At 43.1% G+C, this 144,179-nt stretch overlaps 1 protein-coding gene and 1 long non-coding RNA gene across 3 annotated transcripts; one reads left to right on the top strand and one right to left on the bottom strand.

Annotated features, from left to right (window-relative positions):
- Nucleotides 1–93,524: 93,524 nt before the first annotated feature.
- On the bottom strand, nucleotides 93,525–100,097 carry LOC124720107. Its single transcript, XR_007006068.1, has 3 exons — nucleotides 99,810–100,097; nucleotides 96,966–97,058; nucleotides 93,525–94,454 (listed from the first exon to the last, which is right to left on the bottom strand). It is a non-coding gene; the product is annotated as an uncharacterized LOC124720107 (long non-coding RNA).
- A 401-nt stretch (nucleotides 100,098–100,498) lies between these two features.
- LOC124720469 (zinc finger protein 665-like) lies at nucleotides 100,499–143,528 on the top strand. 2 transcript variants are annotated; one of them, XM_047245828.1, is made up of 5 exons: nucleotides 100,499–100,881; nucleotides 102,885–102,968; nucleotides 119,812–119,904; nucleotides 129,580–129,617; nucleotides 141,708–143,528. In XM_047245828.1, exons 2-5 carry the CDS (start codon nucleotides 102,906–102,908, stop codon nucleotides 143,245–143,247), a joined length of 1,734 nt encoding a protein of 577 aa, XP_047101784.1. In that variant the 5' UTR covers nucleotides 100,499–100,881; nucleotides 102,885–102,905; the 3' UTR covers nucleotides 143,248–143,528. The 2 variants fall into 2 exon arrangements, with proteins under 2 accessions (XP_047101784.1, XP_047101785.1); XM_047245829.1 differs by lacking the exon at nucleotides 129,580–129,617.
- The last annotated feature ends 651 nt before the right edge of the window (nucleotides 143,529–144,179 follow it).

Below are 144,179 nucleotides of genomic sequence, written 5' to 3'. Positions count from 1 at the left end.
TGCCTTTCCTTAATCTTTCTTCTAAGATAAGTCGTAGGGTCAGTATTGCCTCACGTGTTCCAACATTTCTGCGGAATCCAAACTGATTTTCCCTAGGTCGGCTTCTATCAGTTTTTCCATTTGTCTGTAAAGAATTCGCGTTAGTATTTTGGAGCTGTGACTTATTAAACTGATAGTTCAGTAATTTTCACATCTGTTAAAGGGTACAGAATGCAATCACACACTTTTTTTAGCAGATTGCATCATCATCATCATGATATCATCATCATTTAAGACTGATTATGCCTTTCAGCGTTCAGTCTGGAGCATAGCCCCCCCTTATACAGTTCCTCCATGTTCCCCTATTCAGTGCTAACATTGGTGCCTCTTCTGATGTTAAACCTATTACTTCAAAATCATTCTTAACCGAATCCAGGTACCTTCTCATCGGTCTGCCCTGACTCCTCCTACCCTCTACTGCTGAATCCATGAGTCTCTTGGATAACCTTGCTTCTCCCATGCATGTAACATGACCCCACTGCTACATCTATAGAGTTCATTCCCAGTTTTTCTTTGATTTCCTCATTGTGGACACCCTCCTGCCATTGTTCCCATCTACTAGTACCTGCAATCATCCTAGCTACTTTCATATCCGTAACCTCAACCTTGTTGATAAGGTAACCTGAATCCACCCAGCTTTCACTCCCATACAACAAAGTTGGTCGAAAGATTGAACGATGCACAGATAACTTAGTCTTGGTACTGACTTCCTTCTTGCAGAAGAGAGTAGATCGTAGCTGAGCGCTCACTGCATTAGCTTTGCTCCACCTCGCTTCCAGTTCTTTCACTATGTTGCCATCCTGTGAGAATATGCATCCTAAGTACTTGAAACCGTCCACCTGTTCTAACTTTGTTCCTCCTATTTGGCACTCAATCCGTTTATATTTCTTTCCCACTGACATTACTTTCGTTTTGGAGATGCTAATCTTCATACCATAGTCCTTACATTTCTGATCTAGCTCTGAAATATTACTCCGCAAACTTTCAATCGAATCTGCCATCACAACTAAGTCATCCGTATATTCAAGACTGCTTATTTTGTGTCCACATATCTTAATCTCACTCAGCCAGTCTATTGTTTTCAACATATGATCCATAAATAATATGAACAATAGTGGAGACAGGTTGCAGCCTTGTCTTACCCCTGAAACTACTCTGAACTGTGAACTCAATTTACCGTCAACTCTAACTGCTGCCTGACTATCCATGTAAAGACCTTTAATTGCTTGGAAAAGTTTGCCTCCTATTCCATAATCTCATACAACAGACAATAACTTCCTCCTAGGAACCCGGTCATATGCCTTTTCTAGATCTATAAAGCATAGATACAATTCCCTGTTCCACTCATAACACTTCTCCATTATTTGCCGTAAGCTAAAGATCTGGTCCTGACAACCTCTAAGAGGCCTAAACCCACACTGATTTTCATCCAATTGGACCTCAACTAATACTCGCACTTTCCTTTCAACAATACCTGAGAAGATTTTACCCACAATGCTGATTAAAGAGATACCTCTGTAGTTGTTACAATCTTTTCTGTTTCCATGTTTAAAGATTGGTGTGATTACTGCTTTTGTCCAGTCTGATGGAACCTGTCCCGACTCCTAGGCCATTTCAATTATCCTGTGTAGCCATTTAAGACCTGACATTCCACTGTATTTGATGAGTTCCGACTTAATTTCATCCACCCCAGCCGCTTTATTGCACTGCAATCTATTGACCATTTTTTCCACTTCCTCAAATGTGATCCTATTTCCATCATCATTCCTATCCCATTCTACCTTGAAATCTGATACATTACTGATCGCATTTTCACCTACATTGAGCAACTCTTCAAAATATTCCCTCCATCTGCCCAAGGCATCCACAGGATTCACCAGCGGTTTTCCTGACCTGTCCAAAATACTTGTCATTTCCTTCTTACCTCCCTTTCGAAGACTGCTAATTACACTCCAGAATGGTTTTCCAGCAGCTTGACCCATAGTCTCCAACGTGTTTCCAAAGTCTTCCCACGATTTCTTCTTGGATGCTGCAATTATGTTTGGCTTTGTTTCTTTCTTCAACATAACTTTCTCTGTCTACCTGGGTTCTGGTATGTAGCCATTTTTGAAATGCCTTCTTTTTCCTTTTACAGGCTGCCTTGACTGTATCATTCCACCAAGCTGTTTGCTTCATCCTACTTTTACATACTACTGTTCCAAGACATTCTTTAGCCACTTCTAGTACTGTGTCCCTGCACCTTGTCCATTCCTTTTCCAATGACTGTAATTGACTACATTCAACTAACTGGTACCTTTCTGAGATCGCTGTTATGTACTTGTGCCTGATTTCCTTATCCTGAAGTTTCTCCACTCTTATCCTCCTACATATGGACCTGACCTCCTGCACTTTCGGCCTCACAATCCCAATTTCACTGCAGATTAAATAATGATCAGTGTCATCAAAGAATCCCCTGAATACACGTGTGTCCCTCACAGCCTTCCTGAAATACCTGATCTGTTATTATATAGTCAATGACAGATCTGGTTCCCCTGCTTTCCCACGTATACCAGTGAATGTTCTTATGTTTAAAAAAGGAGTTTGTGATTACTAAGCCCATACTGGCACAGAAATCCAAGAGTTGTTTCCCGTTCCTGTTGGCCTCCATATCCTCTCCAAATTTACCCATAACCTTTTCATACCCTTCTGTTCGATTTCCAATCCTGGCGTTAAAATCACCCATGAGCAGAACACTGTCCTTGTCCTTTACTCTAACAACTACATCACTGAGTGCCTCATAAAAACTATCCATCTTATCTTGATCTGTCCCTTCACAATGCGAATATACTGACACAATCCTAATTTTCTTGCTAGACACTGTCAAATCTATCCACATCAGTCGTTCGTTTACATACCTTATTGCAACTACGCTGGGTTCCATTTCTTTCCTGATGTAAAGCCCTACTTCCCATTGTGCTATTCTTGCTTTGACTCCTGACAGGAAGACCTTGTATTCTCCCACTTCCTCTTCTTTCTCACCCCTTACTCGAATGTCACTAACAGCTAAAACGTCCAGCCCCATCTTACTTGCAGCCTCTGCCAGCTCTACCTTCTTCCCAGAGTACCTCCCATTGATATTAATAGCTCCCCATCCCATTACCATTTGTTTGCCAAGTTGTATCTTAGGAGTCCCTGGTTTGTCAGTTAGAGGTGGGACTCCGTCACCTCCAAAGGTCCGAGGCATTTTGCTCTGATTGTTGCTAGCATCATATTTAAAGTACCAGGGAAGCAGATTGCTAGCCTTACTTGCCCCGAGTCCCATTGGGTTTTAACCCTAACGGCTGAGGGACTAACCGGTGGATTTGGTAGTCTTTGCCGTATGAGCACAAAGGTGACCACGACTCAGAATATGTCCGAGATGCCCAGGTTGCATGATATGCCATATATATCTAAGCTATCAGATGATTTCAGTTGTTTTATAACCCCTTGTACAAATCTCGGCGATACTTCGGAGTAGGTTAGTGTGCTTGTATTTAGTGACTGTCCACCCCAATTTTGGGAGAGTAACTCTGATGGACTAATGTCTGGTTTGATAATTGTGTCTCCTATTTATTTCACTGAATTAATGAAAAACTCATTGAGTGTTTGAGGTGGGATATTAATTTTGTCTTTTTTAGTATCTGTGGCAGCACTGTTAATTACTTTCCAAGTGGTTTTGCATTTATTGGTGGAATTATGTACGCTGTTGGCATTGTAGGTTTTTTTGGCTTGCAGGATGGCTTTTTTGTATTCATTCCTACATTCCACATAGGCTGATTTGGCATAGCCAGACTTCATACTATTGTATATGTTGCACAGTAACAAAACTTGTTTCTTTAGATCTGTCAGCTGTTTAGTGTACCACATATATTTTGTCTGTTTTGAGATCTGGATTTGTGGCTGCTGTCCATTATTTTGATTTTCTTTATGGGAATACTATGGTTAAATAGGGTCAAGAATGCATTAAAAAATCTATCAAATATTATTTTGGCTGGCAGGTCATTACTTGGTGTGTAATGTCCATCGACACTACAATGGCCAAACCAGTCTCTGTCAGCAAGGGAATTACGAAATGTGTTAATTTAATCCTCAGTTATGGGTCTGGTAATCACAGCTGTTGGGACAGGTCTGTTTGCATTGCTCCTATTGAGGGGAATTTTACTTGCATAATTTAGAGATACGGAGTCATGGTCAGAGAATAGGAACACTACAACTTCGCATGTGTTTTCAGTGATCTTGAAGTTTACAAAGGTGTTTAAACATGCTTTGTTTCTTGTGGGCCTGTTACTGATGTGATGTAAATTGAATTGTCTTCATAAGTTTTCCAGATCTGCAACACTGCCCTTACATTTAGTAACATCAAAATCAGCATTCAAATCGCCTCCTGTTGCAATATCATAGTGTAGCCATTTAATATTACTTAATTCACTCAGTAGCATGTCCATTTTTTCTAAAAAATATGTTAATGCTTCCCTTTGGTGATCTGTGCATGGATACTATTATTAGCTTATGACTATTAATGATTATACCCGTAACTTCAAAGTGCTGTTCATCACACAAGGAATTTAGGTCTGGTTCGGTTACTGTACAATTGAGTGACTGGTTGGAATAAATTGCCACACCACCTCTAATGTGCTCTATCCTACAGTAGCTATTTACTATACTAAAATTGTCAAATTTGGTAACTGCAAGTTCATTCTCATTAGTCCAGTGTTCACTCAGACAAAAAATATCAAACTGGTTATCAAAACCAAACCCATTTATGATGAGTTCTTTATCCTTGAATGTTAAGGTAACCTATTTTAAGATCCACACTCCTATTGTTTACACACTGAACACTATGGCGATTGGTTTTCAAACCTTTTACAAGGCTTATCTTTTGGATTTCTGCCTCTTGTTGCCTTTTACTAAAAAAATTTGTTCACTTGGAGTGGTAGCACATCTACTGTTGTATGCCTACCTCTTTCCTCCTTGTGGTGATATTGTAGATGAGGCTGCTACTATAGGAATGGATGGAACTGCTGTTATGGTGTGTGGAGGAACTGTTGTGGAATCTGGTGACTGAGGAGATAAGGTTGTTGCTTCTTCTTCTGCTGCTGCTGTTGTTGAATCTTGCAGATGAAGTGTAGTAGGTACTGCTTGATTGATTGATTTTTATTGTTGTAGAGACCTCAGAGATCAACTGAGGCATTGCAAAATCAATATTACACAGTCTAAATGTTACACAAATAATTACAAAAACAAGAAAAATATTACACAATATAAATATTACACAAATAATTTTGGTACCTTCACACAAATACAAAACAGAGAAACTTCTGGAACAAATCGATATTGCATAATAAATTTAGCCAATTACAGACTTACTCATATATAGAAGCATATAAAAACTGATCACAAAGTGTAGTCATGCCATATTCTTTGCCTCCCTTAAATATTCATCAGTTTCATAAATGCTGAGCTCAAGAAGAAATTCTTTTACTTTTTTTTTGAATTGTTGAATTGGAAGATCCCTGATATGTTGGGGTATGGCATTAAAAAATTTTATGGACTTTTATAAGAAGCACTTTTGTGTTTTTTTTATAGTTACATCAGTAAGAAACTAGGTCCTGCTTGTTTCTTGTGTTATAATTGTGTCTCATGTCATACTGTTGATAACTCGGATAGTTTTCCTTAATATGCATTACACACTGTAGTACAAATATTGACGGCAGGGTCATAATCAGTAATTTTTTAAAGCTTGGCCTACAGTGAACTCTGGGTGCCAAGCTACATATCAGTCTTATTGCCTTCTTTTGTAGTTTGAAGACATTAGCTGCCATGCATTGATGTCCCCACAGTATTGTACCATAGGAAATGTGACTGTGTATTAAAGCAAAATAAACCACTTTAAGTACTGGCACGTTTAGACAAAGATGCAGCTTTCTTAGAGCAAATATTCCTTTGCAAATGCTGCTTCCCACATTTTCTATATGGCTACCCCAGGATAATTTTGATTCAATAGAGATTCCAAAGAAATTAACAGCATTTGAGCTCTGCTCAAGTTCAGTGTTATTATTCCACGATACATACAGGTATTGTATTTTTTTTTTTTTTTTTTTTTTCGGTTGACACAAAGGGGATTAGCTTTACACCAATTTTCAACTTTGACAGTGCACTGGTCTGCTTCATATTTCACCTTCTGGGCTGTTTCTGCAGTTACCTGCTGCAGCGTTTGTTATGTGTGTAGGCACAATTGCTGCTTCCGCCTCTACTGCTGCTATAGAAGTAACCATTTCTTCAGGCTCTGCTTGCGTCAAGCAAGGAACTGGAAGAGCAGCAATTACTTCTTGGTTGCAAAAATGCAAGCCTTTGAGCATTGCCTGTTTGCTTTTATGATTTCCACGTTCACACAGGACCATTCCGAAAGGTCATGCCTATGTGGAATTCCGACTACAAAAACTGATTTCTCTTCTGTTGAATTTAGTATTGTCTTAAGGTTTCGTGTTGCACTGTGGAGATCGTTTTTAAATACATTATTGGCTCCAGCTATGACGACAATATGACGATCATTTTCAGTTTCTATTGAGTTCTTGGGCGGGTGCACCTGGTTTGACGTGACTAGTTGCTTTTATACAATGACTGTAACGTATTTTTGCAATTTCAGGTCCATAGCTATCAGAGAATATTTTCACTTTGAGTTTGTCTTCACGTTTATTGCGGAAGTTTCTGCTCAGGTGCTTGTCACTATATAGATTCGGCGAGTTGTTGTCGTCGTCGCCACAGTTTTCGGTGGCCTAATTTTATGTTAATTACGAAAAGAGGTGTTGAAACTCGATACCACAACAAGAACTGCGAACTCTGTTTTCGATATTAATAAAGGAGCAGGGGGAAAACTGTTTCATGCTCGCCACAACAAACATTTATCGACTCATTTACCTTGAATTTGTCGCTAAATATCATAACTATGTCTGTCTGATCGGCACCTTTCTCTCCCGCCGTCCTTCCTATGTCACCATCCATAACACCGATTCCTACACCTTTTTCCCCTCCGCCGGTGAGCCCCAAGGCTCCGTCCTCTCCCCCCTCCTGTATCTTTTGTACACGGCGGACATGCCGCCGCCGTCACCCCCCCGTCCACCTTCTCCAGTTTGCCGATGACACCGCCTTCCTTGCCCTCGCCCCCACCCTGCAACGCTCCCAACGCCTTCTCCAATCCCATCTTGACCGATTCACCGCTTGGTGTAACCAGTGGTTGCTCATGGTCAATCCTTCCAAAACCCAGGCGATCATTGTAGGCAAAACCACCCCTTCCTTCCGCCTCCTTGATTTCTATCTCACCGTCTATGGCCGTCCCATCGCCCTCACTCCCACCCTTAAGTACCTTGGCGTCACCCTCGACCGTCGCCTCTCCTGGACTCCCCATCTCCGTACAATCCAAGCCAAGGCACGTTCCCGACTCCGTCTCCTCAAGCTCCTTTCCGGCCGTACGTGGGGTCTGGACCCTACCACAATCCTCCACACCTATAAATCCCTCATCCGCCCTATCCTTTGTTATGCCCACCCAGCCTGGATCTCCGCCCCCCCTACCTTTTATAAATCCCTCCAAATCCTTGAACGCCATGCTCTCCGCCTCACCTATCGCATCCGTCTCCCCTCCCCCACGCGGATCCTGTACGATCTCATCCCCTTCCCCCACCTCCTCCTTTTCCTTGAAAGGATACGGATCCTGTACACCTCCCGTAAACTTGATCCTCCTCACCCACTCGTCTCCCCGATCCTCTCCCACCCCCGCCCGCTGCCGCGCCTGTATTCCCACGTCCCACCCGGTCTCCATCTGTCCACCCTCCTTACCCTCTCCCAAGGTGGCTTCCGCCAGCTCCCTCTCCCTGATGATGTCCTCGTCCCCTCCATCTAGCCCTCCTATCAACTTTGACCCTGCCCCGCCCCCACTTCCCGTGTCCTTTCCTTTCGGCACCCTCCCTCCCTTCTCTTCTCTTCCCTTCTTTTTCCATCTCCCTGTCCCCTCCCTTCCCCCTCTTCCCCCGGGCTTCCTCTCCCCCTTCCTCCCTCCCCCCTATCTCCCCTGCCCGTGGCATCTCTGCTCTCCCCTCTCGCTCTCCCACTCCCCTTCCTCCTCCTCCTCTCTTGGCAGGTCCCCGGACTCGCACACGCATAGTGAACATTTGCGCGCCGGAGATCGTCGCCTTCTGTGTCTCGTGTGTGTGACGTCGTATAGTGTTTTTGGTGTCCGCCGTCCCACTCCTACGTTCACTTGTGCCGTCGGACTCATCAGTGTATTGTGCGCCGTGCCAACGTGTTTTCAGTGTTGTTATCGTCACATGTGAACAACTCCGTGTTTTTTATGTCTCTGTGACCTCTCTCTTTTGCCCGTCACTTTGTTCATGTCATTCACCATGTTTTATACTCTTGTAAAACACTATGGCTGAAGAGCGGCGTAGTGTGCCGCTGCCAGCCTACCTGAGTTGTACAGGTTTTAGAATAACAATAAAGTAAAAATAAATAAATAAATAAATAAATATCTGACATGGCATCATTTGAAGCTACTAACCAGTTTTAGCAGTACATTAGACGGCTGAGTACACTTGTTTAATATACACGGCTAAATGTGCTGCAGAAGGCACTGTATCACCAGGGCCATTCTTCCACTATACAAAGCCTTATGCTTTGCAGCGCTCGCCATGCCATCTGTCGGCGGCAGTCCGTACTATGTGAGGCCGGCTACTCTGACACGCAGGCTGGTGCATCGGTGCAACACTGTTAGCATTCAACTGCGATTCTTATACATATGTTTTAACAACGCGTTTCAAGAGACAATGCTCTCATCATCAGGTTGTAAAATCTATGTCATGAAATTTAACGGACTAAAAAGACAAAATACCATCACAAATAGTTGGCAAGTCCATAGAGTAAAACAGAATTAAAAGTATATTGGGCTGTGGGTCCTCGTCTTTCATTTAAGTTGTTGACACAAGTCAATTGCCGTCCCATAGCGACCAGATATGCTGTCGCACTGCGCCGGCTCGGGAGCTGTTGTGGGCAGACGTGTCGCTCCCTCTCCCTCTCTCTCTCTCTCTCTCTCTCTCTCTCTCTCTCTCTCTCTCTCTCTCTACAATACGAGCAGGTGGAGGAGTTAGAATCGCCTCCATTACACCACCTGCCGTCTTCTGCTAGCCTGGATTTCCAAAACTGAGAGCAATGGACAGGCTGACGCCGTACACAAAGAAAAAAATTGTCATAGCGCTACTGGGAGTGAGGGAAGACTAATCCCGAACCAGTTGGTACGAAAGCATATATTCGTGTCATTTAACTAGCACTTTTCGTCATAATTCACGAGATCCACTGGGTGAGACGAAACGCGGAAAGTATTTTGACATGAAGCACCCTGCTTTGGATGGCAGCATTGTGCTACTTACACTTGATCCACATAAAGCTGCAATCTAAAACAAAGATTGAAGGATGCTTGTAACTCGATACAAAAAGCTAAACTAACATGCAAAGAGCAAGTGGATTAAGTTGCAAGTTGGACAGAGAAGAAAAATAAACAGGAAAGTAAAAGTAACCTGGGTTGCACTACAGTAAACTCGATACAAGCTTTCCAAAATTGTTTGTGACTTGTTCGAAAGGCAAAGACTAGAAATACAGCCAGATTTGACTTTAAGCAACGACATATGCCGATGATCTTAAAAATGCAATTATGCTGTACCGTCAAAGCGTCTCTTTGTAACCAGTTTTCAGGCACGGACCATTTAATCCGTAGCCTCCAAAAATTGAAGGTAACAATTTCATTTCATATGATCTCTATTACAGTTTTTACTTTACTTTATTGTTATTTTAAAACCTGTACAACTCAGGTAGGCTGGCAGCGGCACACTACGCCGCTCTTCAGCCATAGCGTTTTACAAGAGTATAAAACATGGTGAATGACAAAGAACAAAGTGACGGGCAAAAGAGAGAGGTCACAGAGACATAAAAAACACGGAGTCGTTCACATGTGACGATAACAACACGGAAAACACGTCGGCACGGCGCACAAAACACTGATGAGTCCGACGGCACAAGTGAACGTAGGAGTGGGACGGCGGACACCAAAAACACTATACGACGTCACACACACGAGACACAAAAGGCGACGATCTCCGGCGCGCGAATGTTCACTATACGTGTGCGAGTCCGGGGACCTGCCAAGAGAGGAGGAGGAGGAAGGGGAGTGGGAGAGCGAGAGGGGAGAGCAGAGATGCCACGGGCAGGGGAGATAGGGGGGAGGGAGGAAGGGGGAGAGGAAGCCCGGGGGAAGAGGGGGAAGGGAGGGGATGGGGAGACGGAAAAAGAAGGGAAGAGAAGAGAAGGGAGGGAGGGAGGGTGCCGAAAGGAAAGGACACGGGAAGTGGGGGGCGGGGCAGGGTCAAAGTTGATAGGAGGGGTAGATGGAGGGGACGAGGACATCATCAGGGAGAGGGAGCTGGCGGAAGCCACCTTGGGAGAGGGTATGGAGGGTGGAGAGATGGAGACCGGGTGGGACGTGAGAATACAGGCGCGGCAGCGGGCGGGGGTGGGAGAGGATCGGAGAAATGAGCGGGTGAGGAGGATCAAGTTTACGTGAGGTGTACAGGATACGTATCCTTTCAAGGAAAAGGAGGAGGTGGGGGAAGGGGATGAGATCATACAGGATCCGCGTGGGGGAGGGGAGACGGATGCGATAGGCAAGGCGGAGAGCATGGCGTTCAAGGATTTGGAGGGATTTATAGAAGGTAGGGGGGGCGGAGAGCCAGGCTGGATGGGCGTAACAAAGGATAGGGCGGATGAGGGATTTATAGGTGTGGAGGATTGTGGAGGGGTCCAGACCCCACGTGCGGCCGGAAAGGAGCTTGAGGAGACGGAGTCGGGAACGTGCCTTGGCTTGGATTGTCTGGAGATGGGGAGTCCAGGAGAGGCGACGGTCGAGGGTGACGCCAAGGTACTTAAGGGTGGGAGTGAGGGCGATAGGACGGCCATAGACGGTGAGATAGAAATCAAGGAGGCGGAAGGAAGGGGTGGTTTTGCCTACAATGATCGCCTGGGTTTTGGAGGGATTGACCTTGAGCAACCACTGGTTGCACCAAGCGGTGAACCGGTCAAGATGGGATTGGAGAAGGCGTTGGGAGCGTTGCAGGGTGGGGGCAAGGGCGAGGAAGGCGGTGTCATCGGCAAACTGGAGGAGGTGGACGGGGGGCGACGGCGGCGGCATGTCCGCCGTGTACAAAAGGTACAGAAGGGGGGAGAGGACGGAGCCTTGGGGCACACCGGCAGAGGGGAAAAAGGTGTAGGAATCGGTGTTATGGATGGTGACATAGGAAGGACGGCGGGAGAGAAAGGAACCGATCAGACGGACGTAGTTAATGGGAAGGGCAAAGGTTTGGAGCTTGAAGAGGAGACCGGAATGCCAGACCCGGTCATAAGCGCGTTCGAGGTCAAGTGAGAGGAAGATGGCAGAGCGACGGGAATTAAGCTGTTCGGAAAGGAGATGAGTGAGGTGAAGGAGAAGATCGTCGGAAGAGAAGGATGGCCGAAAGCCACACTGGGTGACGGGAAGGAGGCGGTGCTGGCGGAGATGCTGGTGGATGCGGCGGGTGAGGATAGATTCTAGGACCTTGCTGAAGACCGAGGTAAGGCTGATGGGACGGTAGGAGGAGACGGCGGACGGCGGTTTGCCAGGTTTAAGGAACATGAGGATACGGGAGGTTTTCCACAGGTCGGGGTAGTAACCGGTGGACAGGACTACATTGTAGAGCCTGGCCAGGGTGGAGAGGAAAGAGACAGGAGCTTCACGAAGGTCACGGTAGGTGGCACGATCGTGTCCAGGAGCGGTGTTGCGTTTTGTGCGGAGGGTAGCAATGAGATCCTGTGTGGCGATAGGGGCATTGAGTTCTGTGTGTGTAATGTTGTCTAAGTACCGGAAGCCAGGAGCGAGGGGAGGGGAAGAGGTGTCAGTTCGATCGCGGATATCCGGGAAGAGGGAGTAATCGAACTGGGGATCATCGGGGACGGAAAATACATCGGAGAGGTAGGAGGCAAAGTGATTGGCCTTACTAAGGGAGTCTGGGAAAGGGTGATCATCATGGAGAAGAGGATAATAGGGGGAGGGTTTAGTTCCGGTAAGGCGACAGAAGGCCGACCAGAACTTGGACGAGTTGATTGGTAGGGTTGCATTTAAACGGGTGCATGTCTGTCGCCAGTCCCGGCGTTTCTTAGCCGCGAGCAAATTACGAACGTGTCGCTGGAGTTGCCGGTGGCGTCGTAGTGTGTCCGGGTCACGCGTGCGGAGGAAGGCACGGTAGAGACGACGGGATTCATGGAGGAGGAGAACGGCCTGTGGGGGTAAGGTAGGACGGTGGGGGTGGATGGCGACAGTAGGAACGTGGGCCTCCACGGCCTCAGACAAGGTCCGCTGGAGAAACGAGGCGGCATGGGTGACATCGTCAGGGTGGTGGTAGGTGAGAGGGTGGCTATCGACCTGGGTGGAAAGGGTATCCCGGTAGGCATTCCAGTCGGCTCGGGAATAGTCGTGGACATACTTAGGGGGAGGGTCAGTACGAGGGTCGGGGCGAGGGTGACGACCGTCTGAAACGGTGAGGAGGACAGGGAGATGGTCGCTACCAATAGGCTCCAGGACATCCACCGTTCTGCGGCCAAGGAGGTTGGGGGAGGAGAGGATACCATCAGGAGTGGAGTTGGATTCAGGACGGGTATGCCGGGGGATGGGGACGAGGTCACCTTGAAGGGTGGAGAGGAACCGATGCCATCGCCGTAACTGGGCAGCGGAACGACTATGGATGTTGAGGTCGGCGGCGATCACGTAGGAGGAAAAGGTACGATCGACGTGGGAGAGGAAGTCGAAGGGAATAGGAGCGTTGGGGCGGACATAGATGGTGGCGCAGGTAACGGTAAGGCCGGGGAAGAAGAGACTAAGGATCAGGTGTTCGGTGGGGTCGGGAAGGAGAGGTTGGAGCCGAACGGGGATCTGGCGGTGGTGACCAATGGCAACTCCGCCACGCGCAATCGGGAGGGGATTATCGAAGCGGTGAAGGAGGTAGGGCGAAGTGTGGACTGTGTGGTGGGGTTGCAGGAAGGTTTCATTGAGGAGGAAGGCATCCACGCGGTGGGTGGCAAGGGTGTGCAGGAACAGGTTTTTGTTGGCGGGAAGGGAGCGGATGTTGTTGAAAAGGATACGTTGCTGTCGCGCCATGACTGGGATTTAAACGAGGGTGTCAAGACGGGAGAAGGTGAAATGGGCCTGGTTGTTGGAGTAGGTGGCGTACATCTTGAGTTGGAAGATGGAACGGGCAGCAAGGGAGATCTGCTGGAGGGTGTGAGGGCGCTGAAAGGGATGAACATTCTGGAGGACGATGGTGAGGAACCTGATGATGTCCTCAGCGGTGGGTGGGGGACGAAGGGAATTGCCAGGAGGGGTGGGGGCGTCCAGAGGACGGACAGGTACGGTGAGTTCAGGAGTGGTTTGAGGGGGTCGGGCTTTACACTTTTAAGAGTAGGTGGGATGAGGGAGATTGCAGGTATTACAAGAGGGAGGGGATTGGAGGTTAGCGCACTGCCGGAGGAAGTGCGCCTGCCGACAATGCGGGCAGGTGGGGGCCTCGCGGCACTCAGCTGTGGGGTGCGCATTATAGCGCAGACACCTCTGGCAGCGCAGGGATTGAGGAGGGGAACGGGAAGGGTCGACCTTGTACCGCTGGTGGAAGAGGAGGGCACCCTCCTTCAGGAGACGGTCAATGGAGGGGGCGTCCTCAGAGAAAACCCGCATAAGGCGGGTGGGGCCGGCCGAGTTGAAAATGCGGCGGACCGCCCGCACCTCCAGCGTGGGATGGGCCTGGAGCTCCACCAACACCTCCTCCTCCGTGATCGACGGACTGAGCCGCGTGATCACGGCGGTGAGGGTCGGCGGGCGACGCGGGGGTTGGGGTTGGCGGGTAGGAGATGGAGAAGGAGCAGGGTTAAGGGAGGCGTTGGGACCAAAACGGGTGATGGGGAGACGGGAGAGGATGTCAGTATGGAGGGTTGGGCTGGGGGAGGAGATGAGAACAGAATCTCGGCGAGGAGTGAGGAGGGAGATGGGGGCACCAGGACAATGCTGGCGAAGGAAGAGGGCGAGGTTCCGGGCTTCATGGAGAGAGGGATCAGGACGGGAGAGGAGGTAGCGGTAGGAGGAAGGGGGAGAGGAGGAGGATGAGGGGGCAGGGACAGGCGGGGAGACTTCCATGGCATCATGGGTGGGGGAAGGAGGACGAGGCGCAGCCTTTTTGGAAGCAGAGGAAGCAGGGGTGCCACCGGGGCGCTTGACGGCGGTGGATGAGGTGTGGGGGATGGGAACAACGGGAATGTGGCGGGGAGGGGCAGGTCCCGGGGCCGGAGTCGGCGCCGGAGATGGTGACGGTGACGGTGAAGGCGACGGCGACGATGACGATGACGGTGGCAGTGGCGGCGGTGATGGCGAAGGTGACGGGGAGAGCTGGGCGTGGGCAGTGGCCCGACGGGCCATCACCCGAGCTGGAGCTGCAGTGACAGGCTGGGGGAGTGGGGGGAAGGGATCAGAACGAGAGGAGCGGGAGGAAGAAGCGGGAGAGGGGGCGACAAAGATAGAGGGTGAAGGGAGAGTGAGGAGAGGTGGAATGGAAGGAGGGGGGTGGGACTGGGCACACCAAGTTATAGTGGTGGAGGCGGCGGAAGGGGAGGTATAGACAATGGCGGTGGTGGTAGTAGTGACAGTGGTGGTGGGGGTGGACATGACGGGAGAGAGAAACAAGAACGAACAGAACGAAGAGGAGAGGACAGAAACTGGGGACAGACAAAGACGAAGACGGATGAAGACGAAGACGGCCGTAGACCAGGGTCAGGACGGCGGCACCGGCGGCGGCGGCGGCGGCGGCGGCGAGCCCCGGCAGGCGGCGGCGGCGGCGGCGGCGGCGAGCACCGGCAGGCGGCGACCAGGCGGGGGCGGCGAGCCCCGGCAGGTGGCGACGGCTGCGGCGGCTGCAAGGACCGGAAGGCGGCGACCAAGCGGCGGCGGCGGTGACGGCAAGCAGACAACACGGCAGGGATCTTCCACGTCGAAGGCGCACCCTGAGAGTAGCCCAGGCAGTGGAACTCTTCGATGAAGAAGAGAGGGAATCCAACCCTCGAATCTCTATTACAGTTTTTTTTTTTTTTTTTTTTTACTTTATTGTTATTTTAAAACCTGTACAACTCAGGTAGGCTGGCAGCGGCACATTACGCCGCTCTTCAGCCATAGCGTTCTACAAGAGTATAAAACATGGTGAATGACAAAGAACAAAGTGACGGGCAAAAGAGAGAGGTCACAGAGACATAAAAAACACGGAGTCGTTCACATGTGACGATAACAACACGGAAAACACGTCGGCACGGCGCACAAAACACTAATGAGTCCGACGGCACAAGTGAACGTAGGAGTGGGACGGCGGACACCAAAAACACTATACGACGTCACACACACGAGACACAAAAGGCGACGATCTCCGGCGCGCGAATGTTCACTATACGTGTGCGAGTCCGGGGACCTGCCAAGAGAGGAGGAGGAGGAAGGGGAGTGGGAGAGCGAGAGGGGAGAGCAGAGATGCCACGGGCAGGGGAGATAGGGGGGAGGGAGGAAGGGGGAGAGGAAGCCCGGGGGAAGAGGGGGAAGGGAGGGGACAGGGAGACGGAAAAAGAAGGGAAGAGAAGAGAAGGGAGGGAGGGTGCCGAAAGGAAAGGACACGGGAAGTGGGGGGGCGGGGCAGGGTCAAAGTTGATAGGAGGGGTAGATGGAGGGGACGAGGACATCATCAGGGAGAGGGAGCTGGCGGAAGCCACCTTGGGAGAGGGTATGGAGGGTGGAGAGATGGAGACCGGGTGGGACGTGAGAATACAGGCGCGGCAGTGGGCGGGGGTGGAAGAGGATCGGGGAAATGAGCGGGTGAGGAGGATCAAGTTTACGTGAGGTGTACAGGATACGTATCCTTTCAAGGAAAAGGAGGAGGTGGGGGAAGGGGATGAGATCATACAGGATCCGCGTGGGGGAGGGGAGACGGATGCGATAGGCAAGGCGGAGAGCATGGCGTTCAAGGATTTGGAGGGATTTATAGAAGGTAGGGGGGGCGGAGAGCCAGGCTGGATGGGCGTAACAAAGGATAGGGCGGATGAGGGATTTATAGGTGTGGAGGATTGTGGAGGGGTCCAGACCCCACGTGCGGCCGGAAAGGAGCTTGAGGAGACGGAGTCGGGAACGTGCCTTGGCTTGGATTGTCTGGAGATGGGGAGTCCAGGAGAGGCGACGGTCGAGGGTGACGCCAAGGTACTTAAGGGTGGGAGTGAGGGCGATAGGACGGCCATAGACGGTGAGATAGAAATCAAGGAGGCGGAAGGAAGGGGTGGTTTTGCCTACAATGATCGCCTGGGTTTTGGAGGGATTGACCTTGAGCAACCACTGGTTGCACCAAGCGGTGAACCGGTCAAGATGGGATTGGAGAAGGCGTTGGGAGCGTTGCAGGGTGGGGGCAAGGGCGAGGAAGGCGGTGTCATCGGCAAACTGGAGGAGGTGGACGGGGGGCGACGGCGGCGGCATGTCCGCCGTGTACAAAAGGTACAGAAGGGGGGAGAGGACGGAGCCTTGGGGCACACCGGCAGAGGGGAAAAAGGTGTAGGAATCGGTGTTATGGATGGTGACATAGGAAGGACGGCGAGAGAGAAAGGAACCGATCAGACGGACGTAGTTAATGGGAAGGGCAAAGGTTTGGAGCTTGAAGAGGAGACCGGAATGCCAGACGCGGTCATAAGCGCGTTCGAGGTCAAGTGAGAGGAAGATGGCGGAGCGACGGGAATTAAGCTGTTCGGAAAGGAGATGAGTGAGGTGAAGGAGAAGATCGTCGGAAGAGAAGGATGGCCGAAAGCCACACTGGGTGACGGGAAGGAGGCGGTGCTGGCGGAGATGCTGGTGGATGCGGCGGGTGAGGATAGATTCTAGGACCTTGCTGAAGACCGAGGTAAGGCTGATGGGACGGTAGGAGGAGACGGCGGACGGCGGTTTGCCAGGTTTAAGGAACATGAGGATACGGGAGGTTTTCCACAGGTCGGGGTAGTAACCGGTGGACAGGACTACATTGTAGAGCCTGGCCAGGGTGGAGAGGAAAGAGACAGGAGCTTCACGAAGGTGACGGTAGGTGGCACGATCGTGACCAGGAGCGGTGTTGCGTTTTGTGCGGAGGGTAGCAATGAGATCCTGTGTAGTGATAGGGGCATTGAGTTCCGTGTGTGTAATGTTGTCCAAGTACTGGAAGCCAGGAGCGAGGGGAGGGGAAGAGGTGTCAGTTCGATTGCGGATATCCGGGAAGAGGGAGTAATCGAACTGGGGAACATCGGGGACGGAAAATACATCGGAGAGGTAGGAGGCAAAGTGATTGGCCTTACTAAGGGAGTCAGGGAAAGGGTGATCATCATGGAGAAGAGGATAATAGGGGGAGGGTTTAGTTCCGGTAAGGCGACGGAAGGCCGACCAGAACTTGGACAAGTTGATTAGTAGGGTTGCATTTAAACGGGTGCATGTCTGCCGCCAGTCCCGGCGTTTCTTAGCCGCGAGCAAATTACGAACGTGTCGCTGGAGTTGCCGGTGGCGTCGTAGTGTGTCCGGGTCACGCGTGCGGAGGAAGGCACGGTAGAGACGACGGGATTCACGGAGGAGGAGAACGGCCTGTGGGGGTAAGGTAGGACGGTGGGGGTGGATGGCGACAGTAGGAACGTGGGCCTCCACGGCCTCAGACAAGGTCCGCTGGAGAAAGGAGGCGGCATGGGTGACATCGTCAGGGTGGTGGTAGGTGAGAGGGTGGCTATCGACCTGGGTGGAAAGGGTATCCCGGTAGGCATTCCAGTCGGCTCGGGAATAGTCGTGGACATACTTAGGGGGAGGGTCAGTACGAGGGTCGGGGCGAGGGCGACGACCGTCTGAAACGGTGAGGAGGACAGGGAGATGGTCGCTACCAATAGGCTCCAGGACATCCACCGTTATGCGGCCAAGGAGGTTGGGGGAGGAGAGGATAACATCAGGAGTGGAGTTGGATTCAGGACGGGTATGCCGGGGGATGGGGACGAGGTCACCTTGAAGGGTGGAGAGGAACCGATGCCATCGCCGTAACTGGGCAGTGGAACGACTATGGATGTTGAGGTCAGCGGCGATCACGTAGGAGGAAAAGGTACGATCGACGTGGGAGAGGAAGTCGAAGGGAATAGGAGCGTTGGGGCGGACATAGATGGTGGCGCAGGTAACGGTAAGGCCGGGGAAGAAGAGACTAAGGATCAGGTGTTCGGTGGGGTCAGGAAGGAGAGGTTGGAGCCGAACGGGGATCTGGCGGTGGTGACCAATGGCAACTCCGCCACGCGCAATCGGGAGGGGATTATCGGAGCGGTGGAGGAGGTAGGGCGAAGTGTGGACTGTGTGGTGGGGTTGCAGGAAGGTTTCATTGAGGAGGAAGGCATCCACGCGGTGGGTGGCAAGGGTGTGCAGGAAGAGGTTCTTGTTGGTGGGAAGGGAGCGGATGTTGTTGAAAAGGATACGTTGCTGTCGCGCCATGACTGGGATTTAAACGAGGGTGTCAATACGGGAGAAGGTGAAATGGGCCTGGTTGTTGGAGTAGGTGGCGTACATCTTGAGTTGGAAGATGGAACGGGCAGCAAGGGAGATCTGCTGGAGGGTGTGAGGGCGCTGAAAGGGATGAACATTCTGGAGGACGATGGTGAGGAACCTGATGATGTCCTCAGCGGTGGGTGGGGGACGAAGGGAATTGCCAGGAGGGGTGGGGGCGTCCAGAGGACGGACAGGTACGGTGAGTTCAGGAGTGGTTGGAGGGGGTCGGGCTTTACACTTTTGGGAGTAGGTGGGATGAGGGAGATTGCAGGTATTACAGGAGGGAGGGGATTGGAGGTTAGCGCACTGCCGGAGGAAGTGCGCCTGCCGACAATGCGGGTAGGTGGGGGCCTCGCGGCACTCAGCTGTGGGGTGCGCATTATAGCGCAGACACCTCTGGCAGCGCAGGGATTGAGGAGGGGAACGGGAAGGGTCGACCTTGTACCGCTGGTGGAAGAGGAGGGCACCCTCCTTCAGGAGACGGTCAATGGAGGGGGCGTCCTCAGAGAAAACCCGCATAAGGCGGGTGGGGCCGGCCGAGTTGAAAATGCGGCGGACCGCCCGCACCTCCAGCGTGGGATGGGCCTGGAGCTCCGCCAACACCTCCTCCTCCGTGATCGACGGACTGAGCCGCGTGATCACGGCGGTGAGGGTCGGCGGGCGACGCGGGGGTTGGGGTTGGCGGGTAGGAGATGGAGAAGGAGCAGGGGTAAGGGAGGCGTTGGGACCAAAACGGGTGATGGGGAGACGGGAGAGGATGTCAGTATGGAGGGTTGGGCTGGGGGAGGAGATGAGAACAGAATCTCGGCGAGGAGTGAGGAGGGAGATGGGGGCACCAGGACAATGCTGGCGAAGGAAGAGGGTGAGGTTCCGGGCTTCAAGGAGAGAGGGATCAGGACGGGAGAGGAGGTAGCGGTAGGAGGAAGGGGGAGAGGAGGAGGATGAGGGGGCAGGGACAGGCGGGGAGACTTCCATGGCATCATGGGTGGGGGAAGGAGGACGAGGCGCAGCCTTTTTGGAGGCAGAGGAAGCAGGGGTGCCACCGGGGCGCTTGACGGCGGTGGAGGAGGTGTGGGGGATGGGAACAACGGGAATGTGGCGGGGAGGGGCAGGTCCCGGGGCCGGAGTCGGCGCCGGAGATGGTGACGGTGACGGTGAAGGCGACGATGACGATGACGGTGGCAGTGGCGGCGGTGATGGCGAAGGTGACGGGGAGAGCTGGGCGTGGGCAGTGGCCCGACGGGCCACCACCCGAGCTGGAGCTGCAGTGATAGGCTGGGGAAGTGGGGGGAAGGGATCAGAACGAGAGGAGCGGGAGGTAGAAGCGGGAGAGGGGGCGACAAAGATAGAGGGTGAAGGGAGAGTGAGGAGAGGTGGAATGGAAGGAGGGAGGTGGGACTGGGCACACCAAGTTATAGTGGTGGAGGCGGCGGAAGGGGAGGTATAGACAATGGCGGTGGTGGTAGTAGTGACAGTGGTGGTGGGGGCGGACATGACGGGAGAGAGAAACGAGAACGAACAGAACGAAGAGGAGAGGACAGAAACCGGGGACAGACAAAGACGAAGACGGATGAAGACGAAGACGGCCGTAGACCAGGGTCAGGACGGCGGCGATGGTGGCGACCAGGCGGCACCGGCGGTGGCGGCGGCGGCGAGCACCGGCAGGCGGCGGCGGCGGCGGCGGCGGTAGGCGGCTGCGGCGAGCACCGGCAGGCGGCGACCAGGCGGGGGCGGCGAGCCCCGGCAGGCGGCGACCAGGCGGGGGCGGGCGGCGAGCCCCGGCAGGCGGCGACGGCGGCGGCGGCTGCAAGGACCGGAAGGCGGCGACCAAGCGGCGGCGGCGGCGGCAAACAGACGACACGGCAGGGATCTTCCACGTCGAAGGCGCACCCTGAGAGTAGCCCAGGCAGTGAAACTCTTCGATGAAGAAGAGAGGGAATCCAACCCTCGAATCTCTATAACAGTTTTTTTTTTTTTTTTCTTTATTGTAATTTGGACACCCCATACAAGGTGGGCTGGCAGCGGAACAGTGTACTCCGCTCTTCAGCCATAAGCAGTACAAGAAAAAAGAAAGGGAGACAGACAAGTAACAGAATGGCGGTTTAAAAAACAGGAGATACAATAGTTAAAAAACATGAAGCCGTTCACACTTGACGAAACAAACAAGAAAAACCGTCGGCACTGGGCACAAACACTGACGAGGTAGATGACACACGTGAACGAAGGAGCGTGGACGGCGAAAAACACTGAGGCACAGACACGACGGCACAGACACGAAACCGAGGACGATGATCTCCGGCGCGCGAAAGTTCACGATGCGTGTGCGAGTCCGGGGACCTGCCAAGAGAGGAGGAGGAGGAGGAGGAGGAGGAGGAGGAGGAGGAGGAGAGGGAAAGCGAGAGGGGAGAGCAGGGACGCCACGGGCAGGGGAGAGAGGGGGGAGAGAGGAAGGGGGAGGGGAAGCCCGGAAGAAGAGGGGTGGAGGGAGGGGATGGGGGAAAAGGAGAGAGAAGGGAAGGGAAGAGAAAGGGGGGAGGGTGCCGCAGGGAAAGGACACCAGGAGGGAGGGGGGGCAGGGTCAAAGTTGATAGGAGGGGTAGATGGAGGGGACGAGGACATCATCAGGGAGAGGGAGCTGGCGGAAACCACCTTGGGAGAGGGTAAGGAGGGTGGAGAGATGGAGACCGGGTGGGACATGGGAGTACAGGCGCGGCAGCGGGCGGGGGTGGGAGAGGATCGGGGAGACGAGCGGGTGAGGAGGATCGAGTTTACGGGAGGTGTATAGGATTCGTATCCTTTCGAGGAAGAGGAGGAGGTGGGGGAAGGGGATAAGGTCATACAGGATCCGCGTGGGGGAAGGGAGACGGATGCGATAGACAAGGCGGAGAGCATGGCGTTCAAGGATGTGGAGGGATTTATAAAAGGAAGGGGGGGCGGAGACCCAGGCTGGATGGGCGTAACAGAGGATAGGGCGGATGAGGGACTTATAGGTGTGGAGGATGGTGGAGGGGTCCAAACCCCACGTTCGGCCGGAAAGGAGCTTGAGGAGACGGAGTCGGGAACGTGCCTTGGCTTGGATTGTCTGGAGATGGGGAGTCCAGGAGAGGCGACGGTCGAGGGTGACGCCAAGGTACTTAAGGGTGGGGGGTGAGAGCGATGGGACGGCCATAAACGGTGAGATAGAAATCAAGGAGGCGGAAGGAGGGAGTGGTCTTGCCTACAATGATCGCCTGGGTTTTGGAAGGATTGACCTTGAGCAACCACTGGTTGCACCAAGCGGTGAACCGGTCAAGATGGGATTGGAGAAGGTGTTGGGAGCGTCGCAGGGTGGGGGCAAGGGCAAGGAAGGCGGTGTCATCGGTAAACTGGAGAAGGTGGACGGGGGGGTGACGGCGGAGGCATGTCCGCTGTGTACAACAAGTACAGAAGGGGGGAGAGGACGGAGCCTTGGGGCACACCGGCGGAGGGGAAAAAGGTGTACGAATCGGTGTTATGGATGGTGACATGGGAAGGACGGCGGGAGAGAAAGGAACCGATCAGACGAACGTAGTTAACGGGAAGGGCGAAGGTTTGGAGCTTGAAGAGGAGACCGGAATGCCAGACGCGGTCATAAGCGCGTTCGAGGTCAAGTGAGAGGAAGATGGCGGAGCGACGGGAATTAAGCTGTTCGGAAAGGAGATGAGTGAGGTGAAGGAGAAGATCGTCGGAAGAGAAGGATGGCCGAAAGCCACACTGGGTGACGGGAAGGAGGCGGTGCTGGCGGAGATGCTGGTGGATGCGGCGGGTGAGGATAGATTCTAGGACCTTGCTGAAGACCGAGGTAAGGCTGATGGGACGGTAGGAGGAGACGGCGGACGGCGGTTTGCCAGGTTTGAGGAACATGAGGATACGGGAGGTTTTCCACAGGTCGGGGTAGTAACCGGTGGACAGGACTACATTGTAGAGCCTGGCCAGGGTGGAGAGAAAAGAGACAGGAGCTTCACGAAGGTGACGGTAGGTGACACGATCGTGACCAGGAGCGGTGTTGCGTTTGGTGCGGAGTGTAGTGATGAGATCCTGTGTGGTGATGGGGGCATTAAGGTCCGTGTGTGGAATGTTGTCCAAGTACTGGAAACCAGGAGCGAGGGGAGGGACAGAGGTGTCAGTTCGATCGCGGATATCTGGGAAGAGGGAGTAATCGAACTGGGGATCATCAGGGATGGAAAACACATCGGACAGGTAGGAGGCAAAGTGATTGGCCTTACTAAGGGCGTCAGGGAAGGGGTGATCATCGTGGAGAAGAGGATAGTAGGGGGAGGGTTTAGTTCCGGTAAGGCGACGGAAGGCGGTCCAGAACTTGGACGAGTTTATAGGGAGGGTAGCATTTAAACGGGTGCATGTCTGTCGCCAGTCCCGGCGTTTCTTAGCCGCGAGCAAATTTCGAATGTGTCGCTGGAGTTTCCGGTGGCGTCGTAGGGTGTCCGGGTCACGCGTGCGGAGGAAGGCACGGTAGAGACGACGGGATTCACGGAGGAGGAGGACGGCCTGTGGTGGTAGGGTAGGACGGTGGGGGTGGATGGCAACAGTAGGGACGTGGGCCTCCACGGCCTCAGACAAGGTCTGCTGGAGAAAGGAGGCGGCATGGGTGACATCATCGGGACGGCGGTAGGCGAGAGGGTGGCTATCGACCTGAGTGGAGAGGGTATCCCGGTAGGCATTCCAGTTGGCACGGAAATAGTCATGGATGTACTTAGGGGGAGGGTCATGACGAGGGTCGGGGCGGGGGCGACGGCCGTCTGAAACGGTGAGGAGGACAGGGAGATGGTCGCTACCAATAGGCTCCAGGACATCCACCGTAATGCGACCAAGGAGGTTGGGGGAGGAGAGAATAACATCGGGAGTGGAGTTGGATTCGGGACGGGTGTGCTGGGGGATGGGGATGAGGTCGCCTTGAAGGGAGGAGAGGAACCGATGCCACCGCCGTAACTGGGCAGCGGAGCGACTATGGATGTTGAGGTCGGCGGCGATCACATAGGAGGAGAAGGTACGGTCGATGTGGGAGAGGAAGTCGAAAGGAAGAGGGGCGTTGGGGCGGACATAGATGGTGGCACAGGTAATGGTAAGGCCGGGGAAGAAGAGACTAAGGATCAGGTGTTCGGTGGGGTCGGGAAGGAGAGGTTGGAGCCGAACGGGGATCTGGCGGTGGTGGCCAATGTCAACTCCGCCACGCGCAACTGGGAGGGGATTATCGGAGCGGTGGAGGAGATAGGGGGAGGTGTGGATGGAGTGGTGGGGTTGGAGGAAGGTTTCATTGAGGAGGAAGGCATCCACACGGTGGGTAACAAGGGTGTGCAGGAAGAGGTTCTTGTTGGCGGGAAGGGAGCGGATATTGTTGAAAAGGATACGATGCTGTCGCGCCATGATAAGGACTTATACGAGGGTGTCAAGGAGGGAGAAGGTGAAATGGGCCTGGTTATTGGAAAAGGTGGCGTACATTTTAAGGTGAAATATGGAACGGGCGGCGAGGGAGATCTGTTGTAAGGTGTGGGGGCGCTGAAAGGGATGGACGTTTTGGAGGACAATGGTGAGGAACCTGATGATGTCCTCAGCAGTGGGGGGGGGACGAAGGGAATTGCCAGGAGGGGTGGGGGCGTCCAGGGGACGGACAGGGACGGTGAGTTCAGGAGTGGTGGGAGGGGGTCGGGCTTTACACTTTTGGGAGTAGGTGGGGTGGGGGAGGCTGCAGGTATTACAGGAGGGAGGGGATTGGAGGTTGGGGCACTGCCGGAGGAAGTGCGCTTGCCGACAATGCGGGCAGGTGGGGGCCTCGCGGCACTCTGCTGTTGGATGTGCATTGTAGCGCAGACATCTCTGGCAGCGCAGGGATTGAGGGGGGGAACGGGAGGGGTCGACCTTGTACCGTTGATTGAAGAGGAGGGCACCCTCCTTCAGGAGACGGTCAATGGAGGGGGCGTCCTCAGAGAAAACCCGCATAAGGCGGGTGGGGCCGGTCGCGTTGAAAATGCGGCGGACCGCCCGCACCTCCAGGGTGGGATGTGCCTTCAGCTCCGCCAGCACCTCCTCCTCCGTGATCGACGGGCTAAGCCGAGTGATCACGGCGGTGAGGGTCGGCGGGCGACGCGGGGGTTGGGGTTGGCGGGTAGGAGATGGGGAGGGAGCAGGGGTGAGGGAGGCGTGAGGACCAAAACGGGTGATGGGGAGGCGGGAGAGGATGTCAGTATGGAGGGTTGGGCTGGGGGAGGAGATAAGAACAGAATCCCGTCTGGGAGTAAGGAGAGAGATGGGGGCGCCAGGGAAATGTTGGCGGAGGAGGAGGGAAAGATTCCGGGCCTCGAGGAAGGAAGGATCGGGACGGGACAGGAGATATTTGTAGTGACCGGGTGGGGAGGAGGAGGAGGAGGGAGCGGGGCCTGGTGGGGAGACGTCCATGGCATTTTGGGGTGGGGATGGGGGGCGGGGTGAAGCCTTTTTAGGAGCAGAGGAAGTGGAGGCGCCACTAGGGCGTTTGACAGCGGCAGATGGGCGGGTGGTGACATGAGGGACGGGAACGATGGGGAGGTGGCGGGAAGGGACAGGTCCCGGCACGGACGCAGCAGTCGGCGCCGGAGAGAGTGACTGTGACGGTGCAGGCGAATGTGGCAGTGATGGTGATGGTGACGATGATGACGGTGGTGGCGGGGGCGGTGGCGGCGGTGATGGCGATGGCGATAGCTGGGCGTGGGCAGTGGCCCGACGGGCCACCACCCTAGCCGGAGCTGCAGTGACAGGCTGGGGGAGTGGGGGGAAAGGATCAGAACGAGAGGAAGAGGCGGGAGAGGGGGCGACAAAGAGTGAGGGCGAAGGGATAGAGAGGAGGGGAGGGATGGAAGGAGGGGGGTGGGACTGGGCACACCAAGTGATAGTGGTGGAGGCGGCGGAAGGGGACGTATACACGATGGCGGTGGTGGTAGTAGTGACGGTAGTGGTGGGGGCGGACATGACGACAAGAAGAAGAAAGAAAAACACAGCACTAAAAGGACAGGACACACACTGGGAGACGACGGACGGCGACGGCGACGGCGAGAGGCAGGGACGCTGCTGCCGCGGACGGGGCCGGGGCGGCGGCGGCAGCGGCTGCTGCTGCTGCTGCTGGCTGGACTGCTGCTGCCACCGGAGAGCTGGCAGGCAGGCTGGCTGGCTGGCTGGCTGGCTGGCTGCGGGACCACCAGGCCGGGACCGGGAACTGCCGCTACTACTGCTGCTGGCTGGCTGGCTGGCTGGCTGGCTGGCACCTGTAACCCCTAACACTTCGATTAGCGCGAAAATGGCACTATCGAAGTGCGGTAACCTTGCGGTGTACCGCCGGAGTCTATTACAGTTTTTTTTTTTTTTTTTTTTTTTTTTTTTCTTTATTGTATTTCAATTCCCCATCGGTGCGGGCTGGCAGCAGCATATGCGCTGCTCTTCAGCCGAAAGACATAGAACAAAACAATAGAAGACATTTAAAAACAGCAAAGGAGAGAAGAAGGCGAACATAGATATACAAAAGGGAGAACATCATGGAAGGCAATATACAAAAAAACGGGGTGACTGTAAAATGGAGATAAAAAAAAAACTGTTTAAAAGTAGCACACACAAAAAGCCACACTCTGCGACGATTAAAAGAACACAAGGCACAGTATGACTGGAGCATGAAGGTGTTGACGGATGGCATAGCACACTGACGGCGAACCTCAAGGCAGTACACAATTAAAATCACACCTCTGGACGCACACGAGAAATAGCACGAAACACAACACTGATGTGGCACACTGATGATGATCAATACAGAGGATCTGCCAGGTTCAAGGAGATGAGGGAGACCTGAAGAAGGGAGGGAGGGGAAGAGATGGGGGAGGGGAATGGGGGTCGCTCGGAAGAGGGCCAGGTAGGGAGGGATGTGGGAAGGAGAGAGGCAAGTATGGGGTGCAGGGTCTCAGGGGAGGGGGGGATGGAGGAGAATCCACTCTGGGAGAAGGAGGAAAGAGGAGGAGGAGAAGGGGGCCCTGGGGAGGGGGGGGGGGGGAACAAGGCCGGGTTATAGTTGGAAGGAAGGGTATATGTCACGGCGAAGTTCGTCATCCGGGAGGGGGAGGCGTTGGAAATTGCCCTGATGAAGGAGATGGAGGGTGTGGAGGTGGAGAGAGGGAGGGATACAGCGATAGAGGCGCGGCAACGGGCGAGGGGTGGAGAGGAAGGAGGAAACCAGAGGGTGGGGGGGATCAACCCTGCGAACAATGTAAAGGATGCGGAGATGTTGGAGGAACAAGAGGAGGTGGGGGAAGGGGATCAGTTCATACAGGAGCCGTGTGGGGGAAGGAAGGCGGATACGGAAGGCAAGGCGGAGCGCATGGCGTTCAAGGATTTGGAGAGCCTTGTAAAAGCGGGTGGGGGCGGAGATCCAGGCGACGCTGGCATAACAGAGGATAGGACGGATGAGGGATTTGTAGGTGTGGAGGATGGTAGAAGGATGCAATCCCCATGTCCGGCCGGACAGGAGTTTCAGCAGGCGGAGGCGGGAATGGGCTTTCTGCTGGATGGTCAGGAGATGAGGGGTCCAGGTGAGGTGTCGGTCAAGGGTGAGGCCAAGGTATTTCAGGGTGGGGGTGAGTTGGATAGGACGACCATAAAGGGTGAGGTAGAAATCTTGGAGGCGAAAGGAGCGAGTGGTACGGCCTATGATGATTGCCTGGGTTTTGGAGGGGTTCAGACGGAGGAGCCACTGGTTACACCAAGTGGTGAACTGGTTAAGGTGGGTTTGGAGGGTACGTTGAGACCGTTGAAGGGTAGGATAGAGAGCCAGGAAGGCGGTGTCATCAGCATATTGGAGAAGGTGAACTGGTGGGGGTGGCTTGGGCATATCAGCTGTATACAAGAGATAAAGGAAAGGGGAGAGGACAGAACCCTGGGGGACGCCAGCCGTGGGATAAAAGAGACGGGAGTTGGTGTTGTGGAGGGTGACATAGGAAGGACGGTGCGAGAGGAAGGAAGCAACCAGACGGACAAAATTGATAGGCAGGGCGTAGGTTTGGAGTTTAAAGAGGAGACCGGGATGCCATACACGGTCATAGGCATTTTGGAGGTCAAGGGAAACAAAAATGGCGGAGCGACGGGAGTTGAGCTGGAGGGACAGAAGGTGAACAAGGTTGAGGAGTTGGTCGTCAGCAGAGAAGGAGGGTCGGAAGCCACACTGGGTAAGGGGGAGGAGGTGGTGTTGAGCAAGGTGCCGATGGATACGGTGGGAGAGGATGGATTCAAGGACCTTACTGAAGACGGAGGTGAGGCAGATGGGACGATAGGAAGAGGCGGCAGAAGGGGGTTTGTTGGGTTTGAGGAAGAGGAGGACGCGGGAGGTCTTCCACAGGTCAGGGTAGAAGCCAGTAGAGAGGATGACATTATAGAGATGGGCGAGGACAGTTAGGAAGGAATAGGGGCTTTCTCGAAGGTGACGGTAGGTGACACAGTCGTGACCAGGGGCCGTGTTGCGTTTGGACTGGAGGAGAAGTTTAATGTCTTGTGCTGTGATGGGAGTGTTGACGTCGGAGGGGGGCAACTGCCCCAAGTACTGGAGACTAGGAGCAAGTGGAGCGACTGAGGTATCAGCACGTTCCATGACGGTGGGGAAAAGAGAATAATCAAAGTGGGGATCATCGGGGATGGAGAAGACCTCGGAAAGGTGGGAAGCAAAGTGGTTGGCCTTACTGAGGTTGTCTGGGAGGGGGCGATCGTTATGGAGAAGGGGGTAGTGGGGAGCGGAAAGGGAACCAGTAAGACGATGGAAGGCAGACCAGTACTTGGAGGAGTTGATAGGGAGGGTGGCATTGAGTCGTGTGCAGGTCTGGCGCCAGTCCCGGCGCTTCGTTGCTGTAATAAGGTTCCGTACGTGTCGCTGTATTTGCCGGTGGCGTTGGAGTGTATCCCTGTCACGAGTGCGGAGGAAGGAGCGATAGAGGCGGCGGGATTCACGGAGGAGGAGGACAGCCCGCGGAGGGAGAGTGGGACGGTGTGGGTGGATGGTTTTAGTAGGAACATGGGCCTCCACGGCGTCAGTAATTACCGTCTGAAGGAAGGACGAGGCGCGGATGATGTCGTCAGGATGGCGATAGGTAAGAGGGTGGCTCTCGACCTGGGTGGAGATGGAGTCCCGGTAGGCATCCCAGTTGGCACGGCGATAGTCATGGACGACCTTGGGAGGGGGTGCAGGTTGCGGAGCTGGAGGGGGGCGGTTTGCAGACGTTATGGTGAGAAGGACAGGGAGGTGATCGCTACCTGTGGGGTCAAGGACGGCGACAGTGATACGCCCAAGGAGGTTGGCGGAGGCAATGACAACATCGGGGGTGGTGTTACTTTCGGGTCGGGTGTGCTGGGGAATGGGAACAAGGTCACCCTGGATTGTGGAGAGGAACTGATGCCACCGCCGAAGGGCAGCAGGAGTGCGGCTATGGACGTTGAGGTCGGCGGCAATCACGTAGGTGGAGAAGGTGTGGTCAACGTGTGAGATGAAGTCATAAGGAAGAGGAGCAGTGGAGCGGACATAGATGGTGGCACAGGTAATGGTGAGGGAGGGGAAGAAGACGCTAAGGATAAGGTGTTCAGTGGGGTCATTGAGGAGAGGTTGTGGCCGGACGGGGATATGCTTAAGGTGGCCAATCGCGACTCCACCCTGCGCACGAGGACCAGGAGCATCAGTGCGGTGGAGGATATAGGGGGAGGAGCGGATAGAATGGTGGGGCTGGAGAAAGGTTTCGTTCAAGAGGAAGGTGTCGACCTGGTGGTGGGAGAGGGTGTGCATGAGGAGGTATTTGTTGGAGCGGAAGGAGCGAATGTTCTGGAAGAGGATGCGAGACTCGTGCCGCGCCATGACGGGAAGGAGGGGGGGAAGAGAGGGAAGGGAAGAGACTTAAACTAGGGTGTCGAGGCGGGTGAAGGTGAAGTGGGCTTGGTTGTGGGAGTAAGTGGCGAAGGTGTTCAGGTGGAAAACAGAGCGAGCAGCAAGGGATATTTGTTGGAAGGTGTGCGGGCGCTGAAAAGGGTGAATGTTTTGGAGTACAACGGTAATGAACCGGATGATGTCCTCGGCCGTGGGGGGTGGACGGAGGGAATTGTTAGGATGGACAGGAGGATCGACGGGACGAACTGGGACTGTAAGTTCAGGGGTGGCTGGAGGGGGTTTAGCTTTACATTTGTGGGAGTATGTGGGATGGGGGCCATTGCAGGTATTACAGGAAGGAGGAGCAGCGAGGTTGGGGCAGTTCTTGAGAAAGTGGGAGGCCTTGCAATGGGGACAGGTGGGGGGGTTTTTGCAGTTGGGAGTCAGGTGGTCATTGTACATCAGGCACCGTTGGCAACGGTAGGATTGGGGAGGGGATTTGGAGGATTCAACAGGGTGGCGACGGTGGTATATCAGGGCACCCTGGGTGAGGAGATGGTCTATGGACGGGGCGGACTCTGAGAATACCCGCATGAGGTAGGTGGGACCAGAGGCATTGTGGATACGGCGAGCAGAGCGGATTTCCAAGTCCGGGTGGGAGTTCAGTTCTACCAACACTTCATCCTCTGTGATCACCGGGCTGAGCTTGGTGATCACAGCGGTGTAGGTGGGGGGGCGACGGGGAGGCTGGGGCTGACGAGGAGTGGAAGCGGAAAGGAAGGGTGTCAGAGAGGCGTGGGGGCCAAACATAACTCGTGGGAGTTTTCGCAGGAGGTCTGTGTGAAATGATGGGGACGGGGACTTGATAAGGACTGAGTCCCTGCGGGGAATGAGTTGGGAGATGGGAGCACCAGGTAAGTACTTTCGTATTTCCTTGGTGAGGGTACGAGCGTCGAGGAACTTAGGATCGGGAGTGGACAGGACAAAGGTGTGGAGGGTGGGGGCCAAGGTAGGGGTGGCAGGAGGAGGGGTGGTGTCCATGGTGACGGCAGGGGGAGGGGGAGGTGGCGTTGATTTTTTGTGGGAAGTGGCGGGAGCAGAGTCGGTAAGGACGCGCTTTTGGGGTTTTTTGGAGACTGGAGGCTGGGAGGAGGGGAGAGGGACGGGGAGGAGAGGGAGGTGGCGGGTGGCAGATCCCTGTGGCGTAGTGGAGGCACCGGGAGAAGCAGCTGGTTCAGTGGTGGCGATGGTGGCTCGGCGCAACGTGATGCGTGCGGGAGATGCAGAAGACGAAGCGACGGGGTCGGTGAGAGAGGGGAAGCCAACCACCTGAGGGGCGGCAACAGAGGCGTACGTGAGGGCGGGGGTAGTAGTGGGAGCTGTTGAGGGTGTGGAGGCTGGAGGAAGGGTGTAGAGGTATGGGTATACAGCAGGGGAGGAGATAGGGGGGTGGGTAAGTGGAGGAAGGGAAGGGGAGGTGGAAGGAGGGAGGCCAGAGGCGGCACTCCAGGAAGTGACTGTGGGAGAGGGGGAGGGGGAGGTGTAGATGACGGTGGAGGTGGGAGTACTCATTGCAGACGAACGGCGACGGACAGACGGACGTGCAGCAGGCGGCGTCGGCGTCGGCGATGGGAGCGGCGAACAGCAGGCGGCGTCGGCGTCGGCGTCGGCGGCGAACAGGCGGACGAACAGCAGGCGGCGGCAGCTGTGACGACGACGGCGATGGACAGCCAGCAGGCGGGCGGACGGACGGACGGACGGACGGACGAACGAACGAACAGCGACAGCAGCGGGCAGACAGACAGACACACACACACAATCTTCGAAGACGGAGATTCCACCCTGAGAGTAGCCCAGGCTTTGCAATCTGACGCTTTCGAAGGAGGGGATCCAACCCTCTAGATGTCTATTACAGTGGCAGGTTTAAAATCTAAATAAAACCTTGCCAGAAAAGCTTACGGGTACGACTTCAATTCTTCACAGATAATCAAAAGAGATGGGTACATATTGCTATTTTATTAGCATACTAGAAATAAATTACTGATGTAGCTGCGGAGATGTTTGTTACATGCAATATTATGGTGCTAAAATTGCCAATGTGAACTGAAATTTAAAAAAACATTGGAGTATTGCGGTGTTCCTCGGTGTTGCCAACAGATGGCAGCTCGAGACGCTGCCTCAGAACGTATGGCGATCATTTAATCCCCGTCACTTATCGCCGTCCTCAGTTCGTGATTGGCCGAAAACGAGTCGTTTTGGCGGTTGTTTGTATTTCGTCATTATTGGAAGTGGCAAGTCCTAATTATTTGAGTCGCACTATTAACCTTTTTGTCTATGACGCGAAAAAGTGTTCTGCTAGCAATGCATTGTAGATTCGTTCGCTGCGGAACTATTGTGTGTTTACGACAGTGTAAATGCCCTAAGTGTAAGAGAATGATGATCTCCGGCGGTACACCGCAAGGTTACCGCCCTTCGATAGTGCCATTTTCGCGCTAATCGAAGTGCTAGGGGTTCCAGGTGCCAGCCAGCCAGCCAGCCAGCCAGCCAGCCAGCAGTTCCCGGTCCCGGTCCCGGTCCCGGCCTGCAGCAGTGGTCCCGCAGCCAGCCAGCCAGCCAGCCAGCCAGCCAGCCAGCCAGCCAGCCAGCCAGCCCTCCGGTGGCAGCAGCAGTCCAGCCAGCAGCAGTCCAGCCAGCAGTAGCAGCAGCAGCAGCAGCAACAGCCGCCGCCGCCGCCGCCGCCGCCCCGGCCCCGTCCGCGGCAGCAGCGTCCCTGCCTCTCGCCGTCGCCGTCGCCGTCGCCGTCGCCGTCGCCGTCGCCGTCCCCCAGTGTGTGTCCTGTCCTTTTAGTGCTGTGTTTTTCTTTCTTCTTCTTGTCGTCATGTCCGCCCCCACCACCACCGTCACTACTACCACCACCGCCATCGTGTATACGTCCCCTTCCGCCGCCTCCACCACTATCACTTGGTGTGCCCAGTCCCACCCCCCTCCTTCCATCCCTCCCCTCCTCTCTATCCCTTCGCCCTCGCTCTTTGTCTCCCCATCTCCCGCCTCTTCCTCTCGTTCTGATCCTTTCCCCCCACTCCCCCAGCCTGTCACTGCAGCTCCGGCTAGAGTGGTGGCCCGTCGGGCCACTGACCACGCCCAGCTCTCCCCATCGCCTTCGCCATCGCCATCACCGCCACCACCGTCGTCATCGTCACCATCACCATCACTGCCACATTCGCCTGCACCGTCACAGTCACTATCTCCGGCGCCGACTGCTGCGTCCGTGCCGGGACCTGTCCCTTCCCACCACCTCCCCATCGTTCCCGTCCCTCCTGTCACCACCCGCCCATCTGCCGCTGTCAAACGCCCTAGTGGCGCCTCCACTTCCTCTGCTCCTAAAAAGGCTCCACCCCGCCCGCCATCCCCACCCCAAAATGCCATGGACGTCTCCCCACCAGGCCCCGCTCCCTCCTCCTCCTCCTCCTCCCCCTCCCCCTCCTCCCCACCCGGTCTCTACAAATATCTCCTGTCTCGTCCCGATCCTTCCTTCCTCGAGGCCCGGAATCTCTCCCTCCTCCTCCGCCAACATTTCCCTGGCGTCCCCATCTCTCTCCTTACTCCCAGACGGGATTCTGTTCTTATCTCCTCCCCCAGCCCAACCCTCCATACTGACATCCTCTCCCGCCTCCCCATCACCCGTTTTGGTCCTCACGCCTCCCTCACCCCTGCTCCCTCCCCATCTCCTACCCGCCAACCCCAACCCCCGCGTCGCCCGCCGACCCTCACCGCCGTGATCACTCGGCTTAGCCCGTCGATCACGGAGGAGGAGGTGCTGGCGGAGCTGAAGGCCCATCCCACCCTGGAGGTGCGGGCGGTCCGCCGCATTTTCAACGCGACCGGCCCCACCCGCCTTATGCGGGTTTTCTCTGAGGACGCCCCCTCCATTGACCGTCTCCTGAAGGAGGGTGCCCTCCTCTTCAATCAGCGGTACAAGGTCGACCCCTCCCGTTCCCCCCCTCAATCCCTGCGCTGCCAGAGATGTCTGCGCTACAATGCACATCCAACAGCAGAGTGCCGCGAGGCCCCCACCTGCCCGCATTGTCGGCAAGCGCACTTCCTCCGGCAGTGCCCCAACCTCCAATCCCCTCCCTCCTGTAATACCTGCAGCCTCCCCCACCCCACCTACTCCCAAAAGTGCAAAGCCCGACCCCCTCCCACCACTCCTGAACTCACCGTACCTGTCCGTCCCCTGGACGCCCCCACCCCTCCTGGCAATTCCCTTCGTCCCCCCCCCCACTGCTGAGGACATCATCAGGTTCCTCACCATTGTCCTTCAAAACGTCCATCCCTTTCAGCGCCCCCACACCTTACAACAGATCTCCCTCGCCGCCCGTTCCATATTCCACCTTAAAATGTACGCCACCTTTTCCAATAACCAGGCCCATTTCACCTTCTCCCGCCTTGACACCCTCGTATAAGTCCTTATCATGGCGCGACAGCATCGTATCCTTTTCAACAATATCCGCTCCCTTCCCGCCAACAAGAACCTCTTCCTGCACACCCTTGCTACCCACAGTGTGGATGCCTTCCTCCTCAATGAAACCTTCCTCCAACCCCACCACTCCATCCACACCTCCCCCTATCTCCTCCACCGCTCCGATAATCCCCTCCCAGTTGCGCGTGGCGGAGTTGCCATTGGCCACCGCCGCCAGATCCCCGTTCGGCTCCAGCCTCTCCTTCCCGACCCCACCGAACACCTGATCCTTAGTCTCTTCTTCCCCGGCCTTACCATTACCTGTGCCACCATCTATGTCCGCCCCAACGCCCCTCTTCCTTTCGACTTCCTCTCCCACATCGACCGTACCTTCTCCTCCTATGTGATCGCCGCCGACCTCAACATCCATAGTCGCTCCGCTGCCCAGTTACGGCGGTGGCATCGGTTCCTCTCCTCCCTTCAAGGCGACCTCATCCCCATCCCCCAGCACACTCGTCCCGAATCCAACTCCACTCCCGATGTTATCCTCTCCTCCCCCAACCTCCTTGGTCGCATTACGGTGGATGTCCTGGAGCCTATTGGTAGCGACCATCTCCCTGTCCTCCTCACCGTTTCAGACGGCCGTCGCCCCCGCCCCGACCCTCGTCATGACCCTCCCCCTAAGTACATCCATGACTATTCCCGTGCCAACTGGAATGCCTACCGGGATACCCTCTCCACTCAGGTCGATAGCCACCCTCTCGCCTACCGCCGTCCCGATGATGTCACCCATGCCGCCTCCTTTCTCCAGCAGACCTTGTCTGAGGCCGTGGAGGCCCACGTCCCTACTGTTGCCATCCACCCCCACCGTCCTACCCTACCACCACACGCCGTCCTCCTCCTCCGTGAATCCCGTCGTCTCTACCGTGCCTTCCTCCGCACGCGTGACCCGGACACACTACGACGCCACCGGCAACTACAGCGACACATTCGAAATTTGCTCGCGGCCAAGAAACGCCGGGACTGGCGACAGACATGCACCCGTTTAACTGCTACCCTCCCTATAAACTCGTCCAAGTTCTGGACCGCTTTCCGTCGCCTTACCGGAACTAAACCCTCCCCCTACTATCCTCTTCTCCACGATGATCACCCCTTCCCTGACGCCCTTAGTAAGGCCAATCACTTTGCCTCCTACCTGTCCGATGTGTTTTCCATCCCTGATGATCCCCAGTTCGATTACTCCCTCTTCCCAGATATCCGCGATCGAACTGACACCTCTGTCCCTCCCCTCGCTCCTGGTTTCCAGTACTTGGACAACATTCCACACACGGACCTTAATGCCCCCATCACCACACAGGATCTCATCACTACACTCCGCACCAAACGTAACACCGCTCCTGGTCACGATCGTGTCACCTACCGTCACCTTCGTGAAGCTCCTGTCTCTTTTCTCTCCACCCTGGCCAGGCTCTACAATGTAGTCCTGTCCACTGGTTACTACCCCGACCTGTGGAAAACCTCCCGTATCCTCATGTTCCTCAAACCTGGCAAACCGCCGTCCGCCGTCTCCTCCTACCGTCCCATCAGCCTTACCTCGGTCTTCAGCAAGGTCCTGGAATCTATCCTCACCCGCCGCATCCACCAGCATCTCCGCCAGCACCGCCTCCTCCCCGTTACCCAGTGTGGCTTTCGGCCGTCCTTCTCTTCCGACGATCTTCTCCTTCACCTCACTCATCTCCTTTCCGAACAGCTCAATTCCCGTCGCTCCGCAATCTTCCTCTCTCTTGACCTCGAACGCGCATATGACCGCGTATGGCATTCCGGTCTCCTCTTCAAGCTCCAAACCTTCGCCCTTCCCATTAACTACGTTCGTCTGATCGGTTCCTTTCTCTCCCGCCGTCCTTCCTATGTCACCATCCATAACACCGATTCCTACACCTTTTTCCCCTCCGCCGGTGTGCCCCAAGGCTCCGTCCTCTCCCCCCTTCTGTACTTGTTGTACACGGCGGACATGCCGCCGCCGTCACCCCCCGTCCACCTTCTCCAGTTTGCCGATGACACCGCCTTCCTTGCCCTTGCCCCCACCCTGCGACGCTCCCAACACCTTCTCCAATCCCATCTTGACCGGTTCACCGCTTGGTGCAACCAGTGGTTGCTCAAGGTCAATCCTTCCAAAACCCAGGCGATCATTGTAGGCAAAACCACTCCCTCCTTCCGCCTCCTTGATTTCTATCTCACCGTTTATGGCCGTCCCATCGCTCTCACCCCCACCCTTAAGTACCTTGGCGTCACCCTCGACCGTCGCCTCTCCTGGACTCCCCATCTCCAGACAATCCAAGCCAAGGCACGTTCCCGACTCCGTCTCCTCAAGCTCCTTTCCGGCCGAACGTGGGGTCTGGACCCCTCCACCATCCTCCACACCTATAAGTCCCTCATCCGCCCTATCCTCTGTTACGCCCATCCCGCCTGGATCTCCGCCCCCCCTTCCTTTTATAAATCCCTCCAAATCCTTGAACGCCATGCTCTCCGACTTGCCTATCGCATCCGTCTCCCTTCCCCCACGCGGATCCTGTATGACCTTATCCCCTTCCCCCACCTCCTCCTCTTCCTCGAAAGGATACGAATCCTATACACCTCCCGTAAACTCGATCCTCCTCACCCGCTCGTCTCCCCGATCCTCTCCCACCCCCGCCCGCTGCCACGCCTGTACTCCCACGTCCCACCCGGTCTCCATCTATCCACCCTCCTTACCCTCTCCCAAGGTGGCTTCCGCCAGCTCCCCCTCCCAGATGATGCCCTCCTCCCCTCCATCTACCCCTCCTACCAACTTTGATCCTCCCACCCTCCTCCTGTGCTTGCTCCTCGGGGCACCCTCCCTCCCTTCTCTCCCTTTTCCCTCCCTCCTCCTTTTCTCGTCCCTCGTCCCCCGGGCCCCCCCCCCTCCCCTGTCCCTATCCTCCTGTCCCCGTCTCCTAAGCCATGGCATCCTCTTTTCCTCCCCTCTCCCCCTCCTCATCCCTGTTGCCCTCTTGGCAGGTCCCCGGACTCGCACACGCTCAGTGGACATTCGCGCGCCGGAGATCACCGCCATCAGTGTATCGTGTGTGCCGTCATGTTTAGTGTTCAGTGTTTACCGTCACACTCCATCGTTCACCAGTGCCATCGTCTCCTTCAGTGTTTGTGCGTCGTCTCAACAGTTTGCAGTGTGGCTTATCGTCGAGTGTGAACGGCTCCGTGTTTGTTTCTCTGTGTCTCCTGTTTTATTGCCCACCATTTTGTAACTTTTATGTTTTTCTCCTGTTTTTGCTGATTGTACCTTCTATGGCTGAAGAGCAGCGTAGTATGCTGCTGACAGCCTGCCTGCTGTACAGGCTTTAAAATAACAATAAAGTAAAAAAAAAAAAAAAAAAAAAGAGAATGATGTTAGCTGTAATGCGTTTGCATTAAGGCATTTCTTTCATATGTAATATGTAATGGACCCCCTTGCGTTTTACGTAGTTAGTGCAATTTACGTACATTATATGGGTAGAAATAGTCGTTGAGGTCACGTCCTGTATTTAATGTCAGTTTTCCGATTTTACCACATATGTTTTCTGATAAAAATGTTTTAAATATGGTGCGAAGCACAACATTAGGCTACAGCTCAGAATAGTCTACTACTACTATTGTATATATTTCGTTTTGGTGAGAGGGGCGGGAGTAACATCACTGTAATTCACATGCTGAAAGTGCTGCCTCGTTACTTGCAGACTGTATTGGAGCCCACTAGTGATACGGTATATCATGCACACTATTTGCAGCTATGGTTCTGTATTCTTTTGTAATTCAGAAGTAATTTAACGAATCATCCGTGTGTGCTAATGTAGCTATCGAAAGGGGTTGTGTTTCACTATCGCTTATAGTGAGATCTTTGTTGAAATTTGTGGTTATTCAGGTAGTACAAAAAATGGTAAATTTTGTGCAGGTAGGCTATAGTCTACAAAGATCCTTTTCCATGTCGTATAATCTCACCCCCCCCCGAAATTAATGAGAGGTGTGAGAACTAGTGTTACTGCTATGGATACAAAATATACAAGGTAACATTGGAAATCCCAATGTGAGTACTCGAAGATCCGTAGGGATAAAAATACGCCAAGAATTCAGGGAGTTAATGAAAAATATATTCCGTAATACAGCCTATACGCCTATATTTATTTGACGGAAATTCGGCTCGGAACAAGAGTAATAAATTTTTAACATTTTTTTGTCATTGTTTGCTATGTATGCGTAGACTGCCATTGTCCAGATACTAAACAGAGTTGTTAATTTCCCATTATAGACCCCGGCATTATGATGTTGGTAGAAATACTGATTGAAAGTGGTTGTTAAATGGCTCGTGTGAGGTTGAGGCGTCAATAGTTTGCACGTGAAACCTTTACTGAAACTGGCACCACTATGTTGCTGGTATAAGGGGCTGTTAAATGCTAGTTTGCTGTTATCTTGTGTGTGTGTGGGGGGGGGGGGGGGGTGCAGTATGCAGTATAAGGTATTGCATTTGTCGTCAACTGTTATCTCTGTTTGTTAGTTAATTAAAGTATTCAATGGTTGTAGTACATTGTTCTGATAGAGATGGCAGGGAGAGGGGGGGGGGGGGGGGTTGGATTTATGGTGATTGTACGTAAATGTCCCAAAAATGTTGCCGGGTTATTGATTCAGGAATATTGATCAAATAGATAATGCGTGTCACTTCAGCAAGTATTGTCACCATAGCTGTGGCATGCACTGACCGTGTGAATTGTGCTGCATTAGTGCTAGAGCAAGAAGTCTGTGTTATGATCTGAAGGCTGGTTGCATACAGCTCTCCATGCTAATCTCTTTATTCATCGTATATAACTATTAAGAGAGAGAGAGAGAGAGAGAGAGAGAGAGAGAGAGAGAGAGAGAGAGAGTGTTTTACATCTTTAAATGTTTCCACCCTATCATTTAGAATCTAAATAACTAGACCTACTTGTAGTATCATGTGATTCATTTTCTCTTGGTGTGTTTGTTGATTGAATAGCCCCCCATGTATACTGCTGGTTCACAATGACTTTAGTGCTTCTGGGACAGTCAGTAACCTATAGACTGTTCAGTCATACTTGTAGTTTCAGTATTTCCAATATTATGTAAAAAAAAAGTCCTTGGGGTTTGGTATATTAATAATTTACGCTTAGTGTTTTTCACTACTATTTCAGTAAATATTTTTGCTGTATAACAGTACCAACATGAAGTTAAATGAATAATGATATAACTAAATATTGAAGGTACTTGTCTTTTAGGCTCCTTATGTTTCATAATAGTTTTACTGTCTCTAGGGGCAAATCAGTGGTCCCGTTTTTAAAAACCAAGTGACACTACCTCTTCACACAGTCACTGCACAAGGTATATTACACATGTAAAAAAACCGTCTTCGTTCCAGGAGAATGTGGAAGCTTCTCAAGCACTTTATGCTTTTAAGGATACAAATTGAATGCCATAGGATGGATTCTTTTTTTCTCCTGAGTTCAATTCAGTGCCTCATTACCTATTCTTCTACTTGTCTAAACTTCAGCATACTTCAATAACACCACAAATTCAAAATCTTCTAGTGTTTCTTGTCTGAACTAATAATTGTCTTCGCCTTACATCTGTGAAAGGCTATGCTACTGTCAAACAATCTCCAGAAAGCATTTGTTAACCCATACATTTTTATTTTTTCTGCCTGAACTTCTGAATTGTTGCCCCCCTGTTTATGTCCTTTGATTCTTACATCTGCGATCTGGGTTCAGTACCTTTAGCTCCCTGTATTTTAGCAATTTTTAGAACATTTATTTTGGAGAACAACAGTTTTTCGTTACTTTAAAGTGAACAGTAACTCCAGACTGCAACAAACCTTTATTTTTGTTTTGAGGTTATCGGTTTTGGTCTGTTGGATCATCTTCAGACCTCATATTGAATTATGAAAACAGAATTATAGGGATATACTAATATATAAAATATATTACAATTAATATACAAATTATACCTATGATGATGGTAGGTGGTAGCAGTGGACAGACCAGGCGTTAAGACTCTATGAACGTTAACTGCTAAGGAGAGGAATGCAGGTGTTGCTTAAATACCCAATGCATTGCCCACTGCATTCTGATTTACATCAGTGATAGCAAACGTCAAACATTTGTTACAGTAGTGTGTACAGAATGGTTACACAAAAGCTAATAACAAATGAAGAAATTAGTTCTTGTATAATATAAAGAAACTGCTATACACACTATTTTGTCAATCTGAGATAAAAATCTATACAAAAGAGATAATCAGTCATTGGTTGTGAGAATACTTATAGCCCTATGTGGAGATTTATTGCAAACTAGTTGATTGTAGGGCAGCAGAGATGGTGGGTAAATGACAGTAATGGTTCCCATGGAGATGGCATCGTCATATCAATATGTTTCACACAGTAGTAGTGAATGTCAGGGCTGCTGTTTGCTTCAGTTCGTATGTATTCCTCTGTTATTTCTCCAAATGATGATTGTAACTTTGTGCTTATTATTGTTTGATGGGCATTTTGTGACTAATCTAGAATCACAGTACCTCTTAACTTGGCTGCTTATGCATTTGTTTTATGTTTGTCACTACTGAAATTATATATATATTATAACAGTACAATATACTATATATTTAACACTATCATATATTATATTGTAGCGTTGTAACCGATATTTTTGTACACCTGACATTTTGTATGCTTGTTTTGTGGAATGACGGTAATCAACTAAGTTCATTTTTTTACACTTCAGTTTTCTTATGCTTGTTTTATGTATTTGACTGCCTCGATGGCTCACTGAGAGTTTGATGTAACTTCATATAATGTCTCTTTCATGCTTTAGATATTTTTACCCTGAATCAGTGTCACTGTTAGCTGTTAGTTACATGGTTAGTTAGTTAGTTGCGTGTTCCATTGATCAATCGCATGGTACATTAGCCGTTACGATGTGAATATTTTACCCCTTTCTGTGCCAAAGATAGGTTGAGCAAAGAATAGTGTAGGTCTTTCTTTTTTCTGGTATTATAATCATGAATGTCACTGTTGTTTTTAAACTGGTTCATGTTGTTGAGAACAAATTTCATTAGTGAGTAGATGTATTTTGAGGCTGTTGTGAGAATTCCCAATCTTTTAAAAAGATGCCTACAAGATGTGAGACTATCAACCCCACACATTATCCTAACCACTTTCTTTTGAGCAGTGAATACTTTTTGTCTAAATGTTGAGTTACCCCAAAATATTATTCTGTAAGACAATAGAGTGAAAGTATGCAAAGTATGTTAGCTTACTAATGCCTATATCCTCACAATTGGCAATTATTCTGATCGCAAAAGTTGCTGAACCTGGTCGCTTTAGGAGATCTAAAATATGAATTTTCCAATTAAGATTCTCATCCATATGTACACCCAAACCCTGTCTATTGTCTACTTTCTTCTGTTGGTGTGTTATATTTATTGAAGGAACTGTACTTTTTGCAGTAGAAAATGGGATGTACTGTGTTTTTTCAAAGTTTAGAGCAAGTCCATTTGCCAAAAACGAATTAATGACTTTTCCAAAGGTCTTATTTGTATCATTTTCAATTGGAGTTTCTTTTACTGGATTAATAATTATGCTTGTATCATCAGTAAACAGTGTCAGTTCAGCTGCCTGTTTCAGATAGGGAGGGAGGTCGTTCACATATATGAACAACAGAAGGCGACCCATGACCGAACCCTGTGGAGCACCTAATGTAATTTCACCTCAGTCAGATGAAGTGGCAAACTTATTTAAATCACTTGACCCATATAAGGAAACTTTTTGCTTTCTGTTCTGTGGGTAGACTTAAGCCACTCATACGCTATTCCATTTATACCGTAGAATTGTTATTTCTGTAACATAATGTCTTGGTTCACACAATCAAATGCTTTGGACAAGTCACAGAAAATTCCTATTAGTGACATTTTAGTATTTAAAGACTGTTATGTGGACAGTGAAATTGTATATTGCTGTCTCATTGGAACAGCATTTTTGAAATCCGAACTGTGATTTACTAAGTATCCCATTACTGTTGAGATGGCTAACCACTCTTGAGTACATTACTTTCTCGAAGATTTTTGAGAATGCTGTAAGCAAGGATGCTGGGCGATAATTATTGACATCTGTGGAGTCCCGCTTCCTGTAGAGAGGCCTGACAATGGCATATTTTAACCTGTCTGGGAAAATACCTTGAGTTAGTGATACATTACATATGTGACTCAAAACATCAACTGTAATTGCTCCACATTGTTTTAATATCTTATTACAGATGTCATCTACTCCAACAGAGCATTTATTTTTCAGAGATTTAATCATCTTAATTATTTCACAAGATGTTGTTAGGTGAATCTTCTTCTTCTTCTTCTTCTTCAGTAGCTCTACAGCCCTTGGTGAGCCTTGGCTTCTTCAACAATCTTCCTCCACACTTCTCGGTTATTTGCTGCTCTTTTCCACCCCCGGACTCCCATACTGGTGTTATCCATTATTACCTCATCGATACATCTTCTTCTAGGTCTCCCTTTTCACCTGACTGAATGGATCATACCTTTCATCATTTTCTTTGGAATTCTATCCTCTGCCATTCTCTCAAAGTGTCCTAGCCATCGTATTCACTGTGATTTCACAAATTTTACTATGTCCCTGCCCTGTATTAACTCTTGTAATTCGGCATTGTAGCGTATTCTCCAGCCTTCTTCCTCCTTTATTGGCCCATAGATTTTGCATAGTATTTCCCGCTCAATGCTTCTTAGAGCATTTTTATCGTGTTCTGTCAATGTCCATACCTCTGAGCCGTATGTGATAATTGGGCAGACTAGGGAATTATATATTAGCAGTTTAGTTTTTCTTGTAACAAAGCTATTTTTGAAAAGCTGCATATTTGCAAAGTAAGCTCTGTTTCCTGCTTGTATTCTTTCCCTTATAGCCTTTCCAATACTGTTATCATTTGTTATTAGGGCTCCCAAGTAGTTAAAAGAGGACACTCCATTGAAGCATTTCCCATTGATGTTTAGGCTTTTAGGGGTTCTTCTGGCCTCAGATTGTGACATTACTATATATTTTGTTTTGTTTTCGTTTACTATGAGCCCAATTTTTAAGGCTTCTGTTTCCATTGCCCGGTATGTTTCTAGGAGTGTATTGGTATTTCTTCCTACTATAGCAATGTCATCAGCGTATGCACATATCTGGCTAGTTTTCATGAATATGGTGCCCCTTTTGTTGATTTTATTTACTGCACTATGCAGGGCTATGTTGAATAGGACAGTGGAGAGACTATCCCTTTGCTTCACACCTTTATTAAAGTCAAAGCTTTCACTTGTTCTGCTAAGGACCTTTACTTTTGCTCTTGTCTCTGTCATTGTCATTCTGATTAGTCTTATTAATTTAGCACATATACCAACTTCTTTCAGTACTCTGTATAGTTCTTGCCGATTTATGCTGTCAAAGGCTTGTTTGAAATCGATGAATAAAAAATGCAGATCTATATCATATTCATAGAACTTTTCCATCATTTGCCTTATCACAAATATTTCATCAGTTGTTCCTCTGTCTGGTCGAAAGCCACACCGATATTCCCCTAGTATGCCTTCTGCACACTTCCGTATCCTTTCGTTTAATATACTTGTGAAGATCTAATAAGCTGTACTTAGGAGTGTTATACCTCTATAGTTTTCACACTCTGTTCTGTCCCCTTTCTTACAAATGGCAATTTTCCAATTATCTGGTATAGTTTCTGTTTCCCATATATCTGATATTAATGTGTGCAGTTCCTTTATTACAGCCTCACCACCAGTTTTTATTAATTCAGCAATTATGCTGTCTTCCCCAGGGGCTCGATTGTTTTTTGACTTGGGCACAGCCTGGGAAACCTCTTGTAGTGTTGGCTTTCTTGCCTCATTGGTTTCATTGTCTACTTCCAGATCCACTCTTCCCTCCTGTGCAGCTGTCTCTTCATCTTCTAGGCTGGTGCTTAGTGTATCTTTGAAATACTCTGCCCATCTTCTCACTATCTGTTCTTCCTCCCTTATCATTTTCCCATCTTTACTGGAACAGGCCGTTGTTTTTGGTTGGAATCTATTCTTCATTTTGCCTATGGCATGATAGAACTTTCTTATTTCACTCTGTTCCTTTAGTTCTTCTAGTTCTTGAAATTTCTTCTTATTCCACTCTCTTTTCTTTCTCTTGCACAGTCTGTTAGCTCTTCTCCTTAATCCTCTATATTGTTCCACATTATTTCTGGTTTCTCTCTGTAGCACTTTTGTTCTTGCCCTGTTCTTTCCCTCTATTGCTGACCTGCAATCTTCATCAAACCACTCCTGGGTTCTTCTGTTCCTTCTTATGAATATTATTTCCTCTGCAGCATCCTTAGTGGCTTTTTCAAACCTGTTCCACCTTTCATCTACTCCTACTGTGGTCTCTTCATTGCTCAGCTTTCTGCTTAGTGTTACTTGGTATTTTTTTTTACTTCATCAGTGATGTTCAGTTTGTCTGTATTCAATTTCGTCATCTTTGCCATTCTGTTGCCATTTGTTAGTGACAGTTTCTCTCTCAAGACTGATTTTATCAAAAAGTGGTCTGAATCGCAGTTTGGTCCTCTGCAGCTCCGCACATCCGTAACTGACGTGGAGTGGCATGCAATCACTAAAATATGGTCAATCTGATTGACTACTCCATTGGCTGCAGACTTCCAAGTACCCAGATGGATCCTTTTATGTGGAAAGCAGGTACTTTTAATAATCATATTATTCCTTGCTGCGAATTGGCATAGTAAGTCTCCATTCTCATTGTTTTCTTCATGTAGTGAATATTTTCCAGAAGCTCCATACGGATGTTCATTCCTCCCTATTTTTGCATTAAAATCTCCTATTACTAGCATCAGGTCATATTTAAGTACTGCACAGTATACTTTTTCCAAGTCAGTTGATCAACTGACATGCCTGCACTGCACAGCCTTTTACATCGGCATGACAACAACTAAACTGGCTGAGCGCATGAACGGACGCAGATGAACTGTCCACCTAGGAGATGCCCAATACCCAGTAGCGGAGCATGCCCTCCAGCATAATTCTAGGGACCTAGGAACCTGCTACACCGTATGTGCCATTTGGCTTCTCCCACTCAACACCAGTCTCTCTGAACTGCGGAGATGGGAAATTGCACTCCAACACATCCTTTCGTCCCGCCATCCCCCTGGACTGAACCTACATTAAACAACCTCACTCCCATTCACTCTTCAGTCTTCTCAGCCATTCATGCATCTTTTCATCCTACATAGTTGTGTTTATCTTTATACTATATACCTCTTTATTTCTGTATGCGTCCTCTTTGGTTTGAAGCTGGCAGAGTACTTACAGTAGAATATCTTTGGCTTCCCTCTGACAACCATGCCTCCATCCTTGCAACCCTCCCTATTTTCCTTTCCCTGTTGCTTCATAACCTGGGTTGTGAGTAACTGAATCTCCTTTCCCTTCTTCCCTTTATTTCCCCTCTCTCCTCCCCGATTAAGGAACATTTGTTCCGAAAGCTAGGAACGTAAATTTTCAGTTCTGTTTTATGTGTATCTATCGGCTGTACTGAGCTGAGGTAAGTACTGGCCAGCCCCTCTATCTCTTTGTTAGTATTTGTTTCACATCTTTATACGAGATTTTCCATTAATCTTTTAATTGTATGTTAAAGTCATCACATAGCAAAATATTAGTGTACTTTGAGCTGTACCCCTTCAGTGTTATGATTAGCCATCCTGTGTCCCTTTTTGTTAGTTCTGCAAATATAATTAAGAGTGGCAGTCTGAAACAGAAAAGCAGGCAACTTCATCTGTGAACCAGTGTTTTGCTACGCAAGCAACATCTACAGGTTCTCAATAGTTTTCTGTGAATATTTAAAGGTCTGAACTTTTTTGGCTTTTGGAAGAAAGCACAAAATTGAATTTTTGTGTGTGTTTATGGAAGAGGGATTGTTTTGTGCCCTAATGCTAAATTTGGATTTTTTGGTTTTCACTGCTGATCCAGTAGAAAGCAGCCCATTTAAACAGTTTCTGTGTGACATAGTACCCAGCACTACTACAGGCTTGAGTCTGCAGAGTATTTGTGCTTTACAGTAGCTTGCAATGAGTTTGTTCTGTAAAACACACATAGACCAGAAAAGATAATATAAGTAATTTTCGACCTTAATTTCCAGAGGTATTAACATCTAGAGACCTCAGTTGTAGAAAAATATGAAACAGTATTTCATTCAGCAGTCTCAAAGTGAGAACATAGAGAGATTCTTCAGTCCCCTCCATATCCCTGCAATGGGGACAGTGAGGAAAATAACTGCGGCACACAGTCATGTAAACAGCCAGTCTTCCCTCATTCCATTTGTGGAGGGACCAGGAAGATTGTAGCATCAGTTTAGGTTAAAACATCAAAATGTTATGTCTCGTAATACAGAAGAGTAGCAGTGACTGTTGTGCATCTCGTAGTGAAGAAATATCTAAGAAACAGGTGTTGCGCAGTACACCAGAACTACATATATGTTACAGTTCGTTCACTGCCCAATTCCACTGCCATGTGTGCTTGTGCATTTTTCTGGCATATCTAAAGTATGCCAATTTGAAGATGCATTGTTGACATTCCGATTTTTTCACTGATGTCCAGTTATCAGTTCAGGTGCATTTGTATGTGTTTAAATTGAGCTTCATATCAGGAAAATAATGAGAACATGGGGAAAAAATCTTGTTGCTTTATTACAGTGTGAGCCTTCAGTGTGTGTTGAATCAGGATAGCACTATGCAACAATGTTTAAGGGTTGCATGCTCCATTTTAGTACAGATAGTTGTATCTTCAATTTATTCTAGAGACTAGTAAAGTTACAGGGTGCTACTATTTGTACATGTAGTTCTAATTCCGATGGACTGTAATTTGGCTTTTATCAGTTTAGTGCTATAACAGAATCATGTGGCATTGCTGGAAGAAATAAATAAATGGCTTTGAAGATGCAAATTCACATTATTAGGGAATAGTCAGTAATCAAACATTCAAAATGAAGAAATATCACAGCAGGTAAAGATTAACATGAAATAGGCACATCATGTGTGATGGAAGTAGATCTAACTTTGATGGTCTAACATTTAAGCAAAATTCTTCAGTTATCACTGTCTTGCTTCACATTCTTGTGGTGTTTGTAACTCTTTGCACAAAAACCAGCACAATACTGCTTAAGTGGCTAATTAGGCAAACACTGCTTTAAATTTAAGAAATTGAGCATTAGTGCCTCCAAAATAAATCCATACAGTGCTACATGTGAATTTCCTGGAAGGGCATTGTTTAACTCTCTCTAGTACTTTATTCAAAGAACTGCTCCCTTATTTTGTATTCCTCATCTGGATAGAATTTGATAAAACAATTGCCTCAAGCTCATTAACTCCATATGTCCCCTCTGAACAACGTGATGCAGTGCTGCACATGGTCACATTAGGCTCCAGGCCACAAGAAATCCCCAGCAAGATTGAGACAAGAAGTGTTTGAGCAGAGCCAACATACAAGCATGAGCTGCGTATGTCATTGCATTTGTGCGAGCGTTGTAACGCCCATTTTCTGGAGTTGGGAAGTAACACTCTGGCAGCTGCTCATCCGAACCTGTAGTCACTGTCACCCACTCAATAGCATGTCAGTCTGTTGTCACGAAGCTGAAATCTTACTAAGTATTTGATGGAATGTACAAGAAAAGTGTACACATCATCACAGCTGTAGTCAAGTTAGTATTACTTTGGCTGTTTCAGTTGAAAATGTTTTTCAGACTTATCTTGCATAATGTTTTCTCGAAATAATTATATATATGAAAATTTATGCAGCTAATAGTTAATAACAAACATCGCATTCTTTGACAATCTGAAAATTAGAAATTTTCAGTCTTTGTAAAATATTGACTTTATTCTCAAAAATAAAATTAGAACAATTGTAAACAAAAACAGAATTTTTGTATATGTGAAAACCTGAAGCATAATAAATTTATATAAATTGTTGATGGTGTACAGCAACCTGCCACAAACTGGGTTAGGGTTACTTTATTCAAAACATACCAATACCCATTCCAAATTTTGAACAGTTCATCATGAGCCAGTTATTCATGCTTTCATCAATACAGATGCAGAATGGAAGCTTGAAGGAAAAAAAAAAAGGGGGGGGTCTGGTGAACTAAAAAATTCTAGACTGACCACAGTACTTCTTGAATAAAGTGACCTGATACCAATTTGTGGCAGGTTGTTGTACATCGTCAACAATCTATTTTATATAATAACCGAGATCTTCAATTACGCCTATATATAACAAAATTGCAATAATAATATCTTCACTGTAACGTGGTTTTTGATTCATTTAAGTTTACATTTGTGGTCACTAATTTTCGTGGTTCAGGGTAGATGTTGTGAAAAGGATCGATACGAAAAATAAAAATATATTATCAGCAAAATGTTTTGGCTATCAGATATGTGCAAAAATATGTTCACCTGTGGAATTACTTATGTATGAAAATTAATTAAAGTCGGGCCGTAATTTACATGGGATCGATGATTTCAATTGACATGCGAAAAATTAAAGAAAACAAGATTTATTACACAGTCGAAACAAAAAAGGAAAGTTAATTGAAACATGTTATGCACGTCCTTGAGAATGTATTATCTAATATTACAAGTGACACATTGAATATTAGTGTCAGTTGTGGAAATATCTTAATGCTCAATCAATTAATGAAGTGTCATCTAATGCACAAAATTCAGGTCTAAAGAAGTATAATGACAAAGGTTAGAATTTAAGACCAGAGGAAATATCTGCAAGAGAACATGGAGCTATTTCTGAGATTGAATATTATCATGTAAATTAATGAGTCTAACAGAATTTGGAAAATGTTATTTAGAAGTTGAACTGTTAGTCTTTATAGCTAATATTCTCTCCCCAGAAATGCATATTGGTTTGATTCCTTATTATGTCATGCACTAGATTTTCATCAAGGTTTAACTTTTAAGTAACTGATGTCTTAACGAAATTGACACCAGAATTAGAATAAGCACATAAAAAATATTATCTTGAACAGTGAATCTAAGTGGGAAAATGGTTTCAAATTTCAGAGTATTTGGACGCGTTCTTCTTGTACATTATTTAAAAAAAATACACAAACTTTCAGAAATAAACAAAGGAAGAAAGAAAATGTAGACATTGTCAGGAGCTAAAGTCCTGAAAGATGGAAGAGCCTCAGCTTGATTTCTCACATTGCTTTTCCCTAAGCTGCCAATAATTCTGAGGGAATGTCATCTACTCCAGGGGACTAGATTCAACTGAGGTCTTTCAATGCTCTGTGATGTTCTTGCAGTATCATGTTTCCTACTTCATGTTAACCTGTGGCGTCGATGTGGTCGACACCAGCATCGATATACATTTGTCTCTAGACTCCGAGCATTGTCCTTGGACGCTAAGCTAAGATTATGTGTGCTCTCTTCCGCCATGGCCAATTCTTTATAAGCCTTGCTTGTGTAAAGAGGTGAATAAATGAACTGCTGTTAAAAAGGTGTTGTTTGGTGTAACTGACCCAAACATCCACCTCACTGGTGACCCCGAGTTGTAACATCTTCAGTTTTCACCATTTTACTGTGTCCGCGGCCTCCGCTACCAGTTATTTTTGCTTGTATTACGTTGACACAGCATTCGAACAATGACTTCGGCTCCACGCCTAACACCCGATTTTGTGACAAATGTGCACCGTGTTGCTGGCGATGTACACCCGCCAGGATTGCAACACGGTGTTTCTCCTTCGACAACTCCCCTGGTGTCGCTCGATATTTTCGAGCCTGCAACAACAAGTGAGGTTAGGAACACGCACGACTCTGGTTACCGAACGCCTACGTTCCTGCCACCTCATTTGCCTACCTCCACCAACCGTGCCACCACGACTTACGGCTCTCGATGCAGTGCGGTACCAACGTCGAACTCCATTAATGTTTCATTGGACAACTTTCCACTGCCGGAGCAACGATTCTCGATGCCCTTCTCCATACAACCCCACGTTAGCTACAGCCACGTGGTCGGCTCTGCCAGGCTCACAGGCCTTTCACCTCAGCTTCCAACCATGCTTGCTGCTACTTCTGTCCCACATCAATGTGTGTCTTACGACTTCGGCACATCAGCCTGCAACATGAACAGCAAGTGGTCTAGTGCACCTAATGACAACCTACGTTCTACTACTACGCCCCAATGCCCTGTGCCACGGCACTCACCTTATCCGAATGTGATTTTGAGTGGAGTGACTACGAACCACTCACTCCATGTTCGGCATCACTATACACACGGTGCTTCGGTTCAGCCCAGACCTCCTCCGCCTCCCTGCCACACAGGTGATTACTGCTCAGCTCTCTTGTCGAGCTATCAGTGTGTTAACATGCGCCAACAGTTCATGAATTATTTCTCACCTGTTGCATCCGCGCCGGCTCCAGTCGAGCTTCCACAACCGTTTCCAGCACAGCCGGGTGCCTCTCCTGCGCAGCCATCCGCGACGTGACACATCGTCCTCCACCGCAATGTGCCACCTTCACTCTGCCGCAGGGCCAGTTTGCAGCTCCATCGAGCTCCATGGCCGCGAAGGCTCGAGAATGCTCCTGCCGCCCACACTTTGGACTTCACATCTGCTTCCACACTTCACCCCCAGGCGGCTTCCAGGGTGCCACCACTCACAAAACTACCGAAACCGCCTGCATTCCCCATCGAGAACCCCGAATTCTTGTTCGCCTTAGTCGAGCAGATCTTTCAATATTATTCGCTTGATGGCCACTCACAGTGTATTTGTCTCGTGAACAGTCTCCACGACCGTGCTGACTTGATTCATGATTTAGTTACCACACCACCTCAGGTAGACGTATACACTTCTGTCAAGAGGGCGATACTGGAACGTGTTCACGGACGTCGACTGAGAAGGTCCAGCAGCTCATCTACGAGGAACAACTCGGCGACTCGACTCCATCACAGCTGTGGCGCCGTCTATGACTCCTTGTTAACAATCAGGCCATGCCCGATAACACGCTCTTGCCAATCTGGATCAAGTAACTTCCTCTTTCTGTCCAAACTGCCATCTCTTGCCTTGAATATCAAGCAACTGACGTACTTATCCGCACCACTGGCCAGGCTCATTCTGCACTACAATGGAAGCTTCACACCCGGCAAATTGAACCCGCCTCCCGCCAATAGCTTCGACCTCCCCCTGCACGCCACGGATGCCGCATTAATTTGGACACTGGTAACCACTCGCCAGCACTGCCGATGGCCTCGCCCCCTCCTGTAGTCAACTCCTCGGCAGGCACGGACCCTCGTCCTTCCCCCTCGGCTACGGGCTCTCTGCAGGATGCACATCCACATTACCCCTATTGCTACTTCCACACACGTTTTGGTGATGCAGCAAGGAACTGCAGACCGCCTTGCTGTTTCCCAAACACTGGTCGCGGGTAGGTTAGGGTGCCACCTCCTGCACACAAGACAGGCACCTCCCAGTGCTTCACTCAGTTCGTGAACGACCTAACATTTGTGGACGCTTATATGTCAGAGACATGTCTTCGGTACAACTGTTCCTCGTTGACACAGGTGCTGATGTGTCCTTACTGCCCACGTCTCTAGCATCCGAGAACATTCGTTCCTACCACACGTCACTACAAGCCGTCAACTCCACTAAACTGCAGTGCGTTAGTTCGGCATCCCACCCTGTTATGCGCTCTCCCAACTGCGAGCTCCAGTGGACTTTCCTGGTCTGTGATATTGATGAACCTATCGGTAGGCATTGATTTATTGCGCCACCACAAACTTTCCCCAGACATAGTACGCAACACCGTGTTTCATCACCCAACAAACACTCTTTCGCTATGCTCCGTTGAGCCCTCGCTCCCTGGATGCATCTGTTCGTGCTCAACTAGTACCCACATGCTTGTCTCTTTAGATTGCGCTGCAAGAAATTACAAGTGCTTGTTCGAGCAAGAAAACGTCGCTCGCCTATGCAAGGAAAACTTCGAGCTCTCCCTCTGGCTCCATGAAAATCAGCTCCAGCTCTCCAACGCAGCAAAAGAATTACGGACACTGCAGCAAGGTCAGTAAGTGCGCCGAATCTGCTTGTAGTCCCAGCAATCGAGCCTCCGTGTGCTTACCTCCCGCTACCCCTCGCAACTCTGCTATCAAGACTGCCAAAACGTGTACTGACAGTTCCGCAGGACCACACCCTCCTAACACGGCAGCGTTTGCCACTCGGCGCACGCGTATGCACAAGCGCAACGAGCATCACGTGTTCCCGAACTGACAGCTATCACCCCTCGCGGACAGCACCTCAAACTATGCAACTTCGTCTCCTGAGCACCATCGTGTGACCGCCACTGACAACACGAACAGTTCACTCGCGCCAAGCGTTTCGCCCACGACCATGCTGCCACAGGCTGCGCCCTCAGACAATGGACTCACTAATGGCTCATGAGCTCTACCGAGCTCACCTGACCTTGGTGCCACTGCTTCGGGTCGGCGGCCATCTTGTCGTGTTGACTCCTGGGCCACGACCACACCTCGCCTGCCACACATTGTAAACAAACCACCCCCTGCGCCGCCGGCAACATTTCCGTCATCACCAACAGCACAGTTCACAAACTTCGCCTCACGCCAGGTCCCCTGAGTACTGGAGAGTAAACCACGTCGACTTTGTCTCGAGCGCCTCTCCAAGCTTAAAAAGCAGATTTCTGAACTTCTAAGCTCCGGCGTCATTGAAGCCTCTGCCAGTAGCTGGTCTACGCCCATTCATATGACACCCAAGAAAGAACGGTTCCTGGCGCATGTGCAGAGACTACCATCGACTAAATGCACAAACAATTATGGACACCTACCCCATACCAAACATTGCCGACTTTACCACTTCCCTCGCAGGTGCGACCACGTTCTGTCATTGATTGCAAACAGACCTACCACCAGATCCCCATGTTACCTGAAGACATCGAGAAGACAGCAATCACCACCTCAATCGTGTTATTTCAGTTTCGATTCATGCCCTTTGGTCTGAAAAACGCAACCCGGACCTGACAACGCTTCATCAACAAAGCGCTATTCGACCTAAAATTCTGCTTTGCATATCTTGATGACATTCTTGTGTTCAGCTCCTCTGTTGAGGACAACATTCAACATGTGCAAAATGTATGAACACTCTCATGGCAGCAGGCATTGAGATCAAACAGGACAAATTGCAGCTACATCAACCCGCTGTCACTTTCCTTGGTTTTCGGGTTTCTGCCGACGGCATTTCACCGCCCCCTGAGAAGGTACAAACAATACTAAACCTACCCAGATCTGCATCATTCAAAGAGCACCGGCACTCTCTGGGGACGGTTAATTATTATCACCGACATCTACCTCAGGCTGCGGAGATTCAGGCTCCACTGACGGACGCCTTGGCAGGCACCCACACTTCTCAATCTCGGCCCGTTCCATGGACCCCTGCTATGACTGACTCTTTCACCAACCTCACTCGCAGTTATTTAGAAGTTGATCTGTTAGTCTTTATAGCTAATGTTCTCTCCCCAGAAATACATATTGGTTTGATTCCTTATTATGTCATGTACTAGATTTTCATCTAGGTTTAACTTTTAAGTAACTTATGTCTTAGTGAAATTGACACCAGAATTAGAATAAGCACATCAAAAATATTATCTTGAACAATAAATCTAAGTGGGAAAACGGTTTCAAATTTCAGAGTATTTGGACGCATTCTTCTTGTACATTATTTAGAAAATACACAAACTTTCAGAAATAAACCAAGGAAGAAAGAAAATGGAGGATGTCTATCCTCAGGAGCTAAAGTCCTGAAAGATGGAATAAGCTCAGCTTGATGTCTCACATTGCTTTTCTCTAAGCTGCCAATAATTCTGAGGGAATGTCATCTACTCCACGGGACTTGGTTCGACTGAGGTCTTTCAATGCTCTGTGATGTTCCTACTTCATGTTAACCTATTTCCACTTCTTGTTTAACAGTATTGTCCTGAAGTTTGTCCCCCTACATAATCTCTGTACACATGCCTTCCACCATCCAGCCTCTCCCCTGTTTGATTAGTACTGGTTTTCCATCTGGGCTCTGAATATTTATGCAGATGGTTCTTTTTTCTCCATTTTGGGCACTTCAGTATTTCTGTGGGTGTCATCCATCTTTTCTTAAGTTGATCATGTTCCTACACTCTTGCAACTGTCCTCAAGCCATTCCTTCTTAGCCATTTTGCATTTTGTTCTATCCGGATGCATCAGTCATGTGCATTCTACTCTTATACAGCCACATGTTCTGTATGTGGTTTAAAGCACTGTCTACTTGCGATCGTTAACAGTAAACCTGTTGGTCATCAGAGGACTTCCATCTCGTGTGTGATAAAACTTGACACATTCCTCTAAACGAGCTTTGATTTATGAAATCCCTCCTGTCGTATCTTGGGTGTAAAATCGAGACTTCAGTATCATAACTAAGTTAGGGATGTGAGGTGCTGCAATCCCTGTGTACACATTTGCCCAACAGATGTGCTGTTTACAGAGTTAGTGATGGAATGACTCGTAATTTTCACAAGCCGGAGGCTGCTGCTATGCGTTTATCTGTTTCCTTGTAGGAGGTATCCCCTGCTACTAACGATAATTTTATATAGGTCTGATGCAGGCATCGTATAATTTCTGAGTCGTGATCGGATGTGAACATTGGACACCATACGTCTCCAGAAAGCTATATTGTGCTCATATCACCTAAAACTGCTGCTGCTGTGTCTTATGGTGGATACTATAACACATAGGTTGATTTTAAATAAAAGACACTTACAACATATGGAAACCGGAAGAGTTAGCTCGCTTTGTGCACAGTCCCCAAACTACAGTCCAAAGGTTATTCACGAGCTATACATTTATTACTCATCTCTCACATTAACGGAATAGCTGATAATTCTACGTTCCATTTCGACTGATTCCTTATATTGCAGTCATGTACGTGAGCACTGTTTCACTGCTACCAGTCCCCGGAAGTTGTCACCCATCCACAAAACTCATTCCCCAATTCAGACAAGTGCTGTCGATCAATCATTATGCAGTAATCAACACTGCGCCAATGTGCAGATGGGATGGAAAAGACATCACCAATGTACTGTAATAATAAGCATAATAGTTGATAGTGCGAACAATTTTACAGTAACTTCAACACCAGCCAATGGTGTAACAGCATGTCCCCCCAATTTCAGTATCATAGCTAAACCAAACCTTCTCCACTCTGCGAGTATCACTGCGAACGTGGATAGATGACTGTGCAGTGCGCCCATTCAGTCTTAATTCTCGAACACATAAATCATCAAAGTATACCAGACATGGCTCCACATATTTCTAACAATTCGAGCATAGTGATTAATTTACCATCTATCTCTATGCGTATGAGAGCCACACAGCATTCTTGCTGTCTTAGGGTAAAATTAGAGTGAAAGACCCTCCTCACACTGTCATTGACAAACCAGCCATGCACCATCGTTACCAAATTAATCTGCAACCATCCAGGAGAATACTGCTATGTTCCACATCTCTTGAATGAACTGAGATTTACGAGTACTCACCAATCCAAGTGCACGAGATTTCTCAAGATGCGCCCACATCGAGGAGCTTAGCATTCCTTATCGAAGAATAGTAACAGATTTCAAAGTGTTGTGATGTAATAGCAGATGGTTAAGAACAACAATAAAGGACTGATTTTTATGTGTGATGGAGATTGAGACAGCTGAAGTTCGAAACATTTTTACGTAAATCAACCAAGCTATCAACTCGAAAGTATTGTTCTATAGTGTAAGATCAGTACCTCGAAGGGATCGGTAAGAGAGAACATAAACACACGCACTCCCAAGGCTACAGCTTTCTGCACTTAAAAAGGGCTATAATGTTAGATCACCCGCGTCTCCATCCTATCAGTCATATGGACTGTAGCGCTGTTAATATTCCAGTGTAAGAAATAAATTTCAAGCACGTGACATACATCCTTTTTCCTGGTTTCTCTATGAAAAACTATGTTATCAAACCATAAAATAAAAAAAACTACTCCCATAAAACGTTTGCTCTGCGTGATATGAGCACAATATAGCTTTCTGGAGACGTATGGTGTCCAATGTTCACATCCGCCCATGGCTCAGAAATTATATGATGCCTGCATCAGACCTATATAAAATGGTCGTCAGTAGTGGGGAATACCTCCTACAAGGAAACAGATCAACACACAGCATTTGAAGTGAGCTGTGCACGAAACAATAACCACAACAACAAAATAGTGGAAAGTAAAAAGCTGGTCATTTGGAGGATACCCTTACTACGATCCAGGTAACTATGGGCACAAGGTCAAACAGTCATTACAAAACTATTCCCCGTAAGAGACAAGAAGAATACCCTCCAGCTTCAAGGAGAATGTAGTAATTCCTATTCGAAAGGAGGCAGGTCACAAGTGTGAATACTACCAAACCATCTGCTACTTAAGTGATGGCTGCAAAATAATGACAAACTACTTTGAGAAGAATGAAAAATCTGGATGACACCAACTTCAAGGGAAATGAATTTGGGTTTTGTAGCGATGCAGTTGAGGAAAGGCAAACTACTCTTTGTACAACTTTTAGATTCAGAGAAAGCTTTTCTTTCAGAATGTTTGAAACATTGAACGTGGTTGGGATAAAATGTAGGGTCTGAGTGGGAACAGACTTGACCACAAGATTTTTTTTTGGAGGTTACCTGTTTTGGTATGTTTTATGTCATCTTCAAACCTCATATTAAAATATGAACATATAATAGCATTAGAGGGATGCAGTAATATATAAAACACATCTTTCATAACAAATAATAGAAGCAGAACTTCTACGCATGACGGTATGCAGTGCCGGTGAACGGAGCCAGCGTTAGGACTCCAACGCTAACTGCTAATGACAGCAAGGCACAGCTGTTACTCAGATATGCAATGCTCTTCCCACTGCACGCTGAATTACATCAGCGATTGCACATCAGGCATACAGGACCTAAAGCAATAGTTGCTGTACAATACATACAGAATGGTTACGCGAAAGTTAATAAATGAGAAAATAGATGCCTTGTTGTTGTTGTTGTTGTCTTCAGTCCTGAGACTGGTTTGATGCAGCTCTCCATGCTACTCTATCCTGTGCAAGCTTCTTCATCTCCCAGTACCTACTGCAACCTACATCCTTCTGAATCTGTTTAGTGTATTCATCTCTTGGTCTCCCTCTATGATTTTTACCCTCCAAGCAGAACTCCAGTACTAAACTGGTGATCCCTTGATGCCTCAGAACATGTCCTACCAAACGATCCCTTCTTCTAGTCAAGTTGTGCCACAAACTTCCCTTCTCCCCAATCCTATTCAATACCTCCTCATTAGTTATATGATCTACCCATCTAATCTTCAGCATTCTTCTGTAGCACCACATTTCGAAAGCTTCTATTCTCTTCTTGTCCAAACCAGTTATCATCCATGTTTCACTTCCGTACATGGCTACGCTCCATACCAATACTTTCAGAAACGACTTCCTGACACTTAAATCTATATTTCATGTTAACAAATTTCTCTTCTTCAGAAACGCTTTCCTTGCCATTGCCAGTCTACATTTTATATCCCCTCTACTTCGACCATCGTCAGTTATTTTGCTCCCCAAATAGCAAAACTCCTCTCATTTCCTAATCCAATTCCCTCAGTATCACCCGACTTAATTAGACTACATTCCATTATTCTCGTTTTGCTTGTGCTGATATTCATCTTATACCCTCCTTTCAAGACACTGTCCATTCCGTTCAACTGCTCTTCCAAGTCCTTTGCTGTCTCTGACAGAATTACAATGACATTGGCGAACCTCAAAGTTTTTATTTCTTCTCCATGGATTTTAATACCTAATCTGAATTTTTCTTTTGTTTCCTTTAGTGCTTGCTCAATATACAGATTGAATAACATCGGGGATCGGCTACAACCCTGTCTCACTTCCTTCCCAACAACTGCTTCCCTTTCATGTCCCTCGATTCTTATAACTGCCATCTGGTTTCTGTACAAATTGTAAATAGCCTTTCGCTCCCTGTATTTTACCCCTGCCACCTTCAGACTTTGAAAGAGAGTATTCCAGTCAACATTGTCAAAAGCTTTCTCTAAGTCTACAAATGCTGGAAACGTAGGTTTGTCTTTCCTTAATCTAGCTTCTAAGATAAGTCGTAGTGTCAGTATTGCCTCACGTGTTCCAACATTTCTACGGAATCCAAACTGATCTTCCCCGAGGTCGGCTTCTACCAGTTTTTCCATTCATCCGTAAAGAACTCGTGTTAGTAGTGTATGATTCTAATACAGCACCTATATTGAATGATTTAATTTCCAAGTATGCATAGCTTCTATAAGCCATGCTTAGTCTAATATGGTTTTTTCAGCCTTCTGACTGGTTTTATCCAACCCATCATGATTTCTACTTCTGTAACAGTCCTTCCTTTCAGGCTGGTACTTGCATGTGGTGTATTCCAGTCTCAGTCTGTCTCTAGAGTTTTTACCCTCTACAGCTTTCTCCAGTACCATGGAAGTTGTCCCCAGATATCTCAACACACACCCTATCATCCTGCCCTTTTGTATTTTTTCAATGTTTTCCACATTTTCAGCCATTTTCACCATCGTTCGTTAACACCAGATGTGAAACACACTATCTCAACTTTTGATTTTCCCACATTATGTGATGCAATTCCAAACAATAATGTGTTCCAAACCTAATTCTCAGAAATTACTTCCTCAAATTAAAGATAACATTTGATACTAGTATGCTTCTTTTTTTGCCAGCAATGCCACAGTTGGTTGTGCTAGTCTGTTTCTTGCTTCATCTGTTCCAAGCTAGCAGAACTTCTGCAGTTCACGTGCTTCATGTTCCCCAAACTTGATGCTATGTTTATTGCTGATCTCATTTCTGCTACTCCACTTTACTTCCACCTTTCTTTAGTTTCCTCTGATTCCATGAAGTGTGCTCATTAGACTGTTCATTCCATTCAAGAGGTGCTGTAATTCTTCCTCACTCCCACATTGAGGATATCAATGTAATGAGTGAATCTTATCATTAATATCCTTTCAACTTGAGTTTTAATTCCATGCTTGAAGCTTTCTTTTATTTCTCTCATTGCTTCTTCAAAGCATAAATTGAACAGCAGGGGCAAAAGACCACAGCATTTTTTATCTGAATGCTTCATTCTTGGTCTTCCACTCTTATTGTTCTCTCTTGTTTCTTGTATATACTCTATATTACCCATCTTTCCATAGAGTTTAGCACTATTTTTCTCAGAATTTTGAACATCTTGCACCATTTTATATTACCAAACACATTTTCCATGTCGACAAATTGTATGACTGTGTCTTCATTTTTCTTAAGTCCTGCTTATCAAGTGCTAGTCAGAACCTCCTCTCTGCTGCCTTCACCTGTCCGAAAGCCAACCTGATCGTCATCAAACAGATCCTCAGTTTCTTTGACATTCTTCTGTTTATTATTCTTGTTAGCAGCTTGGTTGCTTGAGCTGTTAAGCTGATTCTTCAATAGTTCTCATATTTACCCACTCTTGCTATCTTCGGCATGCTGTGTATGATACTTGTCTGCATGTCTAATGGTATGTCTTCAGACATATGATTTCTAGACACCAGTTTGAATTAGTAATTTGATTGCAATGTCCCCCCAGTGATATTAGAAATTTTGAAGATGATGTAACTTACCAAACGAAAGCGTTGGTATGTCTCTCTCTCACACACACACACACACACACACACACACACACACACACACACACACACACACACACACAAAATACACACAAAATTCAAGCTTTTGCAACCCATGGATGCTTCATCAGGAAAGAGGGAAGGAGAGGGAAAGACGAAAGGATGTGGGTTTTAAGGGAGAGGGTAAGGAGTCATTCCAATCCCGGAAGCGGAAAGACTTACCTTATGGGGAAAAAAGGACAGGTATACACTCGCGCACACACACATATCCATCCGCACATACACAGACACAAGCAGACATATGTCCCTTTATGTGTATGTGCGGATGGATATGTGTGTGTGCACGAGTGTATACCTGTCCTTTTTTCTCCCTAAGGTAAGTCTTTCCGCTTCCGGGATTGGAATGACTCCTTACCCTCTCCCTTAAAACCCACATCCTTTCGTCTTTCCCTCTCCTTCCCTCTTTCCTGATGAAGCAACCATGGGTTGCGAAAGCTTGAATTTTGTGTGTTTGTTTGTGTCTCTAGCAACATACCAATGCTTTCGTTTGGTAAGTTACATCATCTTTGTTTTTAGATATATTTTTCCCATGTGGAATGTTTCCCTCTATTATACTCATATATATACCACCATATTTCACTGCAAGTCTTCCAAATCTCTGTTAAATTCTAACTCCTCTGTTTCATCTCTGTGCTTTCAATACTAACTCATATTTCTTCTTCTGTCATGTCACCAGAAAGTCCCTCTGCCTTACTGTACTCTTTCCGTCTTCCACTCCCTTCTTTCCTAAGACACTGGCTTCTTAATTGTGTGTTACGTTCTGATTCACTTAGTATCCTCCAGAGCGTCTGTGTACTATACACATACCACGCCTTAGTACAATGAATCCAAGAACGCCTCTACTCGCTCTCTGATGATGGAGCCGATGTGATGTTCATGAGTCCTTGGTCATGTCAGAATGTCATGGAATGAAGCTGCTGATGAGGCTGCAGTCCAACTACCCAGGCCTTTTTAGCTGTTCTGTCCCTTCAGATGATCTGTGTGTTGCGACACACAGGAAATTTGTGCCGTCTGGCAAGAACACTGGTCTTCTCCATAAGGGAACAAACTCCAGAAAATTAAACACCTTGCAATGGCTCGTATGACTTCCTGTTGCCCCTCTCATTAGGAGGAGATGCCTTTAGCTCACTTGCATATTGGGCACTGACACTCCAGTCACCATCATTTGTTAAGTGGGGACCCCACACCACTCTGTGCTTACTACAACTGACCATTAACAGTGCACCATTTTCTGACATGATGCTGATTTTATAACTGTTTATGTTTTAATGTAAGTTTGCCATCTGAATTATCAGATATTTTAGCAGACATAGCATGAGCTGTAGATCGCATTTTACATTTTATTTTTCACAGTAATACGGCGAAGGAAATTTAATGTTTAACTGTTTGAGCATCCTCCTCAAAGGGTAGGCCTTTTTAGCTATCCCTCTACTCCAGTCGATCACGCTGCGAGTATTATCAGTTTCAAATTCATTTGGTAATTGACCTTTTTAAGGTATGACATGGGTGCTTATGAGTTCAGCTATTTTGGGCCCTAAAGCCACAACAAAGAAACTTTCTCCTCTCCTTCTAACAGTGGAATTTCTTTCTTACTCTTAATAACTGACACCTTTGCTTTTTGTTTATCGACTTTTCTATTAGCTGAACCAGTCCTTCTGAAAATATTTTTCTTTCCTATTATGTAGCATATTTCCTGTAGCCATTTCACCATATGTTCATTTCTCTTTGCATTCACTTATTTCTTTTGTGTTGAGCAGGCAGCCGAGTATAATGTGGTGCGTCTCAAGGAAGCATACTAGGGCCTTTTCTGTTCCTTGTATATGTAAATAACTTATTTGAACCCCAAAATTGCATGGTTGTAAGCTATGCCGATGACATATCCTTCATCAGCTGTGGCAGTGATATGCAGTCTGCAGCTAACAGTACCGAGATCAGTTTCAATACTCTGTCCGCATACCTTACAGCAAACAAGCTTCTTGTAAATAAAGACAAAACGGTAATTATGAAGTTCATCCACAGTTATAATGCTGCCATAACTGATACTGTATTTACATCCCTATTGGGTCTTGCACATGCAAATTCACATAAATTTTTGGGCATCATTGTTGTTGAACACTTATCATGGAAAGAACATGTAGATAATACTTGCAAGAAAATCAGTAGAAATGTGTATCTACTGAAACAGGTCTCAGCCTTCTTGGACCACGATACTTTAAGGCAAATATATTTTGGGTTAATTCATCTGCACCTTCAGTATGGTATCGAGATATGGGGTGGGGCATCAGCAGTTCATATAGATAGACTTTTTAGATTACAAAAAAGGGCAATAAGAATGGTAGCCAAGGTAAAGAAGAGAGAGCCTTGTAGAGGCATCTTAAGAAAATATAAAATTCTTACGGTGTACTCCATGTATATACTGCAGACAGCAATGTTCATGAAACAAAATCCTGAATTTCATATCAGAAACAGTAATGTACACAACTATGATACACGGGGAAAGGAAAATTTTCACAGAATTGTGACCAATAAAAAGGCAACGGACCACAGCCCACACAGAATGGGAGCCATTTTCTACAATGCACTACCCTGTGAACTCAAGAAAGTAAATCAAATATGCTAAAGAGTAGACTGAAGCAATTATTGATAGAGAAGTGTTGTTACTCTATAGAGGACTTTAAGTTGTAGTGCCATCTTGGAAAACAGTGTATATAGACAATGTCTCCGATCTATCAGTGGTATGAAAGAATGTAATTATACTCTGTATTATGTGTACTGTACTATTATAAATATAAGCTAAATTGTGTTACACTATAGAGGAATCTACTTGTAGCGCCCTTTTGAAAAATAATGTGTACAGACATGTGTCTGATCCATATGTTGTTATGAAAGAATGTAAATATTTTACTGTAAATGTGTAATGTAATCTAAATTTTCCTGACAATGTCTGAAAACTTTTTGTTATATTGACAGAAAATAAATAAATAAATAAAAAATAAATAAATGATGGGATTCTTGTGATACTTGATTTTTTGAAAAGTGACCTACAAGATGCATTATGTTTGAAAACACCTGATTTACAGCTGAGTGACTTTCTATGCCATATCAGAACCCGTTTGGGACTAGAGGAGCTGCCCCAAAGCAGTATGCAGTATGCAGCATATAATGTGCCAGTAAAAGCACTCGTAATAGGACTGAAGCAGCATGTTTTCACTCACACATACTTTCAAGTTTGTGTAAAAAATGTATAAATCTTTAAACATTGTAAAATTCAGAATAGAATTATGGCAATATTATGAAAAGGATAGATTGATACTCACCATAAAGTAGAGGTGTTGAGTCGCAGACAAGCACAACGGAAAACAGACTTTTTGTTGTTCCTATCTGCACCTCAGCATTGCTGCAATACAGTGAGTAGCAATCTATCTTTTTCATAGTACTTAAGTCTTTCTAATTTAATACATTTAAAGTATCTGTGGTGGTTCTGTGTCAGTTTGAAATCTGAGTGCACATCCAGCAGTGTAACGGACATATAATCAGTGTTAGAATAACATTAAGTAAAGATTACATTTTCAGTTTTATTCTGATTTACAGCTAATTATGTAATTATTTTTAGACCAGATAGTGGAAATTCTGAAACTGGCTGTTTTGTTGCTGTAGGTTTGCGCTGCCATTTCCAGTTGCAATGAGTAAAGGTATTAACTGAAACCTTCAATACTGTTTTGTCAACTCACGACTAAATTGTCACCTTTCACTCTAACTTAAGCGTCAGTCTGTGGTACAGATCAAAATGCCACCACTACCTACATTCCAAAAAATAACATGTAGTTGCAGCCTTCAGTCCGAAGATTGGTTTGTTGCAGCTCTCCATGCTACTCTATCCTGAGTGAGCATCTTCATCTCCCAGTACCTACTGCAACCTACATCCTTCTGAATCTGCTTACTGTATTCGTCTCTTGGTATCACTCTATAGCTTTTATCCCCCCATGTCCCTCCAGTACTAAAGGGGTGATCCCTTGATGTCACAGAATGTGTCCTGTCATCCAATCTCTTCATTTAGTCGATTTGTGTCACAAATATCTTGTCTTCCCCAGTTCTGTTCAGTACCTCCTCATTAGTTACATGATCTACCCACCTAATCTTCAGCATTATTCTGTAGTGCCACATTTCAGAAGCTTCTATTCTCTTCTTGTCTAAACTTTTTTCATTAATGTTTCACTTTCATACATGGCTACACTTCATACAAATACTTTCAGGAAAGACTGCCTAACACTAAAATCTACATTCAATATTAGTAAATTTCTCTTCTTCAAAAATGCTTTTTTTGCTGTAGCCAGTCCGTTTTATATCCCTTTTCCTTCAGCCATTATCTATTATATTGCTACCCAAATAGCAAAACTCATCTATTGTTTTTAGTGCCTTGTTTTCTAATCTAATTCCCTCAGCATCACCTGATTTAATTTAACTACATTTCATTACGCTTGTTTCACTTTTGTTAATATTCACCTTATTTTCTCTTTTCAAGAGACTGTCCATTCCTTTCAATTGCTCTTCTGAGTCCTTTACTGTTACTGAAAGAATTTCAATGTCATCAGCAAATCTCAAAGTTTTTATTTCTTCTCTCTGAACTTTAATTCCTTCTCAAAATTTTTCATTGGTTTCCTTTGCTACTTGCTCAATGTACTGATTGAATAACATTAAGGATAGGCTACAATCCTCTGTCACTCCTTTCTCAACCAGTGCCTCCCTTCCATGCCCCTCTATTCTTATAAGTGCTGTCTGGTTTCTGTAAAGGTCGTAAATAACCTTTTACTCCCTGTATTTTACCTCTGCCACCTTCAAAATTTCAAAGAGTGTATTCCAGTTGACAATGAAAACGCTTTCTGCAAATCTACAGAAGTTATAAATGTAGGTTTGCCATTCATTAGCATGTCATCTAAGATAAGTCAGAGAGTCAGCACTGCCCCATGTGCTCCTATATTTCTCCAATCCAAACTGATGTTTCCTATTGTTAGCATCTATGAGTTTTTTTCCTTCAATTCTTATGCAAATAATTTATGACTATTCTGCAACTATGGCTTATTAAATTGATATTTTGCTAATATTCACTCCTGTCAGTTCCTGGTTTACTTGGAATTGGAATTATTACATTCTTTTTGAAGTCTGAGAGTACTTCAGCTGTCTCGTATATCTTGCACACCAGGTGGAATAATTTTGCTATGGCTGGCTCTCACGAGGATATCAGTAGTTCTGAAGGAATGTTGTCTGCTTCTTGCGTCTTGTTTCGACTTAAGTCTTTCAGTGATCCCTCAAAATCTTCTCACAATATCATATCTCCTATCTCATCTTCATCTGTGTCCTCTTTTCTTTCTATAATATTGCTTTCTAGTTCATTTCCATTCTAACTATCAACTTTCCCTTCTCTACTTAGTGTTGGTTTTCCACATGAGCTCTTGATATTCATACAGCTGCTTTTCTGTTCGCAAAATATCTCTTTAATTTTCCTGTAGGCTGTATCAATCTTTCACCTTGTTACATACGCTTCTGTACCCTTTCATTTGTTCTCTAGTGATTTTGCATTTTCTGTCGCTTAATTTTTAGACACTTCTATTCCCTTTTGCCTGTTTTATTTGCTACGTTTTTATACTTTTCGCTTTCAGCAATTAAATTCAGTATTCCCTGTGTTATCCAATAATTTCTACTATGTCATGTCTTTTTACCTATTTGATCCTCTGCTGCCTTCACTATTTCATCCCTCAAAGCTACCCATTCATCTTCTGTATTCCTTTCCCCTGTTTTAGTTAACCATTGCCTAATCCTTCTTCTGAAACTCTCAAAAACCTCTGGTTCTTTCAACTTAACTGGGTTTCATGCCTTCAAGCCCCTACATTTTGGCAACTTCATCAGTTTTAATCTACAGCTCATAACCAAAGTGGTTAGAGTCCACATCATACCTGGCAATGTCTTACAATTCCATGTCTGAAATCTGTCTCTTACCATTATATAAACATCCTGAAAGCTTCTGATGTCTCAAGGTGACTTCCACATATACATCCTTATTTCATGATTCTTAAACCAAGTGTTAGCTTTGATTAAATTATGCTCTGTGGAAAATTCTACCGCTTTGATCCCTTTCCCCCAGCACACACTCACTTACTACTTTTCTTTTCTTCCTCTTCCTGCTACTGAATTCCAGTCCCCCTCACAATTAAATTTTCCTCTCCACCCTAACTTTCTGAATAATTTCTTTTATCTGATCATAAAGTTCCTAAATCTCTTTATCTGCAGCACTAGTTGCAAAAAATCACATATCATAATATCATTATGTCTCAGGAAGAGTATGCTATCTGGTATCGGTAGGTTCAGTTGATCGAAATATGGTATCATGAGTACAAAGAACAGATTTGCACAGTATGATACTAGACAGGCCATTCACATAAACTACAAATTTTAAATATTTAGTAAACCAGAGCTCTTAACAGTCAAGTCCACCTTCTATAGCATGATGTAATTACAGGGTGATTTTTTCCACCATGTACAAACTCTACGGATTGATCCATGAGAGGATATGGGACAAAAAAGTTCAAATGAACTTATGTCCAGAAATGCATGGTTTCCATGCTAGAGACCATTTATTCATACTTTGTTACAGAGACTGTGGGCTAAAACACACTGTATCATGCAGCCACAGTTACAGTATGCATCGTTTCCTACTAGAAGGTGGTACTGTTCCTCATACATCATGTCCTAGCGACCTCTCCTGCCTTGGTAATTGGTAATGTTGTGTCCGATTCACTTCTCTTGCGGAATCACATTATAGTCGACATGATACAGCATTGTACAGAATGGTTTCATCATTTTCAAATCGAGAACTTGCTCACCTCAGGGACAGTATGCAGAACCCCCAGCAAATCATCAACTTTGGTTCAGCCAGAATGTGTGGGCCGGGATAATTTATGACTGTATTTGGGGACCAGTCTTCCTTCCATGATGCCTAACAGACCGGAACTATCGGCATTTCTTGTGGTTGACTTTGCCTCCTCTGCTGGAATGAGTGCCAGTGATAGTTCAAAGGATTATGTGGGTGCTGCGTGATGGTGGTCCAGCCTGCTTTACCGTTAATCTCTGAACATATCTCAATCACGTCTTCGCTGGTCGATGGATCAGCCGAGGAGTCCAGTTGCATGGCCTGCTCGTTCACCGTCACGTGGAAATCATTTTCAACACATACGGTAACTGTTGCTGCATGGTACAGCACACATTAGACTGCAGTCTCTGTAACAATGTATGAGTGAATAAATGGTTAATTTTTAACATTTTTTTATGCAGCGACAGCAACTGACATTGTTTATATAAGAATATACAGCCTACAGATGCAGGTTAACTTTATCGTTTACCTAGGTTTCAACGTTAGTAATAACGTCTTCTTCAGATCCTGCAAAAAGTTAATATTATAATGTGCTAGTAAATTATATTAGATATGGTCATCCTACAGGATGCAATGTGTAGTAATTACATAAAATATTATTTAAATGTTTGCCTAAAACAAGCCATGTCCTAAGTCAACTTTATAAAACTTGATGCGTAGCCATAAGGTTTTGTCACTTCTATTAAACAAGCTGTAGCAAATTCACTTTGGGCCTCGTCGTGTGACTAGAGACTGCGAACCGCGAGGGCTTCGCGGTCTGCCTCACAGAGGGTGGCGCGCATGCGCGAGACGTATAGAATCAAACTCTTATTACGCACGCGTCAGATAACATTTTTGCTATGGATTAATTTTATACTTTACTATCGTAAGTTAAATACAGTATCCAGCATGACTATGTTTTACATTCCACTACAGAGTCTTATAAACTGACCAACAAACCTCGTATGAACATCTGTAGGAGAGGTTCTATTATTACAGAGACTGTAATGGTCACATGCATTATGAATTATTGTAAACCTAATATAGGCTGGAAGCCTTCGGAGTATGCCCTATTTTATAGATACAGTTGATCGTTCAGTAAATTGCCTCTATCTGTAATTAGTTGTGCATAAATTTGTAGTTCCTCAGGCGTGTCGAGTCTACATCCCTTAACTTCATGATGTAGTAGCTCTGTGTCATGTAAAGGTTTAGGTGTATGAGCCATTTGCACAAGATGTTCTGCAATAGTAAAGTATAAAATTAAGTATTAGTAAAGTATAAAATTAATTCATAGCAAAAATGCACGCGCGCCGCCCTCTGTGAGGCAGACCACAAAGCCCTCGCGGTCCACAGTCTCTAGTCACACAACGAGGCCCATACAATGGGCTTAAAGTGAATTTGCTACAGCTTGTTTAATAGAAGTGACAAAACCTTATGGTTACGCATCAAGTTTTATAAAGTTGACTTAGGACATGGCTTGTTTTAGGCAAACATTTAAATAATATTTTATGTAAGTACTACACGTTGCATCCTGTAGGATGACCACATCTAATATAATTTACTAGCACATTATAATATTAACTTTTTGCAGGTTCTGAAAAAGACGTTATTACTAACGTTGAAACCTAGGTAAACGATAAAGTTAACCTGCAACTGTAGGCTGTATATTCTTATATGAATAAATGGTCTCTAGCTTGGAAACCATGGATTACCAGACATAAGTTCATTACAACTTTTTTGTTCCGTGTCCTCTCATCGATTGATCCCTAGAGTTTTTACATGATGGAAAAAATCAGCCTGTATAAATATGATCCTGGATAATTCTGATATAATGTAAATACGCCCTGAGTAGTAGGGTTGTTGACCCATTGAAAAGCACACAAACTAGATTCAGATCTTTGATAGCTTTTGGGCGAGTCCTTTTTCAAGCTTTATAGCTTGCTCAGTGAACAGAATGAATAATGTGGTAGACAGATTACAGCCACATTTCACTCCCTCCTCAAGTATTTTTTCCCTTTCATGCCTTCAGCTCTCGTAATCACACTGCTTTTCATACGAGTTGCAAATTAGCTTTCTCTCCCTGTATCTTACCCATGCTACCTTCAGAATTTCAAACAGTGTATTCCAGTCAACATTATCGAAAGCTTCCTCAGAATCAGAAGTCACTGTATGTATTGCTTTTCCTTACTTTAACCTATCTTCTAAGGTAAGTCTTTTGATCAGTAATACCTCATGTGTTCCTACATTCTTCTGGAATCCAAATATATGTTTACCGAGGCTGGCCTTTTCCAGTTTTTCCATTCTTCTGTAAATCGTCTGTGTCTGAATTCTGCAGCAAAGGCCTACTACATTCCTAGTTCGGTAATATTAACACCTGTCAGCACCTGTCTTCTTTGGAATTGGAATGATTACATTCTTTCATGGTGAATATATGTTTGCATGTATCAAAAATTACTGCTTTTTGTGATTTTTTTTTCCCAGACAAAATAAAAAAATATGGTAAATTTGAAGATAGTATTATTTCGTACACTTTTGTTTTAAAAAAAATCAATTTTGCAGCCACATCAGATGCTCCTGTAACCACTGCACCTGGTAGATGGACCGATTGCAGCTGGAACATTGATCACGAGTGGGAAGTTGCGAAGCCCTTAACAAAATAATTTTAAGTCATTTTCAGTTTATTTTTTGAGAATACATAGAACACTTGAAAAATATGAAGTTCTAAGTAAATGCTGACATGTTAAAACAAATGTCACGTTCTTCACACACGAAATCAATCGAAAAGCAAGCACTGTAAATAGACTTTTGAAAATATCATGAAACGATTACATACACTGATATAGAGAATTTAATTTAGGATGCTGGCATCAAAGTCCAATCAAAATCATACGTACAGTTCTCAAGTTATGATTCCTAACAATCTGAAAAATACAGGTTTCAGAGAAATGTGTTATTGTTTAGGGTTGCATTTGTTTGTAGTTCAGTTAAACGTATGTGTAGTCAGTGATCCCTGGGCCATAGAGCATTCCTTCCAAATCCAAAAGGAGGTCCTCGTCTATCTTCTTCATGGCCTGTGGGCCTCTTCAACAGCTTCCGTCATTCGCTGCTCTGCTTGCTCGATACGGTTTCCGTCTGCTTTTGTGCCAGCATTGTAACAGGCTGGCCCAATCTCAAGTTAAGGCATGTTCATAATTTCCAAATACAGTTGTTGTACCTAAAACCAGTGCTGGTATTTACAATTATACATGGTAGTAATTGCTGCACACTTTATAACTGAACATAGTTTAACAGCACAAAACATCATTGTTTAAGATGCCTAAGTTCTACATCTACATTTACATTCACATGACTACTCTGCAAATCACATTTAAGGGCCTGGCAGAGTGTTCAACGAACCATGTTCACAACAATTCTCTGTTATTCCACTCTTGAACAAGACACGGAAATAAACGAACACTTGAACCTTTCCGTGGGAGCTCTGATTTCCTTTGTTTTATTATGATGATTATTTCTCCCTACGAAGGTCAGCATCAACAAAATAATTTCGCATTTCGAGGAGGAAGTAGGTGATTGAAATTTTGTGAGAAGATCCCACCACAACGAGGAACACCTTTGCTTTAATTACCAATTACCAGATTACCCAATTCTGTATCATGTCCATGACACTCTCTCCCTTATATATTGATAATACAAAACATGCTGTATTTTCTTTGAGCTTTCTCGATGGCTATCACACTACGCAGCAGTACTCCAAAAGAGAATCACCAAGCATAGTGTAGGCAGTCTCTTTAGTAGAAATGTTGTATGTTCAAAGTATCCTGTCAATAAAATGCAGTCATTGGTTCACCTTCTCTACAAAATTTTCTATCAGCAGTTTACGCTGGGAAAACTTACAGCCACATAAACATTTTCTATGTTTTCTTTTCAATTTAAGCTGTTTGTAATTGTAATTCCTAGGTATTTCATTGAATTTATGGGGTGTAGATTTGACTGAGTTATTGTGTAACTGAAGTTTAATGGATTCCTTTTAGCACTTGTGTGGATGACCTCACAGTTTCCATTTTTTGGGTCAGTTGCCAATTTTTGCACCATACAGATAGCTTGTCTAAATTGTTTTCCAGTTGGTTGCTTTTATTAAGTGATTTAAGTTGCTTTACTACTCCGAGGATATCTACTTCTAAGTTACTCGTGTTATCAGCTCTTCTTGATTCAAATTCTGGAATGTTTACTTCGTCTTCTTTGGTGAAGGAATTTCAGAAGGCTGTGTTTAGTAAGACTGCTTTAGCAGCACTGTCATTGATAGTATTGCCATTGCTCTCGCACAGAGAAGGCATAGATTGTGTCTCGCCACTAGCATACTTTACATATGAACAGAATCTGTTTGGATTTTCTGCCATGTTTCAAGACAAAGTTTTGTTGTGGAAATTATTATAAACATCTTGCGTTGAATACCATGCTATATTTCAAGCTTCTGTAGAACATCACCAGTCTTGGGGGTTTTGTTTCGATTAAAATTTGGCATGCTATTTTTTTTTTTCCTGCATAGTATTCTAACCTGTTTTGTTAATAATTTTTTTTAGCCATGTAACATACTAAGCACAGTTGAATCAGTTGGAATAGACAAGAGGGGTGCTGTACTGATCGTATTGGCAGTGGTATGTCAGAAGTCTTTCTGCTTTCAAATTCACATTCACATGACTACTCTGCAAATCACATTTAAGGGCCTGGCAGAGTGTTCAACGAACCATGTTCACAACAATTCTCTGTTATTCCACTCTTGAACAAGACACGGAAATAAACGAACACTTGAACCTTTCCATGGGAGCTCTGATTTCCTTTGTTTTATTATGATGATTATTTCTCCCTACGAAGGTCAGCATCAACAAAATAATTTCGCATTTCGAGGAGGAAGTAGGTGATTGAATTCTCTCACAAGTTTCACATAAAAACACATTAAAATTTATACACTTTGATGTTAAAACTAATAAACTTTCCGCTACATCATGCAGTAATATGAGAGAGACATTACATTTGTCTCCATGTGGCGGCGCGATTCCTTCCATCCCTTTACTACGAACCTGCACCTACCTGTGAACATTGTCTCAGCAGATCATCAGTAGGGAAGCTGTGCAAAACCTACTGTACTTTGACGTGAACCAGGCTGCAATTAAAGTCACTAATCTACGTTTCTGGAGAAAGTTTTCACACGAAATGAAAGGTTGGAAACTTTGTCCTTAATTAATATATTCTGAAACAAGCCCGTGCTAGTCTTAACACAGTCAGTCACAATCCTTTTCACTCATGTTAGCAAGTTTATAGTGTTGCATTTCCCGAAAACGTAATAGCTACAAAAATACGTATTGCTTTTGATTGAGACTGCTCGCCAAATATTAAGTCTGTCGGTACCTAATGCAGTCACAGTTTTAGCCACTGACCTGCTCAATACACCACGCGGAATTTGTGTGTTTCCTCATCACAAAATTCACTTACAAATTCCGAAATTTCTACACACCCATCGGAATAATTATGTCGTCACTTTACCACACTTTTGATGTATGAAACACTGCTAGATCCAGCAACTTATCATTTTCATCGTAACTACTACTACTACTACTACTACTACTACAACACACATCCCAACTGTTTCGTGGCTAGGCTCCGACTCCTCTCTAGAATACTCCAAGTCCTCTCTACCTGCAGAGAAAGGCGCATGAAGAATAATGCTATACCATTGGTCAGTTTGCTCAACAGCCAAAGCAAAACAACATTCCCCCATGTCAGTCTGCTCTTTTCATCAATAACCAACCGCAAAATAGTAAACCTAATGACTGCACTTGTTACTGACGTAATTACATGTACATCTACATACATACTCCGCAATCCACCAGTGCGTAGCGGAGGGTACCTCGTACCACAACTAGCATCTTCTCTCCCTGTTCCACTCCCAAACATAACGAGGGAAAAATGACTGCCTATATGCCTCTGTACGAGCCCTAATCTCTTTTATCTTATCTTTGTGGTCTTTCCGCGAAATGTAAGTTGGCGGCAGTAAAATTGTACTGCAGTCAGCCTCAAATGCTGGTTCTCTAAATTTCCTGAGTAGCGATTCACGAAAAGAACGCCTCCTTTCCTCCAGAGACTCCCACCCAAGTTCCTGAAGCATTTCCGTAACACTCGCATGATGATCAAACCTACCAGTAACAAATCTAGCAGCCCGCCTCTGAATTGCTTCTATGTCCTCCCTCAATCTGGCCTGATAGGTATCCCAAACGCTTGAGCAGTACTCAAGAATAGGTCGTATTAGTGTTATATAAATGGTCTCCTTTACAAATGAGCTACATCTTCCCAAAATTTTACCAATGAACCAAAGAAGATTATCCACCTTCCCCACAACTGCCATTACATGCTTGTCCCACTTCATATCGCTCTGCAATGTTATGCCCAAATATTTAATCGACATGACTGTGTCAACCGCTACACTACTAATGGAGTATTCAATTATCTAATATGCTGAAGTTTTGTTTATGCATAAAGTTATTTACTATTGTTATTTATACCTGAATTAACTTTCCCTTTACCATAAACTTACTTTACAAATCTATTATACAAAAATCCCCTTTGTCCACATGAACTTCTTCGAAATGTTCCCACACTAAATCCCACTACATAACTCGTTAAACAATTATCTTCATATTAACCTTAAACCACACTCACGCATCATTCATACTGCTAAAACATATTGATGACCTACACAGAATCACATAACAACACTTTATGAAAATACTAGAACAGTTTATGAAAAACATTCTATTACTTTAGTGCACTCTAGTGGGCACAGTCAAAACTAAATCAGTCCCCTATCCAATATTGTCCTCTATCGGCTGATACATAAACTATGTGCGCATCCAGTCTTGCATCACCATCTGTCACTATCCAGCTCTGAGACACATCTCCCACTTAACCTCCTCCAAGGCAGGATAGGTATACAGCGCTACGCTGCATCCAGTACCTTTGTACTCTTATGCAATCTAGAAGGAGTGCTATCATAGCTAGATGATTATTATGTAATTAAATCCACCAAGTCAACTTAATGATTGGCATTCAGGGCATCATTTCTCAAATTTTTATTCAAATAAAGTGGCGTTCCATGTGAATTATTTATAAATTTCTTTGTAGTCAACAGGCATGATTCAATACAAAACGCCTTAAAGCATAACTTCAACACACAACATGATCAAACACACACGGGTACCATCTGTCTGTCATCTGCTAGACTGTGGACGAGATTCCCACCTAACCCGGGGAGTAATGCAAAGTGAATCATGGATTCCATTCTGAACAAATTATGCATGCACAAATACGCAGGCATGCACAAAGTTGAACAGACAAAAAGCATTGTGTGGATGTACCTTTACATCTTGCGTACTGTTCATTATACAACAGTGTGGAGTTGCACCAAATTGCTTCTGGTAGTTGAGGAATGTTGTACCAATCCAGCTGCTTCTGTGCACTGATTTCTGGTTGTCAGGGATGAGCAACAAGAACTGAAATTGACACAGTACTTGCTTTGAGAACCTCTGTCTATTTTGGAGGGATTTTTTTCCCGTCAGGAAGGTAATCCCATGTGAATGAAATGTGTTATGTAATTTGGCAACCGGTGGACAATGGCAGTGTAAGACCATAGTTATATGTGCAACTGAAACAACCACTCTTTCAAAATGTTAGTCACTTGCACTTGTTTGAGACTGCTTGGATTGCTTTATTCTACATCTACATCGATACTCCACAAGCCACTATACGACGCATTGCAGAGGGTACCCTGTACCACTGCTAGTCCTTTCCTTTCCTGTTCCTCTCGCAAATGGAACTCGGGAAAGACAACTTTGTATATACCTCTGTATGACCCCTGATGTCTCGTATCTTATTTTCATGTTCGTTACGCAAAATGTGCGTTAGCAGCAATAGAATCGTTCTGCAGTCAGCTTCAAATGCTGTTTCTCAGTAGTGTTCCTCAAAAAGATCTTCACCTTCCCACCAGGGATTCCTGTTTGAGTTCTTGAAGCATCTCCGTAACACCTGCATATTGTTCGAACCTACTGGTAACAAATTTAGCAGCCTGCCTGTGAATTGCTTCAATGTCTTTCTTTAATCTGACCTGGTGCAGATCTCAAGCACTTGAGCAGTACTCAAGAACAGAACATACCAGTGTCCTACATGCAGTCTCCTTTACAGGTGAACCACTTTTTCTTAAAATTCTTACAGTAAACAGAAGTCGACAATTCGCCTTCCCTACCACAATTCTCACATGCTCGTTCTGTCTCATATTGCTTTGCAACGTTACACCCAGATATTTAAACAACTTGACTGTGTCAAATAGAATACTACAAATACTGTATTCAAACGTTACAGGTTTGATCTTCCTACTCACCCACATTAACTTACAATTTTTCCATTTAGGGCTAGCTGCCATTCATCAGAGCAACTGGAAATTTTGTCTAAGTCATCTTATATCCTAGTCAGTCAACACCTTCCTCTACACCAAGGCATAATCAGCAAACAACCACAGATTGCTGCCCATGCTGTCCACCAAATTGTTAATGCATACAGAGAAAAACAGCGGTCCTATCACACTTCCCTGGGGCACTCCTGACGATACCGTTGTCTCTGATGGGCACTCGCCATTGAGGACAACGTACTGGGCTCAAGAAATCTTTGAGCCACTCACATATTTGTTGAATCTGTTTCACATATTCATATCTTATTTAACAGCATGCAATGGAGTACTGTCTCAAATGCTTTCCAGAAATCTGCAAATGTGGATTCTGCCTGTTGCCCTTCATCCATAATTCTTAGTGTACCATGAGAGAAAAGAGCAAGTTGAGTTTCACATGGGCGATGCTGTCTGAAACCTTGTTGATTCATGGATTATATTCAAACTGAGAATATGTTCAAGGATTCTGTAGAGCAAACAGATGTTAGGGATATTAGTCTGTAATTTTTTGGGTCCTTTCTTTTGCCCTTCTTATATACATATGTCACCTGCACTTTCTCCAGTTGCTTGGAACTTTGCACAGGGAGAGAGATTTGTGATAAATGCTAGCTAGGTAAGTAGCCAATGCCACAAAGTACTCTTCATAAAACTGAATTGCATCTGGACCGGGTGACTTATTTGTTTTCAACTATTTCAGTTGTTTCTCTATACCAGGGGTGCTTATTATTATGTCATCAATATAGGAGTGTGTTTGGTCAAATGATAGTATGTTTGCATGATTCTCCTGCATGAACGGTTTCTTAAACATGAAATTTAAAACTTCGACTTTCGTTTTGCTATCTTCAAGAGCTGTACCAGGCTGGTCAATAAGTGAGTGGATGGAAGACAAAGACCTGCTTAGCTGTTTTACATAAGGCCAGAATTTTTTTGGGTTCTTTGCCAGATCTTTTTCTCAGGTACGATGATAGTAGTTGTTGCATGCTTTGCACTTAAATCTTTTCACACATACACAAATCTGTCCACCTTTTGCCTGTCGTCATTAGTGTGTTCTCTTTTATACTGAGAGTGCAACAACCTCTGCTCCCTCATAATGTTCCGAATTTTGTTGTTAAACCATGGCCTTTTATGTCCTTAATCCACTTACTAGCCACATAGTTGTCCAGACCATGATTTACAGTCTGCTTAAACTTTACCCATAATTCCTATTCATCTCTCTTAGTGGAACTATGTAATGTCAGTTCACTGTCTAAGTGGGATGTTAACAACTGCTTATCTGCTCTTTCTAGCAGAAACATTCTCGTAGCCATAACCATAGTTGCTATAGTGGCACCATGTTCGCTACTCCCCGTTTCTATACCGACATTCTCAATAAGATCTGGCCTATTTGTAGCTATGAGGTCTAAGATATTTCCATGGCCTGGGGGCTGCCAAATTAGATGCTCAAGAAAACATGTTCAAAAGTACTTCATACAACTTTGGTCTGTACCCCTGCAATGAATCCATTGTCGTCCCACTCTGTACTTGGTAGTTTATAATTTCCTCCAAATAGCATTGCATGATCTGTGTATTTACACACTACTGGCCATAGACCTTCTTTGAATAACTCTGGGACTGTCACAGCAGAATCAGGTGGCTGTTAAAAAATCCAGTAATTTGGTTTCACCTGGACCTGTTATACACAAGCAGGTAACTTCAGTCACACTCAACTACGATCTCAATAGAGACAATAGTTTTGTCAATTGCAATGAACAGTCCCCTCCAGCCAACTGTGATAAGCTGCTGGTAGCAGAGTGACGTATTCCTTGGTCTAACCTATGTTGAACTGAGCTGGTTTGCCATCAGATCAAATGGTATTTACTCTACTGTTTGAACTGATTTTCAGTGAAGTGATTCTTTGTCCCCATAGCTGTCATTCCAGACCTGTGTGACAATCGATGAGGAAATCTAGTGGCTATTTTTTTTTTTCAGTGGGATAATTCCATGTGTCAGAATTCATTGTGTTGTCTGACCTACTCTTTATCACCTCCTGCCTCAGTCTCGGTGTTTGGCTGCGTGGGTTTGACACATGAATTGACTTTGTTTCTGACCAAAAACTTTTTTTTGCCAGTTTGTTATAGAAAATGGTGATTTTCAATTCCTTGAAAAACTGTGCAAGGAAAACTTCAAAGCTTGTCAGTTTCATAGGTTTCTGCCATGACATTAAAAAACAAAAAACACTTTGCTGTAAGCTTTGTATATTTGGGATATATGTGGCTTTGTAAATTAATATCAATTGGAGCAAACAAATGCAAATATCATCACTGGGAAGCTGCAGATGGTAGTATTTCACATGACGTGGAACAGGAAATGGTAATTGGGTGCAGTTTGTGTTTGATATTTTGTATTTGATTCAGAGGGACCACAAAATGAGATTCATGCAAGAATATGGTATTGGCTGAACTCAAACTGACAGTTTTGTACAGGTATTTTATTTGAAGGAGCTCCTGGCATGAGAAAATTAAGTAAGTTTGCTATTAGTCAAGGTGAATAACATATACTTTACATAATTTTCAGAGCATAACTAAAAGAAATGAGTAAGAGAAACAGTGGCTGCAAACATATTTTATTTTATTTTATTTTTACACAGAAATGTTAAAAAAACTACGTAACTAGATTTAGACAACCTTTTTACTTCTTTTTCAGATTCTCAAAAATCTATTTGGAATCTCGAAGTCAAGTAATGGTGTAAAGGAAGATCCAGAAGTAAAAGCTGAAGTGGGAGCCAGACAGAACAATGTATTTATGTAAATGCTATAGTAGATGCTGGGTGAAAAATACGTAAGTGGCTAAATGTGAAGTAAAACTTGTGCAAAAAGTTTTGCCCAGTTAATGTGGCTACAACATAATGTTGTGATTTTTGCATGCTCTTCGTTGTTCTAGTTTTGTAGCTACTGATGTTCTCTCTTCTCATATCAGCAGGAAATAGGAGTAATCCGCTGAATTACAGACCCATATCCCAAATGTCAATTTGCAGGAGGATTTGGAAGATATACTGTGTTTGATCATTATGAATTACCTATTGACACACAGCACAGATTCAGGAAATATCGTTCTCCTGAAATGCAACTAACTCCTTATTCTCACAAAGTAATGAGTGCTATCTACAAGGGATTTCAAATTGTTTCAATATTTTTTAGATTTCCAAGTTTTTGACACCGTTCGTGACAAGCAACTTTCGCATGCATTTGGAGTATAGCTTCAGCTGCGCGACTGGATTCAAGATTTCCTCTCAGAAAGTCTACAGTACATAGTAAAAGAGGAAAATAAAGTAAACCAGAAGTGATATCCGGTGTTCCCCAAGGAAGTGTTAAATGTCCTCTGCTGTTTCTAAGCTACATAAACAATTTAGCAGATTATCTGAGCAGCCCTGTTAGATTGTTTGGAGTTGATGCTGTCATTTGCTGTCTGGTAAAGCCACGAGAACATAAAATCAGTTGCAAAATAACTGACTTGATGTCTTACAGGGGCGAAAATTGGCAGTTATCTCCGAATAAGGAAAAGTGTGAGGTCATCTACATCAGTACAAAAATAAATCCTTTAAATTTAAATTGCACAGTAAAGCACACAAATTTAAAGGCTGTTAATTCAAGTAAATACCCAGAAATTACAATTACGCACAACTTGTATTGGAACAGTCACAGCTGTGGGCAAGGCAAACCAGCAACTGTGATTTATCAACAGAACACTTAGAAGGTGCAACAGATCTACTAAAGAGACTGCTTACACTATGCTTGTTCATCCTCTTGTGGAGTATTCCTGTGCTGTGTGGGATCCTTACCAGACAGGGCTGACACAGGGCACTGAACAATTTCAAAGAAGGGGGAGAGTCTCACAGATATGATAAATGAGTTGGGATGGCATTCGTTGACACAGAGGCATCTTTTGCTGTGGCAAGACCTTTTCACAAAAAAATCAATCACCAACTTTCCAACTTTCTCCTCTGAATGTTAAAATATTTTATTGTTGCCAACCTATATAGTGTTCATTTTTCCCATGTGCTTTTCAAAAGTGGAACTGTAGAGAAATAATCTGAAGGTGGTCTGAAGAACCCTCTGCGGGCCACTTAAATGTGAATTTCTGAGTAGTCATGTAGATGTAGGTCAAACATCTATCACCATTTCATAGCTGCAGTACACGATCTAATAAGGCTGTATCTCTGTATGACACTAAATCTTTCTGGATCTTCTTCCGTAAACACTGGCAATATGCCTGTGGGAGAAATGACCTTGTTACCTGTATATAAATTCAAAAATGATGTTGGATGTGAGACAAGACTAGGACTTCAGCTTTTATCCCGGCGTAGCTGCCCTTGGTACATATTCCATGTATATTATTTCTTTCCGGCAGTGGAAAGCATCCCTGTTTCATTGTCAGTGCTGTGTAAAATAGAAAAGGGTAGTTGACTGATATGACATATCCTCCTGTTCGCCAGTGTGTGGGCACTGTACACCTATTAACTTAAAGGGTATACGGAATGAGTTTTTCAATGAAAAAATCGATTTTTGGGTAAATGCATTTTCGAAAAATTTAGACTCTCCCGTTTAATACCATGTATAAAATAATTGGATGACGTGAATAGAACTATTTTAAATAATTTTTTAAAATAATTTCGTCACACGATGTTCCTCACCTTGTATATCAGACGTGAAATATACCTGATATAGACAGCCTTGCCAGAGATATAATTGAGCACAAGAGAGTTAGCTTTTCTGTTGGCTACACTGCTAGACAGTTGACGATAGATTCTGCACCATTTGTATTGTTTCCTTTGTGAGTACATCCATGTCATTGTTGTGAAAGTCGTATGTGGAGAAGTCATTGAGTTTTCTTTCCTTCAACATGCCAAGACCTAGTCTGAAGGTATTTAGAAAGCATGTACATTGGCGCAAGAAAGTAAAGTGTACTAAAAATTCGTCTGATTCATCTTCATCAGTATCTGATGTCCCAGTAGCGACTAACCTCAACACTGGTAGTGATACATTGAGTGATGCTGCTGCCACTACACCGGAAAGTGCTTCAAGAAGAAAACTAGCTGGAATTGAAGAAGAATACAAGAAACTAAATGCTGGGACTACAAAATATGTGGTAATTAACGTCTCTTTATTATCAGACATTTTGGAGAACAATGTGTGCTGCAAACAAAGTGGAAAATGTGGTGTTTCATTAAAAACAAACTTACATGTAGGACTTGCTTGTGAATTAGAGTTGATATGCAGTTATTGCAAACACAGTGTTACTTTCTTCAATTCCTCACATGTTACTGCAGATACAGGTAAACTATACGATACAAACATTAGACTGGTTTATGGATTACGGTGTATAGGAAAGGGCAGGGCTGCAGGTGCCATGTTGTGTGGTGTGATGAACCTCCCTCCTCCACCTTCAAAATTTAACAAACACACAATTGCAATAGGCTCTGCTGTAGAAGATGTTGCACAGGAAAACATGAAAGATGCTGTTGAGGAAGCAGTTGTTGAAAATAATAATAGCAGAGACTTGTCCATAGCTTTTGATGGAAGCTGGCAGGAGAGAGGCCACACATCTCTGAATGGTGTAGTAACAGCTACAAGTGTGGACACTGGTAAGGTAGTTGATGTGGCAATACTTTCCAAGCATTGCAGATGCAAGGAGAAAATGAAAACTAAACATGAAGAGGAGTGCATGGCAAATTACTATGGGTCAAGTGGTGGTATGGAAGTTGCTGGTGTAAGAAGTATTTATCAACACTCAGTAAAATAGTACAATGTTAGATAAATAAATTATCTTGGAGATGGTGACTCAAGGCTTTCAAAGAAATTGAGGAACTGAGACCCTATGGTAACAATGTGAAAATTTCCAAACTGGAGTGTGTTGGCCATGTTCAGAAAAGGATGGGATCAAGACTTCGACGGCTCAAGGCTAGCATGAAAGGCAAGAAATTGAGCGATGGAAAAACTTTAGATGGGAAAAATAGACTGACAGATGCTACAATAGATCATATTCAGAAGTGCCATGGTCTAGCAATAAGACAGAATACAGCAGATGCAGAATTAATGAGAAGAGCGCTCTGGGCTCTGTTTTTCATACAGCTTCAAACAATGAGAATCCCCAACATGGGCTATGTCCAAAAGGAGACGATAGTCGGTACAAGTACAACAGAGGCAAGGTAACTAAGAAACAATACAATCACCCTCGTCACCTGCCACCTGCCATAATGGATGAAATAAAACCAATATTCAGAGACCTCGCAGATATTAGTCTACTAAAGAAATGTCTTCATGGCCGAACTCAAAATCCAATTGAGTGTGTGACCCATGTGATATGGAATAGACTACCTAAAACCGTGTTTGTGGATATAAACACACTTCACTTTCATAGTATGAAGGCTTTCACGACTGGATGACATATCTTCTGGTAAACCTTCCGAGATGTAAGGTCATGGTCCATGAAACTCTTCAGCTCCTAACGTTTTGTCCAGAGCTGCACTGGACATCTTCAGAGGGGTGTTTCTCCTCCGGTGAGTCTTGCCGACTGACGGGTCGGACGTCTGAGAGTGACTTATATATCGTAGAAAGTGGGCGTGACCAGAGTTAGACGTGATATGCAGAGATAATCTTTGTCAAAGATAAAACTTAACTATCGATCGTAATCTCGTCACGGATAAAACTGTCTAGCAATTCTGTAGTGCTACTGTCCAAATATCACTAAGTTTCATGGTCTCTTCTTTCCGATTAAAATTATCCCTATGTTTATATATTTCAATTGCTTCTCTACAAAGCCGTGGGTAATAGTTCGTCGTCGTAGATAAAATTTTTGTTTCGGAAAACCTCACTTTATGATTTCCTGACTGAAAAGCGTGTTCTACGACGATGAACTATTACCCACGGCTTTGTAGAGAATCAATTGAAATATATAAACATAGGGATAATTTTAATCGGAAAGAAGAGACCATGAAACTTAGTGATATTTGCACAGTAGCACTACAGAATTGCTAGACAGTTTTATCCGTGACGAGATTACGATCGATAGTTAAGTTTTATCTTTGACAAAGGTTATCTCTGCATATCACGTGTAACTCTGGTCACACCCACTTTCTATGATATATAAGTCGCTCTCAGACGTCCGACCCATCAGTCGGCAAGACTCACTGGAGGAGAAACACCCTCTGAAGATGTCCAGCGCAGCTCTGGACGAAACGTTAGGAGCTGAAGAGTTTCATGGAACACGACCTTACATCCCGGAATGTTTACCAGAAGATACACTTGACTTTGGTGTTTATGATGCTGTTTCATCATTCAATCAGGGCAATATAACAAAGTGCAAAGTTCTGCAGAAGTTGGGACTCTGTGTAGGACTACGAACTGCCGCAGCTATGCTTTGTTTGGACAAGGAATGGCTCAGGTCTTCAGATAATGCCATAAAAGTATATTCAAAGATGGCTAGACAGCATAGCAGAGCCATCAAGAGGGAGCTGTTGGACGATTCTGATGATACAAGCTATGGAGCAGGCTTGTTCTGAAGTAAAAACTTTGAAGCTAATTTCCCGTAACTTTATTTTTTTTTGTGTATAAGATACATTTTCTCAGGGCCTATTTATAGTAGAAAGATGAAATTTTCTGTAGTTGTTCCTTAAGACCTTCTAATATATCTGAATCAAAATATATGTGAAATTATTTTGTATTAATGGATGTAAATTTTAAAATACTTGTTAAAATGTATAACTTTTTTAACATTTACAAAAAATAAAATATCTGAAAAACTATACATTAATTTTTCAAAATTAATAATTCAGCATAAAAGCAGAACATATCTCTGCGTTCTGTGAAAAAAATCTAGAGTATTGTCCAAATAACAAATGAGAAAATGTTCCTACCTTTTAGCTCAATTTAACATTGTAAGCATAGGGCGTTCCGTATACCCTTAAGCGTGGCCATATACTGTCACTCTATAGTCCAACAACACAACATGACAGTGTTTATACCAAAACCTTATACTAGCTATGAGATATTTGCAAATAAATTTAACAACAGTCATACTGAGGTTGGATCTATTAGTTGAAATCCTGAAATATAACAACATTGCTCAAAACAGATTCATTTTAACTCTTTATATAAATCCCTTTTATGTTTAACTATGTAGGAAAAGACAGATTGCTACTTACCATAAAGAAGACACAATAGTTTGCAGACAGGCACAATTAAGACACTTACGTAAAGCTTTCAGCCACAGCCTTCATCAGTCAATGAGAGAACACACCATTCGTACACACAAGCAAGCACATGTCATGCACACATGACTGCCAGCAACTGGAGTTGGCTGTGCATGAGGTGTGCCCATTTATGTGTATGAATGGTGTGTCTCTCTTTTACTGATTAAGGCTGCAAACTAAAGCTTTACGAGAGTGTCTTAATTGTGCCTGTCTGCAACTTAACGTGTCTTCTTTAAGGAAAGTAGCAATATGTCTTTTCCTACATTGTTGATATTCCTACCTGGAGTTTCCATTGTGTAAATTATTTATAACTGGCCATTAAAATTGTTACACCAAGAAGAAATGCAGACGATAAACGGGTATTCATTGGACAAATATAATATACTAGAACTGACATGTGATTACATTTTCACCCAATTTGGGTGCATAGATCCTGAGACATCAGTACCCAGAACAACCACCTCTGGCCGTAATAACGGCCGATACGCCTGGGCATTGAGTGAAATAGCTTGGATGGCATGTACAGATACAGCTGCCCATGCAGCTTCGACACAGTACCACAGTTCATCAAGAGTAGTGACTGGCATATAGTGATGAGCCAGTTGCCCAGCCACCATTGACCAAACGTTTTCAGTTGGTGAGAGATCTGGAGAATGTGCTGGCCAGGGCAGCAGTCGAACATTTTCTGTATCCAGAAACACCCATACAGGACCTGCAATTCGAACAAGAGGTGACGGAGACGTGTAACCAATGGCACCCCATAACATCACGCTGGGTGATACGCCAGTATGGCGGTGATGAATACACGCTTCCAATGTGCGTTCACTGCGATGTCGCCAAACACGGATGCGACCATCATGATGCTGTAAACAGAACCTGGATTCATCCAAAAAAATGTTGTTTTGCCATTCGTGCACCCACGTTCATCGTTGAGTACACTATCGCAGGCGCTCCTGTCTGTGATGCAGTGTCAAGGGTAACCACAGCCATGGTCTCCGAGCTGATAGCCCGTGCTGATGCAAATGTCGTTGAACTGTTCGTGCAGATGGTTGTTGTGTTGCAAACGTCCCCATCTGTTGACTCAGGGATCGAGACGTGGCTGCACGATCCGGTACAGCCGTGCAGATAAGATGCCTGTCATCTCGACTGCTAGTGATACAAGGCCGCTGGGATCCAGCACGGCGTTCCGTTTTACCCTCCTGAATCCACTGATTCCATATTCTGCTAACAGTCATTGGATCTTGAGCAATGCAAGCAGCAATTTCGCGATATGATAAACCGCAGTCCCAATAGGCTACAATCCGACCTTTATCAAAGTCGGAAACGTGATGGTACACATTTCTCCTCCTTACATGAGGCATCACAACAATGTTTCACCAGGCAACACCGGTCAACTGCTGTTTGCGTTTGAGAAATCAGTTGGAAACTTTCCTCATGTCAGCACGTTGTAGGTGTCGCCATCGGTGCCAAGCTTGTGTGAATGCTCTGAAAAGCTAATCATTTGCACATCACAGCATCTTCTTCCTGTCGGTTAAATTTCGCATCTATAGCACGTCATCCTCGTGGTGTAACAATTTTAATGGCCAGTAGTGTATTTGTTTAGTTAGAAAAATAATCTGTTCATTAAATTGCAGGCATTATCCTCTTTCATCTGTTGTATTATGAGTGTGACTCTCGTGATGGCTTCAGTTGTTACAATTTACTATAAACAATAATGGTAATATAACGTTAGTAACTTTTTAACTATTAAAGCTTCAGACACGGATTTATGACCAATGTGCTTGCCCCATTGCTGCGGTTCCCAAACTGTCATTGGTTCCCCTCTAGGATATTTGCAATGAATTTTATGTATTTTCAGTAAAGTTATATTAGTGACGACATTTCAAGTAACTATTCCCTCCACAATAACTCGTCCCACAACCGTATATTTCTGCCTGCATTCGTGCTGGCCCACAGAGGATCTGTCAGATTCAGTCCATCCTGCAGCAGTAAGATCAGCTGCTTCTAATGTTACAACTGGGTGTGAGCTGGGTTCTTTGCCGAAGATGGGGGATGTGGACAGCTGTAGAGGTAGTGAAGGTACACCAACTCTTTATTAGTTCTTTACTCACTCATAGAGTTCAGACAGTCTTAAGAATGCGTGCCATTCTCTGGCGTGGCCCAGAATTCCCTCATAATATTCCGGCACTGTAGCTGCAGGTGTCGAGGTATGGCACACGACGTGCACACACTGCCCGGGAGACAGAGCGCTGCGCTGGCATTACGGTATGTGAGGCAGGCTGAGACGGCACGATGTGGCCACGCTGTGGTGACGTGTGGCTACTGTGTCCCCTCACGTTGTCACAGTGATGTTGAAGAGCTGAGGTGGACTGCCCGGGCTGGGCAGTCTGGCAGAGGTCTCTCATTTACAACCCGGTGGAGGCAGAGTTATGGGAGTGGTGCCGATTGACACAGACTAGGTGTCAGTTACTGCCCAGCTGGTCGAAGAGACTGACAGGCAGATACAGCTGTGGTTAAATGATACTTCCATTCACTGCTAGTTGCGGATTGTGCTACGTTTCGGTGTCAATGAGAATCAGCTGTAAAAGGGCAGTGGCTGGGGCAGTGTGCAATCGGCAGTGCCTGTCAATGATGTGGAAGTCAGTTGAGCCGGAGTGGCTTCTCGAAGAGCGGTCCTGCGGCACTGACACCCAGAATGGTATCACAGAAGTGTCCCTTGCCACTGAGGGGTGCCGATTAAGCAAGGCCATTGCCAGCTGTGGCCAGTGTCTGTGGCCCGAGGCCCAATTTCGGCGCTCTCGGTCAGACCATAAGGGAGCTGATCACACAGTTCAGTGACCGGCACCTGCTGTCTGACTGTGGCCGCATTTCAGTCCTGGCTCTGACTTCAGCTTCAAGTTTCCCCATAGTTTCCTCTGTTACAGCTATCTTGGCTTCCTCCACCCTCTATCCATGCAGGAGAAGGTCATTCCAAAACTTAAGTGCATTTCTATCTGATGCGCCGTGCAATTCTTTCCCCATCCGTGCCACTATATCTTGGGCCTCCTTAATTGTTGGCAGCAGTGTGACACTAAAAGTGGGCAGGAATTGTCATTAGCTGTTTATTGGTGCGATTTTAAAATGTGAGCCAAAGCTTATAATCTCATCAAGTGAGAGGTTCTTAGTGTAATGTGTGTTCTGAATGCAAAAAAGTTTGTCCTATCGAAAGTTACAGACAGATAACCAGAGTTTAGAACTATTGATAGCCTTGGGCGAGCCAGGTATGACAACTCTACCACCTGGTGAGCAAGATGTATGAGACAGGCGAAATACCCTCAAATTACAAAAGAATGTAATAATTGTAGTCCCAAAGAAAGCAGGTGTTGACAGACTATCAGTTTAATAAATAACACGAATTCTTTACAGACAAATGGAAAAACTGGTAGAAGCCAACCTTGGGGAGGATCAGTTTGGATTCTGCAGAAATGTTGGAACACGCGAGGCAGTGCCCTACGACTTATCTTAGAACATAGATTAAGGAAAGGCAAATTTACATTTCTAGCATTTATAGAGGAATAGAGAAAGCATTTGACAATGTTGATTGGAATACTCCTTTCAAATTCTGAAGGTGGCAAGAATCAAATAAAGGGAGTGAAAAGCTATTTACAATTTGTACAGATACCAGACAGCAGTTGTATGAGTTGAGGGGCATAAAAGGAAAGCAGTGGTTGGGAAGGGAGTGAGACAATGTTATTCAATCTGTGTACTGAGCAAGCAGTAAAGGGAACAAAAGAAAACTTTGGAGTAGGAATTAAATCCATGGACAAGAAATAAAAACCTGGAGGTTTGCCGATGACATTGTATTTCTGTCAGAGACAGCAAAGGACCTGGAAGAGCAGAGTTGAATAGAATGGACAGTGTCTTGAAAGGAGGATATAAGATGAACATCAACAAAAGCAAAATGAGGATAATGGAATGTAGTCAAATTAAATTAGGTGATACTGAGGGAGTTAGATTAGGAAATGAGATGCTTAAAGTAATAAACGAGTTTCGCTAGTTGGGGAGAAAAATAATAGATAGTGGTTGAAGTAGAGAGTATATAAAATGTAGACTGGCAGTGGCAAGGAAAGTGTTTCTGAAGAAGAGAAATCTGTTAACCTCAAGTATAGATTTAAGTATCAGTAAGTCTTTTCTGAAAGTATTTGTATGGAGTGTAGCCATGTATGGAAGCGAAACATGGAGGTTGAATAGTATGGACAAGAACAGAACTGGAGCTTTCAAAATTTGGTGCTGCAGAATAATGCTGAATATTAGATGGGTAGATCACATAACTAATGAGAAGGTACCGAACAGAACTGGGGAGAATAGGAATTTGTGGCACAACTTGACTAGAAGGAGGGATCAGGTGCTAGGGCAAGTTCTGAGGAATCAAGGGATCACCAATTTAGTATTGGAGGGAAGCACGGAGGGTAAACATCATAGAGGGAGACCGAAGTATGAATATACTTAGCAGATTCAGAAGGATACAACTTGCACTAGTTACTCGGAGATGAAGAAGCTTGCACAGGATATAAAAGCAAACCAGTCTCTGGACTGAAGACTACAACAACAACAACAACAACAACAACAGTGTTGAATCGAGTTTGAGACATTGTGTTTCATGGCAGATGAACAAATCTCCATGATGGATTATGATTAGGCGGATCTTCAGTTATGAGTGAAGAACTCAAATCGAGGATTGAAGGAAGAATTCAACAGGGTTGACGGTTTCCTACTGATGGCGTAACCTTTTGCTTCCCTGAAATTTTGCTAATAGTTCCCTATCAAACTGTTAGTGGTGACATGGCTATAAAAAGTATGTGCCACATAGGTTCCTCCACTTTTAGCAGGTGAACACAAAAAACAACAAATGGGAGCGGCTGTGATTTTTTTCACTAGGTACGACATGAGTGGCAAGGAGTTTTTGAAGTGCTTTGTTACTGATTAGGAGAGCTGGGTTTTGCATAAAAGTCCAGAAACAAAGTAACAGTCAGTGTAACGACTTCATTTGTGAGCCCCAACAGAACAAGAAAAGCGTAATGTAAATTCTGACCATCTACAAGGTTATGCCCACCATGTTTTGGGATAGAAAGGGTGATGTCTAGAGGGGAGACCATAAAATGCAGTGGCCTCCTGTCAACCCCTTCACTGATCACACCGCGTCATTCAAAACAAATGGCATGGATTTTTGTCTGGTGGCAGTGTGTATCCTCACGATAATACTCAATTGCATTCTGCTGGATAGACAAAGAATTCTCTTTGGCATCTTAAGTAGGAAATTGCTGAACGTGTATAGCCTGAACTTGACCTCAAGTGATTACCATCTTTTCTCCCATATTGAGGGATTTATTTGGGCAGAAAGCAGTATGGATATGACAATGAACTGAAAGAGAAAGTCAGTGACAGGTTCAACAACTCAGTGGCAATAGAGTATGCACAAGGCATAGGAAAGCTTTTGGAGTGTTGCAGTAGATGTTTAAGTTTGAATGATGGCCAGGCATAAAAATAGTTGAGGTATCAAAATATGTTTTAAAATAATGTTGAATAATAATTTCCAAAGAAATAAACACTGTACTTTTAGAATGAACCTCATATGTTGGTCTCTTTCCCTTTGTTGCTTTCTTTTACCATCTCATCTACCAACATTACTCTATTATTTATCGCTCCTCCCTAGACCATTCACCATTTTGTCCATATTTCATTATTAAAGCACAAAAAATTATCAAATACACGGACTGGTAGAGCTGTAAAATTAAATGAAAAGTTTGAAAAATGTTAATGAATCAAAGCTAGACAGTTTTTACCTTACAATAAGGAAGTTGTGGTTTGTGAGTATTGTAAATGAATTAGCATCTGTAGGGAATTTTTGAAGCATGACCATAAGAAATTACAAAATAGAAAGAATAGATGTTAACATAACTTTTTGACATAGATGTGTTAGAAAACTATGTAACCAGATATAGATGATCTTGTTTTTACTTCTTTTTCAGATTCTCATAGATCTAGCTGGAACCTTAAGTTCAAGTAATTGTGTAAAGGAAGACCCAGAAGTAAAAAACTGAAATGGGTCAAATGAGAATAATTTGAATATTTACGTAAAGCTGGAGCAGATGCAGGGTGAAGAAGATGCAACTGGCTAACATCGAAATTAAGCGTATACAATAAGTTTTGCTTAGTTAATGTGTATGCAGTGTGAAATGTGAAGTGATTTCCAGATGCTGTGTGTTCTTCACTAGTTTTGTAGCTACTGGTGTTTTCTCTACTTGTATGAGACAACTATCATCACATTTTGCTACAAAGGAATTTTTAATTTTTAGTAATACTTTAGAGCCACAGGCTGTTCCCATGTGTACCACAGTATGATTTTTGCACCCAGCTTCTCAAATCTCTTAAAATTTGCTTAGTGCTGTTGTTCACAGTGTCAGGGTGCACAGATATAAGATGAGCAATTTACAAGCTTGCTTAAGTGGTAATTGGTTTTCAAACCTGCTGGCAGAAAAATCAATGGTTGGCAATGTAATATGTGTAAGAATGAAACAGATTTGTGAAGTTACTCCATTCTGTTAAACTGTTTGTATGATTACACCTTTTCTGTCAATGTTTCTCAAAATTCACTGGGAGGTACAGTCATTAGCTGTTAAGATTATGCTAACACTTACCCATGTGAAACAATGTTCTTTTATCCCACTTGTAGATATTAATTATCTGTTACCTGTAGCCAGTCTGGATAGTTTTATCCAATCTGGAATGTGACTGTGGGATACATACACACTCATCGTGTCATTAGCTGTTAAGTAATCTTAATGAGACAATATTCTTTGTCTCGTTCACAGGCAGAAATGTATATTTAAGTGTGCAAATGTAACCTTGACTTTTTGGTATGACTGTGGCATTACATGCCCAAATCACACTGATATTAAATGTTATTCGTAAGCACAAACACATATTTAAATGCCTAATTGCAAATTTGACCTCATGTCAGTCAAAAAAATGTATATGATTGAGGACTGTGGTGTTGCACACCAAGTCTTCTGATACTGATGGTTAACTTCTGTTCTTTCATTAATCAGTGTTAGACAATGTCAGTTTAACACACCTGGACAGCAACTTATTACTTAAAAACAAAATATTTAGGCACTGCTGCCTTTGCATCTTTTAACCATTATGTTCTACTAAGAATATGTAATTTGACACAATATACATTTATGTACATTGTCCCATTATATTTATAGCGTTATACGCCAAACTTATAAAAAGGTCCTTAGAAACCTAACACTTAGCTTTACACTATTTTAGTAATACGATTCACGTGTTACATTTTGTTAAGTAACTACCTGTACGTGCTGCTATTCTTACCCAGTTTCTAACTAACCTACACAATGAAAATGTCCCTGGTTTATCTGAAAATTGGTGTTTGTAACTCACTGGTTGTGGCCATGGCACTCCATTCTCTGTTTCACGCTGCTAAGAGTCAGTGACAAGAGTCTCTTCTGCATATCGTATACCAGCATCTTTATTTCCAGATCGTCCTTCCCAGTAGCCTCACCAGTGAGCCGATCAACGAGGTTAGTTTCCCATGATCCCAATGTGACTGGGAGACCACAGGAATGCTACATCTTCCTATTGTCATGAAGGACTAAGAGAAGATTTTGGAATTGCATGTGTTACCAACAGATAGTGGTAATGGGCTGCTCATTAGGGGTGTGGAGGAGAATGGCAAAGATCAAATGGGATGACATGTGAGAGTACAGACCAGCTGTTGCTTCTATTCCCAGTGTTGAGAGCAGTCAACACTGACCATAGAAGACAAGACTGCTGATCGCTATGCACGACCGTAGGAGGGAGGCTCGAAATACTGAGATGCGTCATATAGTGGGTGGCTATTGATACCACAAATCTATTTGTGAATTTCTGGGCTTGTATCTTTCAAATAAGTGTAATTTTGCAGTTGCTCACACACTGTCTTGAGCATCGCACCTCTGTATGTCACACTCTCATTTTCTGTTATTACCTCACAATTAAGAGTACGATATTACATTCTTGTCTGAGAATTATTCTATTAACTGATAATTTTGAAGCTGAATATTAATGGACTTGATTTAATGGCAGTTTCGTGTTGGCACGTTCAGTGACTTCATTTGTAGAAATCTGATGCTAAATGGTTAAATATAAACACGTATGTTCAAGAATGAAATCCACCAGAACTTGTCAAACAGGAATGAGTTTAATTAAAAGTGCTGAATGTTTGTACATGGGCAGAGTTTAGAAGTACCTGACATCAATGCAAGAAGACACCTAATTACGGGCAGTGATAAAGACAATAGGGAAAAGTAAATCAGACATATGTGAAAGGGAAATGACACCATAAACACCATTACTTACATATATATAACAGGGTAGAGAAAGGATGTGACTGCTAGATGATTGGAAGAGAAGGCACAAACAATGAACTGAAGACACAACAATGGATCACAAGAAATAGACAGCAAAAATATGCTTACTGGAAAGAAAATTAATGATAATACTAGAACTCTTAACATTACTGAATATTTATTTTCTTGCTTAACATAATGTGAAATGTAAGGAAAATTTACGTTTAGAATGTTTATCATCAGCTGTTCAGTATATTTTGATACAATTGGCCTTGTCAACATGTAAAGTACAGTTAATGAAATTAATAAAGCAGCTTTGCTTTATGAGTGAAAAACACACAAAATTACAATTAAATATCAGTTACATACTTACACATATTAGTTACATACATTTACTGTTTATGATTACTTATGGCTAGTTGAAGCAATACACCCAAGTATTTATATTTACATGTACACTATGTGCTCAAACATATCCAGACATTTAGCTGGAAATGACTTAAAAGTTTGTGGCACCCTCAATCAGTAATGCTGGAATTCAGTATGGTGTTGGCACACCTTTAGCCTGATAACAGCTTCCACTCTCACAGGCATATGTTCAATCAGGTGCTGGAAGGTTTCTTGGGCAATGGCAGCCCATTCTTCACAGAGTGCTGCACTGACGAGATGTATCGATATTGGTCGGTGAGGCCTGCATCCCAGAGGTGTTCCATAGGATTCAAGTCAGAACTCTGTGCAGGCCAGTCCATTACATGGACGTTATTGTCATGTAACCACTCTGCCATGAGTACCTAATATGAAAAACTTATGTTTTTGGGGGTATATGGGTACTTTTGATCACATAGTGTATACAGGGTGAAGCAAAATTCACGCACTCAGGCTTCTCAGTGCAACTCCTCACATGCCAGTGATAAAAAAAATCTCTGAGTACATCTGGCAGAAAAAGGACGATAAAGTGGCAATCTGGCAACACTGTAACCACATATATGGTCACTACCTGTGTCAGCACATATGAATTGTGCTGTATATGTGGTGCAGTGAATAGAGTTTTGGGTTATAATGCAGGAGGTCGAGGGTTCGATCCTGGTTGGGGCGCTTTTTTTTTATTTGCTAATTTTATTCTGACATTTCTACTGTAATATACACCATTTCATAGCTTACCTGTATCCTTAATTTACAATATTTTGTAACGCCGAACATAACAAATTGTCTTTAGACAAATAAGAAATACAGTTGAAACAAATGTCCTATCAGTGCATTGAGATGTGTAGTAAACAGCATGCGGTTACCAGACTCAGTGTTGAAAGGCATAATTAGTGGGACCATTGTGATAACACATACAATTAGTAACCGAGTTTGGACATTATTCGCAAAGCACGTTGCTAGTCCTACTGCTAACGTAAGGCCCTAATGAAATGTAAAGGACCTGAACGAGGCAAGAATAATAGTTGCTACTAATCTATGGGACCATTGGAGGAGGGTACAAAGAAAAACAGCTTTCGCGACTAGTAGATGAAGTGGTGCGAATAAATTCAAGCCCACAATGTGGAAAGGGCTTCTTTCAAAGCTGACCAATCTTCCATTTCTACAATTGTAGTATGTAAGTACAAATGTTTTCTAGAGGACCTGCTGCAATCGCTGTTGACGATTAAGATGCCAGATACTGTACCATCTGGACTACATTTACCATATAAAAAACATATGCCCTAACACAGTACCGAACCATCGTCGTTCTGCATGATAACCCAAAACTCTACCCACTGCACCACATATACAGCACAACTGATACACGCTGACAGAGGAATATACCATATATGTGGTTACAGTGTTACCACATTGTCAATCTTTTAACGTCCTTTTTCTGCCGGGTGTTCTTGCCAGACAGACTAAATTTTGAAAGAGAGATTTTTTTATTGCTGGCGTGTGAGGAGTCGTGCTGTGAAGCCTAGTGCGCGAATTTTGCTTCACCCTGTATAAACACCAAATTCTAATTGTATGATTATTACATGCAATTTTACTGACACAGGCAGCTATCCAAAGCCCAATCCTTGGAAATCACTCTCCGTGAATTCATCAACTCTATAAAAGTCTTGCTCTTTTAGCACAGTTTCTAATATTTTCTAGCATTTCAGTAAGGGAATCTAGTGAGCTCTTTTTGGCAGTTTGTTGAAGAATTTAAGACTCACGTGTTTGTGGCTATTGTGACTGAAGAAAAGAACTGTTATGGTTTAATGTCCCATCAACAACAAGAGACACACAATTAGGGACTCAACACCAGCTCAGGTTGGGGACAGATAGGAACAGATTGGTCATGTCCTTTTCAACTATCTTATTATTTACCCCACTCTGCCACCACAATCGGTGAGAATTTCTTAGGGACCATCTGGATGCATGTAGAAAGAAGCACCAAAGCTTCAACCCTGTCAGGTAAAAAATTTGTGAATAAAATAATGAAGCTGTAGGCATGTAATACCGGAAGCATGTTCTCATTTGGCCATCTCCTGGAACAATTAATGGTAGTATCCTATTACAGATTTGCACATATGAAACAGTACAGAAATATACAAACACTTGAAAAAACTGAGTATTACTGTAAGATTTCTCATGGACAATATGTATGTGTCTAAGAAAATTATTTTAACTACTCACACTGCAACAATTACTGCCACACTGAACAACTATAATGTATATTCTTACGTCAGTTCATTAAAATACTGCCAACATATCCAGTGTTAATTATTTGGAAATTGAAACCGACTTTTTTTGTCGGTGGATAACTATGTTGAATCATATAATTAGATTTAGATTATCCCACCCTGTGTTACATAGATTATGCAGCCTACATATAAACGTGTATTCACGGTCACTTTATTAAAAGTTCATTCTTTTTGGTACATATAAATTCATTTGTGTTATAAAATGGTTTTCCTTTCAGCCATGTCTCTCCCACCATTTTAAATTTATTTTCATGTAATTTGTTTGTCTATAAGGCATGCATACTGTTGAAAAATGTTTTGCAGAATGCAAAGCTTTTTTTATTTTTACTTAAATCCAAGCAATGTCTGGAAGTTCCTCATTCTGGTACCCTATAAGTTCACATCTGACCTACTTTCACACTCTTGGACATTCTGTTTACCAAGCGTAAGTACCTTTAGTATGTAGAGGCTGGAGATGGTAAGTATCTTATGTCCAACAAAGGATTGTTCACAAGAAGTTAATTTGCTTAAACCAAATATAGATGTGATGACTTCTTCACATAAAGACCTCTTTTGCCTGAGCAGTTTCCCCAGAGAAGTATCCCATAATGTAAGTCCATATGGAAAAAGCCATAGTATGCTGTAAGTACGAGATCATTACTCCAGTTTCCTCAAGAGATATAAAACTCTTGCCAGTTTACTGCAGAGTTTTTCTGTGTGGGTGTTCCAGCATAATTTGCTATCAAGGTAGATGCTTAACAAATTTACTGAGTGATTTTGTCCACTGTTAATATTTTTAAGAGAAAAGGGGATATGTTGTGGTGTCACTGCCAGACACCACACTTGCTAGGTGGTAGCCTTTAAATCGGCCGCGGTCCATTTAGTATACGTCGGACCCGCGTGTCGCCACTATCAGTGATTGCAGACCGAGCGCCGCCACACGGCAGGTCTAGAGAGACTTCCTAGCACTCGCCCCAGTTGTACAGCCGACTTTGCTAGCGATGGTTCACTGACAAATTACGCTCACATTTGCCGAGACGATAGTTAGCATAGCCTTCAGCTACGTCATTTGCTACGACCTAGCAAGGCACCATTACCAGTTACTATTGATACTGTAAAACACGTACCGTCAAGAGCGACGCTCACCATTTATGGATTAAAGTTAAGTATTCCACCAGCTACGTCAGTTTTTTCTACAGTCTAATTTCCTTGTCCTGTTCCAGACCTCACACCAGCCTGCGTGAGCTAAAACGCGTGCCTTTCGGCTTCCTCTCATACCAGTGTTGGCTCTCCTGCCAACCCACATGGATCCTTGTGGGACTCCATATTTTACTTTCAGAATAACAGATTTATCATTTGGATATACAACAACCATCTAGTTTCTATTTGCCAAATATGGTTTCAGTAATGTGAGTTCTGTTTTAGTTATTTCTTATCTTTCAAGTTCCTTAATCAAGGTACTACATGAGACGGTGCCAATGCCTTAATGAGACCCACTAGAGTAGCATAGGTGCGCTACTTGTATTGTATTGTATTGTATTTTTTATTGGTCCTGTTGTCTACATGGCAGCTTATGCATAAGACATTGGACCAGTCAAGTTATAAATATACAGGCTGAAAGTCATTTCAAGGCATACATATTTAAGGTTACAATAATACACTTTACACGTAAGTATTTATATAACACATTTCATAAATTTAAATATTCTTCAATGGAGTAAAAGCAGTGATGCTGTAAATATGACTTTAGAGATTTTCCAAATGTATTGACCTCTGTGATAGCTTTTATGTTTTCAGGAAGTTTGTTATAAAGCTTAACTCCCATGTGAAAAGTACCTTTTTGCCACAGTGCAGTGCTGATTTGAGTCATATGTAAGTTTCTGTTTTGTCTGGTAAAGTGATCCTGTATATCACAGTTCTTTTGCAGTCTCCGGTCCTTGCCTATTACATTTAATTTAAAGAACAAAAGGGTTTCCATGATGTACACACATGGTAATGGACTGATTTCTTAAACAGGGTTTACAAGATTCTCTAGGCTTGCACCCAAACAAGATTCTAATGGCCCTTTTTTGTAGTTTAGAAGTGCTATTAGCTGTTTTAGAGTTTCCCCAGAAGGTGACCCCATATCTATTTTCAGATCCATGTAGTGTTGATGATACAATTTCTTGTACAGCCTTAATTGTTGGCAGCCCACTTCAGAACCCATACCGGGTCTCGTTGACTAGGTTGTTCCACTCAATACAACTCCAAGGGGCACTCAGTGTGGAAAATAAATAAATAAAAAGAACAGAGGAGAATCTCATGAAAACTGCTTACCATGGGACTTGCTTTCAAGTCGATCTCATATGCTTCATCTTGCTTCACACAACCAGTTGTTTCTTATTCAATGGTTGCTTCATTTCTACATTTCTGGAAACAAACCAAGTATATTAATGCAGCCACAGCTAATTCATTGTACAGAATGACCTACAACATCCTCCAAATTTCTTAATGGAAAGATTAAATTAGATTAGATTCAGTTTTTGTTCCACAGACCCAAAAAATGAGATGATTCTCATGAGTGTGAACATGTCAGAAAATATAACATAAAACATTTAAATATAATACTTACTAACCTGATCATTTGTCAGGAGATTGTCGAAATATGTGAATACAATGCAGTAAACTGGAACAGCTAATATTTACAGACTTAACACACTGTCAGAATGAAACACACTTATGCACTATTAATAAATTTATCATTCACAAAATACCTAATCTTGATTGTTGTGACCAAGTGCTGTAAAAACTGAAATGTAACACACATTTTTACTGAAGCTAGCTTAACAGTCTCTGTTACGATATTCATTTGTGGAGCAGGAGGAGTTGCCTGTCAAAAAGTCTATCAAACTTTGTTTAAATCATGCTTGATCTGAAACAAAGTTTTTAATAGTTGCTGCCAATTTATTGAAGATGTTGTTCCTGAATATTGGATCCCTTTGTGGACCAAGGTAACTGATTTTAGGTCTTTATGTAGATTGTTCTTATTCCTAATACTGACACTTATGTATTGAGCTATTGGTTGGAAATAGAGATGTATTACTTGCAACAAATTTCATTAAGGAATAAATATACTGAGAAGTAGTGGTTAGAATACAAAGTTCCTTGAACAGGATTCTACACCATGTTCTTGAATTTACACCACAAATGATTCTTATCACACGTTTTTGCACCCTAAAAACTTTTGCTCGGTTTGATGAGTTTCCCCAGAATATGGTAGCATTTGACATAATAGAATGAAAGTAACCAAAGTTTTTTATATTCATATCTCCTACATGTGACATAATTATCATGGAAAATACAGAGTTGTGTAGGCACTTACTCAATTCTGTAGTAGCCTATGCCCTTCTAAACTGAATTTATTATTGAGTTCTAATCCCAGAAATTTAACACTGTTAACCTGAATGTCTTCATATGTTATACACATGCTGGAAGGAAATCTCTTACAGGTCCTGAACTACATATACGGAGTCTTCTCGAAGTTTAATGACAGTGAATTAGCTTTAAACCACTTATTAATGTCGGTGAAAATTTGATTAGCAGATATTTATAAATCTGTACTTGACTTGCTACTTATTGCAAGGTTTGTATCATCTGCAGACAAAACAAACTTAGCATCTGACAATGTAACAGACGAGAGGTCATTAACATACACAAGAAAAAGCAATGGAACCTTGAGGAACACCACATGTAATTAATCCCCAGTCAGATGAAGACAAACTACTTGCTGCACAGGTATTTCGTAATCACACCCTTTGTTTCCTGTTACATAAATAAGACTCAAACCGTTTCACAGCATTGCTGGTGACATCATAATATTCTAATTTACTTAAGACAAGTTCTCTGGTTCACACAATCTAAGGCTTTTGACAGGTCATAGAAAATGCAAGCAGCCTCTAATTTATTATCCATTGAATTAAGTATTATTCTCACTGTAAGTGTAAATAGCTTTCTCTATATCAGAACCCTTAATAAATCCAAGCTGTGACTTGAGCAATATATTATTTGCAGTCAGATGCGGTGGGAGATGCTTGAACACAACCTTTTCAAATGAGACTTTCAAATTACAAAAACGCGCTATTCGGATAATGACCCAGAGCCCACCTAAAACACATTGTAGGCCCCTTTTCAAAGCATTGAAAATTTTAACAATTCCGTCATTATACATTCTGAAATGTCTCTTGGAGATCAAAAGAAATCAGGACAAAATGAAAACCAATACAACTACCATAATTATGATACACAGCAATGTAAATATCTCCACTTATGTGCTGTAACAAGAACCCGAAGTCAGAAACGTGTATGTAATCAAGGCATCAAACTTTTTAATGCACTACCAAAACATATCAAAGAGATGGAATAATGAGGATAAATTTAAAACTGTTATAAAGAATCACATGCTTGCCAAATATTATTACAGTGTAAGTGAATTTCTATGCTACACTGTATTAGAATATAAAGAACCACATGCTTGACAAATGTTATTACAGCATATATGTTTAAATTAATGTGACAAATGAAATTACATCAATGAATATGTCTGTCAAGCACATAAGAAGATTAAGAACCACATGCTTAACAAATGTCACTACAGTATAAGTGAATAGCTCTGCTCAACTGTAAGAATATGTGATATCATAAATGACAAATGAAATCACAACATCAAGGAATATGTCTGTCAAGCACATAAGAAATTATGTCATAAAAACACTTATTAGTTGTATATAGTATTAAACATAAGAAAGATTCATATGAATTCAGCATAGAAAAAAAATTGTGTAGATATTATATACTTGTTGAATTGTATCCTGACAAATCCTATATCACAACTGTTATCATTGGCATGATGATAAATAAATCTATATTTCTGAGAAAGCCGGAAAAAGTGAAACTGGTCGATAGTTTGATGGTATCTCTTCATCCCCCTTCTTGTAAACAGGTTTAACTTCAGCAGGAATGTGGAACGCAGAATTCAATATCAACTGACGAAATTTTTTGAATTCTGGCGACACAGAAGAGACAGTGTTTTGTCTCTCACACGGCAGACATTAAAAAAATTCACTCTAAACCTTCGTGATTATCACAGCAACGCTATAGGGAAATTCAATTTAAAATACTCACCTTGAAGTGACTACGCATCCATTAAAATTAAGACATTGGTCAAAGCCATGCCAGTACCGCAAATTCCTCCTCTGAGACAATATTCGATGAACACTTACGCAGAATTATGGAACTGATTTCTTAATACAATAAAGTGGTTTCCTACGGAAACAATGTCTTTCGTGGCATTTCCATTCCTTGAATTTTAACAGATTTGTGCCATCAGTTATTATTATTTGGGTCAAATATTAGAGGCAAGCAGCACATCATTTTGTAGTATTCAAGGCCGAAGTCAAGTAATGCTCGTTAAGTTCTTATCTAATAATAAGCAGTTGCACATTTCAAACCTGCCACGTAAATATTTGGATCGGGACATGGCATGTGATTGGCCGCTGTTCACCATGGTACGTAGAACGCCAACTTCATGTCGCGTATCTCAAAAATGTATTAAACAGCAGAAGCGTGGTTTCAAGCAGGTCATAAAAAGGTTTATTCGACATAGCAATTTATATTTTGTCAGTGGAGTCTTCTGCTAGCATGGAAAGTTAACATGTTCTTGCCGCACACATTCGTGTTGTAGTATATTTAGTCATACAGTATTATTTTGTTCCTCGGTTGTTTTTCTACGTGACATTTAGCGAAGGAGGCGTTCTCAGCGCTATGATGAACAACAGACAATCAACCAGAGAGCGCAGACGAACTGTCATGATGCGAATGTTGACGTTTGCACTGCTGTTGTCTTGATTTTTGTAGAAATACGTCAGTTACATAATTATAAAAAAATTAAACGACGGACTGACGCCGATAGACGCATAAACACGTATCCCAATGTGATAAACCCGTGAAATATTTTGTGGTTATTTACAGACCAGTCTCATTAGCACCGTATATCTCTCGTGAAATTTTGGCAGAAGTAACGCCGAAAAGACATAACTTTAATCTTGTTGACTGAGCGCACCGTAAAGTAATCGTATTCGTCGATTATTGTGGCTGGGTTACTGCTGACAGTTTTGATGTATAGGATAGCAACCTTATTTCGTGCGATTGTGTTTAGTTGTGTTTTACCACTACAGACAAATTGTTTCCTGTGCATGTAAGCATTTTTTATGGGTTTCCGCTTTCTTTTAATTCTGACATACTATACTTGCTATGATGCCATTAGTTAGTGCAATAGTGGCTTAAAATATATATGCTTGTACTCTATGCATGGCGTAGTAAGTGGTTTTAGAGGACAGCGAGGATCTAGATTACACCAAACTGCCTTTGCTTTGCCGAATATGTGATACAATAATTGCTTTACCTGCCAACAACGTGTTAAACCATTTCAGGAAATGCCACGAAAGGTGTTTCGTTAGATATTGCATTTCATGTGCCTGCCCAGAATTTTGCGTAACGTCCATAATTCAGTATCATTTCTAACTAGCCGCGGTGTCAAGAAAAATGTGTGTGAGCTCAATCTTGTGTAGCAGTGTAGACCGGCTTTGTATGAAGTTGCAGGTAATTAATTATTCCAGGGTAAATTCTGAATTGTGTGCATATGTAACTGAGAAAAGTTATTGCACAACGTTCTGAACTTACAGAACATTCATAACCTAGCAATTAATTATTTCAAGTGAACATTTATAGTTAGTTAGGTTTTGCCACGGCATTATGGAAGCATCCGATCCCATCCAACTGCTGTGACCTATGACGTCTCAATAAGGCGTAAGTGCCCACCTCCAGCGTATACAAAATGGCGACGGTATCGTCACTACATACACATGCCAACAAAAGTGAACAAAATTAAAAACGGGACAAGAATGTCTCACTCCAAGAAATAATTAAACTATCACGACAACTGCAGGAAATAGGAGGTTGGGGAACTCAAATGGGAACCCCTGGAGGGAAGGCGACGTCATTTCGAGAAACGCTATTGAGAAAATATAGAGAACCAGCATTTGAAGCTGACTGCCAAACGATTTTACTGCTGCCAACATACATTGCATGTTAAGTATCACGAAGATAAGATTAGGGTTCATATGCAGGCATACAGTCAGTCATTTTGTCCTCACTCTACTTGCAAGTGGAACAGGAGGGGAAATGACAAGAAGTGGTACACGTTACTACCTGCCATGCACTGCACAGTGGCTTGCAGAGTATTGATGTAGGTGTAAATGTTTAGGGCGAGAACAAGTTAAATATATAACAATATAAAATATTGCCCCATCAAAAACAAAAAAAACCTCAGCTTATGACATCTCTACAGCTGTAAAAGTAACAGGATTGTGCACTCCAATTGACCTATGTAGCTCAAACCAAGCCGCCCCCCCCCCCCCCCCCAAAAAAAAGACCAACATCTGCAGTTCCAAAAAGTGGTGTTAGACATTTACCGTGATCAGTATCACTCGAATGCAGCTCTTGATACCTACCAGCAAACTAAAAAACAGGAAAACACAACCACAAACTTCACATGCCTACATAACTTGTAAAACACCACTGAAACCAAAACCCCAGCAACTCAAAAAGAAGAAACCATTTTCACAAGATCAATTAAAACACAACTGAAATACCATAAATATAAAACAGACAGAATGACAGATTACTATGGAATAAAACCGAAACAAAAATTTCTTGCCAGCAAAAAGGCCTCTGACAAAATCACCCGTGTTGGCCGTCACCTCCCCCCCCCCCCCCCAAAAAAAACAACAGAATGATGAGCACCAAACTAATCATACCTAACAAAGATGCCACACATTCACATTAGAGCACTGACTACTGAGACAAATAAACTCACGTTACCACAGTGATAACCAAGATGTCAAACTCAATGTGTCCATATCCATGACCAGAGGATGCCATCACATATGACAACACAACATCTACAAATGTGAACCATCTCAAAAACACTGCACTATAGTGACCTCTCAGCCACACCACCATTGTGTCATGGGTCAAAGCAGATGGTTGGAATCCCTATGCATTTCTTATTCTGGTGTGGGCAAAAATAGGCATAATATATAAACTAACATGTGACAGTAGTAGGCCTACAGGAAATTAGGTGCAACTACATGAAAGTACTTTCTTTCTTTTTTTTTTTTTTTTTTTTTTTTTTTTCAGGAACCTAGAATTGTAGCAGCTATGGAACATGAAACATTTGGCTGGGTGAAAAAAGAAGATATGAATCTGGAATGTAACCCCGTGGTAAGCAGTTTTCGTGAGTTACTCCTCAATAAAGTTTTTGTATAAGTTACTACAACATGCTGGTTCAGGTAGCTCAGTTTCAATTATGCTGTTGGATATGTGAGGTAGGCCTATGAGTAGTGTAGAATTGGGTGTTTTGTAGTATGTGTCGTTTGTGTTAAATTACAGTGTCAGAAACGTATCTTATTATTTCTAAATTGCATCTAGAGCTTTGTCATATGTCTTTGCTAAGTAACTCCTTGGATTCTCAGTGTCCAATGAGAAGTTCAGGCAGGCAGGTGCTAAAGAGGTCCAAAACTCACAAAATTCTCACAACAGGAAAGTAAATAATAATGTTACCATATTTAACCAAAATATTGGTGGATTAAAGAAAAAAGTAGATTCTCACAAAAGTAAAGTAAAAAAATAATGTTACCATTTTTCACCAAAATATCCTGGGATTGAAGAATAAAGTAGATGAGCTCCTGGTTCGTTTAGATGGCATTGAATCTGATAATGTAATACAGGGTGTTTCAAAAATGACCGGTATATTTGAAACGGCAATAAAAACTAAACGAGCAGCGATAGAAATACACCGTTTGTTGCAATATGCTTGGGACAACAGTACGTTTTCAGGCGGACAAACTTTCGAAATTACAGTAGTTACAATTTTCAACAACAGATGGCGCTGCAAGTGATGTGAAAGATATAGAAGACAACGCAGTCTGTGGGTGCGCCATTCTGTACGTCGTCTTTCTGCTGTAAGCGTGTGCTGTTCACAACGTGCAAGTGTGCTGTAGACAACATGGTTTATTCCTTAGAACAGAGGATTTTTCTGGTGTTGGAATTCCACCGCCTAGAACACAGTGTTGTTGCAACAAGACGAAGTTTTCAACGGAGGTTTAATGTAACCAAAGGACCGAAAAGTGATACAATAAAGGATCTGTTTGAAAAATTTCAATGGACTGGGAACGTGACGGATGAACGTGCTGGAAAGGTAGGGCGACCGCGAACGGCAACCACAGAGGGCAACGCGCAGCTAGTGCAGCAGGTGATCCAACAGCGGCCTCGGGTTTCCGTTTGCCGTGTTGCAGCTGCGGTCCAAATGACTCCAACGTCCACGTATCGTCTCATGCGCCAGAGTTTACACCTCTACCCATACAAAATTCAAACGCGGCAACCCCTCAGCGCCGCTACGATTGCTGCACGAGAGACATTCGCTAACGATATAGTGCACAGGATTGATGACGGCGATATGCATGTGGGCAGCATTTGGTTTACTGACGAAGCTTATTTTTACCTAGACGGCTTCGTCAATAAACAGAACTGGCGCATATGGGGAACCGAAAAGCCCCATGTTGCAGTCCCATCGTCCCTGCATCCTCAAAAAGTACTGGTCTGGGCCGCCATTTCTTCCAAAGGAATCATTGGCCCATTTTTCAGATCCGAAACGATTACTGCATCACGCTATCTGGACATTCTTCGTGAATTTGTGGCGGTACAAACTGCCTTAGACGACACTGCGAACACCTCGTGGTTTATGCAAGATGGTGCCCGGCCACATCGCACGGCCGACGTCTTTAATTTCCTGAATGAATATTTCGATGATCGTGTGATTGCTTTGGGCTATCCGAAACATACAGGAGGCGGCGTGGATTGGCCTCCCTATTCGCCAGACATGAACCCCTGTGACTTCTTTCTGTGGGGACACTTGAAAGACCAGGTGTACCGCCAGAATCCAGAAACAATTGAACAGCTGAAGCAGTACATCTCATCTGCATGTGAAGCCATTCCACCAGACATGTTGTCAAAGGTTTCGGATAATTTCATTCAGAGACTACGCCATATTATTGCTACGCATGGTGGATATGTGAAACTATCGTACTATAGAGTTTCCCAGACCGCAGCGCCATCTGTTGTTGAAAATTGTAACTACTGTAATTTCGAAAGTTTGTCTGCCTGAAAATGTACTGTTGTCCCAAGCATATTGCAACAAACGGTGTATTTCTATCGCTGCTCGTTTAGTTTTTATTGCCGTTTCAAATATACAGGTCATTTTTGAAACACCCTGTAGATATACTATGCCTGTCTGAGCACCACATTGTGTCTGATATGGAAAAGGTAAATACCAGTTGTTATAAACTAGCTGCACATATGAGTAGAGAGAATAAGGAGAGAGGGGGAGTTGCCATATATGTCAAAAGTTATTACTGTGTAGAAAGCTTAGATACTAAAAAGTTTTGTCTAGAGCAACATATAGAAGCATGTACTTGTCAACTTAAACTGAAGGAGGGCTCTTTTATAATTGTAACAGTGTATAGGTCTCCTTCAGGAAACTTTCATTTATTCCTGGAAAACTTGGATGCCTTGTTGTGCTATCTGTGAAATAGGGGAAAGCAAATTATTATTTGTGGGGACTTCAATGTTGATTCACTGAAAGAGTGTAATAGGAAGAATGACCTGGAAGTCTCGCTCGCTTCTTTCAATTTGACATTTGTCATTAATTTTCCGACTCGGGTAGTAAAGGACAGCAGCACATTGAGAGATAACACTTTTATAGACCAAGATAGGTTTAAAAACATAAATTCTTGTCCTGTTGAGAATGGCCTTTCTGATGATGATGCTCATCTAGTTACAGTATATGACATAGCTCCATTCAGTAATTCAAAGCTACCCTCCAAAGTTGTGCATCCAATTAATGACTCAACAATTAGAAATTTCAGAGAAAATCTTCAGCAGTTAGACTGGGATGAGGTGTACAAGGAACCCGATGCTAATTTAAAATAAAACTTATTTCATGATACACTTGTAAGAGAATTTGAAAACTGTTTCCCCAAGAAAGTAGTTAAATCTAATTATAAGAAATCATGTAAAAAACCTTGGCTTACTAAAGGAATAAAAATATCTTGTAACTACAAAAGGGAACTGTATCTAACAACAAGAAAGAGTAATGACCCAGAAACAGCCAAATATTATAAAAACTACTGTGCTACATTAAGAAAGGTTATTAAAAAGTCCAGAAGCATGTGCATCATGTCAGATTAATACCTCTGATAACAAAATCAAAACAATTTGGAATACTATTACAAGGGAGGCAGGGCAACCAAGAGTACAGTATGACGGCATCATCATCAGAGCGAATGGAAAATTGATAAACAACAAACCGGAAGTCGAAAACATTTTGAATAATCATTTTTTAAATGTTGTAGAGAAAATAAGATCTAAATGTTCATTAGAAGAAGCAAGGCAGTTAATGGAAGAGGCCATACCCACACCATTTGGTACAATTGAAATTCCACCCACCTCTGAAATTAAGAAGATATTAAAATCTCTCAAGAATAAAAGCTCACAGGGAATTGATGGCATTTCTAGCAGGATAATAAAAGCTTGTTCCCAAGAAATAAGTTGGATTCTTAGCCACATATGTAATAGCTCTCTGAAGCAGGGTATTTTCCCAGATAGACTGAAGTATGCCATTGTTAAACCACTGCATAAAAAAGGGGATATGTCTGATGTCAACTACCGCCCAATCTCTCTTCTGACTGCCTTATCCAAAATTCTTGAAGAAGTAATGTATTATAGAGTAGCTTCACACCTTTGCAAAAATAAAGTTTTAACAAAATGTCAGTTTGGTTTCCAGAAAGGTTTTTCAACGGAAAATGCTATATATACTTTCACTAATGAAATATTAAATGCCCTGAGTAACCGAAAGTCACCCGTTGGGATTTTTTGTGATCTATCAAAGGCTTTTGACTATGTAAATCATGGAATACTTCTAGATAAGCTCAAGTACTGTGATATGAATGGGATAGTACTCAAATGGTTTAAATCATATCTAACTGGAAGAGTGCAGAAAGTTGAAATAAACAGTTCACATAATATGCAAAAAACTCAAACTGGGGAACAATCAAGAATGGGGTGCCGCAAGGTTCGGTCTTGGGTCCTCTGCTGTTCTTAATATATATTAATGACTTACCATTCTGTATTCACGAAGATGCGAAGCTGGTACTTTTTGCTAATGATACAAGTATAGCTATCACACCCAACAGACAAGAATTAACTGGTGAAATTGTAAACGAAGTTTTTCAGAAAATCATTAAGTGGTTCTCTGCAACTGGGCTCTCATTAAACTTTGACAGAACACAGTATATACATTTCCACACAGTAAATGGAATGACACCATTAATAAATATAGACTTCAATCAGAAATTGGTAGCTGAGGTAGAATATTCAAAATTTCTTGGTGCGTGCATTGATGAGGTGTTGAACTAGAAAAAAACACACTGAGGATCTGCTGAAACGTTTGAGTTCAGCTACTTATGCTATTAGGGTCATTGCAAAGTTTGGCGATATATATCTGAGTAAATTACCTTACCATGCCTATTTTCATTCTCTGCTTTCGTATGGCATCATATTCTGGGGTAACTCATCATTGAGTAAAAGAGTGTTCATTGCACAAAAGCGTGTAATCAGAATAATTGCTGGAGCTCATCCAAGATCATCCTGCAGACACTTATTTAAAGAGCTAGAGATTGTCACTGTAGAGTCACAATATATATGTTCACTTATGAAATTTGTTATTAACAGTCCAAACGAATTCAAAAGTAATAGCAGTGTACATGGCTACAACACTAGGAGAAAGGATGATCTTCACTACTCAAGGTTAAATCTAACTTTGGCTCAGAAGGGGGTAAATTATGCTGCCACAAATGTCTTTGGTCACTTACCTAATAGCATCAAAAGTCTGACAGATAGCCATATAGCATTTAAAAGGAAATTAAAAGAAATTAAGAAATTCTTAATGGCAACTCCTTCTACTCATTAGATGAATTTTTGGATATAGTAAGTGGGTAATTTCCCCAACCCCCTCAAAAAAAATTAAAAATATTAAGTGTCATGTAATATTTTGTGTAATGTAATATCCTGTATTTTATTAACCTGACACGTTCCACAACATTACGAACTATCGTACTCATGGTCTATGAACAAGTACTAATCTAATCTTTTCTGGAAAGTCTTGTGTATTGACAAATTATGTTAATAGTTGTAAACACTGAAAATTATGATTACCTGTACCTGTGCTGGATTTTTGTTGTGGTGTCAAGAAGACAGCTTAGGAAGACTGATTTGTAGTTGACATATCTTTTTTTTTTTCATCATTTTTGTGTTTGGCTCCATGCACTGCTGTTGGCAATGTACCATAGATTAAAACCTGGCTGTATAGATTAATCAAAGATAATACCAATTTTAGGGAATTAACTTTTTTATTTATTTTCATATATTTCAATTTAGTTGTAGGCCTATAGTCTAAATTTAGCTAAGGAAGCCAAGTTTGTAGATTTTATTCTTTAATGTCATTTATTTATTTATTTTTTGATCAATTGTCTTCACCCAAACTGCTCCATTTCACAAAGACCTCATGTTAGTTACGTATTGCTTTCTAAATTATTTGGAATAGTTTTGTTGTTAGGGAATTATTGTTACTGTATGGTTATTGTGACTATGTGTGGAACATAGATGTTGTAGTGGATTTAAGAGAGTTGCTCCTGTCCACCATTTTGATGAGGTCTTGAATTAAAGCTGAAATTCTGTTATGAACAGTTGAATATGCACCATTTTTTGGTATCTGTGAGAGGAACTCTGAACAGCTTTACTGTTATGAATATTACAAATGCAGAGTCAGTTATCTTTTCCTCGTCATTTTACCAAGTATGGCAGTATTTTGAGACTAGTGTGTGACTAAGGTGACATTTATAATCAATATAAGTTTGGAACACCTTAATTTGTGTTTAGCACTTCCACATTCCTTGGAAATATTTCATATTGATAAACAATAGTTTTTCTGGGAAGCAGATTAGACAGTTGCAGTTGTCATCTGATTTAAAATACATGAGCTGCACTTCAGTAGCACAAACAACAATAATTAGTGGTGTCTACAAGTGTCAGTTGCATACATTGACTGACAATAGATTATAGCATTGACTGTATTTTTATCTTGGGTGCACATTGCTGCAAGTGTCACATGTTGATGTACTGAGTAAAGCAGTTCATGCTTTTGTGTAATATGCACATTCACGACTGAGATTTTTGAATGGTTACATGTGAGAGGAGTTAGATAAACTTGGAAGAAATAGAGTTTATTCAGCTATGTCTGTGAACAACGTTTTATAGGAGAAACAAAGTACTGATTGTATACCAGGTTTCTTGAAGTGTTTATTGGTTGCATCACTGCACCATTGGAAACTGTCTGTGGAGGGACTGATCATTTTGTTTTGAATGAATATGTCCACTGTAGAGCCTCTTAGTAAATTCTGAGGTAGCAGATTGCCATACTGATACTACCCTATTTGACCAGTTACTATCAGGTTCAGTAAAGTACGCCTGTCTGAAATCCAAATGAGCAGATTGTGGTAAAAGTAAGAATAAGGAGCAGTAAAATTATTTACAGATCAATGATGCCGGCAATGTATGTTAGCTTTGATGGGAAAATAGAGGCCTGCATAGATGTGTAGTTTTAATTAAGCAATTATATAAGATATGATAGAAGTCTTTGTTTCCCAGCTATGAGCTGAAGGTAATATTCCATACCATCAGCATAATATAGGTATATTTGGTATGTGCAGTATGTTCTGAAGCAAGCGGTTAATAACCTGCAGCAGGAACTGCAGAACTGTAAGACCAGGTTGTTTTACTGACAGTAAAGTTGACACTGATCTCACAATGTAATGACACTTTGGGCTTCTGCGTATTTCAAGAAATGGAATAATGCAATGAACAAACTTCAAACAGTACTGAAAGGTTTCATTTTCACCGCCAAATGCCCCGCTTATTTTCTTCCATCTCAGTTACCTCAAACTATTCTTCCATTGGCTAGGCAGCTGGAGCACTGCTGGATGTAGGTGCTGTGGAGGAAAAACATTCTGGATGGCACTTGGTTGGCTGTTAACTTCAGTTTCTGTAGTAATTTCTGAGATTTTTGTAATCACTATGGAACCATATTTGTGGGAGGTAGAGAGCAGGATAAATGTTTCAACCATAATTTATTGTTTTACTGGTATCCATTGGCCAAAGAGGCAGAAATTTCAATGTATGTTTTTGGAGGCAAATGGATGCTCTTCCACCTGTCAACAAAGATAAAAAAAGGAACGTAATTGAAGAAAGTGAAATTTATTCTCATAAATGTGCATCCCCAAATAACATCCCAAATGACCAGAGTAACCTTGCAAAATGTTTTGAAGGATTTTCCGAAATTTGATCATATAGGCACTTGCTAAATACAACCATTGAGGAAAATAAGCCAGTGTGAATTTATCCAGTGCATATAGTAGTTCTGCATCATGTAAATCTTTTAGTCTGTCTTTATTGTTTGTAAATATTGCTCCAGCTCTTGAGTAAAATGTGTAATATTAATTCTTTTGTATAAAATTATTATTATTGTATTCCATATAGTCTAATTAACAGTCACAAATGCACTTATTCAGTCACAATAAAGAGTATTCAGCACATTCATGCTTATCCATTTCCAGTCTTTTCAGTCATACCGAAGCTTAAACTAGAAATAGTAACTAAAATATAGTTTTTGGATGTAAATAACATAGACGTAGATAATGTGGTCTGCGGTAAACAAAGATGTCAGTCAGCAATGTTGTGGATACTGTGTTGTTTATTTGTGCAAAATCTATAAACATGAAAATCATAACAACAATAAGCCAAATAGGAAGTGAGTACAAGAAATCAGCAATATATTACAAACAGACCTCTCTCAAAGTGTAGTAAATAAATAAATTGTCATCTTCTAAGGGCAACAGCAGCATCCAGTTTGCTGTCAATGTTTAAACGATATACCTTCTGAAGGTGAAAGTGTGAAATGCATATTGGCATGAATAAAAATATGTTAAAAAAGCAGATTGTTGCTATATTTGTTAAAACAATAAGCAACTGTTTCACTCTGCATTAAAGGTTTTGTGATGGATGGAAACTGCGTGCCAGACCGTGACTCGAACCAAGAACCCTACAATATGTGGGCAATGCTCTCACCTGCTGAGCTGTACAGGCATGATTCACGGCCACTTTCACATTCTTTCTTCTGCCAGCATCTCTTCTCTGCTATGCAGACTTGCTGTACTAGCACACCTGGAAGAAAGCATATAATACAGAAATGCCTCGGCCATAACCTCGGATTTGTTTCCAGAATGATCTTTCACTCTGCTGTGGCATGTATGCTGCTTTGAAACAGCCATTGATATTTAGAAATCAAGAGAGATAAGTGGCTTGCTCAACAAAATATTGAGCAGAAAATGGAAATGACTACTCAACAGCTGGAAGTAAACCATGAATCAGTCATGCTAAGAAAACCTGAGAGAGAAAAGCCTGTCTTGTTAGTTTATTGCGGGGAAGAATCCCTACCAACAGCAGTTGGGATTCATTGTTGTGATGTTTGAGGAATGCAGATGACAGAAATATTTTAATAAATGATACATGTGGTTGTAATCTTACCCTCCCACACATCAACATTAATTTTTCCTGTCTTTTCAAAAGTTTGAAAGCTTTGAGAGGCCTAAGACATACAAAACAAAAGCTTTTTACTTATCTTCATTTTCTCTTGTTATTGGCTGCAGATCTCGCATCGAGGGATACATTCTTGAGGCTGAAGTTTTGATTTAGTGGGTTCCTGATAGATAAATAACTGATGAAGATTTGCCTGTCTTACTCTTGAATTTTATTCTTTGTCACATTTTTCAATGTCACACCATCTTTAAAATTTCCACTTGTATAACACCACAAATTACATTGTTAGTGTCAATCATAAAAATACGTCCAATTCCATCAGAGGCATGCCCACTACTACTAACATTCTGCGGTGCTCACAATATTCTGAAGAGCTTAAAAAGCAAAAAAGCTTACAAACTTTCTTGATAAAAGAAGAATCCCTACCAAGCTGTATCATTGTTTTATAAATGAGTCCAGAAATAAGTGTAATACATATCATCAGACTGTGCAATTAATAATAGGAATTTTAAGTATGCCAGATATTTCATAATTTCAAACCCTTCTAAAAGAAGAGTAGTTTTACCCATACATACAGTGTGTAACAGATTAATTTCTTTGTATACATTTTAGCCTGAAATATAATACATTGCATACAAAATCATATGAAATTCTTTTAGTGAAACAGGTGAGATAATTTTAACCTATACAAGTTTCAGGATTAATCCTGGTATCACCTACTTCTATATAAAAAAAAGGTCATGTTAGAGGAAGGTGTCCCATTACATGGTGGCAACACAACTGAGGTGACAAAACAGTGTCATGTATAGCATGGTTATAATTAAAATTTTGCTACTTGATCCAATATAGGTGGAAAACTATTTACCATATGAGTACTCAACTTTATAGGAATGGTGATCAGACAATGCATTGCAGGATTATTTGCATTGTTAGTATTTTTAGTGTCATGACTTGCAATTAGGTACTGGTACTGTAATGTAGGATTGAAACACAAGCATCAGTGTCCACCACAATAGCAGTCAGTCAACATGGGCCCAGACAAGGTGAGCAATCCTTTACTCTTAGATCTGTTTTATCAAAACAACAGCAGCATTGCAGCTGCTTTTTGCAAGTATCAATGCATTAAAGGAATACAGAGAGGTCCTCCTTCCACACCAGGATTGACGAACACGATCCAGAAGTTTCAGTTAACTGGTGATTTGTGAATTGTTTCTGGGAGATGCAGATGTTCAATTGCATCTTAAATTGTTGAAGAAGTTACTATTGCCATAACTGAGATTGCTGGATGCCATGTGTGATCTCAAACCAGTGCACGAGCTGTGTCACAACAGCTGAACATTCCGTGCTTCACTGTTTGAAAGAAATGTAATCTCTAGTGTGGATTCAGGCTGCCATGAATGCAGATGATCATCACATTGAGGAACATTTGTAACCTTGAATACGAGGGTATGTCAATTATTATCCGCAAAGTAGTTATAAAATTTTATTGTAATGAAGTAGGAAACTTACAAGAACATCATTTTTCGACATAGTCTCCTTGTGTTTCAATGCACTTGGTCCCTCACTGTACAAGATTCCTGATGCCCTCATTAAAGAAAGTTCTCGGTTGAGCTACGGGCCAGGAATGCAGCACTTCTTTTACTGCTTCGTCTGAGACAAATCGACGACCCCTTAATGCCTGTTTGAGTGGACCAAATAAGTGATAGCCAGAAGTGGCAAGATTATACTGTGAAACATGTAATGTTTTGTGTATGCAAGTGAGTTATTCAGCCAGCTGGATTGGTACAAGCTGAGGCGAAATTTCTTGTGAGGCTGAGAGCTGGCAGACAGCCCCAGTGTCACCAAAATGCCGCATCCGGTCCAGCCACAGCAATCACTGCTGGTGAGCTCAGGCGTGGGCGCAAAGGCTCGGGTTTTGGACAGCACTCGCACAAGAACAGGCAATTCACGAGCAATCGCAGTGTGTCAGACAAGCTGCAAGATGGCTTCTTACAGTTCTTTGAAATTCCACAATAATTCACAGTCAAATAATAAAGCAAATCTGAATACATCTGCGACATTAGAAAGATGAGATTCATCCAGTTACACGACAATTTTTCGATATCTTCAAAACTACAAATGTTAATATTGTACAGCATTAAGTATGTTTCATGATGAACCTCTGAATTAGCAACTTTTAAACACTTCATGCAATTTTAACAAACAATATCACTGATGATAACATTGAACTATAGCTATGATCCGTGAAAGGTACCAGTACATATCTGTGTCTTTTTTTATTATTTTTTTATTTATTTATTGTGTTTTTTATGTACCTCTTCACTATGGAAATGTCTGTCAGAACATTGTATCCTCCCCAGTAACACAGTGAATGAATACAGAATGAATACCTTATGTCTTTCATACTTGTGTAGTCATTTAAGGAATATTTTCCAAGTTTCCCAGTAACTTTATGCAAATGTTGATTACAACTGCTATTAAAGGACCTTGGTAATTAAAAAAGTGTCCAGTATACAGCTTTAATCTGCCAGGAATTTTCATATTAGCACACACTCCACTGCAGAGTTGAGAGCTGTGAGGACAGGTCATGAGTCATGTTTGGGCAGCTCAGATGGTAGAGCACTTGCCCACAAAAGGTAAAAGTCGCAAGTTCAAGTTTTGGTCTGGCACACAGTTTTATTCTGCCAGGAAGTTTCATATCAGCGCACACTCCACTGCAGAGTGAAAATTTCGTTCTTGGAACATCCCCCAGGCTATGGCAAGGCCATGTCTCCGCAATTTCCTTTCTTCCAGGAGTGCTGGTTCTGCAAGTTTCGCAGGAGAGCTTCTGTGAAGTTTGGAAGGTAGGAGACGAGGTACTGGCAGAAGTAAAGCTGTGAGGACGGGTTATCAGTCGTGCTTGGGTAGCTCAGATGGTAGAGTACTTGCCCACAAAAGGCAAAAGTTCCAAGTTCTTAGTGCGGCACACAGTTTTATTCTGCCAGGAAGTTTCATATCGGCACACACTCCACTGCAAAGTGAAAATTTCACCCTTGGAACATCCCACAGGCTATGTCTTCTCAATAATCCTTTCTTCCAGGAGTGATAGTTCTGTAAGTTTCACAGGAGAGCTTCTGTGAAGTTTGAAAGGTAGGAGACGAGGTACTGGCAGAAGTAAAGCTGTAAGGATGGGTCATCAGTCGTGCTTGGGTAGCTCAGATGGTAGAGTACTTGCCCACAAAAGGTAAAAGTCCCAAGTTCTTGGTCCAGCACACAGTTTTAATCTGCCAGGAAGTTTCGTATCAGTGCATACTCCACTGCAGGGTGAAAATTTCATTCTGAAAATTTAAAAGTGGCCAGTTGCACATGTTAACTGACACCGCCGTTAAAGAGAGTGCCAAAAGACGCTTCTGTCAAGCAGGCATAAGTAATTGTTTGAACAATATTTAGTGACAGTCTGTTATCATTTAACGTTAGCGCTCTTGTGTAAGAATACTACCTTATTTATTTATGAACAAACATTTATTTGTGATTTTTGTGAGTGGCCTGAGTGTTACCAAATGCTTATGGCTTTTATATATTTAAATATAAGGGAGTGATACTAGACACTAGAATGTTTGTTCTGGAAGAAGGCAGATGAACCTGTGGTAACATGCATGATTCAGACGTATAAGTGATATATTCTGGGCAATGAACAGCTGCTACAAGACTTTAACTTTCAAGGCACTTTTCATTATATCTTGAAGAAGAGACCTCATATTGTATTCCTGAAGAAGGAAGACCTGCCCATAATATAGTGCTTCTTTTGATTGAGTAGGTGATAGATTCTGGGCCGTGAGTGGCTGTTACAATACTCCAGCTTTATCCAATTGCATTAAAGTTAAGAGAATAGACAGAGTGTAAGTTTCACCTTGTCACCTCATGTGTGTTAATCTGCAAATCATCATTTTGAACACTGAACTGTTTTGAGCTAATGAATATTTTGTGTACTGTGATCACAAAATGAGCCTAGTTTTTGCATGTCTCGGAGACTGTTTAGCGTGGGGATTCTGCTGCCATCCTCATAATGTCCTCAGCACAACTTTACTGCATTTGAAAAGGTTATTTTCTATCTGTATTTTAATGGAATATTGTAGGACCACTTTCTGGTTAGTTGAGACATACTTTAATGAATAAACATTATTCAAAATAATTCTCTGTTCTCTAAATCAATTACAGATGTTAGATTGGAACCTTTTTTATTACATTACTTCTTTATATATTATTTTATAATTCTGTGATTCATTAATTGGCACTTCTAGTCAATGCATAGACAACCTGACCGCAGGATAATGGCATAATAGGTATCAGTCTCTCTGCACAGCAAAAAAACGACTGGAGTACAAAACGTTCAAAATAAGTAATGTTGTATAAATACTTATTATAAACAGTTGAAACAATCAATTACTGACAAAATAATTTAGTTGGATGGATAAAAAATCTGCTCACCAAGCAGTGCAGGACACATACATAAACGACGGTTGTAATTGGCAAGCTTTCGGAGCCAGTGGCACCTCCTTCATGCAGAAGGGTTGAAGGGAAAGGAAGGGGGGGGGGGTGAAGGAAAAGGACTGGAGAGGTCTAGGAAAAGGGGTAGATTTCAGAAAAGTCATCCAGAACTGCAGGTCAGGGAGACTTGCCACATGGGGTGAGAAGGAAAGGCTGACTGAAGACAAGCAGTCCTTCCTTCTCAACCCATGTGGTAAGTCTCTCTTGACCCGCAGTTCTGGGTGACTTTCCTGAAATCTATCCCTTTTCCTAGACCTCTCCAGTCCTTTTCCTTCACCCCCTGCCTTCCTTCCCCTTCAACCCTTCTGCATGAAGAAGGAGCCACTGGCTCCGAAAGCTTTCCAATTACAACCATCTTTTATATGTGTGTTCTGCACTGCTTGGTGAGTAGATTTTTTATCTGTCGAATTAAATTATTATAAACAGTGTTGCAACATACTAAGAAAAGTTGTAAAATATCCAGGAGTACACACATCATGCCTGAAATAGACAAACAGATATTAAAATAAAATCAGTATGGAATGTTGTTAAAAGATGGATATGGAAAGAAGCCATAGAAGATGACAATATTTTTGTTAAAATGGGAGCATTGTAAAGGAAATTTCACATGTAGCAGATATTTTCAATCAAAAATAGGCGAGAAAATTGGTATAGGTAGTTCAGAAGAGAAAGCAAGACAGTATACTGAATAAGCAATACAAATTATACTTAGGAACTAAAAATTAATCTCACAACTCTGTCTAAGAATAAAACTTCATGTGGGATAGATAATATCTCCAATAAGTGACTAAAAAGTTGTGGCTCTGCAATGTTTAATATTCTTCATCACTGTGTAATGCATCATTAACTCAGGATGTTTTTCAATAGAGATTGAAATTTACCATTGTCAAACCTCTCTATAAAAAGGATGGCTCCACATATATCAGTAACTACCACAAAACGCCACACCTTGCGTGATGTTTTAAAATTTTTGAGAAGGTAATGTACTCGAGGGTTTTACCCACCTGTATAGTGATGAGTTACTTAGCTAACCATAGTTTGGATTTTGGAAGGACCACTCTACTGAGTCAGCTACTTATGAGGTCTGTTAAAAAAAATTCTGTAACATTCGTAATTTTGCACCAATTGTGTCTTGGAACAAAATGTGGTTGGCATCCCTGCACACACCTGTGTTTGTTGTGTAACTGTCATTGTTGTATGTCTGTTAGTTAGTTAGTTATTGTTCAGTGCCATATTGAGCAGAACGTTGTTCACACAGTTTGCAAATTTCGTGATAGGAGAGAACAACGGGTGTGCATTAAATTTTGTGTGAAATTCAAGAAAACCTTTACAGAGACACACCAAATGATGAAGAAAGCCTACAATAATGAGTGCTTAAGCCATACTTGGTGTTACAAATGGTTCACACAGTTTTAATATGGCCAGATAGAAGTTAAAGATGAGCCTCGCTCAGGACGCCCATTGACGTCTACTGATGATGCTCATGTCAGGAACATCAACGAAATTGTGTGTGTCGACCAAAGACTGACTGTCCGAGAGATTTCAGAAGGATGTAACATTTCAGTTGGGAAATGTGGGAAGGAAATGGCCTGAATTGTGGTGAGACAATTCACGGCTCTTGCATCACGATAATGCACCTGCGCATTCATCCCTGGTGGTGCGTGACTATTGCACAAAAAACGAAATTGCTGTGCTGCCTCATACTCCATACTCTCCAGACCTGACCCTTGTGGACCCTTTTTTATTTCCAAAGTTGAAAACCCCATTGAAAGGATGAAGAATGATGGATGAGATTAAAGAAAATTAGAAGAGGGCACTTCACATTATCCAGCAAGAGACGTATCAAGACTGCTTTCAGAAGTGGATACGGTGTTGGGAGCAGTGTATCAATTGTGGGGAAGAGTATTTCAAAGGAGTCCATTAGTAAAACATATGTGCAGAAAAATTTTGTTGACAAAGTTCCGGAATTTTTTTTTAATAGACCTTGTGTACATTTACTGTGCAAGTAATAAAATACTTGAATGGTCATATATCACCAACTGATATCTTCTGTGACAAATGGAAGGCAGTTGATTGTGTCAGTCACAATATTCTATTAGAGAAATTAACTTTTATGGAACATGTAATGCAGCAAATGCATGGTCTAGGTCTTATTTGACAGATAGAATGTAGGAAGTTACCCTAGGGGTATTTGAGTAATATAAACAAGAACACTATGTGATCTGCATGGGGAGAGATCACATTGGTTAGTCCCACTGGGTTCAATAATTGGCCTCAATACTTTTCTTGATTTATATTAATTATCTGCCATTTTATTTCACCCAGCAGGCAGGATTAGCCCTGTTTGCAGATGATATAAATGCTGTTCTGGGCCTGAGCAAAGAAACATCAACAAAGAAAATTTATTGAATGGTTTTCCCAAATGGGCCAGCTTTAAACGCTGGAAAAATGTAGCTCATCCAGTTTTGTACTATTGAAAGTATTCCACCCACAGTTAGCCTAGTATACTGTCAAGAAATGATAAACAAGGTAGAAAGTTGTAAATTCTTTAGTGTGCATATAGATGAAAAATTAATCTGGAAAAAAAATAGTAGGTCTGGTAAAACATTTAGGTTGAGCTATTTTTGGCACAAAAATAAGTGCCAACATTGAGGATATAAAAGTCAATAAATTAACACATTTTGCATATTTCATCACTGAAGCTTTGTGGGATAACATTCTGGGGCCACTCTTTGCTTGGGCAAAAAGCATTTATTGCACAAAAGGAAGCACTTGGCATTACTTGTGGATTACACACACACATACATCTTGCAGGTTTCACTTTAACCAGCTGGAAATATTAACCACAGCCTCACAGTACACAAATTCACCTGTGAAATTTTTTTATCAACAATCCATCTAAGTTTGAGAGTAACAGAGGGTTTCACAAGTACAAAACTAGAAGGAGAACTCATCTGCATTACCCTTTCATAAATATAACTTTGGCACAGAAAATAGTCAAATACACAGCTATAAAACTCTTTGACATTCTGTCCATAGAAATAAAATGTATAACGGAAGTGTTTTCAAATGTGTATTGAAGATGTTTCTCCTTAACATCTTCTTCTATATCATAGGGTAACTCTTGAATACATAAAATTGGTCATTTGTAGAGAAATATTACTTATTATTTTTTAAGTTGTATGTAAGTGTTCTGTCAGTAATCTGTTGACACATTTCATATCATAACATTTCTAGTAACTTTGATTTATTGAATTACTAACTAACTAACTAACTAATTTACCCTTTACCTGAAAAATGAGAAGTTAGTAGATGTAAATGTATTCTTGCAGCTTCAGTTTAAACTAAATCAGTAAATCTCAGTTCTTTAAAGAATCAAACTCCGTTGTGTAACACAGTTTCAAGCGTCTGATTACCTTTCAAACAAGTTAATGTGATAAATATTTGGCTTTAAGCATGTAAGCAAGAACCACTTTAGGTGATGTTTAAAATTATGTTTAAAGTTTGCTGAAAGTTGCTAAGTACCCTAATTCTCAAATACTGAATGAGTATAGTTTCAGTATTTGTGCACCATCAATAAGCTGCCTCAAGAGAAACACAGTTTCCAATAGTAATGCTTGTATTATTATGCCAAACTTTAACACAGGATTACATTTCTTAATGAGCAGACAAAGACAGCATTATAATTTTTTAAAATTGGTCAATAATTATGCAAAATATTGAAAATAAAATTTTCGTTGCTCCTGGAAATTGTTAGATAGCCAAATTGCAACTGATACCAGGTTCTAGGATAGTGATTTAGTAGTATAGATTGTTTTCCTTTTTCCAGGTTGTCGAAGATCCATTTGAAACATCAAGGGTCTATGTCTATATTAAAGAAGATCCAGACTTAGATTTGGGAGTGGATGCAACTGACAATGGTGTAAGTAATCTTGTGCAAGGGGGTGTCAGAAAATATAAGGGAATTATTTTTTTGCATTTTATTGTGCTCGCAGTTGAGATTGGTGTTGGCAGTACCAGAGAGGTCTGATCTTGAATGATGTAATACTGAACATGTCAGTTGCCTGGCAGTATGCAGTTTGGGGAAAGCAGGAAAAGTGTACAGCTTGTTTACTGTACGCAACACAGATCCCAAGTTGCAGCACCATGTGACATTTAGAGTTTGTGTTCTCCTTGAGAAAACTCTGTCACAAACACTGGAAATGTTGCAGCAAGTCTACAGAGAGCAAGCCATGGGAAAAATACAAGTTTTTGAGTGTCACAAATGATTTGAGGGGGTGAAAATGACCTTGCGGATGCTCAATGTCCTGGAAGGCCCTCATCTTCTAAGACTGAAACCATTGTCAACACAAGTGATGTCATGTTGCAGGAAGACCATCATTTGTCATTCACAGAGATGTCAGAAATTATAAATATATCATATTGATCAGCTGAAGGCACTCTACAAAATGTTCAAGGGTATAGAAAAGTTGCAGCAAAATGGCTGCCTCATGTGATCAGTGATGAACAGAAGGTTCACTGTGTGATGGCATGTCAACAATGAAAGGAAGGCTTGAAGGGAACTAGATTATTTGGACAAAGTTATCACATGTGACGAATCCTGGTATCAAACAACGGAAAATACAGAATGGAGTGTAACAGTATTATGAAAAGGAACGTTGCTACACACCATATAGCGGAGCACCCCCCCCTCCCCCCCGCCCACACACACACACCTTGATCAGCATGTCTGGAGTAATTGTTGCAATGACCGTCTCGTAAATTAGCTCAGTCAACTAGTAGCAGAGGCACAAATGCATGATCCTTTATAAATGCCCAAAGGTAAAAGTCATGTGGTCTCAAATTGGGGGAATATGAAGGCTGTGCTTAACAAGTTCTGTCATCTGGCCCCTTGTGGTTAATCCATCAGTCTGGAACAACATCATTTGACCAATCGTGTCCTGAGTTGTTAGTGATACAGTGCACCGTAATAGTGACAAAGTTCTGTTGTTCAGCTTCTTCCAATTGAAGAGGGGGGGGGGGGGGGCATAGCTCTGTCTCACCAAAATACAAAACACGTTGTTAAGTTGCTTGACCAAAAGAAAGGCCCATAAAGTTTCCACCTGGATATGGCACAAAAAAAAACATTCAATTTAGAAAAGTCTTCTTGCAGCTGTACCATCCTGTGGTGATTTACTGACCCCCAGATGCATACATTATGTGTGTTCACATTTCCACTTAGGTGAAATGTTGTTACACTTCTGAGGATAACATGATCCAGACCATTGTGCAGCAATGTTTTGTTTGCAAAGTTTGCATATAAACTGTATTCTATAGGCCTTATAGCTTGTAACAACTACAAATAATATGGATGTAGTTGTACGCACCTCCTTAAAAGGCTCAACATAGATGTCACTGGAATCATTATTTCACAACTAGCCTTCTGAACTTATACCTTGGGGCTACACATGACAGGCTCTCACACTCATTCAACACCTTGTTTAAACAATGGAAAGTCCAGGTTAGAGTACTGATAATTATGAAAAGGGAAATTTCTACTCAGTGTAAAGTGCACCTCACACACACGTGACAGTTGTATCTGGCCACTCAGGGCACACTACACCAAATGAAAGAGACAGTGGCCATGTACGTGCAAGGTGAGCCTGCTTGAGTGATTTGTGTGTGTGTGTGTGTGTGTTGTAAGCAGCATGTAAGTTGCATGTAATGAATGCTATAAATCCTTAAAACCACGATATTCATCTTGAAACACCTGGAAGTTCTTTGATTTTACTAGTGGGATTAGCATTTCTACTTCGTAGCTTCAATCATGACACCTGTCACTTGACCTTCACCTTCCAGTTTCATTTTGTACAAATAAATTATCTGCAGCCAATAGGTACATTTACTTGTTATTCTCCATTTACCATGCTTACAGGCCATTCATTCACTCATTCATTTGTTTGTGTGTTGTGTTGCATTGTTCTCAAGGCAGAGGAGACTGTGCAGAATGCCTAAAGCATTAAAACCACTATCTGTCAGTGCATTTTGGCTGATGGGCTACCTGATGACTCCATTTTAAATTGGAATGTAGATAAATCCTGAGGAATTTCGTACAGTGTGCTTCATTTAGTGCATGACAAATAATGTCTACTTCTGGTGCGAAGAGGTCATTACTAGAGATGGGGGATCCGCTCCTGAACTAATTCATAGAGTTGACTCTTTCAAAGGAGTGAACAATCAGTGATTCAGAAAAAAAGAATGGTAGCTCCAAACGCTTCCCACAGCAGAGAGAGAGAGAGAGAGAGAGAGAGAGAGAGAGAGAGAGAGAGAGAGAGAGAGAGAGAGAGAGTCGGAGCAGACCAGTGGGGCCTCTGCTGGTCAGAGCACACTGCACGCCACACAACACAGCCAGCGCCGGCCTCTACCCTACTTATGCCTTGGCTGCCTGCATTGTGCAGTGCCCCATTGGATTTTGTGTTTCACATATGCCGTGCCCTCTCTGTGCTTCCTCTGCGCGTGCAGTGTCTGGCGCACCTTAGCATAGCACTCCGTCGGCGATCATTTCAGTCGCATGTCCTGCCCTCTGGGCAGTTGATGCGAGCAACAGGACACAGAGCCTCCTAGCGGAGAACATAAGAACTACTTGCAACAACCTGCTCGCAAGAGAACGCACGATTTGTCTCCGAGCGGATGAGTGGTGGCAGTTCACCGCTCCCCCCACCCCCGGAACTCGCCCGCTCAACGCTCACCCCCACCGTTCTCGACTCTAGCCAGAGCGTTGAGCAAAGCAACTCAGGTGTCACTCTGGTCTCTGCGGTTTTAGCTCACGCAGTAATACAGCTCGCGTCTCGACCTGCTTGACTCAGCACCTCTGCATCGGAGTTCGTCTCTACTGGATATTGTTCTTCGTAGTAATACCGTTATGTATATTACATAATTATGTTATGTATACATCATTTGTTTTTATTTTATTTTTATTTGTTTAAACTGATCAGATTAGGTTCCTGACGGCTCCTCTTACTATAGGATTTTTTATTATGGTCACTCGAATTTACGCTTTAATTACGAGCGAACCGATAAACGTATAGCAAAAGTGATACACCAATATTTTCCTTGTTTTATTCTGCGGAAGGCTATATGCAGCACTTTGGTCTTACAGTCAAATTTATATACTTTTTTCTTATTTTAGTACGGATTTTGCGATTTTAGGCGTCTTCGGAAGGAAATGTTCACTTTAAAAATATATGGCTTCCGATGTATTTGTACGAGGTTAATGAAATTTTAATACATTATAGCCAAATATATTGTTAATGTAAATCTCAAGTTACAACATTTTACGATCACCCAAAAAACCACGATAGTGCAAAATAAATCAATAATCAAAAACTTTGTCATATCGTGGAAATTTCAATAAACAATACAAAATTCTTACTCATTATATGTGTTACTTCAAAATAGGATCAAATAAGATAAAAATACAGGTATAGTACTGGAATAAACCAAGTTTAAAGGGCAATGTGCCTTCCATTTATTTTCTGTTGTGAATGAGTGGTGAGTCGTGAAAAAGAGCTAGTTCATTTCAGGGAGTGAACAGTTCTGATCCGATCTCTGAAAAGAACAGTTTTGCCCATCTCTAGTCATTACTGCTTGACTGAAATTACCATGTGTCTGTGCCACTAGGTGTTCGGATTCTAACCGTCTACAGTGGGGCGGTACCTGTGTCTACACCAGCCACAAAAATTTCCTGTGCAGTTAAGCATGCTGGCCTCATACCTGCCATTCTCTTGTTCTTCTTTGACACACTTATCATCACTAACATTGTTTGACCACCTCTACAGTATTTGTTTCTCTTGATGTATCAGTTCCTCCAAAAACAAGGAAAAACACATCTGTTCCACAAAAACTGGTTTACGGAGAGTCAAACCAGTTGCAACAATTTTCTCATTATGAAGGGGTCACCTGTTGGGACCAGTGCTCACCACTATGGATCTGCATAATGTACTGTATAGGTCTGTAGCTCTACATACATATTTGCCTAACCACCATATGGTGTATGGCAAGTGGTATGTCGCACCACTTCTGATCGTTCTCTTTCATGCTTGACTCGTAAATTGAGTGAGGCAAAATGACTATTTATATGCCTCCAAGTGAGTCCTGATTTCTCTTAGCTAGTCTTCATGGTCCTTAACTGAGATGTGTGCTGGTGCCAGTAGAATCATTCTGCATTCTGTTGCAAATGCCGATTAATGTTGGAATGGTGAAAGTTTCCATCAAAGTGGACGTCGATGCTGATTTCCTGCAACTGGCCAAAGTCCCCCCCCCCCCCCCCCCCCTCCACCCTTGAGTTTTGCGATAATTAAGCCAGTTCATCCTTGAACTGACATAGTGAACTACCACATAGGAATACAACCTACCTGTTGTGCAAATAATTTTTACATGGGATGACGTTATGGTGTGTATGTTTAAGAAACACTGTAAAATGAACTTGTTCACACTGGTTATAAGCTAACTATTAATGGTAAGAGAGCACGGTCTACCACATGACAGATCGAATGGCATCCTATTGACAACTGCCGACTATAATGCGTCATCCGTAACTTGAGCAAACAACCCGAACAGTTTCTATAAGATCGTACATCTGTGGTTATGCCAGAGTTATTCATTTATTTATTAGAATCAAAGTTTCCTGACATTGTAAAATTTCTGAAAGACAGTATTTATGACCCATAGACTCCTCCTAATGTCTGAGTGGCAAAAGGCAACTTTTGTTAGCAAATATTTATTAGTAACAATTAATTTATTTGTGGCAGAGTAAATGAACTTTTCCTACTTATCTCTCTTTGCTGATCATGAGGGATTTCTGCATTGGGACCACCATCCCACTAGCTCTGAAATTGCCAGATAGGCAACCGCCTCTGCCAGCCAGTATGGGAACCTACCACTTCCTCCTTGCTCTGTACGTAACTGCAGCACTGATACACTCACTTCATATATGTGAAATAGCAAAACTAGAAATAAAGTAAAATGCACTCTTATCTCCAAATAAGGGGTACCGTACATGCTGAGGTGGTAACCATGGAAAACACAAGTTTAGATCATAATGAAGAACAAAGTATGACATTCCGTTACACAGCCATGTGAGAATAACAGACTTCTAGATGATGATGATGATGGTGATGTATTCTTCTGTCTAATAGGCAGGTCTAGCACTGCACATTTAGTATTCTTCAGCCCTGCTGTTTTTCTGCCATCCTTTTTGTAGCTGCAAATGATTCATTTATCCTGATGTTGTCAGTTAACTAGTATATTTTTTTCCCTCTTGTCATTGTTCCAGTCTTCATTCTCTATGCTGCATCCTTTAGTAGGCAATGTCCTCTCATACAGTATCATACTCTATTTCTTTTCTTCCTCTTAATTGTCCCGCCCCCTCCACCCCCCATGGACATTGCCCCAATGCTGGGGAGCCTTGCGTGCCTCTGCGATACAGATCGCCGTACCGTAAGTGCAACCTTCAACCAAAACGGCCTTGCAGTGCTGGTACTGCAAATGGCTGAAAGCAAGGGGAAACTACAGCCATAATTTTTCCCAAGAACATGCAGCTTTACTATATGGTGAAATGATGATGGCATCCTCGTGGGTAATATATTCTGGAGGTAAAATAGTCCCCCATTCAGATCTCTAGTTGGGGACTACTCAGGAGGACATCATTATCAGGAGAAACAAAACTGGCATTCTATGGATTGATGCATGGAATGTCAGATCTCTTAATTGGGCAGGTAGGTTACAAAATTTAAAAAGGGAGATGGATAGGTTACAATTAAATATAGTGGGAACTAGTGAAGTTTGGTGACAGGAGTAACAAGACTTTTGGTCAGGTGAATACAGGGCTATAAATACAAAATCAAATAATGGTAATGCATGAGTAGGTTTAATAATAAATAAAAAAATAGAAATCTGGATAAGTTGCTACAAACAGCCTAGTGAACGCATTATTGTAGCCAAGATAGACAGATGAAGAGACTGAAGAAATGTATGATGAGATAAAAGAAATTATTCAGACAGTGAAGGGAAACAAAAATTCAATAGTCATGGGGGATTGGAATTCAATAGTAGGAATAAGAAGAGAAGGAAAAGTAGTAGGTGAATATGGAAAGGGGTAAGGAATGAAAGAGGAAGCCATCTGGTAGAGTTTTGCACAGAGCATAACTTAATCATTGCTAACAGGTGGTTTAAGAATCATGAAAGGAGGTTGTATACATGGTAAACGCCTGGAGACACTGGAAGGTTTCAGATAGATTATATAATGGTAAGAGAGAGATTTGGGAGCCAGGTTTTAAATTGTGAGAGATTTCCAGGGCCAGATGTAGACTCTGACCACAATTTATTGGTAGATTAAAACTGAGGAAATTGCAAAAAGATAGGAATTCAAGGGAATGGGAGCTGGCTAAACTGAAAGAACCAAAGATTGTAGAGAGTTTCAGAGAGAGCATTTGGGCATGATTGACAAGAACAGGGGAAAGAAATACAGTAGGAGAAGAATGGGTAGCTTTGAGAGATGAAATAGTGAAGGCAGCAGAAGATGAAGTAGGTAATAAGGTGAGGGCTAGTAGAAATCCTTGGGTACCAGAAGAGATATTGAATTTAACTGATGAGAGGAGAAAATATAAAAATGCAGTAAATTCGCAGATGAAAAGGAATGCAAATGTCTCGAAAATGAGATTGTCAGAAAGTGCAAAATGGCTAAGCAGGGATGGTTAGAGGACAAATATAAGAATGTACAAGTATGTATCACTAGAGGTAAGACAGATACTGCCTACAGGAAAATTAAGAGACTTTTGGAGAAAAGAGAACCACCTGTATGAATATCAAGAGCTTAGACGGAAAACCCATCCTAAGCAAAGAAAGGAAAGCAGAAAGGTGGAAGGAGTATATAGACACTCTATACAAGGGTGATGTACTTCAGATCAATATTATGGGAATGGAAGAGGATGTAGATGTATATGAAATTGGAGATATGATACTGCATGAGTAATTTGACAGAGCACTAAAAAATCTAAGTCAAAACAAGGCCCTGGGAGTAGACAACATTCCATTAGAACTACTGATAGCCTTGGGAGAGCCAGCCATGACAAAACTCTTCCATCTGGTGAGCAAGATGTATGATACAGGCAAAATACCATCAGACTTCAAGATGAGTATAATAATTTCAATTCCACAGAAAGCAGGTGCTGTCAGGTGTGAAAACTACCGAACTATCAGTTTAATAAGTCTCAGTTGCAAAATACTCAAATTCTTTACAGATGAATGGAAAAACTGGTAGAAGCCAACCTCGGGGTAGATCAGTTTGGATTCTGTTGAAATGTTGGAACATGTGAGGCAATACTGATGCTGTGACTTAGCTTAGAAGAGATGTTAAGGAAAGGCAAACTTACATTTCTAGCATTTGTAGACTTAGAGAAAGCTTTTGACAGTGTCGACTGGAATACTCTCTTTCAAATTCTGAAGGTGGCAGGGGTCAAATACAGGGAGCGAATGGCTGTTTACAATTTGCACAGAAACCAGATGGCAGTCATAAGAGTCAAGGGGCATGAAAGGGAAGCAGTGGTTGAGAAGGGAGTGAGACAGGGTTATAGGCTATCCATGATATTATTTAATATGTACATTGAGCAAGCAGTAAAGGAAACAAAATAAATTTTGAGTAGGAATTAAAATCCAAGGAGAAGAAATAAAAACTTTGAGGATTGCCGATGACATTGTAATTCTGTCAGAGACAGCAAAGGACTTGGAAGAGCAGTTGAACGGAATGGACAGTGTCTTGAAAGGAGGTTATAAGATGAACATCAACAAAAGCAAAATGAGGGCAATGGAATGTAGTCGAATTAAGTCGGGTGATGCTGAGGGAATTAGATAAGGAAATGAGACACTTAAAGTAGCAGATGAATTTTGCTATTTGGGGAGCAAAATAACTGATCATGGATGAAGTAGAGAGGATACAAAATATAAACTGGCTATGGCAAGAAAATCATTTGTGGAGAATAGAACTTTGTTAACATTGAATATTGATTAACAGTCAGGAAGTCTGTTCTCAAAGTATTTGTATGGAGTGTAGCCATGTATGGAAGTGAAACATGGACGATACATAGTTTAGATAAGAAGAGAATAGAAGCTTTCGAAATGTGGTGCTACAGAAAAATGCTGAAGATTAGATGGGTAGAACACCTAACTAATGTAGAGGTCTAACAGAATTGGGAGAAGAAGATTTTTTGGCAGAACTTGACTAGAAGAAGGGGTCAGTTGCTGAGGCACATTCTGAGGCATCAAGGGATCACCAATTTAGTACTGGAGGGAAGCGTGGAGGGTAAAACTCATAGAGGGAGACCAAGAGATGAATACACTAATCAGATTTAGTCTGTCTATTTCACACTTTCCCTTGTTTTCCATACACATGTCTCACAGGCTTTCTAAGCATTTCTTCTCTCTGCATCCTACTGTCCATATTTTGGCACCATACAGGACAACACAAAAAACTTTACTAATATTTTCCTTAATTGTTTATTTAATGGACCACAGAAAATACTACTCGTGTAAAACATTTCTTTTTCAATAGGTATTCTTGTTTTGTATTCTTGATTATGTGTCATGTTGCTAGTTATTTGGATCCTAGATACCTGAAGTTGCCAACTTGTTTCACCAACTCATCACTGATTTTCATTTTTATGTTACTGGAGTTCCTTCTAAAATTCGTTGTACTGGTGTTCTCCACTTTTATCTTCATTCCATATTCTTCACAGTTGGGGTTCAGATATAATTTTAATTGCTTAAATATATCTGATACCCTTGTTCATGTTTGTTTGGCTTTGGCCATGATTGCTATACTATCATTGTTGATGTGCTTTATTAATCCTGATTATTTATCAATTTTAATGGCTAATGTTAGATGTAATTTAATGATGGAACTTTGCAATAACCAGTGTGTGATGAAAACATGCCCTCCTAGGATGTGTGAAATATTATATCCCTGCTTGAAACCTGTCCACTGCATTTTTGAAGCCTTCATTGTAAGAGACTGTGTAAACGATCTCACTTATGCATCATAAGATCACTTGAATGCCTGTGGCGACAACTCCCATGTTGCAGTAACAGATGTTGCCCGATTGGTGGTGGGGAGTGACATCTTCCCTCTTATCTTGTTGCGTATCTAAACTGAATTGTGTATTGTACTAGCAACACATATTTGTATAGCAGTATGTATGTAGTGCTGAAAAGTGTCACAAAATGAATTAAAAACACCAAATGATGACGTAATAAAATGAAGTAGTGTATGCATGTAACAAGGAATTTTCACCAGCTGACAAAATTTGTAGTAGTGCTGATTTACAGAATGTTTAAAGTAAGTAAAAATGTGTCATACACATTTAAAATAAAGTAGAAGTGATGTGTTCTGAGTAGTGTAAATAATCTGTAGTCCTCAGAATTCATACTCTGCAATTTTTGATACATGTTGTCTGAAAGAAATCTTGCAGGGGTATTCGGTTTCTACAAGATTTAGTGTAGTTTACTCTCTTTATTGTTTTATTTCGCTGAATTTGTGATCTGATACTGCTGCCAACTGTTCCAGGAGGCATCCACAAGAGGACTTGCATCAGATAGTGCACGGTAAGACCTTCATTACTTTTTTAACACGTTTGTTTCACCTGTCTGCTAGGTTTTCTTCCAAATCTGTTCAGGTGTTTCTTTGGAAATGATCTCTGAACCAGGTGCCACAGTGGAATAAACGCTTGGATGGAGGAGGACATGCAAAAGTATGTTGCCCATCCTTCCACAATCATAGCTGGTGTTGATGTTGGTGTCAATGTCAAAACCTAAGGAAAGTTTTTTTACTTGGAAAGCATGTGACCCATTATTTCCTCCTCAGTTTTTAAAGCTTACCTTTCAATCGTTAGTATCCAGATTCTCTTCCTTCTGCTTTCCCCCTCCCCATTATAAACAGATGTTTAAAAAAAAGGAAAAAAGGAAAAGAAAGAAAAAATCATAACACCACAAAGAAGTTGTGCGACATTAACGAAAGTTGATAGGTGTGTTTCTGAAAGGTGATATCAATTCATATTTTGCTCCAGTCACATAGGAGAGGTGCTATTAGTGTCACTATGAGGATGCAAATCAGGTTTACTTCAAACAGTTTTGAGCATTAGTTACCTCTGAGACTGGACATGGTGAACTGATGTTACACAGGAATGCCTTTAAGGCAACAAAGACGTCATTATCAACACCTCACTTTGTTTGAACGAGGTCGTGTAATAGGGCTACAAGAAGGTGGATGTTCCTTCCACAATATTGCAGGTAGACTTGACAGGAAAGCAACCACTGTGTATGATTGCTGGCAGCAGTGTTTGCAAGAATATACAGTCACAGCAAGACCAGGTTCTGGACGGCCACGTGGCAGTACCGAGAGGGAAGACCATCGTGTTCGGTGTATGGCTCTGGCCCATCGAACTGCATCTGCAGCAGCAATTTCAGCGGCATTTGGCGCCACAGTGACAGATTGAGTACTACGAGGCAGCTTGGAGCCAGATGCCCTGTAGCATTCATTCCACTGACCCCAAACCACCACCCTTGGTTTCTTCAGTTGTGTCAAATGAGAGCTCGTTGGAGGGTAGGGTGGATGAAAGATGGTTCTGCCTTGGTGCTGGTTAGGAGGAGGCCAGTCGAGCCCTGCACCCAACTTGTCTGCATGGAATTATGGTCCGGGGCGTGATTTTGAATAACAGTGGGAGCACCCTTGTAGCTATCCCAAGTACCCTGAGTGCAAATTTGTACACTAGCCTGGTGGCAATTTGACCTGTTATGCAGCAATTCATGAACAGCATCCCATGGGGTGTTTTTCAACAGAATAACACTCACCCACATATTGCTGTTATAACCCAATGTGCTCTACAGAGAGTTGATACGTTTCCTTGGCCTTTGTTGATCACTAGGCCTGTCTCCAATTGAGCACATATGGAACACCATGGGATGACAATTCCAGTGTTATCCACCAACAGCATTAACTGCTCCAGTATTGACTGACCAAGTGCAACAGGCATCAAACTATATCCCACAAACTGAAATCCGGCACCTGTGCAATACAAAGCATGCATGTTTGCATGCTTGCATTCAGAATTCTGGTGGTTAAACTGGTTATTAATGTACTGGCATTTCACATTTGCAATGGCTTGTCTTGCACTTACATTAACCTATGATCTTGTAATGTTAACCACTTAAGTATGTTACCTGGACAAATGTACTCCCAAAATTTCATTACTCTACATTAATTATTTTTTGTGTTGTGATTTTTTTCTATCAGTGTATACAGGGTGGTCCATTCAAATTTTCAGCTCAAATATCTTTGGAATAACAATGACTTTCATGGGTATGAATGTAAGGCTGGTGTTCTTGAAAGTAAATACTGTAATACATTGTAAAATGTTAACAAACATTATTTTTGGTGCAAATTTATGTTTTTTTAAATGGACACCCCATATTATTTCTTACACAGTCAATAAGATGAAAAATCAGAAAAAAGTGATGTTTGGTACATCACAATATAACAATTACATCCCAAGAAATTTCAAAGTCAAGTTGACAATTGAAACAAATGGAACACACCACCATTGCACATCATGAGATGCAAGTGTGAATCTCATGTTGCTCGTAATTGTGGTTTGATTAATGTACTATGTTGCAACAAATGCTATACTTACTGCTATTTACACACTTAATAACTGGACTGGAAACAACACAGATGTCTGGTCACACAAATTCATATGACTCGCATTTACTCCTCTGTTATATGCTTAGTCAGCCGTTGATTATGTTTACCCTGGCCAGTGATACCTGGATTTTCGTTAGCATTATGTCCACTCTAGTACTGTAATAAAGATCAGTAAAGCTCAAACAAGTAACCCCTTTCCTTATTTTTCATTGTGTGTGATTGGACATATGTATTGTTTCCAGTCCACTTTAATACCAGTGTAAATAGCAGTAAGTACAATGTTTGTTGCATTGTAGTACATCAATCACATCACAATTATGAGAAACATGAAGTTCATGCTCACATCTCAGGACGTGCAATAGTGGCATCTTTGATTTATTTCAAGTGTCAACTTCACCTTGCAATATCTTGGGATGTAATTGAGATATTGCAATGTAACAAATGCCATTCTTTTTGCAATTTTTCATGTTATTGATTGTGTAAGAAATAATGCAGGGTGTCCATTTAAAAAAAACATAAGTTTATATTGGCAATAATATTTGCTTATGTTTTAGAATATCTCATACTATTTACATTCATGAGCCCCCACCTTATATTCATACCTGTGAAAATCATTTTTCAATATTTGTAGTTGCTTAAGTGGGCCACACTGTATATCCTTTAATAATGGCCATTATGATATCATTTCCCCTTTAAATATATCCAGACAGCATTTTGTCCTTTTGCTTTCACCACTGCCAGTAATTGGTTGTCTTCTCTAATCTTAGCTCTTTTTGAATTCTCTCCAGGTGCAAGGATTGATATTTTCCATACGAGACTAGTTCTGGTTAATTACTTCATTGTAAATATGTTCTCAGTATTTAACCTTTCATCTAACATCAGATTAGTTAGTGTTGAAGTCACTGTTAGTGTAACGCCATACCACTAAAAACAAGTTAAATAACATTCATATTCAGCTTCATGGCTATCAGTTAATGAAACAGTTATCACCCACCAAAACATATTCGGTATGGTAAGATAATAACAAGATGCTCTATCTATTCACTGAGAGTGTGACACACACAGATGTGATCCTCAAGAGGACATATGAGTAACTGCAAAATTGTATATTGGAAGTGTTTCAATTACTGTCTTCCCCTACAGTTTTTACCCTCTACAGCTTCCTCTAGTACCACAGAAGTTATGCCCTGGTGTCTTAAAACATATCCTGTCCTTTCCTACTGTAAGTCTTTTCCACATATTCCTTTCCATACAAATTCTGTGGAGAACTTCTTCAGTTCTAATCGTATTGATCTACTAATTTTAAGCTTCATTCTGTCACACCAAACCTCAAACACTTTGATTTTTTCCCCTTGTGGTCTTCCCATGGTCTTATTCACTACTATACAACGGTGTGCACAAAATTTATATTTTTAGAACTTTCTTCCTCAGATTGATTTCTATTTTCGACACTAATAGAGTTATTTTAGCTAGGAATGATCACTTTTCCTGTGCCAGTGTACTTCTGAGATGAGATTTATTCTGTCTGAGTTTTTGCCTACCACACCTAGAATAGAAGTTTGTGGCACAACTTAATTAGAAGAAGGGATCGGTTGGTAGGACATGTTCTGAGGCATCAAGGGATCACCAATTTAGTATTGGAGGGCAGCATGGAGGGTAAAAATCGTAGATGGAGACCAAGAGATGAATACACTAAACAGATGCAGGTTGCAGTTGGTACTGGGAGATGAAGAAGCTTGCACAGGATAGAGTAGCATGGAGAGCTGCATCAAACCAGTCTCAGGACTGAAGACTATAACAACAACAACCTAGAATAGCTTTTCATCATGCTCCCATCTCTGCAATGTCCTTGTCACACTCTATGCTCCTTCTGCGCCCATCTCCCTGCCCTATGGCTCTCACCCCTGTGATCGTCCCTGGTGCAAGACTTGCCCTGTGCACTCTCCTACCACCACCTATACCAGCCCTATAACTGGCAAAACATATACTATCAAAGGGAGAGCCCTTTGTGAAACAACACATGCCATATACCAGCCATTATACAATCATTGTTTGGCCTTTTACATCAGCATGACTACCAGCATATTATCAGTTAGGATGACTGGGCATAGGCAGAGGGTGTATACCGGCAACAGACAATATCCTCTTGCAGAGCATGCTCAACAACATGACAGTTGTGACCTCGGTGCCTGTCCCACCACACGTGCCATCTGGATTCTTCCACCAGACACCAGTTTCTCAGAACTCCACTGGTGGGAACTGGCACTACAACACGTCCAACCTTCTTGCCACTCACCTGGCCTTTATTTACAAAAATTTCTTTGATCTCAGCATTTCTTCACAGTAATTACTCCTTGCTTCACTCCATTTTAGTCTTCGACATGTTTTATTTTCTGACCTGTCTATTTTTCGCTATCCCCCCCTCCCTCCCCCTCCTACCTTTGTTACATAAAATGCACTTAGCTATTCACTCTTATTAGCTTGTGCTTGATGTTTCAGCAGTAATCTCTGTCGTGCATATTACACCATCTTCCACCTTTAAGCTCTCAGGTTTCAAATCTCATCTGGTACAGTCCCCAACAATCAGTTTTTCCTCCTCATCCCATCCAGTAAGTATTCTATGAGCCGGTGTTCTAGGTGACTTTTCCGACCTGTACACCTTATGCTAAACCTCTCCAGTCCTTTCCCCTCACCCCTCTGCCTTCTCCTTCAACTCTTCTGGCAAAAGGAGGAGCCACTGTCTCCGAGACCATGCAGAAGGGAAACCTCTTTTATGTGTGTGTTCTCCTGTTGCTACTTGGTGAGTAGAGTTCTTTTTCTGAGAATTTCATACACCTTGAACTCTTTTACATTGATGAACACTTTTTCTGGGTCAAGATTTCCTATGAAACTATATTGAAAATATAATGTAATGGGATAGATTAAAAAAGTCTGCTCACCAAGCAGTGGCAGGAGAACACACATATAAAAAGTATTACAGTTTGCAAGCTTTCAAAGCCAGTGGATCCTTCTGGCAGAAGGGTTGAAGGCAAAGGAAGAGGTGTGAAGGAAAAGTACTGGTATGGTTTAGGAAAAGGGATAGTGTTTGGAATTGTCACCCAGACCCATCTGGTAAGTCTCCCTCGACCCAGATTTTTGTGAAACTTTTCCTAATTCTACCACTTTTCCCAAACCTCACCAGTCATCTTCTTTCCTTATCATTCCATCTGATAAGTCTCCCCTAATCTGGGGTTCTGGTTGACTTTTCCAAACTCTACCCCTTTTCATATGCCTTGCCAGTCCTTATCTTTTCACGCTCCTTCCTTCCCCTTCATCTGTTCCACCAGAAGAAGGCACCACTGGTTCTGAACTATTAACTGTAATACTTTTTATATGTGTGTTCTCCTGCTACCACGTTGTGAGTAGATTTTTTATTTATCCCATTACATTCTATGAAACTGAAATTGTCTTGATTTTTTTACATTATCATTTTGAAGATATGAATACAGAGATCCATTATTAGATTCAAAGGATGGATCTCAACTCCCCCTCTACAATGTTCCCCAATTTTCTGCAGAGACCACTTCCCCCCCCCCCCCCCCCCCCAAGGAAAAAAAAAACAGCCAGTCTATTTTATAAAGTTTTTGCTAAGTGGTCAGCACATTCACACACAATTTTGTATTTTATCTTCCCCATTCATCTTCACACCCATATTTCAAAATCCCCAGGATTCTCTTTTCTTTCCACAGAATCAGAGTTCTTTATAACAGAATGATCCACACAATAGACATCACTGATAGGCTCTTGATGTGAAATCAGTATTGCTGCCAAATATCCTACTAGAATGAGTTTTCTGTCCACAATGGAGTGTGCGCTGATAAGGAACTGCCTGGCAGATTAAACCTGTGTGCCACATTGGAGCTCGAACCTGGGACATTTGACTTTCGAAGGCAAGCGCTCTGCCAACTGAGCTATCCAAGCATGACTGATGACTCATCTTCACAGTTTTATTTCTGCAAGTACTTCACAGAAGTTCACCTGAATACCTTGCAAGACTAGCACTCCTCGAATAATGGATACTGAAGAGGCATGGTTTAATCACAGGCTGGGGGATTCTATCCCTGATGAATTTTCACTGCAGCAGAGTGTGCGCTGATATGAAACTTGCTGAGAGATTAAAACTATGTGCCAGACCTGAGTGCAAACCAAGGATCTTTGCCTTTGATGGGCAAGTGGTAGAATGCCTGCCTGTGAAACGTGGAGGTCCCAGGTTCGAGTCCCAGTCTGGCAAATAAATTTAATTTGTCAGGGAGTTTCAAATATCCTAGTATTTGCAAATACCAACTTTGCCACTGATATTTATATTTTTATTTCTGCTGCATACCTCCATTTTACATTCTCTTTGGTACATGTTTCTATTATTTAATTGTACTTTACCTTTTATCACACCAACTCGTTTACAGAAGACTGTAATGTTTTCAACATTTCTTAAAAGTTCATTTTCATTGTTTGTTAAGATGACTATAGTGTCTGCAAATCCGATCATCATTATGTCTGACTAGCAGCTGTGTTGTGTTACATATTATCCCAGTTCTGTGAATCAGAACTCTTGCCGTTTCACTGTGAGCATAATCATTTGCCTTAATTTGACTTAAGGAGTCTTCTTTCATTCCAGTCCACTCTCACTTTCCTCATCATGTTTCAATTTTTTCTCATTCTATGCTTTAAAAGCTTTTTCCTTGCATATAACTTGCATGCATAACATGGCTTTCCTTCCAGTAAGTCTCTCCTGTAAGCCCTGTAACAATCTTTATATTTTTTTTTCTATTTCTGCTCCTTTTTTTCCTCTTAGATACTCCTTCTTTCGAGTATTTTGTCAGACATCAAGTGAGTACTTATTGCTTTCTTCTTTGTCATTGTTTCCATTTTATGATTACTGACCTTAATTATATTGTACATAAAAAATGTCAAATGTGTGTGAAGTCCTAAGGGAGCAAACTGCTGAGGTCATCAGTCCCTAGACTTACACACTACTAAAACTAACTTAAACTAACATATGCTAAGAACAACTCACACACCCATGGCCGAGGGAGGACTTGAACCTCCGGCAGGAGCGGGCATGACATGGCACCTCAGACCGCACGGCTCTTGTACAGTAGATAAAATGATAAGTGCATAAATAATTTAAATATCCAATTTGATACTATTATAGGTAAATTTAAGTTAAAACACATTTATTATCACTGAAAACCTCTATGATGTTCAACTTGCTTATAAAAAGTTCCATTGTTATTATAAAATAGGTCAACAGTCTACAAAGATATTGAAGAAATGTTGAATACATGCATTGTAGCAGTGTTTAGTTGTAATAGCAACTCAAGAAATCTTACTTGGTGACTGCTTAGTTAGGGATGACTATGGCATTGTTCACAGAGCCTACGTAGAATACTTATATTAGATCATGAAGCAGGGGCTTTACATTGGTAAAGGAAGTTATTTGAGAATGAAGATACATACACTCATATTTTGTTGCTGGATAACAGGCTCCCAATTCCTAATTCACAACCATGTGAATATCAATTACTACAGCCATGCCAGTTTTATACATTGAGAGGGTTATTTTAAGTTACCTCACTGTGATCTTCAGCTTGGAGCAGTCTGTGAACCCTCGACTTGTTAAATATTCTTCTTATGTGTAGAATAACTTAATTTTTACTAAAAACCAAGATCTTGCAACTCAAATCTTTTAAGGCTTTTATTGTGCCTTTTAAATACAGCACATATTAGATGGTAAGGATGTTGTCGTTGGAGACCTTCTGGATAATGAATAACAGCTGTTTTTTAATACATACATATATAAATTGATGATATAAATTTCTGGTCATTGGTATTCCTTGACAGCATTGCTGGTGCAGAAGACTGTTTGCTGCCATTGATTACCTTGCCCAACAAGACTGCAAGACCATTTTCTACTCTCTTGGAATGGCATGCAGACTAGGTGGAATACCCGATGCAAATAATAAAACATACAAAACAGGACTTGCCCTCTAATAAATCTTCTTCCATGATACTTAAAACTTTATATTCTAATTGCATATTCTGGATAGCAAAAATTCATACAATTCTACCAATAAAGCTTGTTCATTTAAATTCAAAATTAATATGGGATTTCACATCCCCATAATGAAATTATCTATTTCCAAAAATATCTGGAAAATCTCATACCCTGACAATGTGCTTGGACATCAGACTTCGTGGTGAAATAATTGCTGCAGGCTCCAAAATTACACTTGGCCCACCTTAATTTATTGATCCCACATTCACAGGATAGTCATGGGATCTTCACTAATGTAAGTGTCAATATCACAGAATGATAAATCACTGTCTCAACAGGTCACAGTCCTGGACCTGTCAAATTCTGACACATACTGGTGGATATTTCTCCTCCTTTTTACATGAGAAGTAACGCAGTCTTGTCACAAACAACAAACCTTCAAATGTGACTTCACAATGAGAGACTGGCTGCATAATTTTTTCTTACATTCAGAATGTTGATGACATTTCTCCCACCTGCTTTGTGCAGTTGCTGTGTAGATGGCCACTCAGTTGGAAAAAAAGTGGCAGTAATTTATTGCAAAGTGTTTGGATGGAAGGATTGTCTTTTCTCTCTGAGTTACGTATCGGAAGACTGCTCTTGCAGCTCACACTTAGTACAGAGGCATACTTCTGGGCCAGACATAGTTCCCCCAGTTGGACGCATTGCTTATTGTAAGCCACCAATATGAAATGGAATAGGATGTTAGATATGGCCTCAGTTGCCTGAGACTACAGTCATTTGTGTGTGAGTTGCGTTTTCGTGAGTGTGAATGTGTGTGTTTGTCGTCTAATTTTGGCAAAGGCCTTACTGGCTGAAAGCTATATTTGTGATGCTCTTTTTGTTGTGCCTATCTGTGACTCAGCATCTCTGCTATATGGTGAGTAGCAACTTTCCTTTACACAATATTGTTAGGATATTACATGAGTAGCTAGAGGTTGTGGGCAAAGTGTGGATTCCAGAATTGGAGTTCTTTGCCGTCAGCCTCTGATCTGGACATGTACATCCTTTCGTCACTCCTCCAAAACTTTGTTTGAATTACTCCTCCAAACCACCAGCAACTTGACCACCCCCTGCATTTTGTATAATGAATTACATGTTCTCTATTTACCATGTCTTCCACTTTTTATTTCAGTAATAATCTCTTTATTGCTCACCCCTAAGTCCTTTCTCTCCCACCTCAACATTGCACTGAAATGCCAATTATTTGCATATTTAGGCATCCAGTACACCTTTCACCATTTTGACATTTGTTACATGGCACCTTCATGATGTTGCACTTTTCACGGCCAGCCTTGTATTTTGTACACAGTGCGTGACATGTAGTGATGTTCTAGAGACCACATAGGACTTCTAGAGACCATGTATTATAGTACAGTGATTTAATTATTCTAGTTACTTATGATATTGTGTAATGCAGGCTCATGTAACAAGTAGTCCATTATTCTGTATAAAATATCAACTTTATCTGCTTGTATGTCATTCTTTGAAAGTTGCATAATACTAACAATATACCTTTATTGTAGCAATGACCATGTTAAATATCGTGTATTATATATAATGTTTTAATATACACCACAAAGTGGAACTGTCTGTTGGATAACATACACTGATCAGTGAAAATGACCACTGACCTGCTATTGACATAAACTGATCCAAGCGATAGCAACATTACCTACCAAGCAAAGAATGCTAGTCAGACACACACATGGTGCATGTAGTATCAGTGAGCATGCCATCCTTGCATAGAATGGGGAAGGTGTACAATCTATCTGAGTTTGACTGAGAGCAGATTGTGGTGGCCCAGAGGCTTGGCACAAATATTTCAGAAACTGTATGACTTGTCAGGTATTTGAGGAGTGCTGTGGTTAGTGACGTGAAACCATGTCCAGACATTGTGGGGTTGGGTGGCTATCTCTCATTACAGGTGTTGGATGTAATAGGCTGGGCAGATCGGCAAAACAGGACAGGTGGCAAACTGTGCCAGAAGTAACATTAGGCTTTAATGCTAGCCAGATTACTATGGACGCACAGTGCACCAAATGCTTAACGTCGGGCCTCTGCAGCTGATGACTCATGCATGCGCCAATGTTAACACCACAACATCGGCAACTATGTATGTACTGGGCTCGTGATCATTAGCACTGGACACTGGCACGGTGTTAGAGCATTGCACAGTCTGATGAATCCCGATACCTTCTTCATCGTGCTGATGGGATGGTGCAAACCCTTCATTTTCCAGAGGAACAGCTCCTTGATATCTGCACTGTGGGACAGAGATGAGCTGGCGATGGCTTCCTTATGCTCTGGGGAACATTCATGTGGGCATCTGCAAGTCCAGTGCAGCTTGTGAAGGCAGCATGATGGCCAGGAATTATCGTACACTGGTTGCAGACCACATTCATTCTTACAGACCATGCATATCCCTTCATGACAATCACATTTCCCGACAGCAGTGGCAATTTTCAATAAGATAATATGCCACGTCACAAGGCCAGGAGTGTGATGAAATGGTTCAAGGAAAACAGTGGTGATTTCTGTTTGATGTGCTGGCTCCCCAACTTGTCAGATCTGAACCTGATCAAACACATCTCGGATGTGATTGAGCGTTGCATCAGAGCTCATCACCCCTTTCCCTGGAATATGCGGGAATTAGGTGACTTCTGTGTGCAGATGTCTTGCCAACTCCCTCCAGCAACCTAACAAGGCCTCATTGCTTCCATGCCATGATGTGTTGCCACTGTTATCCATGTGGAAGGTGAACATACTGGTTATTAGGTAGGTGATCGTAATGTTCTGCTGATCAGTGTAATGTTGTACAGTTGGTTTTCTTGAATAGGATTTTTATAAGAATTCCAGTGGCTAGAAGAGTTGATAGCCAGATTATGTTACACACTAGTTTTACAGCAAACTATTTTTCAAAACCCTAAATTTTATAAAAGTTTGATTGCTCTTATGATCACATTATACATTTAAAAAAAAATGTATGTACTACAGATAAAGGAAAAGGTCAGTGATGAACATATGAACTCCAAATTTACTTGTTATGTACATTGATAATTTGACTCACTCATTCTGACATACCTAGAGGGAACATTGAGCCCTGATTGAATTGTATTTGTGTGCTAGAAGATTTCATGCCATACCCCAGGCAATCTGTGATTGAATATGAGAAGTAGCCAATATTAATATATGATGACTAAGAGTCTTTTTTTCTAACATTGTATTCACTTCGCCTTGTGTAAGTGTGAATAAAATTTAGTATTTTAGTGATTGTTAATTGTTAATATGGTGCACAGTACTAGATTTGGTCAGTGTTTTCTCATTACTTATGTGAATTGACTTTTAGACACCCTGATGATATTGTTTTCAGACTGAAATGTAAGGAAACTAATAAATTAACTAATTATTAGTTGTTGATTGTTCTAAGTTATCCATGATCATTAGTATCATAAATATTAATTATTCTATGCAACTTGCTCTGGTTTAATTATTGAGTGAGAACTGGTGGTGAATTCCTACATACTTTTTTGTCCAGCAGTTTGTTTCTGCATGACCAGCATAAGATGTTCAGATCTATTTTTCAGCTGTTGCTGGTATATGTTCACTGTGAAAGTAAAACCAGAGTTTCGATTTCTCTCAGGGGGACTGAATTGAAGTCTAGGTGGAGCTGATGTGATTTAGATTTTTCGTTATGATTCTGATGTTCTGAGGTAAATTCAAGTGTGTTTCCTTCCAGTGCTTCTCCTGCAGGTGTTACTGTGCTTTTCTCTCAACAGCCATGGTTTCAGTTGTGTGTTTCAAATTTTATAAAGTAACTGAGTCATTGTTTTTATGTTCATAACAAGTAATGTAGAAGTAATTATATATCTTCACTCAGAGTTGTCTTATTCATTTTTATTTGATTATCTCGATGTTTCAGATCATCTCATCTGTCCAATGAAAACTATGGCTCTTCATTTAAAGAAACTGTTTCTCCAGCTGTGACCCGTGATGAGCTGACACAGGAAACTGTCACGCACAGTAATTCCTTCTGCAATGCAGATAACATGAGTGAGATGGATAATGAATTCTGTGACTTCACCTGTGATACATGCCTGCAAAGATTTTCATCAAAATACAGCCTCATAATGCATGTATTCACTCACATTGACACTGCACAGCCACCATTACATGTTTGTAGATGTTGTGGAGAAGTGTTTCTTGACAATGATGCCCTGAATAAGCATGTCAGTATGAAGGAGGATGGCAGGACTTTGATTGCACAACCATTTCCTGATACCATGGAGGTTCACAGCTGTAGAGATGTGTGCGAGAATATATTCACTGCAAAAGATCACATGCCTGTTGCTCTAACTGCACCCACTGTTAGTGATTCATGTGGACAATTTGCAAACATTTATTATGCTTCACAGGGCTATTACTGTGATCCCAGTAGCTGGTCTCTCTGTCAAAAAAATGGTAAAACAGTTTCCTCATGCCTTATACACGCCAAGCCACACAAGTGTGATGTATGCAGCAAATCTTTTGCTTATGCATCTCTTCTCAGAACCCATTCCTTAGTACATTCTGGAGTAATGTCGCACAAATGTGATGTTTGTGGAAAAATGTTTGTTAGTGTTGATCATCTTAAAAATCACAAATCAGTGCATTCTGCAGCAGAGAAACACAAGTGTGATGTCTGTGGCAAACTGTATACTACAGTTCATAACCTCAAAGCTCATACATTAGTGCACTCTGCAGCGAAGGCACACGAATGTGCTATATGTGGGAAATTGTTTGCTACACTTGGTCAGCTCAAATCCCATGCAATAGTTCATTCTGGTGTGAAGAAACACAAGTGTGATGTTTGTGGCAAATTGTTTGCTAGATTTGGTGAACTCAAAGTTCATGGCCTAGTTCATTCTGCAGTGAAGTCACATGAGTGTGATATTTGCGGAAAATTGTTTGCTAGACCTAGTAATCTCAAAGCCCATACCCTACTACATTCTGCAGTGAAATCACACAAATGTAATGTTTGTGGTAAATTTTTTTCTAGACTTGGGCAGCTCAAGAACCATGAATTAGTGCATTCTGGGGTGAAGGCACACAAATGTGTTGTGTGTGAAAAATCGTTTGCTTTAGTCAGTAATCTCAAATCCCATGCATTATTGCATTTGGGGGTGAAGGCACACAAATGTGATGTTTGTGGCAAATTGTTTGCTACACTTCGTGAGGTCAAGTACCATTCGATAGTACATTCTGGGTTAAAGTCACACCAGTGTGATGTGTGTGGCAAATTGTTTGCTAGACGTAGTGAGCTCAAAGTTCATTTGTTAGTACATTCTGATTTGAAGCCACACAAATGCAATTGTTGTAGCAAATCTTTTGTACGGGCTGTTGATCTCAGGAGGCATATGCAAGCACATTTTAAGAGGAAAGGGCATGTAGCTTCACATATTGAAAGCTCCCATCCTAGTTAGATGTACAGCAAATTTTGTACTTAATTCAGTGTTTGAACTTCAGTGCAAGTTTGGTAATGAAGTGCTTTACTGTGAATAATTAATTGGCTGTTTGTTGTGACAGTTCATATTTTTATTCTGACAAATTCATTTTGTGATATGTATTTCATTTTGTTAGCTGTGTTTTGTAAGTGTATTTGCAAACAAGCAAAGTGGATGTAAAAAGTGTAATTTCTGTTGTTGCTGTTTCAGAGTGTTCTTTATATATATAGAGAGTATATATAATCAGTTGGACAACACTGCCAGCAATCCTTAAAATGAATATTTCAGCTCTTTTATTCATATCAGAGTAGAGAAAATTGTGTGTGTGTGCAGTGGAACAGTTATACTGGAATGTTAAGCGAGTTAAGATATACATTAGACTGTGCAAAAATAGTTCCAGGAATTACTTCTATGATGTTCAGTGCTTCTCATATTGCAAAAAATACAAAAGTAACTAAATATAAAAGCCAGTCGAATGAAAACCAAAGACCCACCATAATACCTGTCCCAGCGACAGGTGGCTCCACTATTCTTATGTTTTGGTACTGTCACCGCTGTGGTATGGTAACGGCATAATGCCACATGAGAGGACCACATAGGCGTTGGGTAATGGCCTTGGTTGTTGGTGTACGGGTGGGGTGTGTTCGTGCAGCTGTTGACTTTGAGGCAAGTGAAGAAGAGCAGGGAGGTGTGGTTCATTTTCTGGTGGCTGAGGGTGCTAGAGTACACAAAATTCATCATCGCATATCAGCTGTGTACGGTGAACACTGCATCCCTGGTATGTGTGCACAAGTGACAGAGGAGATTCCAGGAAGGGCACATATCACTGCAAGATCCGTGCCCAGGACAGACCTGTTGAGCTATGAACCCTGATGTGGGGGGCAGATTGATGGTCATATCTGAGTACGCTG

The sequence above is a fragment of the Schistocerca piceifrons genome, chromosome 11 (genome assembly GCF_021461385.2).
Source record: "Schistocerca piceifrons isolate TAMUIC-IGC-003096 chromosome 11, iqSchPice1.1, whole genome shotgun sequence".
NCBI classification, from domain to species: Eukaryota; Metazoa; Arthropoda; class Insecta; order Orthoptera; family Acrididae; genus Schistocerca; species Schistocerca piceifrons.
Note: the sequence above shows the minus strand (reverse complement) of the source record. Positions and strands in the feature narration are given on the sequence as shown.

Excerpts from the sequence above, each read along its gene's own strand:
- LOC124720469 (XM_047245828.1), top strand. The coding sequence starts at position 102,906 with ATGGAACATGAAACATTTGGCTGGGTGAAAAAAGAAGATATGAATCTG. Across the intron at positions 102,969-119,811 it reads ATCTGGAATGTAACCCCGTG|GTTGTCGAAGATCCATTTGA; the intron begins GTAAGCAGTTTT and ends TCCTTTTTCCAG. Across the intron at positions 129,618-141,707 it reads CTTGCATCAGATAGTGCACG|ATCATCTCATCTGTCCAATG; the intron begins GTAAGACCTTCA and ends TCGATGTTTCAG.